Source organism: Camelina sativa, chromosome 11 (assembly GCF_030686135.1).
Source record: "Camelina sativa cultivar CO46 ecotype springtype chromosome 11, ASM3068613v1".
Taxonomy (NCBI): domain Eukaryota; kingdom Viridiplantae; phylum Streptophyta; class Magnoliopsida; order Brassicales; family Brassicaceae; genus Camelina; species Camelina sativa.
In genome coordinates this window covers 11622471-11744366 of record NC_141890.1, presented here as the reverse complement: position 1 = coordinate 11744366, position 121896 = coordinate 11622471, and the positions used below count along the sequence as shown (strand labels likewise).

Below are 121896 nucleotides of genomic sequence, written 5' to 3'. Positions count from 1 at the left end.
ACGGGTCAGATGAATATTAAACGGGTAGCCCGTTTAATATTTTTTCTCTTGATTTTTTTTCCAAACGATGTCGTTTAACATAAACTGATAAAAGTGATGCCCTTCTTCCACCTCTTCATCTGATCGCAGCCATTAACGTCGATTAAGGTTTAAGGTAAATTCAAAATGTTCATATTTCGCTGTCTCTAGAATCTAGAATTTGATTTAGAGGATTAAGTTTTTTTTTTCTTTGGCTCTTTGCGCATGCCCATGAATATGAATTTTGTTTTTGTGGAATCCAGCAATTTTGGTGTCACGATCTAGTATTTTAATTGAAAATCCTCATTGTTATTATGTTGTTTATATCGCTATTTTGGGTCTAAAGGGTAATCTACTATTTTGCTCTTTGGGTGTTGATTTATTGATTCATGTGTTCTAACATCTTGGAGATCTTATAATTGGGTTTATTTTTTAGATCAATGCATTGCCGCAAAGTTTAGCTTCTTTATTTCACCTTTCTTAGATTATTATTTTGGTTTCGATGTCTTACATAGTTTCGATGTCATACTTTATTTTTCGCTATTTGATGACTCATAAACACTTACAAATCTGTTTTATTAACTTTGCAAAATGGACTTACAAACTGAACATTTGGTAGCAAAGCTTAATGCTCAAAGTGAATATATAGATATGAATGAGAAAGATTGTCACATAGACGTAGAAATTAATGGGAATGAGGAGGAAGAGACAGAAAAATAAAATCTTTAGTTTTTTTTTTAAAAAAAAAAGCAAATAAAAAACAATCTAAATAGGTCTAAACTGGCTAAATAAATAGGCAGAGTTTAAACGGGTACATAACCTAAACGGACAGGATATAAACGGGCAAAGTATAAACGGATCCAAAACGAACAGATCTAAATGGACAGGATAGTCCTATTTTAATATCACTACCAACAACGCAAGGCGCGAGAACAAGAATCCCAGATCTGACGCTTTAATAAGAACCCTAAATGCAAATATCAAACCCCACCCAAACTCTGAAAGAAGAAAAGGGTAAAAAGTAGAATCAACCATAAAAATTTATATGACCAAAATTTAAGGGCTGCGATTGCTAAAGGGAATTATGGGGGTGATTGGCAAGGGACAATGGGACTTTCAAGACTTTAACTTATTTAACACTCCTTAAAAGTAATTTTAAAGTTTTTAAAAGTCTCTTTCCTTCAATTTGTTTTTTTTAATCTAATTTTTCACCATTCAAGAATTTTTTTTTTAATTAGATTCCCTTAAATTTAATAAAACTAGTTTTTGAGTGCTTTCTTCAAATTTTAAAGAGAAACTAAAAACCATAATTTTATGATTTTTGTGGAAACCTTTTTTTTTTAACAAGATTTATTAATTTAAATATCTATAGTAAAAATCAAAATCCAAAATCTAAAATGTAAAAAGCCAAAATCAACTTAAAACTAGTAAACAATTAATGGCCTTACATTTTTTATTTATTAATTTTTAAATTTATAGCAAAAATAAAAAAATCAATAACCAGTAACTATAATCTAAAACCAAACAAAAAACTTAAACAATTAGTAAACATTCATGGCTTTTTAACAGTTAGCAAAAATCCTCTTTTGACGATGTCACAAAATGACAAAGGCTTGCTCTCAATTTTGTCGTCAATGTTTGCGTTAATTTTTAAAACAACAACATTTTAGAGTTCTAAAACTTTTATGTTGTGACAGTTGGATGACTTGGATCCATAGCCTCTCACGCACTACGTTACTTGAGTGGTAAGTTTTATTTACAGAAGAGTATAGATATCAACTCTCAAATACTCAAAACAAAGCAAAGAGACGCAAACACACGGTCTCTTTTAAGAGAAGTGTGTGCCATCATTACATGTAACTTCAAATATATTGCATCAAAGCCAGCCACTACTAAAAGTATTATTATACAAAGAAAGTAACTTAATCATTAAACAAACTCATGGAAAAGGTTATTCATATAAATGCATGCAAGCAGGCAGCAGGATGAGATATGATTCTGAATCTGATCAAATCTGTAAACGTCGCATTTCCTCTGCAGCTTCTTTAACTTCAAACTTGGCCCTGCTCTTCCTCCAAGCTTTGAGCGTCAACGTCTTCATACGCTCAGGTTGGCCTCTCACAAAATCTTCATGTCCATATTCCAATTCCCCAGATCCCTTCTTGATTCTTCTAAAGCCCTACCAAGTAGCAACACATAGCAGCAAGATTCAGAAACTGGACGAAGATCGAGAGATAAAGCGACTACACAATTTCTAATTAATTTAAATCTCTGGGAGGTGTAAAGAGAAAACTTACATAATGCCTAAGATCAGCGTGAAACTGTGAGAATCTGTTGCAATCGAACTTGTGAACAATGTATCTACGAATAAACTCTTCAAGATTCCAGATGACGAAACTGTTGTTGTCTTTGCCCCATGAGATTATTGGATCCGATGCAGGATTTTCCACAAGCGTATAGATTCTCATAGGGAACACTGACAGTCCCTTTAGTAAATTGTGAGCCATCCTTCCTTAACACATGATATAGCAAATGAGGCATTTAGCGCACGTGGAGCTTATGGTTTTGGATAAGAGAGTGACGAGCGCGTGAGGAAGGAATAATCAAGCTGTCAATGTACAGGTGGCAAAAGTTGCAGGCTGTCAACGTCAAGTAACGGTTAACACTGTAAATGTGGTGGCAGTATAAGAGCAGTGTTAGCTCATCTTTATCTTTTATGCATTTTCTGAGTTGTACCCTTTTAAGAACTTTCTAGAACTATCTTTCCTCATCGTTTTGCTGGAGAATCTCTTCGGAGACTCTTGCAGGTGAGAAGGTAATTCTGCGTTCCTCAGTGAGCGTTGTTTCATTGTATCGGAACATTTCTATCAATAATCAACTCTGTTATCTATCTCGCTTTCCTCTGTTTACTCTGTTTTTATCGTTGTGAGCATGTTTTGATTAAACGTTATCAACACACTTCAAATCGAACTAACGAACAACAGATGGCGCAAGGACAAGAATCCCGACGCTCTATGAACCCTAACCCTAACCCTAACAAAGAACACAAGTTATATTTTTTTTTAAATCTCTTGACGGAAACAACTATTGAACCCATACCTCTAATTTAACAAAAAAAAATAAAATTGGGGTAAAAAATATACCGCTTCTTAAGATTTTGATTCTCTGTTTTTTCCTTTTCTTAAGAAACGTAAAATTTTACTTTATTAAAATTACCGGAAATATTCACAAAATTAAGCTTTTATAGAAAGAACAAAAAAATCGTGATACATGGTTCATTCAAAGTTACATATTATAGAGTATGTTGAATTTCAAAGCTAAAGTTTTTCTATAATCTAAGGAACTTTTAACAGTTAGCAAAAATCCTCTTTTGACGATGACACAAAGTGACAAAGCTTGCTTTCCTTTTTGTCGGCAATGTTTGCGTTAATATTTCGAACAATAGACATTTAAGAGTTCCGAAGCTTTTGTGTTGTGACAGTTGAATCCATAGCCTCTCACGCACTAAGTTACTGGAGTATTAGATTTTATTTACAGAAGAGTAAAGAGATCAAATCTCAATACACAAAAACAAAGCAAAGAGACGCAAACACAGAAGTCCATAGCTTCGAAGTGACTGACCAAAAGATCTCTTTTAAGAGAAGTGTGTGCCATTACATGTAACTAAGCACAACAAGATGAACTCACTGCCCTATCCATGGCCCTGTCTGGGAGAACCATTCCTGTTGGGTTTTCTGTTGGCTGTACTCGAGGTAGCCTTTTTGCTGTACCGGTCAAAATTAAAAGTATGTTAGGGTTTAATGCAAGAAACAACAATTGTTTGAACTAATTCTCAGAGTGTAATGAAAGGTCACCGATTTCATAGAATATCTCTTTGACATTAGCCGCAGTTTTCGCTGAAGTTTCCATGAAGAAAAGACTGTTCTCTTGAGCATATGTTTGTGCCTCCTGCAAAGGACCAAGAGTGCGAGATATCAGGAACTAGGCTAAGCAGTGAGATTCAGAAGTGTTGTAAACATGTATGCTCAGTGTGGTTGAAAAATTCTAATTTGAGAAACGAGCTATTCTTCACTCATTAAGGAGTGCATATATTGTCTATGTATATAATGCCTACTTCATTAGGAATGCTTACATCTGACACACAGAAGATAAGATGTTTGGTCATCAGAGATGTCAAATCATATGTTTTCTTACTGCCCTTGCAAGTCTCAAATTAAACTTAAACGCACAACAATAATTCTAACAGACATTTCAAAGTCTTCAATAGGTTCAGCGTTGAGAAATGATACTATCTACACTTTTGGCATTTGGCATAACAGAGTAAAATATGAACAAAAAACACTGGATAGTGGGATAAGTAAGGACGGTCATATGAAAACATCTAAACCATTCTCGAAAGCTAATTATGAAAGCGGTTGATACTGCTTGATGATAACTTAAGTAAGTCTCTTTGAAAACAACTAAATCTGTCTCTAAAGATGTTAGAGAGAAGTGCTCTGTACTGCTTGATGAAAACCTAACTACCTATAAAAAACTCCTATACTATGAATTGTTGAGTGGGTGGGGTCTGTTTAGGTGGCTTGATTTGTCAGGTTAGTGTCATTAAGGTACATCGTAATTTTACAACAAAGAGATGTCACCTAATGGTTTGGTCCCTGTCAAACATGACAAGTGAGAAATCCAAAATATAGCTTAACACGTTCGTCATGATTTTTGGCTATAACACATAGCTCAATTTTAAACATGACAGCAAAATCCAAAACATCACAATGTGAAAAAAACAGTCAGGATAGAATAGGATTTGCTTACCTCTGCAGTCACCTTCCTTGCATCTAATAAATCAGATTTGTTTCCAGCAAGGGCCATGACCATATTAGGGTTACCTATTCAAACAAAAACATTTATATAGTAAAACCCACATGTAAGAAACTAAAGCTTGATACTACCTACCAATAACTGAAAGTGATGAAATAATTATCAAAACCGGAACTTAGCTAGACAATACCTTGTGCCTGTAGTTCCTGAACCCATTTCTTTGCCCTCTCAAACGAGGCCTGAGAAGATAGCAAAAGATTTTAAAAAACACAAATTAGTAGAAAGCCACTGAATTGCATCTACAGATCAATTTCCAACTCTTTTACCTGATTCGTAACATCAAAGACAATGATTGCAGCAGCAGCACCCCTGTAGTACATAGGAGCCAAACTATGATATCGTTCCTGACCAGCAGTATCCCAAATCTCAAACTTGACAGTAGCATCGTTCACAGCTAATGTTTGTGAGAAGAAAGCAGCACCAATGGTTGATTCCTATAAACACATAAACAAAAAACATCAAAGTCAAGAAAGCACATCTGCACACACAAAAACAACAGGACGATGATCAAATAAGAAGAAGAGGCATATTAACCTGGAATTCAACAAACTGATCTTTGACAAACCGTAAGACAAGACTTGATTTCCCAGCACCAACATCTCCAAGTAACACCTGAAGAAGACTTAACCAAAATACACAGAACCAAAATCAAAATAAGTAACCAAGCATCTCGCAGCTAAATCACTAAAAACCCTGTTACGAAAACAACTAAATCAGAATAATCCAACATAAAACCCTAACAACAAAACTCCGATTCAAAGTTGTCCAATTCAACATCACATATCAAAAATTCTCCAAATTAGAAACAAATTCACAATAGCAAAAGTTTCTGTAAATTCAATTTCACGATCATCGGGGAGCACAGGAGAAAGACGAAAAGACGGACCAATTTGGCGTTAATACTCTTGTTTCCAGCTGCAGCCATGATGATCGATCTGAACAGGTCGATACGATTAAACCTTCACCTCAAAAACTCAGATTGAACACGATTCAAAAAGTCGGAGACAAAAATAAAAAAAATTGCAAAGTGTAAACGCGTCGTCGTCAACAACAACCAATCTCCTCCTCTTTTTGTATCAGAGAACCCAAAAAAAGGCTAATAATTTTTATATATTTTATAAACAAATTTACAATGGGAAACAAATATTACACGGCAAGTAAATATCACACGAAAACTAGGACTAGGAATATACACATTTTTGGAAGAAATAAAAATAAAACTAATAATCCTTCCTTTTAAGCAACCTTTAATTTACTTGTTACTGTTAATTATAAATAGTATAAATATCATTTGTAGTGGGGGAAATTATTTTTTTTCCAGTTAACTTACACAATATTTTTGTTATGAGTTTATTTTTAATATTTAATAATACAATCGAATTATTTCCCTGTGGACAACAAGCCAATCTTATACTCTGTTGTAAAAAAAGTAAAAAAATTAGAATTTTTTATTCATGTACATATGCTACATGACAGTTTTGAAGAACATTTCTAATGTGAAACATTTGTTAGTGACATATGACTGTGTTTGTAGAGAATTCTTTGCATGCATTGCTTAGATATATATTTTCAAGTAACACAACAAAATCTTGTTAAGTTTTCCAAGTGATACATATTGAGATTTTAGAGACTTTTAAATTTAGATTTTTTTCTTAGAAATATTTTATCATTAACAATTACTATTGACATATCTGAACACAATGTTGCTAATGTTGCTAGATACAACAGCACCCGAAGAATTCGAATATGCATAGAGACTATTAGCGTTAATAAATTTCTATGATATTATTAGTGTTTACGGTAATGGTTTTTTTTTAAACACCAATTTAGGGTAAGTGTAAACAGTAAAATAAAATAAATAAATAAACCATTTGTTGCTTTTGAATCTGTAAAAATTCAACACAAGAGCTTTATATATTTACATTAAGAAGTAAGAAAACCAAAAAAAAAAAAGATTTATTGTTCTTCAGTGTCTTTTCTCAAGAGTTTTCTTCAATCCCTTCACTATCTTACCAAACCAAATCAAGTTCATGACACTCAATGCAATCGGTACAACGAAAACCAGTAGATAACCGAATGTATGCATTCGTACCACCTGCCCACACACACACACACACACAAAAGTAAATAGATCATTAATTCGTTACCTCTATAATTAACCAACCACTACAACATCCCCAAAAGAAAAAACACTGAGTAATTCCTAGTTTTTTTCCTAAAGACTAGACTGTTTGGTTTGCAAATTGGTTCGGTCTGGAAAGAAATAAACCGAACTCTTGGTTACCTGATCATAGTGGGTGTAGACATGGTAAAACATGTAGACGAATAGAAGAATTCTTGCTGTCTGCAAACAAAACATGAAGTTGAGAACTTGAATCCAAGACATTTTCTGAATTTACAACGAACTGAAAAAGGTTTAAAAAAAAAAAACAACTCACCAACCAAGCAAAGAAAATAGCAACTCCATTAATAAGATAAGCTTTTGATCGCTTCAAACCAGCAATGTCAAGGTACCATCTAAGATTAATCTCTGGTGTAGTCAATTCAGAGATTAAAACCATGTATGTGTAAAGCTGAGCTTCTCCAGAGAAGAGAGAATACGCTACTGCTGTTCCAGATAAGCAGTGATGGAAAATCTGAAAAAGATCAAGATTTGTCAGGTAATTGAAACCAAATGGAGGAACACAACACATAGCAGCTTTCTTGTTGTCTGACTTACATATTCTGATCCTCCTAAAGAAGGGTATAACCAAAAGATCATTGCGAGATCCGCAAGAAAATAACCAACCGATACCTATGCGCAAACACATCACAAAAAAAGTATCAGATATATAGGTTGATCAATGTTCATGTGTAGATATGAAAAAAAGATCAAAACGTACTCCTAAACCAAAGTTGGAAAGAGGAGAGCTACGAAACACCATAAGGTTAAAGTCTTGATGGCTTCTTTGGTCAGAAAAGAAGTCAGAGAAGAACACAAAGTAGAAGGCCATGAATGAGATAAAGATCGCATGAACTGTAGAAATCCCCCTGCCGTGTTTACATTATAAGCCAAAGTGATAAGAAACAAAGCATAACATGTAAAAAAAGGCTAAACCAAAAAACCTATATAACATTTGTATAATCACCTGTTGTTCCATTCAATTCTCTTTATTTTTGTGAGAGCTGAGTATGATTTGATATGAATTGAGCTGAATAATTCCGTAAGATCATACACCTATTATCAAATAAGAGCCATAAGCTACACTGTTTCTAAAACATAATTGAAAGAAAAGAGGTGAAGTGAAGCAAAAATTACCAATTTGCAGAGAAAGATTCCAGCAAGAACAGAAGTATATGGAAGATATGGATCTGCTAATAAGTAGTGTTCAACAAACTGCTCTGCTTGAGTTTGGTAAGACTTGATCTCCATGACTGTTGTCTCTCTCTAGTTTTCAATTTCTTCTCTTTTGTGAATGGTTTTATATCTTCCTCGTCAGACTAATAACTTCCCTCAAGCTTCATCATCATCATTACTGAAATACATAGAGATAGAGACTTCGTTTATATGTCTTTATCTAAAGTCATTCTCACAAACACAATATGAGCCAAGAAAATCTTAACCTTTCCTAGGAGTTAGGATTATACAACATCAAAGGGAACAATATGAAACTTTATCGAATCTTCGTTATACCCAAAGTAGAAGAAACTTGAAAGACTCTGTTTTTATCAGAGAAAACCCAATTTTGCAAAAAAAGTTTTAGTAACAGACAAAAAGATGGGAGACAAAAGCAATCAACACGTGAACCGCAAAAAGATGCAGAAGAAACGCAAAGAGAATGATGAAGAAGTAAGGACGTTACAGAGACAATTGAGATTGCGAGTAGAGGACCAAACAAAACAAAAAGGGTTCTTTCTTCAGAAACTTCGAGAAATTATCCTAGTAAAGTAAAAGATCTTTTTACCAAGTTACTTGTGGCGCAAGAGGGTGCAGTAATTAGAAAAAGAAAAAAAGAAAAAAAAAAGTTACGAGTTGTTGTTATCTTTAGAATAATCGAGAGATTTAACTAACTAAAAAGAAATTGATAATAATCAAACTGAGAGTATTAAGGGAGAGGAAACAAAAGGAGCAGAACATGATTCTAACCTTGTTAGACTTTAAAATCGTGTGTGCAAGAAAACCTAAGGGAGAGAGATTAGTTAATCAATGGAATAATGTAACTTTTGATATACAAAGCAATAGATTAATATTGTTTTGGTTGTGTATTATAAAAAGGTGAGGTAGGTGGATTTTGGTAATTGGCTTCTATATAATTTGTTTCAAATCTTGAAAATATAAAAAAGTTAGACTAAAAAATGATTAAAGTATACAGAGAATAAGATTAAGCCACATGGTGTTATCTAAAATATCTCAAATAAATATGTACATTGAAGATATTTGAAAATAATTATTTGCCCATAACTACTTTCTTATATTGATAATTATATATATATATATATATATATATATATATATATATATATTTATATATTTTCCAAATATATATGTTAATGTTTAAAAAGCATTGCTGCCAAAAGGGTTTAAAAAAGTATATATATTTATATGCATGACCAAATTGAGAAAAACTCTATAATCAATCTGAATATATTACAAATTAAAAAATAAAAAATTATTTTATATGCATGATGAAATTGTTCCGAGTGAGCACATAAAGCGGTTTTTGCAAAGCTAATTCATTCCTCTAAAGTCTTAAGTCTTAACACATAAGTACATAACATATGCAACTATGCAAGTTGAACGAGATTGAACTTATCTATTTTCTATCATGTTGAATTAAATGCACTTATCAAAAACTATTTTGAGAATTATAATTATGATTAAAAAAATACTTGTTATTGAACGTTTGGTAGGCGTTTTAGCTTGAAGATGATAACCTAACAAAATGAATCATGGACCACAATGAAATTGACTTAAGAAGAAAAGTTACATATATCTTGTTTTTGGTTAAACGACTTAATAGTTACATATTTATGAAAAAGAAAAGAAAAAAAGACACAAAACATAAATGTTTGTGAAAAAAAGCTTACCGTTTCTTTCTGCTTTTCAATCTTGTAAACATAATCAAAACAAAAGAAATCACCACTTGGATGGGTTTGAAGTCCTTTTTATAGTTCAATTGATCCATATTGTTTAGAGAATTTGTAACGTTCATATTAATAACACGATTTCGTGGGATATATTTATCACTTTTTGACACGTCTAAACTTGACAAGTCTATTAAATTCGGTGTTAAGAAGAGAAAAATATCTCATGTTTTATACTGGTTTAAAGGCCAAGTGTTGCTGATACTCTTATTGATACCTGTGTGACATTTTGAAAACTCTTATACAACATTTTAGAAGGTTCCCGAATATTAAGGACGTATTCCACAAATTCACCATTTTAAACTTACGGTCGTTTCTGTATAATTATAAAACTTAAGGGGCTTTTGTGTATTTTCACATAGATCTTAATCCCGAACAAGGTTTTAGCAAAGTAACTGAGATTTGGCTATGAACCCTAAGAATCTTTGGGAAAATGATTGGTTCAAGCGCACAATAAGCCTTAATTTCAGGTAAAGTTTCATACTTGGAAGAGTAATGCTTACTTTTTTGATAGATGCGTTGAGAATTTTTTGTAGTTTGTAACTTTATCTGTTTCTCTTTGCTGTTAGGTTGCGATGTTATTGTGCAGAGTTCAGAAAAGAGTTCATAAACTGTTGAATATGATTTCACATTTCAACAATTATATAGCTTTATCTCCGATTTCTCGTCAAAACCAAGCTCAAAGGTTCGACCTTTCTCGAGTTTCGTTTACTATGCGGAGTTTTCAGGTTGAAAGCTGTGTGCGTAAGGATAAATCTGAGTTACAGCAGCACTCGTCTCAGTTACCCACTAGGTTTTTCGTTAATCCAGTTCCAAGGGTTAGTAGGAATCAAGCTCAAGAAGCACTTTTTGACTACTTGCATTATACTAGAAGCTTTACTTTTACTGATGCAGAGCATATAAGCAAGAACTCTCCGTGTTTTATGTCGACTTTGTTGTCCAAGATTGATGATAACCCCAAGGATATATCCAAAGGGTTGACTAAATTCCTTAGGTACAATCCCATAAACGAGTTTGAGCCGTTTTTCGAGAGTTTGGGTTTGTGTCCTTATGAGTTTGAACCGTTTCTCCCACAGAAGCTAATGTATTTGAGTGATGATGGTATCATGTTTGAGAACTTCCATGCTCTTTGCAACTATGGTATCCCGCGTGGGAAGATTGGCCGTATGTATAAAGAAGCGAGAGAGATTTTTAGATATGAATCTGGTTTGTTGGCGTCGAAACTCAGGGATTATGAAAATTTGGGTCTTAGCAAGGCTACAGTTATCAAGTTAGTTACTAGTAGCCCTTTGCTGTTGGTTGGTGGGATTGATGCTGAATTGTCTTCTGTGGTTGATAAGTTGAAAGGGTTACAAGTAGGATGTGACTGGCTTGGGCGGTACTTGTCTGACCAGAAAACATATAGGTGGCGCAGAATTCTGGAGACAATAGAGTTTCTTGATAAAGTGGGATGTAAAGAGGAGAAGTTGAGTAGTCTTTTGAAAACGTATCCAGCTTTGGTGATGGAAGGCTCCGGTAAGAAATTCTATGTTCTGTTTGGTAGGTTGTTTAAAGCGGGGCTTCAAGTGAATGAGATTTATAGACTATTTATAGACAACCCAGAGATGTTGTCAGACAGATGCGTAAAAAATATACAGAAGGCGTTGGATTTCTTGATTGCTATTAGAATGGAATCGCAGTTTATCACAAAGATTATGCAGAGTCACATGGAGCTTATTGGTTCATGCTCTTTGCAAGCACCTAGAACTGCTTGTCTTAGTTTGAACGTTAGACAAGAAGAGCTATGTCAGATCTTAAAGAAAGAGCCTTTGAGATTGTTCAGTTTTGTTTCTACAACGAGACAGAGAAAAAGCAAACCTCTTTCGGAAGACTCGAGGAAATACTCAGAGAAGACAGCGTTTTTGTTGAGGCTAGGGTATTTAGAAAATTCGGATGAGATGGTGAAGGCTCTAAAACAGTTTCGAGGGAGGGGGGATCAGCTGCAGGAGAGATTTGATTGCCTTGTGAAAGCCGGTTTAAACCATAATGTGGTTACTGAAATCATCAGGCATGCTCCCATGATACTTAACTTGTCTAAAGATGTCATAGAGAAAAAGATACATTCCTTAACTGAACTTCTTGGCTATCCAATTGAATGTCTGGTGAAGTTCCCGGCATATCTGTGTTATGATATGCAGAGAATACATCACAGATTCTCAATGTATTTATGGTTGAGGGAAAGAGATGCAGCAAAGCCAATGCTGTCACCCAGTACTATTCTCACTAGCGGTGATGCCCGGTTTGTGAAGTATTTTGTCAATGTCCACCCTGAAGGTCCAGCCATTTGGGAAAGTATAAAGCAATCATCTACCTGAGGTGAAGTTTATTGGCACTATATCTTGAATTTAGTACGACTGAGACACTGAAGGATGTACTGATGCAACGCTACAGGTGTGAATTGCCAACTAATGAAACAAATGGAAGGGATTGGAGAATGCATGAAGAGTAGAGATTCATTAGTGTTAGCCGATGCTTGTGAAAGAGCGACAAGTGTCTGCTGAGTTACAGATTTGATGCATATCTAAAATGCTAGTTCAAAGCTACCCCTGTACTGCTTGAATTCATTGGAAGTGTTGTGTATACAGTACTGGAGAAGATGTGCAGCCTTTTTCCTGAACCGTCTCTGCAACAGTTGTCCTGTAAACGGATAAACACACCTAACATTCTTGAAGTAAACAGTACTGATAGTGGTGTGTTACAATTGTTGCTGACACATCTCTTATCTTAGGCTCTTACCTGTGAGTCTGACTCAGATGCGCTTTAGCAACAGCGATATATAATTGTAACTTGTGGAATTGGCTGCTTCAGTTCAGGTTAAGGAAAGCAAATTGTTTGCAGTTTGATAAAGTACATTTCAAATATTCACAAAACTCAAAACCAATTGGATCTAGTACGTTTCTTTTAAAATGATAGCAATAAGAACAGAGACTTTTTATTGCCTAAAAAAGGAACGGAGACTCTTATTAAGTTTTTTAATCCACTTTTTCAAGTAGATTTTTCACAACTTAGGCCGTTGCAATATAGTTTGTATATAGAGGTCTGTCATGTGAATTTTCAATTTATATCAATCGTACATTTCAAATGGTACATATTCCAAAACTTAAAAGGAAGATAACAACCAAGGATGTTTTGAACTAAGAGTGCAAGACCCTTAGGGACACTAGTCATTGTTGAAATGGCATTGAGTATCTCCTCCAAGAATAGGGAATTTAGAACACCACCGATCGAGCATATGGTAATCTGGCTTGACTAAATAAACGCAATTTACTCATGTCTGTATGCAGAATCCACCCAGTTTTCAGGCTAAGTATGCTGCTTCAAGATCCATGACATTAGCCTATGCTTGTTTGATCTAAAGAATATGTCGTAACTTGAAAGCTTAGCTACAAAAATGCATATGTACTCAATTTCTCTGTTGTTAGCATCATTGAAAATATATTTTTTCTATCATATTACAAAATTTTCTAGAGCACAAACAAAAAAACCTAACTTGGTGCAACTTGGTTCTCGGCAAGAACTAATGCAGACACTTTCCTCCTAGCTTAAGCTTCTGGATACCAATTTTGACTTGAGGGCAGTTGGTTATCACAGGGCTGTTATTTGATGTTTCTGCAACACTTGTGCGTTTTCGTCTTCGTTTCTTCTCCTTTACATTGTCTTCAGTCTCATTTTCTTGTCTACATACATCTCTCTAATCCTTTTCTCCGCTTCTTTGGTTGTCTCTCTGTATCAGCACAAACTGCTTCAACCTCGCATTCTGCATCTGCCTTCTTCTTCTGTCTGCATCGACAAAAACGTCAATTTAGATCCACAAAAGCATTGTGAGTGTAATCAACAGCTAAGGAATATCTCATTAACTTACCTTGCTTTGCGTTCTGGCTCAAGAGATATCTCGGTTAGTGCTAAAAAATCGCCTACGACAAGATCAGGACGCTCTGATTCCCGGTCAACAAAATTACCTATAGTAGTTTCTTTTTGTAACCTTCTAGCTTCTTGTCTAAGAAGCGCTAGGTGAGGATATAAGCTTTTCCATCTCCTCGCACACTGATTGTCAGTGCGACAAGACATATATGAAGCGACTTTGGACCAACAATGTCCATGCTCTTTCATTGCTTCTCCCAACTTTGCATCTTCTTCCTTGGTCCACTTCCCAAATTTAAGTTTGGGATCTAAAGGGTTCCCCCATCTCTCTAGACACTGAGTACCCGTCCGTCCAGGAACAAACTGAGCAATTTTAGGCCAGTTTTTAGTTCCAAAGAGCGTCACAGCTACTTTCAAACGTTTGTCTTCCTCTGAGCTCCACTTTCGGTTCCTTGTTCCGCTAGGGTGAAGTGACTTTTTCCATCTGAAAGTATAGAGAAGCAGGGAATAAGATAACACCATTCAAATATGTATCTGAATTGATGAGTTGTTTAGAAACATATGAATCTTTTTCCAACCAAGCTACATGAAGATCACTGATCTATTAGAGCATTGAGGTCCAGTTCTTCCTTGTAAGACATTTGCTACAGATTGCCAGTCAGTCTCGCCAAACAAGTCTACTGCGGCACGGAGTTGGTCATCTTCCTCTGCAGTCCATTCTTTTCTCAATATGTATGGATTCAAGCTTCTCTGATATCGAACCAAACATTGAAATGGAGTCCTATTTGTTCCTAGCGATACCGCAATGTCTAGCCAGTCTGTAAAACCCTTGTTTTGTGTAATTAAGCGTATGTGATTATCCTCTGCTACAGTCCATGGACCATTGTTTATCAATGGGTCTTCCGAGCTCATCCACCTACAATGAGGTATACAAAATAAGAAGTTGATATTTTATCTTAGCAATCAGAAGTTCAACTAGAGGAGGAACTTACCGGGCTTCACATTCTGCAGCAGAACGGTTCTTGATATCCAATTGCTCCCAATTAACTTTGGGAAGAAACTGCCTAATCATTTCTGGTGTTTATCTCTCAAGAAACTGCCTAAACTGCTCCCAATCAATTGCTCTCAAGATTCTTCATCTCTTCAAGAATGGTGTTTATATCATCTGTAGATCCTTCCAAGTCACTGTTAAGTAAAAAGAAGAATATATCATAAACAGCAAGTATAAAGAGTACTAGGCACCAGAATGTGATAGTACTTTAAAAGAAGAAGCAGTACCTGGACTGTTCAAGAGCTTCACGAATGAGTGTGTTTTGAACTTGTTGTTTTAGACCTTTTGCAAGATTCTCATTCTCCTTAGTAGTCCAACTTCTGCGATCTTCTGAAACTGGATATTTCTCTAGTGCCATCCTATAATCTGCAACACATGCGTTTTCCGGTGGACCTAACATCAACGGAGATGTCATTTTATCATTATCCTACAACAAAGAGCAGGAGGAGAGTACCTTTATAATGACTATAAAACATAGTAGAGGCAAGAAAAATAAGATCAAAGTGTGTACATTGATTTTCGTGTTGAGATCAATTCGACACGAGGATCTTTCATCTGAGAAAGGGCCTGTTTAGTTATTCTCTTGCAAGAAGGTTTGAAAATCTTTTTAACTATCTTAACATTTCTCCTGTGTTTTTCGTTCTGCTCAATTGTTGCTTCTATTTTACTCAGTTTTCTTCGAAGAAGGCTCTGGTATGACCTGTTCGTCCGGATTGCATCAACAAAGGCTTTTGCAGCTTCAGGGAAACTTGAGCTTTCAGATTGGCATGTCTGCACCAAATGGTCAAGAGGCTCAACGGAAGTATCTGAATCTGGCACTGTGACAACTGATTTCCCCTGATCTGGAAAGCTTTTCACAAGTATTAGATCTACTCAATATTTCGGTTGAAGGTTCATTATCCGAGGCATGACCCTGCTAATTCTTCTTCAGGGTTGAATCATTCATGAAATTTCCTTCCACATCTGCAGAACAATAGTAAGAAATCACGAATATAGTTCAAAGAAAAGAGGCATACAACTATGCCTACACTCGATTAAAGACAAGCAAACCTAAACCCTTGCATCATGAACTGAAATGTACAGCCTAATGCAAAACAAGGAAGGCCCTTCAAGTGTCATAATAACAATCAAACATAAGCTAGACAAGAAGACTACGAGAAGACCTTCTACATTATTCCATCAGGGAGAGTACATGTATGCGTTAAGTCGAAACCTTTCACACTGAGTGTAACTTCTACTTATAGCCTAAACTACCTTCCATAGTTGTGAAATGGAAGAGAACCAAAGTAATCTTTGCCAGCCGCAAAGCTATCTTTTATCATTTGAAAGCAGAGTCAACATTTCAAAGGTAACACCCAGAAAAAACAAATCAGAGCTCACCGGAATTTGCATAAGCAGAGAATCGCTTACGAATAACGCCAAGGGCTTCAAATGCACCATCTTCGTCTTCGTCCATGGACACCAATTCTCTTTTAATGCTCCGAATCATCTCGAAGTCTTCGTCTTCACTCTCCAAATCATCCAAGGGCACTGCTAAACAACCCGTGGAGCTAATTGGTTCTTAATTCTCCTAAGATGTCCAAGTCATCGTCTTCATCGTTCTCCGAATTCAATGGCGTCCCTTTGGCATCGGAGACAGTACAGGCGCGTCTTAAGTCTTCGAGATCTTCACTTTCATCTTCTTCATCATCATCATCATCATCATCATCATCATCATCATCATCATCGTCGTCGTCATCAGCCACGTAGAGGCCTTCGCGACTATTCATTATCTTACAGAAAGCAAAATACACGTCGAATCAGAAAATACAACCGAGTTCGAATCTGAACAGATGAATGCAAGAGAAAGATTTATCGCAACATGGGTGCCTTGTGGGAGAAGATGAACTAAGGTTTCTTCCCCTAAAATAATTGTTTTAAGGTTTGAGCATTTGAATCTTAAATCTTTTTCTAAATCAACCTATAAAATAGTTAATTTCTTCCCAATGAAACTATCTCTATCTCTAGTAGCATTACTTCATATGGGACAAGACAGGTTATGTTGAGTTCTCTAAGACCTCTCTAAGAGAAGAATCTGGTGATGAATCAGATAGACAAGACCGCGCAATCTTGTCTTTGCTATACGCTTTTTTGACATCGTTCTTCAGCTCGTTATATCTCATCCTCTTCTGTCTTCTCTCTTTCACAGAGCCTTTCTCCGGATGCGACATATCTGGGATGTCTTCGTCCATATACTCTTCCATGTACTTATCCAGAACCTCAGAACAAGATGGGAAATACCTCCGTCCTGTCTCAACTGCGTTGTTGAACGGTTTTGAATCAGTCAGGATATGAGTTGAAGGGAACTTGAAAGTAAAAGTTCCTTAATAAGCATTTACCTGTTTTCATGAGTGCTTCCATACGTGTAAGCATTCTTTTCGTTTGGACATAAGGCGTTTCATTTAAATCAACTTGACCCAAGTTTCCAGTTGTAACATTTGATGGAGGTGGAAAAACAAGACCTGTGCACTCGCTTGTCCCTTCAACATTAGCAAAGTCCATAGCCACATCAGCTTCTGCTGGGAAGAACAACTGAGCAAGTCCCACTGCAATAATAACACATACAAGAATGTTAATAACCATTCATCAAACCTTAAGCTATGAGATATATATATCGAAGTGGGTCAATACCTCGCTTTTCTAAATATAACAACCTCATTTGGAGATCCTCGGGCATCGAATGGGAACAAGTAGGTGTATCCCCACTAATCAACGGATTCCTTCTAATTTCCCTTTCCAAGATATCGATGCATAAGCGGTCTTTACTAGGTTCTTTCCTTGAGTTTTTGGTATGATAATCTTTTGGCATAGTGAGTCTCCTACATATATTAACAGCACTGCGTCCATCAAACGTGAAATCCGAAGCATTAGCTCCTTTTTGAATAAGTGATATGATAATTGTTGGCTCTCTACGCATAGCAGCAAAATGAAGAACCGTATACCCCCGGGAATTTCTGAAATTCACATCAGCCATGTTTAGATCAAGAACCTCGGTCACAACTTTCGGATCACTGTAAGCCACTGCGTAATGCAGACCATTAGCTTGGTCTAGAGTTATATCTGACTCAGTCAAAAGAAGCTTCACGAGTTCCAAATCATCTGAATCTAATGCCTTGAGTACTTTCCCGGTTCTCTCTAGCGATTTATCCGCCACCTCGGAGACGTTCATGGACTTAAGTCGAAGCTGTTTGATCTTTTCTGATACTTCGGAAGGAAGCTCCTTTTCGATACAGAATCTATCTAAATCTGATCTCGCCACTCTCTCTATGCATTGATCAAGAAGCTGAGTCAAATCACAATGAAACGCAACGAAGAGAATCGGAATAACATTCTCGACTAGTGACTTCTCAACATAGTTACAAAGCCTCCGCTACAGACACAAAAACACACACAACATCAGAATCTTAATGAATACAAATAACAGATATATATATATCAAAACCAAAGGATCTCAGACCTGCAACGATGAAACCAGCTCTGGCATTTGAAACACATACGAAGCATACATCAACTCAACAGCAAAATCAATGGCGGGTTTACAAGAATCATGAGCACAAACTGTATCAACACAAGTGGAAACCTCGACAGGAAAAGACTTCAACCTCCCGGTATAGATATAGTTCAAGAAATGCAGAAACGCCTCGCGTCCCACATTTCCATAAGGCAACAGATCTTTCATCTGATACTTTGGTTTCTTCTCACTCTTTCCACTACTCTCTTTATCTTTCTTGAACAGATCAAGAAAAAACTTGCTCCTAGCAGCTAAAAGGCATCTATGAACACTCACAGGGTTAGCTTCTTCTTCAATGATGATCTCTGCGTCAGTATAATCACAATCAGGGTTAGTGAGAAGCTGCTCCAAGTTAGAGCTGAGCTTGATTAAACTCACAGCTTCAAGATTAGCAGCTGCGTGATGATTTGTTGTAACAAGAGGAAGAGCATTGGATAAGTGAGAAGATGTGAAACTTATAGATGAAGATGGCTCCATTGCAGTTGCAGCCATTGTCTTCCCCTCCAGAATATATCACTCAAAGTCTCTTTTTTAACCTTCAAACCCTCAGGGATACAAAACCCCTAAATCTAAACCCAATGACAAGAATCAATCGAACAGTAATTGGATCAAAACGTGTCTGTGGTTTTTTTTTTGAGGTATGAACAATACAGACAAGATCATAGATGAAACTAATCAAGCCCTGAAGAAAAGATCCGAACTTTACGAATTCAATGTTTCCAATGAATCAATGTGAAGAACAGAGTCAAACTGAGAAAGAAAAAAAGACCACCTTTGAGAAATGCTTCATAAAGTCAACGAAAATGGCGGATGAGAAAGAGAGAAAAAAACAACCTAATTGAATCTTGAAACATAAGGGAAAGAGCTGAATAAATGGGTAGTCTTCAAAATCATAGCTTGATATCTTGAGAATAAGAAGAAGACGATCTCAGAACAGATAGGAGAACAAATCAGAGTTTATCTCTAAAGCTAAAGGTGAGAAATAACAAGACTGACTGGTCTCTGTCTCTCTATGTTAAGAAGAACAAAACAAAACAAGAACTCACTAATTTCTTGATTATACAACGTGTCAAATTACTAATTTAATTGTATTGTTTGGAAGATCATGAAGAGAGCCTAAACAAAGACCAATTTTTTTTTTTTTTTTTTTTTTGGACAAAAAGAAAGACCAAATAAAATAGTAAAAGACTTTGGATAACAATTTCACAAAAGAGCCAAATTCATCTCTCTAAATTTTCATGACGATACAAAAACCGTAAGCAGTGTCGTCAGCAGTTGAGGACGACTTGAGTTGGGGTGAAGTGGGTCGATGGCGTCTTAAAGTTACGTCAGCTTTGAAAAATATACACAAATTGAAAAGTAGATTGATAAGTACTAGGGTTGCCTCGTTATTCCCCCTTCACTCTCACCATTCTCACTTTTCCAACACAGACTTTTAGCTTCTGAAAATAACAACACAAAAAAATTAATTCTTAATTTAGCTACATGAACTTATGTTTTTATCCTAATTCATACACCTCCAATTGAAATCGATAATCCCAGCTGCTAAACCCGATCAAACCACAAAATTGCGTTTAACCCAATCACAATCACGTTTATCCGTTTAATCCAAATAACCCGACAAATAAGACGACATCTTTTCTCTTCTTCTTCTTCTTCTTCTTCCTCAATGCATAATGTAACACAACTTCTTTGAATTCAAAACCGGTGAAGAATGTTCTTCCAATACCTAACCTATCATTTGTTTAAGAAGAAGAAGAGAATCGATGTCGTCTTATTTGTCGGGTTATTTGGATTAAACGGGTAAACGTGATTGTGATTGGGTTAAACGCGATTTTGTGGTTTGATCGGGTTTAGCAGTTGGGATTATCAATTTCAATTGGAGGTGTATGAATTAGGATAAAAACATAAGTTCATGTAGTTAAATTAAGAATTAACTTTTTGTGTTGTTATTTTCAAAGGCTAAAAGTCTGTGTTGGAAAAGTGAGAATGGTGAGAATAGAGGGGGAAATAATGCGGCAACCCACCAAATAAGTAGGCCCCTCTACAATTTGAAGACCAAAAAAAAAAAAAAGTCTATTTGAAGTTTGCTGTATTCTATTAGAAGAACATGTATAGTAATTGAATATATCACACTTCAACTTTAGTTACTTGGTATATATGATGATAACCAAGTTCATTTTGATTAATTTTTCAAAGACAACTGTTTTAGATTTATATGTTTATTGATAAGTTCTGCTAGTAGTAATTTTTGTGATGGATTTCTATTAAATACAACTTTTTTTCTGCTAGTAGTAATATGTTTATTGATATGTTTATTGGTACATAGATTATTTAATGGATTTCTATTAAATACAACTTTTTTTCGTATGTTAAATTTTATTACATTTTTAGAAAACATATTATTATCAAATTTAGCTACCGAGGAAAGAAACAAACACGATTTAGTAAATAACATATTTTAATTAATCGGTGTAGTATATGGTAGAAAGATTGTGGTCTGCTGGGAGGAGGATGTGCGTTCCAGTGGTGATTCTACTAAGAAGAAGATGATTTGGTGTGCTGACTGCTGAGATCGTACTTGAAAGACACAACGGGCAAGAGATTCGTGGGAAGGTTATATGGTGTGACGTTGTACTTACAGTCCCCAAGTCATCTCCATTCCGAAAACTTCTTGTTGCTACTGTTTGAGTTCACTTTATATGTGGTAATATCATTTTATATTTGAGTTCTAAAGAACTGCACTCTGTCTTCTCTTCTTCACTAACACACCCACTCGTGAACGGTTCACAAACCTGATTTCGTAGGCTTTAAGTGTTTTTAATTAGCCTTTACGTTAAACGACATAACACCAAAAATATGAACATAAAAGTCCGTCAGGACGTTAAGTCGTTAACCTTTCTTGCAGGATTTGTAGGATGATCAAACTCTTTCCTTTATAATTGCAAATAGTTTCATCACAATTTGTTTTTTTTTGAGTTCATCAAGAATCTAAAACCCCCCTCCCAACAATTTCTTTCGAGAGCGAGATACTCTCGTTTGGCCTCTCAGAACCAAACCAAACCGAATCCTCAAAGCTATTAAATTACCCGTTCTACTCCTTTCACTGGCTATTATACTCTTCATAGTAATCATCACTTATAACAGACACAAACCTCTCAAGCCAAGGAAGCTGATGAAGATCTTTCATTGCGGCTTCAACATACGATGACTCTGTACAGGGAGGTGGGGACTGATAAGAAGTATGGTGATCACTGAGACTAAAACCTCCACCTGCTAAGAACCTTTGGATCAGAGCAAGCTGAGATCTTTCTTGCTCAGAGTAAGCGTCCATTACAGTTGGAATTGTGCTAAATGTGTCCCAAGGCCATTGCTCAACTTCTTGGATTGTGTTTTCCTCTACTGAGTTTTCTTGATCTTCGTCATCGTCCCAAAAAGCGCATGTGCAAGTCTGTTGCCCTTCTCTGTACTCTGCTCCACACGAGTAGCAAAACTCGTGCCCGCACCTGCGAATAACACAGAGAGTTTTTGACATTTGCATGAGTAAGAATCACAAAGCAAAGAACCTAACTTTGGAGGTTCAAATATGTGTAGTAGATACGGAAAAAATATGTAGCTATAGATATATATGTGTGTCATACCGGCAAGTCATGTGGTTGCAGCCTTGAGCAAGCTCGATCATTATACGGCATTGCTGACACCGTCTCCACCTCTTATACCTCGCCAAGCGATGCAATGTTATATCATCTGGATATCTTTCATCAACCGGAAGAATCTGAAACTCTTCACAGCTCATAGACGCATGCCAAGGAACACCACAGTCCACACACACAAACCTCTCACAGACCGGACACTCCACACAGCAGCTATTCTCTGACTCATGAGAAGACGAGCTTGAGCTTGCCCTTCCTGATGATGGAAATTCTTGCGGGTCTAACAGAAAAGAGCAATTGGGATATGGGCAGTAAATCTTGCCATTGTTCTTACTACGCACGTTTGCTTCTTCGAATAGTTTGAAAGTAGCGACTGGCAGAAACGATTTGCATTCCGTGACTGAGAGATAATGCTTGCATTGCACTTGAGGACACCTGATGGGAACTTCTGAAGACTGTACTTTCCCTTCGACGTATGTTTTCATGCAGTGGGAACAGAATTTGTGAGTGCACTTCAATGTTAGCATCATCTCAGACTGACGGTCTTCACAGCAGATCGAGCAGTTCTCAGTTGGTTTATCCTCATCGAGGTTACAAGAAACGATTCCTACCGCCACTTGAGCCAAGCTTAGAGCATCATCAAGATCACAGAAAGGAGCAAGCTTTAGAACAAACCCATCAAGGTTACTTGTTTTCTCCATTACCCTTTCTCTCAGAGCTACCAGAAGAGGGATCTCGAGCTGCTCCTCACGAGTTATCTGCAAAGCAAATTCATATAAAAACATGAGCTCAAACCTACAAAGAGGTACGAAACCATTTGATTTAAAAGCAAGTCTCTTTAACAAGCTAAAAAAGAGAAGACTTTACCTGATTCAAGAGCAATTCGGAGTCGGTTACAGCAACCACAGAGCGTAAATTATTCTTTAAAGCTACTTCAAGACCATCCATCAAAGCTAAATAGTTAGCTACAGACTCTTCAACATAAAACTCCAACTTCTTCTGAACCTGAATCAACTCAAAATCTCCTCTTCCCTCCAACACAACACCAATTCCCGAATAACCAGAACCCGAATCTCCTCTTTCGGATATCGAAACTCCTTTAAAGAACACCTTAACAGAGAAATCATCATCAAGTTCATCTTTTTTCTCTTTCTCCTCTTCTGCTACTTTACCTGAGTCATCATCACTCTCCTTCAACCAAACCTCTTCATCACCACAACAGCTTCTAAACTCCTCCTCATCTCCTAAGTGATTCAATGGAAGAAGCTCCTCACATTCACAGGAAACTTCTTGATCTTCCATGTTTGGAAAACAACCCCAACTAAACTACAAAAAGGTAGAAACTTTCTTAACTTAGCAACAAACTAAAAGAAACCCAAATCGGATCTGTATCATCTAATCTCAATTCTACCATATACAGAGAAACGAAAGGAGAAGATAAAAGAATGAACAGATCACTAAAACAGCTAATCTTAACGAAGTTTTACATCAACAGATCAGCATAAATCAGAGAAAATTATAAAAGAAACAGCTCGATTTGTAGTTGACCCACTAACACCAACCAGACCCTCTCTCAATTATTACATACGTTTTTAAGAGAGAAACCAAAAAAAAAAAAAAAAAAAAAAAAGCTAATTTAATTTAGAAGATTTACTAATAAAACAAGATCGGTTGAAATGAAAGTAAATCATTGACCAAGAACATTAAAAACCCAGAAGGTTTCTTACCAGTGGAGGGATATTCACACTTCGAAAACACTAATAAGCTAACATCTTTAAAATCTCAGTTTTTATTTTCTCGACGAAAAAAAAAAAGAAAGCAAAGTTTACTTTTTTTGCATTGTTTTGGATTTTTCAACTGAGATTTGTGGAGAGAAAGAGAAGAAGAAGAAGAAGAAGAAGAAGAATCATCGGTTGTTTTCTGAGTTTTTGTTCTCTCCTTCTTCGAATGGCGTAAGAGAAAAGTTTTGCTTTTTTTGTTTGTTTCTTTATTCTCTCTTTTTTAATTTTAATTTTTATTTTTTTTCTGAGTTTTGGCTTCACTTTGCTGTCATTCTCGCACTGTGTTGTAAGTTTTTACATTTTTTCCACAATGAAGTATCTCTTAATCCAATAAGTATTTTATTTATTAAAGTATATAATTAGGAATTTTAATAATTGAACCTCTCTAATCGAATTGGATTAGAAGTCTCTGAGCATGAAGAATTATAGCTTAAGATATCAAAGTAAGCACATGGGCTTTGTCTCCTCTCATTAGAGAAATAGAACAAAAAAAGCTGTAGTAACTTCCTTTTATTTATTTTTATTCCTTTTCTGTCTTTTATCATCCAATAGTTATATTCCTTTCAATAAAGATAAGCAAAAGGAAGTACAAAAATGAAAATTTTAAAAATAATTATATTTGCTGCTAGAGAAGACACTAAAGGACACTTGTGGCAGCAAACAAGTTTGAAAATGGAGACAGCAATCATTAGCTTAATTATTTTAAACTTTAAAATTCAAATGGGAATTGTGAGACTTAGCTTTATAGCAGTGTTGTGTTGTGGTGGCCTATGAAGAAACACTATTTAACCAAGGCAAATTAACAAAACTATGTATTTTTTTTACTATATAATCAACTAAATAAATAGAACAAAAGAGAAATTCTGAAACTAGAGTAATCAATCTCTATCATTTTCTACTTTTCAATGTGCAAGCAATTTTCTTCTGAGGGTGGTGCCATGTGAAAGATGCAATATATGGGCCTACTGAGACAAACCAATGTGGCCCAATATCAATAGATGAGCTGCTCAGATAGATATATTCTATTAGTGATTCCTAATTTAGTAATAACAAAAACCATAAACAAATTTTGTAGTAGGAATTAGCGACAAATGATGAACCAATGCATTTCAAAGCTAGTTCGATTTGTTTTTTTTTTTACAGTAAAATAATACGAAACGTCATGTATCGTTCATTCGTTTGGCATGATCCGCACCTTCCAGGCTTCTTCCACCGGTCCACCCGATGATTAAACAAAGATAAGATAATACAATTCGAAACTTTTCTATCTGATAATGTACATACATACATACAATCAATAAAATCAGGATTCCGATTCTCTAGTGCTATCCTTTTTTCTATTGATTTAGTCCATTAGTTTATACATTGACCTTCCAAATCAGCACCGAGACGAAGCCGGCAAATCTTCTATATAACCCAAACCAAAACACAAAACATTGATCTCATCACACATCATACATTATTATAAAAAATTAAATCTTATATACTAATGGCTACTACCAAACTAGTCATGAAGCTCGTCTACATTCTCCTAATCCTGTTCACCTTTACCGTATCTCCGGCGATCTCAACCTCCCCGGAAGGTTGCGACAGCGGGTCGGACAATCCGTGCGTCGATAAAGCTAAGGCATTCCCACTCAAAATCGTAGCCATTGTAGCCATCCTTACGACAAGCTTGATAGGCGTAGCGTCACCTCTTTTCAGCCGTTACATTTCGTTCCTCCGTCCCGATGGCAATGGTTTCATGATTGTAAAATGTTTTTCTTCCGGAATCATCCTTGGAACCGGTTTCATGCATGTCTTGCCTGACTCTTTCGAGATGTTGTCATCGGAATGTCTTAGCGATTATCCGTGGCATAGGTTCCCTTTCGCGGGTTTTGTCGCTATGTTGTCCGGTCTAGTCACTCTAGCCATTGACTCTATTACCACCAGCCTCTATACTGGTAAGAACACAGTTGGACCAGTGCCTGACGAGTATGACATTGATCAAGAGAAGGCAATTCACATTGTAGGCCACAATCACAGTCACGGTCATGGTGTAGTGCTAGCAACTAAAGATGATGGACAACTTTTGCGGTACCGTGTTATTGCCATGGTTAGTGCATTTCCAAAATAAGATTAAACGGTCTTGAATTCAACGTAGTATTTTAATTCAAATCATACATTGATTTATATTTCCATCTTTAAGCTAACTTGAACTTTATGAATAGGTATTGGAGCTTGGGATTTTATTTCATTCGGTTGTCATTGGACTATCTCTAGGAGCAACTAATGATGCATGTACCATTAAAGGACTCATCATAGCTCTGTGCTTCCATCACTTGTTCGAAGGAATGGGTCTTGGTGGCTGCATCCTCCAGGTACATGTACATATATACATTTATTATGTAAAAAAATATTCTCTCTTTTGAACCACATACACTTATTATATATAGTATATAGTTTATATCAATTAAAAATTTACGTTTGTATGTATTTAATTTATGTAAACAGGCAGATTTTACAACTGTGAAGAAGATCTTGATGGCATTACTTTTCGCTGGAACAACACCTTGTGGTATCTTTCTTGGAATCGCATTGTCGAATATCTATAGAGATAACAGTCCAACCGCATTAGTTACGATTGGACTGTTAAATGCTTGTTCGGCCGGGATGCTCATCTACATGGCCCTCGTCGACCTTCTAGCTACCGAGTTCATGGGATCAATGCTCCAAGGCAGCGTCAAACTCCAGATCAAGTGCTTCGTGGCGGCTTTGCTCGGCTGCGCCGTAATGTCGGTCGTTGCCTTGTGGGCTTAGACACTCTTTCAACACAATTAATAAATTATTTAATTTATTTGTTGTTACTTTCTAAGTTTCACCTTTGTACATTTGAGGGTTCTTTAAAGTTTGATACATTATTTTAATTTGTATACTGATATATATTCACATGGCAATATATGGCATTGTTAGAGTTTGAAAGAATCTTTATTTATGGCAATGTAACATTGTTAATAAGAATGTGATGTTTACTTTCTTCTTTGGAATGGCATGTATTAATTATTGAGGTTTGTTGATAGTCCATGTTAGTTATAAAAGAGAAAAAGATAGGTCTGAAACTATAGTTACACGGATATGGCAATTTCAAAATACTCTTAAAATGGTTTGATTTAAACTACAACATATTAATATCAACATTTTAACATTAAGAACTCGTATCTAAAAGTACATTAAAATAATTAAACCAATAATAACAAATTCAAAAAAGAAACACATAAATTTGTACGTATGGAATTGCTCAAACTAGCACACAGATTTGTAGGTATCCCTATTTCATTCCATCTCAGTTTTCCGCTGGAACTGTATATACAGTTAAGGACTTAATTTGTTAACAAAAAATCCATACAGGTTTGATTCCATACAACTAGTCATATCAAATACAGTACTTGTAAATTTTGAATATCTTGAAACAAGGTGAACTGTTTCTTTCCAAAGATTTAAATTTATTAGCTTAAGAGTATACTTAAATCAATAAAAATAGTTGAAGCATATCAAATGAGGCTTAATGTAGTTTTAGCATTATGGTTGTCAAATCATACACACTTTTAATATCTGGTTTTGAAAGTTTACGAATCGACACATAACCATTTTGTCACGTCGGTGGAGTATGCGTTTGGCACGTTTTTGTTTCGTGCTCGACCAAACCATATGAAAACGTGGGAACTAAATCGTACAAATTAATAATACAGTACTGTAAATCAAATTTGATGCATATTTATTATTCATTCTTTAAAAAATAAAATAAAAATGTGAAAATTCTAACCGAAGTTGACTAAGTAATGAGGCATGCCGTGGAATATTGGGTACATACTCGGCATGGACAGTATTGAATATACTGGACAATGTAAAGAATTATCTTTTTCTATGATTTTTCTTTGTCAACTATTATGTTTAATTATGATTCTGATGATGATTACTTTCATGACAAACAATCTGATTAATTATTCCTTCTTCTATATAACAATGCAAAATAGATTCTTTCAGAACGACATGAAAAAAAAGAATTCGTATTAATACATGAAAACATTGATTGAAATAAACATTTACTGTATACCCCACTTCATGAAATTCGATTTGTCACTAATTACCCTTTCAGAAAAAACTTAAAGTGTTTTATGCTTATTAAACCATGAAGAAATTCAATTCAAAAATGAAAAACCACCTTCTTCTTTTTTTTTTGACAGCTGACAAATCACTTATATCAGTTATATATGGTTATTCATATATAGATAGACACATAGAAGTAACTATATTAATTGATAATGACATATGTACGATATGTAGTGTTTTTGGTGACTGGATTGCAACCATACACCGAGCACGAGCTCGTCACGTGTGATGTTGTGCTCGTAGCAATCCTATAAAGTATTAACCTAACTCTACAGCTTAAACTTAAATAGTGTACAAGATTGTAAACGTTTGTGAAAGTTGACCTAATGCAGAACTATAGAAGACGCATGGGGTTGACTTCGCGACCGCTCGGCAAACGGCATGAGGAATGCATTTAAACGATAATATAAATGTTAGTTTCGAAATATATATATAGCCTTTTTCAAATCTAAAAACTCGAATGTTTACGTAACTATATTTATATTCTGAAAACTCGGAGATAATTAACATGATAAAACTGTTTTTCCATCAAATTTGTTAAATGAACGTTGTTTTAAATAAATATACTGAAATAAAATCTAGAAACATACCATAGATTCTTTTCTAAAACATACAAATTTTCATTTAGACATCATATATTTTGTATAGAAGAAATAATATATAGTGATTGTTACAATATAATGTAATACAAAATTAAGACATTTTGACAGTTGACTAACTGAAACGCCTTAAGAATATAATCAGTTGGTGAGGTTATTATCGATATAACATATAAACTATGAGCAAACAAAATAAATATAAGGAAACCGAATAATTGAGAATATTGTTCCATCAGGGCAGTGAACAATTCCATGCACGTGTACTCATCCGCTAAAGCCAGAACTCCAAACTACCAAATGCAAGGAAAATATATTTAAATAACTTATCAAAGGTTGATTATATAAATCTCAAAAGTCCATGAAGTTAGGTGATTTAATAAAAAATCTAGGTGATTTAATAAAAATATCATATATAATTAATAAAAAATCTAGGTGATTTTCATATATAATTCTCTCATTACTATTTTTGAACTATTAATTACTTTATTTTCTCGTTTCACACCGGAAGCAAACGAGTAAATTACTACTTCTCTTTCGTCATCGAGAATAAATGGCATGGAAACAACCGGCACACATTACTATATAAACCGGCTCATCTAGTACGTCCAAAGACAGAAGCATTAAACAATCTAAACATACAAAACTCCAAAAGAACAAGCAAAAAAAAAAAAAAAAAGAGGAAACAGAAATGGCTTCAACTTCAACACTAACCATGAAAACAATCTTCCTCGTACTCATCTTTGTCTCTTTCGCAATCTCCCCAGCAACTTCAACGGCGCCGGAAGAATGCGGAAGCGAGTCAGCGAACCCGTGCGTCAACAAAGCTAAAGCTTTGCCTCTCAAAATCATAGCAATCGCCGCTATCCTCGTTGCAAGCATGATTGGTGTCGGAGCTCCTCTCTTTAGCCGTAACGTTTCGTTCCTCCAACCAGACGGAAACATCTTCACTATCGTTAAGTGTTTCGCCTCCGGGATCATTCTCGGAACCGGTTTTATGCATGTTTTGCCTGATTCTTTCGAAATGTTGTCATCTATATGTCTGGAAGAGAACCCGTGGCATAAATTTCCTTTCTCCGGGTTTCTCGCTATGTTGTCGGGTCTAATCACTCTAGCCATTGACTCCATGGCCACGAGCCTCTACACAAGCAAGCACGCAGTTGGGATCGTTCCCCATGGCCATGGCCACGGTCCAGCAAATGATGTCACCTTACCAGTAAAAGAAGATGATTCCGCCAATGCACAACTCTTGCGATTCCGGGTCATTGCCATGGTTAGTACATATATATCTATGGAAATTTCAGGAACCGGATAATAATTGACCTTATCATTTTAAATGATACATTACAAAATACTATGTAATTTAATTTTATGGATATCTAGGTGTTGGAACTTGGGATCATAGTTCACTCTGTGGTCATCGGACTATCTCTAGGAGCAACTAGTGACACTTGCACCATTAAAGGACTCATTGCAGCTCTTTGCTTCCATCAAATGTTCGAAGGCATGGGTCTTGGCGGTTGCATCCTCCAGGTTAATAGAAATATATAAATGAAAATATTACTTTTCGTCAAATGTTAATATATACAAAACATCTAATGTTAAAATATCATTTCAGGCTGAGTACACGAATATGAAAAAGTTTCTTATGGCATTCTTTTTCGCGGTGACAACACCATTCGGAATAGCGTTAGGGATCGCTCTATCAACGGTTTACCAAGATAATAGTCCAAAAGCTTTGATCACGGTTGGACTTCTCAATGCATGCTCCGCTGGATTGCTGATTTACATGGCGCTCGTCGATCTTTTAGCTGCTGAGTTCATGGGACCTAAGCTTCAAGGTAGCATCAAAATGCAGGTCAAGTGTTTCGTCGCGGCTCTTCTCGGGTGCGGTGGAATGTCTGTAATCGCCAAATGGGCTTAACAAATTCTTCGGATATTTGGATTTGGAATCATGTGGATTTCATTGTCGAACTAAAAACCGTTTTAGGTTTATGTCTCGATCCTCTATCCGTTTTTTTTCTCCACCTTACAAAAGACTTGTGTCATTGCGTGGATCTATCACACTTTAAGGTACATGTCTTTTGGTAGATACTTAAATGTGATAGGTCCCGCGATTCATAGTGTTTTTATTTTCCTTTTTTTGTCAAGACAATATAGTTAATATCGATCGTGTAATGTTTTCGTATATCTCATATAAATAAATTAAAAAAATGTTGTTTGCAAGATAAGTATTTTAAAGAAAATAACATATATTTTTTGCTATGTAATCTATATTCGGTAAAGCTGCATGTCAATACTTGGAACACTAATCATAATCACAGTCTATAAGTTTCTATGTTTACTATACTAGGTATTGATTGGTCCATTGTCAATCACTTGCATTGCCCACCATACTGCTTTAATTATCAAATTTATCATGTATTACAGTACTACTAGCTAGCTGTTGATTCTGCTAGTTGATTTTAGAATATGATTTGAAAATTTGTTCGAACCGGTTCAGTTGAATGAATCAATATATCTACCAGTTGAACCAATGCGTTAATACATCCTAGTATTCATATAAAATTAAAAAAAAAATTGTGGTTTTAATGTTAAGACCGAATGGTTTATTGGTTTATCTAGAAATCTAGTTGTTTAATTATTATTATAAATAAAAAATCAAAGTCAAAGTTCAAACAAAAAATAGCCAGATAGAAATCCAGATTCAGTCGGTTTCCAAAACTTCTGGTTTACTTGGATAACATATGTCTGTCGGCCCATATATGAAGTCAGCCCATTTTGTGAAGTTATTAACTGTTACAACCATAGTACTACAACAATCGCATGATGTGCGATTTTAGAGTCTCAAAACCGCTATTAAGCATCTCAAAACTCCACAAATAATGTGCTTCACTTGAATTGAAGCATTATCTATTCTGATCCAACTTTTATGAGGTTTTGTTTTTCTTTTGTCTATACATGCAAGGCACATGATATCATGATCCAAACCTGAGATATTTATTTGCACGACAACGATAATGACTATGCAATATTTTTAGTCGGATGAAGAAATATGATTCTTTTTGATTCATACATCTTTTGGGCGGTTCGAAACACACGTAAGGTGCTTCAGTTTTCAAAGCTCTCACGAGAATTCGAATGTCATGTAATAAGAATTATATATAGCATACTGCCAAATTAGCATAAAACCAAAAAAGAAAAGACAATACTGCCAAAATTAACATATCTTACTATTTCCAAAGTTCTATTGCTTTCGAGAGGAAAAACAAAACTGTTGAAAGCTTATACTATAAAAAGTAGGACTTTCGTTAAATATCAATAATTCTTTCAAAATTATTTGGCAAAACCAGCGATTTTGGAAGAATATGACCATCACTTTACATGTCTGGTCTTCAGATTCTCTTATCTATGTATTCAGTATAATTTAGGCAAAGTAGTGCCAACTGTTACAACAAAGGTATAATTTGTGTAAACATATCACAATATGTAGAGGCTCGTGGTCATGTAATCAGTGGATAGAGTGCTAGACCCGATAAAATAGCCATAAATTAGCTAGAGAAAAACTTATGCCACCACTAATTTTCGTTTTAATATCTTGAATATAAAACCGTAAGTCAACAAATTTCAGTTCGACTGATCCATAGCAATGCTACGGGTCTAGTCACTCTAGCCATTAACTCCATGGCTACGAAAAGTAATTTCACAATTTACCGAAAGTATGCGATCATCTTGGGTACTGGTTTTACCTGATTCTCTTTTCATATGTTGTTGTCGTGTGCTTTGTAATCGGGTGCAACACCTGTCCTTAAAAAAAACAAAAAAACTTTCGAGGTTTAAGTATGACACTCCGGTTTTAGGAACATGCAGAAAAATTTAAAATAATTGATTTGGTCACCTATGTCATCAAAGTACACCTATCTTTTCGGTTAAGGGATCTGAGAGAATTCCAGAGTTAATCGTGCTTGAGCTGGAGTAGTATTATGATGGGTGACCTTTCCGGAAAGTGACTGTCAGAACTGTGCGAGTGAGGACAAAACACAGGGAAAGATCATGTGGTGATTTGTAGGGACGGTAACAAGTCTTTAAAGCCTTTCGGACGTAGCAAACTGACCGTCGGATATGGATGGCCTCACGGGCATAGTGAGAGGATGTGAGACCCATTAAAGAAAGTGTGCCCATGGACTGGGAGTGGACATAGAGCCCACTAAGAGATGGTGGTCGGGAAGTTACGTTAATTCTTTGATATTCTATGCTATACAAAAAGTTTTGCGTATGAAAAAAAAATATATATGGTTGGATACTTGGATGATTGCTTTCTCTTCTCATTCTAGTTGTTCTCGACCAACTTCAGAGCTAACGGTAAAATATCAAATATAGTGCAAATATACTTCAACCAAAAGGTAAAACATATACTCTAATAATTTTTTAGGGCATTTTCTAAAATATCCATCTTCCTATATTATTTTTCAAAAATATCATTTTATATTGTTTATTTCCAAAATACTTTTTTTTCTATGTATAAAATAACTAAATTTTAAACTTTAAACTCCAAGTATTAAACTCTGTTTCCTCAAAACTATATCCTAAATGTAAAATAGAAAACTCAAACCTAAAAAAAAATTTAAAAATTAATTTAACATATACTAAATGTGTAAAAAAGGGTAAAAATGAAAATGTTCAAAAAGGAGTATTTTTTAATAGGAGTATCTCAAAATAGGTATTTTTAACAATTTTTCTAATTTTTTTACTGTTTTATGAACAGTATAGTGTAACACTGTTCATGAAACGTTTGAAAAGAAATATTATTTTATTTTTGTTTTAATTTAAAAATATACTTAAATTATTGTTTTGTCCGCTAAAAGATAATATATTACCAAGATTTATAAAACTATCTTACTAAATTTAACAATATCAACTGTTAACTATAATTAATATAATGTGAAAATATAATTCATATAGTTTTTAATCAAAAAAAAATACCAGATTGATTAAAATTAAAAATTCGTATTAAAGTTCAATAAAATAGTGAAAACATAACATTACAAAATTATTGTTTATCAAACTATTTTTTTTTAAAAGTGAATCTTAAATCAAATGTATTGCTGTTGTGGTTGGTGATGGAAAAAAAGTTGAGATACCAAAATACTAAATTTAGTGTCAAAATTTGGTAATTTTGGTGTGTTATGGTTGGAGTTTCTCTCTTATGGATCTACCACACTATATATAACACACCTCTTTGGTAGATTTGTAGTGGGAATTTGTCACACGACTCATGGTATTTCTATGTTCCTTTTTCTTCTCAATGTAATCTTGCCGTCTCATGTTTTTTTTCCATCTCTCAAATCTTTTTTTTTTTTTTTTGGCTCAACAACAACTCTTCATTAACCAAAATATTACAACCAAATCCAAGGCACATTACATTCGCCTCTATAGAATTGGACTAAAAACAAATGCAATGGTTGATTAAGTACAACCCTGGAACACTAGCGGAACCAACGCTACCTAATCGATGACCATTGCATTTTTTAACCACGACAAGATAGATAACACACCACAACTCGGAGTGAAATCATGTAACCTAATGACTCGAAGCAAATACTAGCACAGAGAATGCCAAAACTAATACTGAATATCAAATCAAATCCAAGCTATAGGATCCTCATGATCAGCGTGTAAAACTTGTCCCAATAGCATCAACACCCAAAAGCGTATCCTCAGAAAAGTTTGGAATTCCTGGCTTTCAATGTTCCGGTCCTAAACCTAAAACGGACAATACATCCGACTGAACCGACCAAGAGACACGAAAACAATCCGCAAGAGCTAAGCTTTTCCGTACTAATCCTACAAGACCAAAATGCTAAACGATTCGAGATAAGCGATTGAAGCACATATTAGCATATCATCACCTCACGGTGCGTATCCGGATTGGCCAAGCTGCTTCGTTGTCTCGTTTCTTGGTCGGAATGACAACGGAAGTTGAGGAAGCTCTCATGAGGACGTCGGCTTTGTGGAAGTCTGCAAATCTCGGCCACCGACACACCCTGATGCCTTCCCAACAACCTGAAGACACTAAGACCCGACTCGACCATGACTCGATCATGAACCTCCGAGCAGCTGACGTCTCCGGGGAAAGGGTAGAGGAAAACGGAGGAATGTCGCGATCCAAAACTCAGATCGGATTCCTCGAAACTGCAAGGAAGGACGCCCAAAGCAGTTACGAACCACCATCAGTCACCGGAGAGGAAGGCGAGCCGAGATCTCGTCGTCCGCCACGCTGGAGAGGATGAGCTGGGTTACCTACTACTACGACTAAGCGACAAAAGAAGAGGAAAACAGAACTCTCTCACACTACCAGCAAAAACCTAGGGCGGCGGAGAGGCAAACGGACACGGCGACGGCGACATTGTAGATCTAGGGTTTTACTAGAGAAGAGAAAAGTCTAGAGTAATGCTTTTCTTCCCATCTCTCAAATCTAGAGTACCAATAATTAAGAAATCTAAAGCATAATAGATGGTGATTGGAAAAATTAGGACAGCCCATTTGAGAAGTCGGCCTTTTTACAGAATTATTTAACTTAGTGAATTTTCTTATGTTTTTTTTTCTGTTTAATATTTATATATTACTCGCATATAGCTATAATTTTTGTCAATCATTTTCTGGGAAGTAGAGTCGATTGTGCTAAAAAATCTGCAAAAGTAGAATTATATTTGTTAAACGTTTAGTAATAATTTTAAATGCAGAGAAATTGTATAAAATTTGATTTTTATGTTTATATATCCCACTAACTTTATTTTGTTTTTGAGTATATGTTTATGTCAGAAAGTGGTGTATTCCAAAAAACAAGTGTGATGTTCATAATTCTATTTTTGGGTTGTATGATATTATTCTAAATTAAACGATAATTATCATTTAAAATAGGGTTAAAGATCAAACTTTGGAAAAGCTTTATAAATCTCCACAAATAATAACCACCATGATCTTTTTTGATTCATCTAAAACAATTAGTAAAATACTAATACACCAATGATTTGTAGAAGTAAAATATAGATAAAGCTCTAATTAGTCATTAACAATATTATTTGCAAAAATCACTATGTGACATTAAAAAATATAAACAAATTAGGGTTAGGTGACATTAACATAGAACTTTGGGTGAGGGTAATAAATAAGTAACTATGTTTGTATATAGTAGGGGCATGGCGCCAAAAAAAAAACAAGTATGGGGAAGAAACGAAGACATGGAACAATGTGATTTCAACTCTTTCTTAAAATAATTTATCTACGAATGATCTCAGAGTCGTACCAGTTTCATTTTGGCCACTATTTATGTACGTGCCATTTAATCCAAAATTAATTAATTTTGGTATATTCTAAGGGAAAATTATAGACTAAATTATTAGATAGAGACATGGTAACGTTTCTTGGACGCAATCATCGTAACTCGTGAATTCACACATCGTATTCATCGTTCTAATTTCGTTTACAGAATTAAATATATATAGTTTCAATAAAACCCATTTTAGTGGGGGTATTGTATTTTGTCTAGACATGCACTGCACATGATATGATCCGAATTTGAAATATTTAGTACACGACAACTATAATGACTATGAACTGAAAATGTCGTTGAGGCAATCGAATTCAGACTATTTCTTTTTTCATTTTCATTGTTTATCTTAATTTTTGATAGCGAAGTATGATTCTTCTGGTTTCATTTATTTTTGCGGGGTTGGAAAGATAAAAAGATATTGCAAAACTGCAATATTATAATATCTATAGATAGTTTTTTTAAATATATTTCGACATTCTAAAAGTCATTAAAAAGGAGTTAGATAATTCAAAACTCATGTGATCAACTTTGAGAATAAGCAACCAAACAACGGTGCAACTCAAAAAGAACTCTGGAATATTTACTTTTCAAAACAAATTTCGAATCTTTTTGAATTCATTCAAGTCTTTTTTCAAAAAATTATATTCTCTTCGACTTAAATTATTTAGTGTTTTTTTTTTTTTTTTTTTTTTTTTTTTTTTTTTTTTTTGCAATTTCCAGTTTTGGATTCCATTGAAGGATCATAAGAAATTAAGAATTAACGAAAAACTAATTTATAGCCAGTACTTACAAAAAGAAAAGAATCAATTTGCTATTTCTTTGCGACTTTAAATCCTAACGAAGAATAACTACAAAATAAATTAAAAGTAACGAACGAAAAAGGAAAAAAATGGTCAAGAAGACATGTTAACATGCACGCTAGCGTTCATGACCATATCACAAATCGGACAAGTTCGTAACAAAGCCGAACCACCACAAACTGTACACAAACACAAATGACGACATGGTAACACCAACACACTTGCTTCTCTCTCACCGCACCGTTTACAGCCGCCACTAACCGCCGTAACCGCTTCAGCACCACCACCGTCACCGCAACTTCCACAACTCGATTCCGCATCATCTTCTACAGCGGCTGAAGCGGTTGGAAACGTTTCGAGTTGAGCAAGAACATGGTCTAGGTTTGTCCGAAGATTATTAGCGTTTGCTTCGTTTGTTTGAGCGATATCGCGCCAAATCTGATTTTCCACGTAAAGACTCTTCACTCGCTCTTGTAAAACCCAATTAAGGTTCCTAATACGTACGATTTCTTCGTCTTTCTCTTTAAGTTTCTTGGCTATAGCGTTTTGAACCGCAGACGCAAACATCCGCGTTTGCGTTTGTTGCCTAGCTTCAATCTCTATTCTTAGCTTCTCTGTTTGCTGCGCTACGAACCTATCGATCTCCGTCTGTTGTTGGTTTTGGATCTGAGATACGAACTCAGCGTTTATCAACGACAACGGCGAGGATGAGTCAAACGCTACGGACCTCCGTTTAACCGCAGACGCGAACTGAGCGTCTGAGTAGCGGTATTGAAAATCTCGCGGGCGTTTTGTTGACGTTGGAGGAGCAGTGAAGTTGTAAGAAGTGTTGAAGTTAGCTTTTGCAGCTAAAGGATCAACGGCGAGAGAGTTTCCGGTTATTAACGGAACTTCTCCGCCGGCGAGATTAAACTCGCCGTGATTCATGTTTTGTTGGAACTTAACACAATCTCTGCAAATAAACACACACAAAAAAAGATTAGTATAGGAAAAAATAGATAGAGAAAATTTTGTTTACAAGAAGAAAAATAAAAATAAAGATGATTATTTACCTGTTTGATAATATTAACTGAGAGAAAATGTTCGAGTGATGAGCTTCAACAGCCATTGTTGTTTAAAAGCTCCGAGAGATTCTGAGAGAGAGAGAGAGGGAGAGAGAAAGAAGAGGGAGGAGGAGTTGTGGCGACTGGTGAAGAAATCTATGGGATTGGCTTTTATTTAAGGGAGAGAAAAAGTCAATATTTTCAATTTTTTTTCTATAAATACACATTTATTGTTTTTATTTTGAATAATTATCAAGTCAAATAAAATATTGATTTTTATGGTTATGATTACCATATATGTTTAGAAATTCAAAAGTTTTACTGAATTATATGCTAATAAATTAGAATATTGGCAAAGACAATTTTATGAGCTTAAATAGAATATGTAATTTACAAAAAGCCAAATACATTGCTTTTTTATTTATTTTTAATCCACCATATACAACTATCTTTCTTGAATTTCGCAATATTGGGCCTGTAAAAAGTAATTTTTTTTGTCATATTTCTTTCTTTTTAATTGATGCACTCATGTATGTTTCCTTAGCAACAGCCACATAAATGTAGATAACAGTCAACTTCACTAGTCAAAGCACCATTATGTTATCAATATAATATTTTCCCAATATACAATAATATATACACATAGTATATTTTATTAACAACAAATCAACCATCTAAGATGTCGGTTTAACTCGGCTAATTAATGACACAATATTAACATTAGCTATTAGATTTTATTTTATGGTTCATCTTTTTTTTTGTATTTATTTTAAAACTCAAAAGATAAAAATAATTAAAATGTGCAAAGCTGTATTTCCATTATAAAAAAATAAGAAGCATTTGTAAAGCTGTTTTCTCTAAAAAGAAAAGAAGAAAAGATATGTAGTTCACTGTATTTGTGTTTAGATAGATTCCAATTTAACCTCTCTAATAGTCAAACCATATCTATCTTATTAATGTTTCCTTATTTTGTGATAACTGTAACTAAATTTCATAGATTTTCAAACATGCAAACTCTCTTCCTTTTTTTCTTCAGTTTTCTTATATTTTAAAATTTAAACCCCCATGATAAATTCTCAAATTACTTTCTAACATGTGGCAAAAGCTCATGTTTGGCCATGTCATGTTGCACCGTGGCATATCCGAGACTTTGAGTAATCATATACTTTTAAAAATTTTATGTGATTTATCTTTTGGATCATTTAGCGGTGATTAAATATTTAACGATAAGGAACAAAACATTACTCCTAGTTTACAAGTTAAATTAATACTCTATTATGTTTATTAATCTTTTTGTGGTAACTGGTAAAGTTGCACGTGCGAAACGTGTAGGGTCATGATGTAAAGATTGAGGCCACGTCGAAGTGGGACCAAGAGAACCTTTTTGTGTCATATCTTCGTGAAATTATCAATAACCAAAGAAAAAAAAGAGATTATAAATTGTTTCGGTACCACCAATTTTGTTTGCTTCTTGACTTGTCGTCTCGTCGCTTTTAATTTGTTTATAGTATTTATTAGTTTTCCGAATTTTAATGCAAAATGTAAAAGAAAAATACAAATGGGAATCATTCGATAATGTTTATATAGTACGGACAAGTAGGTCTTGTCATAAGTGAGAGTGATATCTTGGGTGTGGGACAGGTCGACCACAAGCAAAAAAGACTTTTCCTTTTCTTCTTTTTTATTTTTTATTTTTTTTATTTTCATGCATCTCCCTCTCTCTTTATTTTTGTTGTTAATATATATATCCACTGTCTAAACGTTATCTTGATGCGAATCTAATGTTTTTCATACCAGCTTTTTATGTATCAATACATATTATGTTTTGTCGATGAGTGATTTGTCGAAATATTGGTGAATGATGATAAGGTTATGTTAGGACATAGCATATCATTCCTTTAACGATAACATAAGTACAAATACAAATACTTAATTTCGTTATACCATTATTTAATCTGATATACTAATCATGTTATTGTTTACCAGTCGGTTCAGTCTTTCTCAATATAACATCGCAATCGCATGCATCTTGCTTGAATCGACAACATATTACTGTAGTTATAATATATTTAGATTTTATGTGTGGTAACTGTTTTACCACAGATTTTATTATTATTAAAAAAACAAATTGTTATAAGACCTAAAAACTGGATTGTTTTCCTTAACATAATAATACTGAACAATGCTGAGGATAAGCCAACTCGTAGAAAAAGACATCTTCGGTTGTCTTTTTCTTTCTCAACTTCATTTGTATTTTATATCTTGTCGACATGTTCGGCTGTCTATATAATTCTCGATTTTTGCTCAAATGTCAGCAACTACGCCTAACATCATCAGTATGCTGAACCTTGTTCAGTGCTTTTATCATTTGTAAATAGACTTATTTGTCCCATTATACGTTTTCAAATTCATCTTCAATTTATATTCTATATGTGGATTTGTAATAATAAATATTGATTTCATAAGTAAGACAAACGAGCAAGATAGATGTGGTTGTGGACGTACGTGGCCGAGTTCATGCTTTGAAGGAAACGTGACAAGATGGAAACAAATATTAGTTAGTATAAAAAATTAAACAATTAGTGTGAATTGAATTTTAATCTTAAATATCTATATGTATATATACATTGATTCTTTCAGTTGAGGATAAGTTACGCAATTATGTTTCTCAACTATTTTTCTTTTTTTGTTATCAAGAGATATTGAACCAAAATCCAAATTAGGTTTCCAAAATTATAAGAAATTAAATATTTTACTATATAAAATGTTATAGTGACTATTAATAAACGACAACAATTTTTCCTTAGATAATCGAATTTGATATATGATTTTGACAACTTGAAAGTTCTCAACCCATTCGAACAAATTAATTCAAAGATCAAAGAAAACTAGAATAGAACAATTCTTATTTTCTCTGCTTATATTAGATTGTCCGATCCCTTTTACAGTTAAGCCTTTTCATTTTTTTTTTGTTTTTTTTTTTGTTTTTGTTTTATATGCTATGTGTTATGTATACTTTCTCTTTATTAACAGATAACGACATTTACATTTGCATTCATATTACATAAGAGAGAAGGAAAAATGCGGAAAGAAAGTGGAACGAACGACATATACATATAAACTTTTGAAAACTCGAGTTGGTCCATCCTTATCAGCACCAACTACTAGTAGGTGTCAGTCAGATTGATCCACCCACGCTCGGTCTATCACGGGTTTAACGGATGACACATATTAGGTCTATTCTGTTTTTGAACTTCTATTCACGGGTCAATTGTAATTACTTTCATTAATTTGATTCAAATATGAGGGTTAATTAGTCTGACTCGGTTTGATCTGTGATTTTAATAACTACTACATTATATCCATAGAAAATATAATTTCCTACACATGTACGTTTATCAACAAATATAGTACCTTTATATATCTTAATATTGTTTTAATTAACTTGTGAAAATCTAAGGTATGGCGTATGGGTAAAATTTTATAATCCTAATCCTATCCAAGGCCAGATGATTGGCTTCTAAATAGTTCTTCTTACTAGTATTTTTTATTAACATTTAACACCCAAAGTCTATTCCGTAAAATTGTTAGGTCATTATAGACCATTAAAGAAGTCAAAAGAAACTTATTAAAATAAATAGAAAAGTTGAATAATGCAAATTAGAGAATAATTTTCTTTTCCAGCAAATATTAGAGAATATATATATGAACAGTAGATTCACACTCAATAGTTGTCTGAGACTTCCTAGCATTGGTGACAGATTCCCTAATCATTGCTAAAATCTCAAAGCCTATGCTTTAGATAATTTGTTAGATGTTTTAAAAATGATATACACATATTAATAAATTCGAAAAAAGAATCGATAATTTGATTTTGCAAAAGTTGTAGTTGTAGTTTCATAGGGCATTTCGATTTGCTGAAACGTCAACATTTGAGTATGACTTTATTTTGTGTACTTTCTTTTTAGTTTATACATACGGCAGGAAAAGAAAACTTCTTACGATACATTGTGCATATGGAGATGTGAATATTGAGGTTTTTGAAAAGACATTTCAAAGACGTAACAACCGGACTAAAGCAACGTGTAAGTAAAGAAAACACGAAGATCGCTAAAGATGAGAGACTACATAATAAATTAAATGAGTGTAGGAAGACCAATTATAAGATGTATATATATATATACTATATCTAATATAATTTCAAAGTAAAAGGTTAATCTATGACAAACCAAATAAAATAAATTAAGGTTGATCTAACAAGTGTATTATAATAATTAGGTGGTGATCCAGACTTGGGAATTGATAATTATATTGATCATGATGTAAGATATAAGATATAGTAAATTAATTAGTGCTTGCTAAGTTGGAGAATGGAGGGCATATTAGGTGAAGATTTTTGTGTACTTTTAGAAACACATGCAAAGCTTAAAAATATTTAGTGGAGACTGAACAGAACCTACGGCTAATTTGTCTGTATTATGATTATGACATTATACACTTTATTAAACATTTGTTCAAAAGTCCTATAAATGCTTAATCATGTGACAAGTTTGTAGATTACTTTTTATTTGTTAAATATAAATTCATGATGTGTTTAACAGCAAATAAACATTATCTATCATATTCAATAATAACTCAGTTTACGTGATTAAGTGACAACCGAATAAACATACACAATGTACATCGTGGAACCCATTCAAACTAAATATCTTCCATTTAGTTTAATGTACTATATGTAATATATATTTGTATGTAAGAAGCAAGAAACGAAAGCATGGTAGTATATTAGTTATCAAGTCTAATGCCCTAAGTTATGAAACTTAATGGTGCGAAGCATCGCAAAAAGGTTACAAAAAGGATTAAAAATGGTGGACCACACTTATAGAAAGCGAAAAAAAAAGCCACTTTGCCTTTTAACCTGATTTTCGAGTGATCTTTTTATTTATTTATTGAATAATTCATAACTATAAAAGCATAGAGTAAAGGATAATGGCAAATCGGCATTATATAATAGGATTCTCATTTCTTATCATCTTTTTCCTTTTCACCTTCCTCCATGTTTGCTTAAGTCACTGGGACAAAAAAGAAAAAGTGAGATAAAAAAGTAAACCAACTAATTATAACAAAGTGCACACACGTAATATCTAATATGGAGTATCTAATCTGGATTTTTACTTTCTAATATTCGGCTTTGGGTTTCCGACTCTATCTCATAGGAATCGACTCAAATACCAATTTAGCTCCCGTGATTCACAATTCACACTTGTTTCATATTTTTGTCTAACAATATATATTATTAGGTTAAAATTTCTAAAGAAGTTTTTTCAATGTAGTAAGTTTTCTCCACCTCGTTTAGTTTTTACTTATGTCATCCTCTAAAAACAAAAGTCAGACCAAATATAGTTCAAACCAATCTTTTTGGTTAACTACAAAACTTAAGTGGAAGTATTTTATACTTTCTTTAACACAAAAAGTATCATATTATCATATACTCACACTTGTTTTTCTTGTCTATGTCTTTTTCAGGTTTATATCGTTATACTTAAATATATATTTGGTCCATTATAACTAAAAATATTTTTTTTGGGGTCCAATATTCGCCTTTAAATTTCACTTTTCCAAACGTGAGACCAAACTTTTTTAATTTTACTTTGGAACAAGTTCTTGTTCTCTTTGCTTTGATAAAGTAATTTATTTGTTTTTATTTGCAAGTGCAACTAATGAGTAAATGAGTAATGGATATCTACATATGCTTCTTCTTCTTTTTGTTTTGTTAAAGAATATCTGTATATATATTTTTATATATATATATACGTCTATCTTTGTTTTATATCAATATGCATGTACGCTACATACAAAAGCGTCGATCCTACGACCATAACTTTTTTTTTTAAAGGACGAAATAAGAATACTGACAATAAAGGGAACATGTTATAGATTAGGGACAAAAATCGATAACTATGCAATAAAAAGAAAGGTTCGAAACGAAGTTGATAAGTTTAAACTAGTAACAAAACGAAGGAGTAATTATCACAAAAAAAATCGAATTAGGTTAAATTCATGTCAATAGTTAAAAGGCGACTCACATCATGATTAATTATCGTCATCGCCACCTACATCTAAAATCGAATCATGTAAATGCACTCCATAATTTATTTTTTCCCCCACCAATCCCGCCGATTAAGTTTTGACCACGACATCGATCAGATCTAATCACATTCACTCTATCAAATATCTTTAAATTTATATCTTTCATATAAAACAAAAATAAATGAATTAGCAATATTAGATGATTTACATTGTCATTATTTGGACAGACATCGACGACCGGGCTAATCTGTGAACTCAATATGCCTTAAACTTATGTCCACCGGTGCATTATAACTTGGTTTACAATACAATATAGTAATGCGATTTGATGGACACTTTGAATTTTGATTTTGATTAATTAATACGAGAATAACAGGCCACGTTAATTACATATACTTAGACTTTCTCCAAAGGAGATTTTAAGAGATATTTTAAGAGATGTTTTAAGGAAAAGTAGGAAAAAAATAAATGAGAAAAAAAAAGAGAGAAGAGCTCCTCTTATTTGGAGGGGTTATTCAACTTGATATTTTGAGGATTTGTTAGGATTTTAATATTTTAGAATTTTAAAAGATTTAGGAGAATTTTAGCAGATTTGATTGTGTTTTAGAGTTTTTATATTTTCTTTAAAAAGAAAATGAGATGTGATTCTATGAGATTCTATGAGTTTTTATATATATATATTTTTAAAATGAGATGTGATATTTAGGGGGAGGTATTGGTTTAGGATTTAGAAATAATTTTAATGACTTTATGTTCTTTCTGATTATTAGAATCATAGAAAATTGAAAGTTAAAAATGAAGGATTCTAAGGGAGAGGTATTGGTTTAGGATTTAGAAAGAATTTTAATGATTTTAAAAGTTAGGTAAAATATGTTGTTATTCAATCAAGACTTTTAAAAACTCTTTAAAAATTTGGTGTTATTGGTTGTGGATTTGTAAAAAGTTATCTAAAATCTTGATAAATCTAATGTTATTGGATTAAGAGTTTTATAAAGTCATTAAAAGTTTTATGTTATTCAAGTAAAACAAAAGAATTTTGGATTGTTAATGAATTCAAATTTTATGTTATTGGTTTAGGATTTTATATCATTTCCTTCATAACAAAAATCATGAAAACTCTTTCATCAAATAGAAAGATTTTACAAGATTAGAAAAAACAAATCATCAAGATTTTAAAAAACTTCCTAAACAATCTCTTAGAATCCTTCATTTTTAACTTTCAATTTTCTATGATTCTAACAATCAGAAAGAACATAAAATCATTAAAATTATTTCTAAATCCTAAACCAATACCTTCCCCTAAGAGATTGTTTAGGAAGTTTTTTAAAATCTTGATGATTTGTTTTTTCTAATCTTGTAAAATCTTTCTATTTGATGAAAGAGTTTTCATGATTTTTGTTATGAAGGAAATGATATAAAATCCTAAACCAATAACATAAAATTTGAATTCATTAACAATCCAAAATTCTTTTGTTTTACTTGAATAACATAAAACTTTTAATGACTTTATAAAACTCTTAATCCAATAACACTAGATTTATCAAGATTTTAGATAACTTTTTACAAATCCACAACCAATAACACCAAATTTTTAAAGAGTTTTTAAAAGTCTTGATTGAATAACAACATATTTTACCTAACTTTTAAAATCATTAAAATTCTTTCTAAATCCTAAACCAATACCTCTCCCTTAGTTTCTTTTTCTTTTTCTTCTTGAATCGATCTCTTTTGTGTATACAATAATAAAACCATTACAACGCCACAAAATTATAAATTTGAGTATACACTAAAGATTGAAGAACGTAGAAGAAGAAGAAGAAGCAAAGACTCACGAGAAAAGAAAGGGATTGCTTGAAGAGAATAGAAATTTCTTGAAGCGATCCGATTATTATCATAATTTGTTTTAATTTCTTTAATACCCTTTGACTTTCTTGCAAGGGTATTAAGAGTTCTGGTTAATGAAGCTTTCACATCTTCGATGTGTGTTCCACCATCAATGGTGTGAATGCTATAAGCATATCCGAAAATCGTGTCTGAATATGCATCTGAGCACCTGGTACAAAAATGCATACAAAATATCAATTTTGTGGGTCTAGTAAACCCAGGCAGATTACCTTGTGACAAAGTACGAGTTGGATAATATAATCATGAATTGTCATGTCTTGATGAAAAGTTGTCATGGTTGATCTCGCTTTTAAGCAAAGTAATCTCACCTTTGGATTCAGAAATGCAAGCTCCCTAATTCGTCCAACAATGGTGTTATGGTCGAATTCAATTGCCTTTGTGAATACTGAAAAATAGTTCATTCGCTAGAGGATGGATATTTCATGACTGTTTTTTTTTTCTAATGAAATTCCTCAAAATTCTACCTCAAAAGGTAGGATTTTGTTACTCATATTTATCAACTAAAAAACAAAGAAACGTCTTGCAGAATCATTTAAAGTAGCATTTTTTAAAAAAAAATCTGATATTTTGGATAACACTAGATTTCAGGTAAGTTTTATAAATCCATAATTGAATAACAAGATATTTTAGATCATTTTAAATGATTTTCCATAATTTTCAAATTGAATAACATAGGTTTTTAAAAGATTTTTTAAAATCATCAATTGAATAACAAGTGATTTTAAGAATATTCTAGAATCATTCAAATATCTAGTTGAATACCCCCTCTTAGTATACTCCTTTTCATATAAGAGGCACTGACGTGTCAACGCGTGGTTGGATAAAGAGTTTTATTAAGAACAAATTTTTTTTTGGCCTGATCGTGTTCTTTCTCTTCCTCTCTCTCTCGCTCTCTGTCGCGAACCTCTCAATCCGAGGAGATTGTATCGGTCGGAATCGTTGGAGATGGAATCAGGAGAGATTGGAATCAGAGTAGTTTGAAGGAGATTGAACTTGGACGAGATTGAATTCGGAGTCTAATCAAATCGGAGGAGATTGAATCGATTGGAATCAGAGGAGATTGAATCGGAGGAGCTTGAACCTATCTTTAATAGTAAGTTTCTCATTCTGATAGTAAGAATTCGCGACAAATTAAGGCTTTAAACATAAGGACAAATTCTGATAGTAAGAGCATCATTAGCGGCGTTGCCTTCCCCGTTACTCAAAAAAAAGAAAGAAATAATATTTTATTGTGTAATCTTATAAAAAAGTGACATGTGTAGCATTAAGCTGAGAAGCGTTTCTACCGGAAGGATTTTGAGAACGGTTCTTTATGTTTCTCTCTCCTTATATTATTTTATTAATTTTTAATAAAAAATTTTAGTTGAGCAACAACTTGAGCAACTGCCGTTAATGATGGTCTAAGAACCTATCTCCTGAGCTTGAACCTCATTTGTTTTTTTTTTTTGTGTTTCTTTGAGAAATATCTTTGTTCTGTTTTGTAATCGTTGAATTATCAAACTTATAGGAGTTTCAAGGAGTGTCCTCATCCTAATGAGAAACAGAGGAATCAACTTAGCAGAGAATTGGGTTTGGCTCCTAGACAAATCAAGTTCTGGTTTCAAAGGACTCAACTTAAGGTTCTCTCTCTCTTGGTTTGAAATGTGGTTCTGAATATGAAAGAAAGGATTTTGATTTTGATTGTGGTATTGTTTTTTATGTAGGCACAACATGAGAGAGCAGATATGTTGTGCAGCCAGATAAATTGCCAAACTACGTAGTACCTGACCTGACCGGCTTTAAGGTTTGCATTTCACCCTAGACTCTTCTTTTTTCTTTGATTCCTCTATATAAATAGGTGACTACGTAGCTTGCATCCTAATCGGACATTAGTGAATCCCTTGCCTAAGTAGCTTGCATCCTAATTGAACATGCTCCTCAGTTTGTGAACTGATGATCTTAGTCGATGTAAGTTTCATATTAGGAACCTGAAATGGAATGCTTACTTCTTGCATTGAAATGGAATGCTTACTTCGGACATTATGTTCTCGTGTTTACTCTTTATAACACCGTTTCACCATTTCTAGCTTTTGGAAAGAGACTAAAAATGTGTCACCCGCTGCAATGCAGAGTGGCTGGCCAGAACTTCAGCATGCTTTACCTGACCAAAGCATTGCACGAAAACTGATTGCAAGAGTAGCCAAGCTTTTGTTAAACTGAGTCTCGAAATGTTTGTGCTTAAGCAAGACAACATCAAGACTGATGAACCCAAGCAAGAACAGGAAGCCTGTCGAAGCCACTGAGGTAATTCACCTTAATATGAAGTGTATGAATTGTCCTTGTTGGATCAAAGCTCAATGTTGTTTTGGTTGTTTGTTCATTCATAATTGATGAAGTTGAATGAGATTAGATTCAAAAAGCTAGATTTTAAAAAATAAGAGACTCAAAATTATATCCTACCATTGGAAATGATGATTTTAATTATAATCTCAACGGTTGTTATTTTATAAACAGTACAGAATATATTTATTAAAAATTACAACAGTAAAAATTAAAACCCACCGTTGGTGATGCCCTTACGCGTGTATACTTGCAATGTGAACTGTGTATTAGCTCCAATTTTCAAATTAATATCATTTTTTTGTATATACAGTAATGCTATATACTTGTTTGAATTTTTAAATCTGCATATATTTCTAACACGCCAGGTACTATACGAATATATACATACCACCTCACCTGCATAATTTTCTTTTCTTTGGGCTAGTGTGTACATAAATAATATCTCATGCTTTCGTAAGAATGGTTCCATTTCCTAATAAAATGTTGTTATTCTTGAATCTTGAGGTTTACAATTATACAGTTTTAAAATTTACTAATCACAAAAAAATTTACTAAAAGTATTACCAAAAACTTTCCTTTTAACTTTTTGATACGTACAACTATTTTTTACAGTTTTGCATTATTCTATAACAGTTTACACTTTACAGTTTCAGTTTACAGTTTTTTTTGTACAATTTTGTGTAGGTTACCATTCATACTCGTTATTAAGATATGAACAGAACTGAATAATGTTATTAAAAATACCAACATATTTAAAGTTTTAAAATATACAATAGTCAATACATGATTATATGTGAGTGTGACTATACAATATACACATTTCCCATGTATAGCCATTAATATCACGAGATTTGTCAACAATAATAATAATGTTCAACCACAAATGTCATAAGAGAGGGTCCAGATAATTTTCAATAATGTTTCTTTCGAAAGTTGAGTACGTTTGATATGTCAAAAAAATTTTTTGGGCTTTTCTGTGTACTATTAATAGAATAATAGTTAATATATATAGTAGTTAAGGACAAAACCGATTAGACGTTCTACGAGGGTCTTTTGTTTATTTTTGGCTTTTGATTGTTTCTATCACTTTTGTGGACCACTTTATGTTTTGTTACAACTAATAAATGTTAAATATTCGAACAATTTTGACAAAAAAAATATTCGAACAATCAAATTACTTTGTTATTTGACCACGATCGAGAGTAAAAAACTTTAAATGACACTAGTTGTACTACTCATAAAAATTAGGATTCTTTTACTTAACGAATGTTTATAGCCACCAAGAATTTTGAATATATAGCAACAGACAAGTTTATGATTTAAAAATTCTTGTCACATATCTACAAGAAAAATACACTGACATCTTATAATTGTATATGATTTGAGAAAAAAGTGAAGTAGAACAACTAAAAAGAAACTATCTAGCTAACCAAATAATTTGGGATTTTAGGTCTTTCAAAAAACTAATAAAAATATTAGTATCACATGAAAAATAAAATAATTAACATATCTTGTGCCTCTTGAAATAGCGTTCGTTATCATAATTTTTTCAAAATTAATGTTTGTTTTTGTTAAACACTTAAACTAGTAGTTTCTTACCCATAATTTTACGTAAATATGATTAAATTTTCTCAGTTTTGCTATGTGTTAAGACTTCATCATAATAGTTTATAAACAATTTTGGTTATAAATTACACAAAGTTGCTATACTGGATCCTTTTTTTTGGGCAAAATATATTGTTGGATCCTAAACTCCATAGTTTTTTTTCTTGAAATATTAGACAATTCTCGTGTTTTAAAAATTTCTAGACGCTATTCGGACAGTCGGGATATACCTAGCGCTTAGCAAAAAAAACAGAGATTAAATGGGGACTAATCGGAAACTAGTTTTATGGTCATTTATTAAATTAATAATAAAATAAAAATATAGTACTAAATATATGTATAATTCTGTTTATGTTAATTGGAAAAAATATCAAATCTATACTAATAAAAAGTAGGAGCTATAAGCTTCTAAGGCCGTCCACATAGGATTTTAAACAACCAATAGAAATTTGACATATCACTTATTAACATTTTATACAATTTCCAGAATTTTCTATATTAAGAATTACTTTAAACACCTATCATGATTTGACCTGTCATTCATTAACATTTTTTAAATTGACAGAATTTTTTAGAAAAAGAAAAATTTTAAATTTATGGAAATCAAAGAACTAAGCACAATATCCCACATCGGCTATAAATTTTTTAGACAATGGTTCATAACCAGTATAAATAAGATTAATATGGTTCCAACAACGGATGAGCATGAAAGCTTGATTTATCAGGCGTCCAAATTTAAAAGTTTTATTTGGTTTGATCTGGTTTTTTATTTGATCAAATTAAAACTTTAAACAGTTTCAAAAAAATATTATAATATTTAAAAATTTAAAAGTTTAAATATTATAAATATTGAAACTTTTAAAAGTTCTTAACTTTTAAAAAGTTTTTAAATATTATAAGTTTTAAAGTTTATAAATATTGAAAATTTTTAAAAGGTTCAAATTTTATATTTCGAAACCGTTTAAAAGTTTAAAATATTATAAATATTGATGCAAAACATAAATTATCTTATTTATCTACATTTGTGCTTTTTATTTCTTATGAGCTGTAAAACATATTTTTGTGTATGATTTTATAGATGAGTTTATTTTTGGATCTAAAGAAGAAGGATTGACATCGCAAGACCTTAATTTGATGTTTGAGTCAAATTTTGAGGTTTAAAGAAGAAAGATGGACGACAAACACACATGTTTTATTAGCTATACATAGGCATGACCAGGATTACAATTGTCACGGTTAAGGTTTATTAACTATCGGTTATGGTTAGAAATTTTTGTAACCTTAACTAGAGCCGTTTAACAAACGGTTAAACGGTTACGTTTAAATACTGTTACAGTTCAAGCGGTTACTGTTATATACGGTTACGACTATTTGATAATATGATACGGTTGATATTATTTGATGATATAATATAATTGATATTATTTATTTATAATTAATATATTCTTATAGTGTACTCATATTTCTAACATCATATGATTCATATTAAATAAATAATTATTAGTATATTTTATTATGTTTTTAAAATATTATAAACCAAGTAAGGATTTTGGTTTGAGAAGTTTCTAAACGCGTGGATCTAAAATCAAATAAGTATATGGATAAAATTATCAATAATTGGGTGCATGTGTTGACTATGCTGGTAATCATGAATTTCACAAATTTTATGAGAAAAGAAATGATTTTGTTCTTGGAGTTTGATGAGTTAACAAGTTGTGTGGTAGTCTAAAAAAAGGTTTTTCAGTGGAAGAATGTGAAGAAGTTGACGAGGAAGAAGAAGAAAAAGAATACAATGAAGAATCAAACGGTAGAAGTTACGATGACAATTAACACAAAATTTGACAATGAAAATGATAAGAAAGAACATGAAGAATAAGAAAACATTGAATAAAAAACACGAAAACATAGGTGATAGCGATCAATTAAATATGAAAACGAGTTAAATTTATGATTATAAAATTGTTTCGTTTTTCTGGTGGTCAAAAAAAATGGTTTATGATATGTGAGGTCATCAGTTTGATTTGCCTCGCCCGGATGTCAAGTTAAATTTATGATTTTTTTTATCAGATTTGATTTTATAACACAACTGATTTTTATATTTTATAAAATTATGTATGTGAAATTTAATTTTTTCCCTTAGTACTAATTTTAATTTTTTATGAAATAATATTTTATTACAGTAATCAATCATATATAATTTTTATCAAAATATATCAAACAAACCCACGCGTAGCGTGAGTTCAAAACTTAGTAAAATATAAAACTATAATATTGTCTTTAAAATTATGGTAAACTCATAAAAACATAATTTTAAAATAATTTTTTATGATTTTTATTAAAAATTTGTAAATTAGTTATTGTAAAACATCGTAAACTCTTAATTTAAATGTTTAAATTATATAAAATATATATATTTGATTTATGTTTGACTAAAAAAACAATAAGTATAAACAAAATTAAGTGAAAAGTAATCATATTAGAATGTTATAATCAAATTAAACATATATAATCGAATAACTGATGTTAGGAAGAAATTAGTTATTAATCAAACTGGAAAAAGTTTTATAAAGCATAATCGGATATAGAGGGAGATTTTAAAAACAGGAATAATTCCTTATTATATGTATTTGTTTGGTTGCATCCAAGTCCAACACAATCAGTATACACGACTTTATTCGCATAATAACAAAATTATCATTCAAAACTAGATTAGTGATACGAACACGATATTAGCCGTAGGCGGCCCAACTGAGCTAATGCTAGTGGCTCCCACTACAGACACGAATAGATCAATCCCAACCAAACCTATATTATGTTTAGAATTACTAGAGAGATATTAAAATTTTAGTTATACCCGAAAAGGAATTTAAGTTTATTTTTAATGCGTCAGTTGATGAGACTATGATTTTAAGCTGTCCGAAGATTTAAGCAGTCCGAAGATTCTAATCTTAGGCGGCTATGATTTGATTACTAAAAAGACCAATCAAAAGAAATGTGATTTGAATAATTGTTTGTAAAATGTCAAAATCAGTATGAATCATCCAATTCCCAACCGATATGTTGATGAGACTATTACAAATAGTCTATTATACTATTTTACTATATCATTCATCGATATGCATGCATTCATGTACACGTTATAAATATATAAAAAATTGGTTTACCAAATGGCAAATACTAGCAAACTGTCTCATTGTCAAATCTATGTATATAGTATATACTATAAGGTAGTTACGAAATGAGTATACACTATTTTTTTAATATCTAAATAACCAAATAAATAATATCTTGCACAAATAATATATGAAATATACATATATATATATATATATAAATATATATATATTTGAACAAAGATATGAAAAGGATATTTATGTATATTAAATTTTATAATTTCACCTATAATTTTCAAATAATCGATTTAATATTGATATGATTCCTATTTTTTTGGAGTTGTTGGATATGAGTTTCACCCTGCCTTGATAAGCCTTCAACTTGGCCCACCCACGAAATAGTCAATGCGGCTCTCAGGAACGTTGACCGACCAAATCATCCTTACTCGGCCGGCAAAGCTTCTAGAAGGCCCAATAAATACGGACAGCCCAATAAGCGACAGCCTGCAAAAAGGTAATCATCGACTAAAGCTTTGAAGCGATACCACATCGATCCCAAGGCATAAAGATGAAACGTCCCATCAACTATAAATACCGAGGAAAAGACGTACAGAAGAACATCAAGTAACCTGGGAACAAGAGTCAGAAAACAATTCGGTTCTAACTCTAAGTTTAATAGTCAAGAGTATACAATTCTGTAATTAGCTGACCGGCTTATATCGGAATAATTTGTAAACTCGCCTATCTTTAGTAATCTTAAGAAAAGTATTTTGTTTCGCCTTCCTTAATTATTATTTCCAGCTAGTAGTAGTACTCGTTCAACGGGGGTCAAAATGAAGGTTTACCACTTAGTATAACAAACTATATATATATATATTCTATATGTTTTGTTTGTAACAATCCATACAGAAAAAAAGAAAAATACTATTATAACTCAAAAAGCTAAAACTCACACATAATTCTACATTTACTTGTATTAAAATTAAAGAATATGAATTAAGTAACGTATAAAGACTAAAAAGTGCATCGAGTTTGTATCATCATCAACATCAATACATCATCCATGCTGGTTCATGTGGGTCATTCACGAGACCTATGGATGGTGACAGAAAACCAAAGATATTATCAATTTGGCAGTTGAAATTATAAATTAACTAACACACACCACTTTTGATTTCTTTTTTTAAAAATCGCTAGGCGCTAGTCGGACGATTATGGTAGGCCTAACGCCTAGCAAAAAAAATCGGAAATTAGATTGGGATTAATTGGGGACTAGTTTTAGGATTATTTTATTAAATTAATAGTAAATTAAAAATATATATTACTAAATATATGTATAATTCTGTTTATGTGAAAAGAAAAATACCAAATAAAATATAAAGTTATAGTGTTGTCTTTAAAACTACGGTAAACACATAAAAACGTAATTTTAAGAAAAAAATTTATGATTTTAATTAAAAGTTTGTACATTAGTTATTGTAAAACATCATAAACTCTTAATTTAAATGTTTAAATAACAAAAAATATATATTTGATTTATATTTGGTTCCAAAAATAATTGGTATATACAAAATTAAGCGGGAATTAATCATATTAGACGGTATAAACGGATAATCGATACTAGGCAGGGATTATTCATTAATCGAGGCAGAGAGGGTTGACCTAGCGATTTTACGAGGCGTAATCGGTGCTAGGCAGGGATTTTTAAAACAGGGTTTTGATTATTATAATCTTAATCCTTGTATTTAGATATTTTTTTATGATATTAAAGTAAACTTACTTAATGATAATAAAAAAATATATTTATTTTGTCAACATTTCATATACAATGCATAGACTTAAGCCTGATTGGAGACATTCCCAAAGCGGATTTGAGAAGAATAAAGTGAAAACCACTTTATATTCACCATTCAACAATTTTTTTAACAGTTTGCAGTTTTCAAAAAGGAAGGCGTTTTTTAGTTTTGCGGATTTTAAGAGTTGGTATTACACAGGACTGCAAATCAGAATTTCATCTAATATATATCCAGCGGTTTTTGATAAAACCGCAGTTAGTATCCATTGGACAATAATTGTTATATTTTTTAATTAAAATTTAATATACAAAAGAATAATAATTAGCCCGTGGATATCTGTTACACCCCCTATCTCTCCAGAAATCACATGTACGAGAGAATATATAGATATATTGTATGTTTGACCATATACTATATAAGATAAATATTATTAGTGCATATAATATTTTATTATAATAAGGCACTAATAATATTTTATTATAATAAAAATTTGTGTACAAAACCAACTTAGTTATATATTTTTATTTTAAAATAAATTTTACAAAACTGTTACTAATTTATTAATAGAAATATTATTTTAAGAGATCAAATATATAGATATATATAAGATATATCTTTTTGTAAATAGCACAAATGTTTGTGTAAATAGCACAAATTAATGTTTGTGTAAATAGCAAAAATTTAATGTTTGTGTAAATAGCACAAATGTTAATAAATTACAAATAATGTTTTTAGTTTTGCATAAAATATATCTACATAATAGTTTAGATAATTTTTGGTATTTAAGGTTTGAAATATTTTTTCATTAACACAAAACAATTAATAGTTTACAATTATATTAATTATTTATTATTTTATACCGCTTATTCTAAAACCGCAATTTTGTTTTCACCAATCAAACATTATTCTGTATCGCTTATTTTGTACAAACCGCACTTGTCTCGCAAATATATTTCTCCCGCACGTACCACAGTTGAACTGTACCGTACTGTAATACCGCTTTCTCCGCACAACCAAAATCGCAGTTATCATTCGGACCCTTAGACATGATCATTGCGTTCAGATTTTTTTTTTTTAATAGTATGCTCTCATCTAGTTAGAAAATTGAAATCATCAAATTGGCTCACCCATCCGATTTAATTGTCAACTACTCCTATCGCAAATATATAAATAACTTAGTAAACGATTACATATAGTTTAGAATTTTGGGTGATAGATACAAGGACAACAAACTCCGGGATGAACAAACACCTTATAAGAACAAATAATGAAATAATAAAGAAGAAAACTTCTTAATCTCTTTGAATAAACAAATCCAAAACTTGATATCGACATCTTATATAAAATAAAATGAGGCTTCTTTTATAAGCCCAAACTGTAAATTAATTTGAATGGGCCAAAAAGGCCTTTAATCAAAACACAATAAAAGACAAAATAAAAAACGTGATTATTAATTACTTGGACGTCGTTAACGCAGATAGCCACGTGGCGGTTTATTGTTGATAGACAAAAATCGTGAAGCCGCCGCTTCTTGGAGATTCTTCCTTTCCTTCACTCTCTCTGGTGGACTCGTGAGGTCTCTCAGATTCTTAGAAACCTTTTTTTTTGACTACATTTCAAATCGCTCGCGCTATTTCGCCGCACTAACCAAAGCCGTACACCTTTTTATAAATTTAATTTCTCCCTTTCTCCGCCGCCGCGCCGCCGGGAAATCATCACTGTTAGTCTTCTTCTCTTTATTTATTATTATTTCTCTGTGAAAAGCTAATTTAGGGTTTAACACTTCACTGTTGTAGCCGACTTAAGTGGTATTTTTAGTCGATTGATTCGTTGAGTTTTGAAGAGTTTCGATTTGATTCTTCAGAGTTCAGTGTGTTGGAAGCTTGTAACTCTGTGGTTTTGGTTGCAGGTATATTCGATAAACATGGCGACTCTGAAGCCGTCGTTTACTGTTTCTCCGCCGAATACTACTCCGATTAGATTTGGATGTTTTCCGCCGCAATGCTTTGTCAGTGTCCCGAAACCTCCTTGTCTCCGGCGGCGACTTGTATTGCCTAGGTTTAGACAGACGACTGGTGGCGGCGGCGGCGGTATGATTCGATGTGAACTTCCGGATTTTCATCTATCAGCTACAGCTACTACTGGTTAGTTTTTTGTTTTGTTTCATATTGATTGATATAATATGAGCTTCTTTGTTTTCCCTTCTGATTATGAGTGTTGGAATTGTAGTCAAAGTGATTGCTCTATTTGGTTGCAGTTTCAGGTGTATCGACTGAGAAATCAGTGGATCAAGTTCAGATTCCCAAGGGTGAAATGTGGAGTGTTCATAAGTTTGGTGGGACTTGTGTTGGGAACTCTCAGAGGATTAGAAATGTAGCTGAGGTTATAATCAATGATAATTCTGAAAGGAAACTCGTGGTTGTCTCTGCAATGTCCAAGGTCACAGATATGATGTATGACTTAATCCGCAAGGCACAATCACGAGATGATTCTTATTTATCCGCCTTGGAAGCTGTCCTGGAAAAGCATCGGTTGACGGCTCGTGACCTTCTCGATGGGGATGATCTCGCTAGTTTCTTGTCACATTTGCATAATGATATTAGTAATCTTAAAGCAATGCTTCGTGCCATTTACATAGGTAGCGTGATTAGTAATCGTATTTGTGTTTCCTGTTTACTTTAAGTCTGATTCCAGAGGAAGAAACTGACATCTTTGATTTGCAGCTGGCCATGCATCAGAGTCGTTTTCAGATTTTGTTGCGGGACATGGAGAACTTTGGTCTGCTCAGATGCTATCATATGTTGTCAGAAAGGTTTGAATGATGCGTATGATGATTGCATTCATGTGACACAATTGAGGCTGTACACTTTGTGATCTCTCTATTCTTTTGGACTGTAGACTGGGCTTGACTGCAAGTGGATGGATACTAGAGACGTGCTCATTGTTAATCCCACCAGCTCTAATCAGGTCGATCCTGATTTTGGTGAATCTGAGAAGAGGCTCGATAAGTGGTTCTCCTCAAATCCATCCAAAATTATTATTGCAACTGGGTTCATTGCTAGCACTCCACAAAATATTCCAACAACTTTGAAAAGAGATGGGAGTGATTTCTCTGCAGCTATCATGGGTGCTCTACTGAGGGCTCGTCAAGTAACAATCTGGACAGATGTTGATGGTGTATACAGTGCGGACCCTCGCAAAGGTCTGTCCTATTCTTCTGCCTTTAATCCCTTATATTCTAGGATGTAATTTTAACAATAAGTTTTGCCTGCAGTTAATGAGGCAGTAATACTCCAGACACTTTCTTATCAAGAGGCCTGGGAAATGGTAAACTTAGCGTTCTTGTTATCCTATATTCGGGAGTTTCATCATGCCAAGTACAAATTTTTGATCAAAACATTTAACTTCATGCAGTCTTATTTTGGAGCAAATGTTCTACATCCTCGCACCATCATTCCTGTGATGCGATATAATATTCCGATTGTGATAAGAAATATTTTCAATCTCTCTGCACCGGGAACAATAATCTGTCAACCTCCTGAAGATGATTATGACCTTAAACTGACAACTCCTGTCAAAGGATTTGCAACTATCGACAATTTGGCTCTCATAAATGTTGAAGGGTAAGTTACCTTTGCCGTTGTTGTTCGAGTTTTATTTCTGTTCTTTTAATTGACAAGCGGCATTTGTACCTCCCCTGTTGACTTCCTTCTTCCAATTCATTCTGACAGTACTGGAATGGCTGGGGTACCCGGTACTGCGAGTGACATTTTTGGCTGTGTAAAAGATGTTGGAGCTAATGTTATTATGATATCACAGGTGCCTTTATTTTAACACTTGCCTTAGCATTATCGCAATTTTCTTCATTTTGAGAGGCAGAGGCTTATGCCATTGATGTATTCATTGTCCAGGCTAGCAGTGAGCATTCTGTATGCTTTGCCGTGCCTGAGAAGGAAGTAAATGCTGTTTCTGAGGCACTGCGGTCGAGATTTAGTGAAGCTTTACAAGCTGGACGTCTGTCTCAGGTCTCTCTATCTCTCTGATTTCTGTTTTAATCCTAGCACAGCTCTTTCCTGCGTATTCTAATTAACCTTATATATTTGATAATTTTTTCTTAGCCAGTTTCAGTAACAATAGTATAATTCTTTTTCTCAGATTGAGGTTATACCAAACTGTAGCATCTTAGCGGCAGTTGGCCAGAAAATGGCTAGTACACCTGGAGTTAGTTGTACACTTTTCAGTGCTTTGGCAAAGGTCGTTATTACTTGAAACTGTAACCATTGTGATAAGGGATCATCCATCTCATACACATTTTTGCTTGATTGCACCCTTGTACTTATTTTTGTATCTCACTGGCAGGCTAATATTAATGTCCGTGCTATATCTCAAGGCTGTTCTGAGTACAATGTTACTGTCGTTATTAAACGTGAAGATAGCGTTAAGGCATTAAGAGCTGTGCACTCGAGGTTTTTCTTGTCAAGAACGACATTAGCAATGGGAATTATAGGACCGGGCTTAATAGGTGCTACATTACTTGACCAGCTGAGAGACCAGGTGAACTTCATAATAATGTTCAGTATTTTCAAAATCCTTTAAGAAGCTGATTAAGCATTAAATTATGTTTTCCAGGCTGCTGTTCTCAAACAAGAATTCAACATTGATCTGCGTGTTTTGGGAATCACTGGTTCAAAGACTATGCTATTAAGTGACATGTAAGAATAACTTATTCTGTACAGTTCTTTGTTTCTGACACGTTGTAGGACATACGGATCCATTCTTGATGGCATGACAGCATATTTTTACTTCTCTCTGGAGAGAAAAATATCCCAAACTCTCGATCCGAATCCTTATGCATCCTAGAAGATTAACTTAGTTTCCTGTTTCGCATACGTGGCCATGGCTCTCCCTTGATTGTTATCGTGTGTTTTATCTGTCGGTTGATGTAGTAATGACGTAAACATTAATCTTGGACAGCTGACATTATCTGGCAAATACTAAGCTCAATTCCAAACTGCGGATGATCATTCTGTTTTAATACCACATGACTTGTACCTATGTTGTTTATTGCAGTGGTATTGATTTGTCGAGATGGAGAGAACTTCTAAACGAGAAGGGAACAGAGGCCAATTTGGATAAATTCACTCAACAAGTGCATGGAAATCATTTTATCCCCAACTCTGTATTGGTTGATTGTACAGCAGACTCTGTTATCGCGAGCCGTTATTATGATTGGTTACGGAAGGGAATCCACGTCATTACCCCAAATAAAAAGGCTAACTCAGGTCCCCTTGATCAGGTGTTATATTCTTCTCATCTCATCAAGTATACTTCTTTTGAATCCGTTAGAGAAACTCATTAGGAAATGTTCCTGTCCTGTGTTGGTTTCTTACTCCACTGATGTTTCTTTTTTGTGTGTGCTCAGTACTTGAAACTGAGAGATCTTCAAAGGAAATCTTATACTCATTACTTCTATGAAGCCACTGTTGGAGCTGGTCTTCCAATTATCAGCACTTTACGTGGTCTCCTTGAGACAGGAGACAAGATACTACGCATAGAGGGCATTTGTAGGTCTGTTAGTTAACAGTTCCACTACAGTTTGACTCTGAGTTCCTTTCTGGTATTATTCTTGATGATTCTCCTTTGCATTTTGTTGTTTTTGTTTTTTCTCCAGTGGAACTTTGAGTTACCTATTCAACAACTTTGTTGGAGACCGAAGTTTCAGCGAGGTTGTCGCTGAAGCTAAGAAAGCAGGTTTCACTGAGCCTGATCCAAGAGATGACTTATCTGGAACTGATGTTGCAAGGAAGGTACGTTATTGCTTCTTACGTATCAAACTGACACAGCAAAGTTCTGCAAATGATGGTAGTCTCTCTCTTGAAACCAAAACTCCTCTGTTTGTGTAGGTGATAATCCTCGCTCGAGAATCTGGACTGAAATTGGACCTCGCGGATCTTCCTATTAGAAGTCTCGTCCCTGAACCGCTAAAAGTAAATGATCTACATATACCTTTCATTATCATTAAAATTAGCATCTTCTGTATCTAATGTTCTTCCTAATCTGCTTTCAGGGATGCGCTTCTGCTGAAGAATTCATGGAGAAGCTTCCACTGTACGACGGGGACCTAGCAAAAGAAAGGCTCGATGCTGAGAACTCCGGGGAGGTAAGATCTTACACCACAAACTTGTTCAATTTGATGATCTTATATCCGGCTAAAGATCATTCTCGTTTGTCATATTATCAATAATGTAAAACTTTGATTCAGGTCCTGAGATATGTTGGTGTGGTGGACGCAATTAACCAGAAGGGAACAGTTGAACTTCGGAGATACAAGAAAGAACATCCATTCGCGCAGCTGGCGGGTTCAGACAACATAATAGCATTCACAACAACAAGGTACAAGGATCATCCACTTATTGTCCGAGGACCTGGAGCTGGTGCTCAAGTCACGGCCGGTGGTATATTCAGCGACATACTAAGGCTCGCATCTTATCTGGGTGCACCGTCCTAACCGGTGGAAAAAACCCCACATTAATTATCAGTTTTGGTATCTATTTTCGCGCTTAAAGTATCAGTTACGAATCAACAACTTTTTGCTGGTCTTTGTAATTTTTGTGGTAATGTACAATAGCAACTAGTGAATTTTTTTTTGTTTTATACATCAAAAAAACTATAATTCAACAACTAACTATTCTAACCATAAAAAGCTAATATGCACTATATAAATTATAATATATACTATATTATTCTTGCCACCACCATCATCCCTAACCCCTACCACCACCAACCCCACCTTCTAAAACCACATTCCCCATCTCCTACAACCACTTCCGGCGGCCACCACTACCACCTCCGGCGACCACCGCTCTGGCAACCATCACCTACAGCCACTTGTCGGCCACCCTCATCGGCCACTCTTGCCGGACCACCGCCAGACAACCACCAGACCACGTCGGAACACCGCCGGACCACGCTAGACTACGTCAGAACACCGTCGAATCACCGCGGAACCACCACTGGACCACTGTACACCATCACCGCTGGCCACCCATCCACCATTACCCCTAAACTATAAAACTCAAAAAGGTAATTTACTTTACTCTTACTCCTAAATATCTAATTTTTTCAAATTAATGGTTATATTATTTGTTAGTTTCTTTTTTTGGTCACTCACCTAATTCACCATTTAATAAAACGAAGTATTTCTTTGGAATATATGGAGTATCTATTTTATTTCGGTGGTCGAGGTCAATTAGAATTTCTTATCTTCTTTTTATAAGTTTCGTTGGAATTGCGCTGGAGCAAGTTGGTAAGGCCTTTGTTGGAAAAAACTAGTAGACGGTGACTCGTCCCAACAGCTGGACGTGCAGAATAAATCCACAAAAAGCGTCCCAACAGCTGGACGTGCAGAATAAATCCACAAAAAGATTTCTCCAATTTAATTAAGAAAAAAGTACTTAAATGTTATCCAAAAGTTGGCTTATTATTCATATTTACCAATTTTTTAAAAATTGCTCAAATGTTTAGTGTCTTGGGTATAATTGTATATTCTTTGGGTTTAGTTTTTCGATTTTGAAAAAAAAAAAAAAATACACATCAACAAATTAAAATACACATTAGATATGATTTAACACGTCACTAAGCAGTTTTTTTTCAGATCGACAGTTGCTTTTTCTTATTTATATCAAAGAAAGGGAAAGTGAACAGTTTTCAATGTTCACAAACCGCGAACAAAAAAAACTCTCTCTCGTCGTCTCTCATCACCGAACCCTAGTACCGCCGGCGATACTTTGTCATTGTTCACTCTCTCGCCGTCATCTCTCGCCGTCTTTGCTCGTTCTCTCTTCGTCGTTGCACTCTCTTTCTTCGTCGTCGCTCTCTCTCTCTTCGTCGTATTCGTCTTCGTCGTCGCTCTCTCTCTCTCTCTCTTTGTCGTGTTCCGGTATGTGTCGAATGTTTTTTTTCGAGTTTTCTGGCTGAATGTGGGTTTTTATCGATGGTTTACGGCTGATTGTCGCCGTCGTTAATGAAAGCTGATTTGTTAGATCTATTCAATTCGATGGCTGATTTACTGTTTGTTTTATGTTGCGGCTGAGTTATTTTATGGTTTACGGCTGATTTGTTAGATCTATTCGATTCGATGGCTGATTTGTTAGATCTATTCGATTCGATGGCTGATTTACGGTTTGTTTTATTTTGCGGCTGATTTTTGTATTGGTGACTGAGTTATTTTGTGCTTTAGGACTGAATTATGTATTTGTGGCTGAGTTATGTTATGCTTTGTGTATGAGTTTGTTTTATGTTATGGCTGATTTATATTATGATTTACTTATGAATTATATTATTTATCAGATGTCAATGGCGATTATTTCTGAAGAACAAGCAAGGGATTACCCCCAAGAATTTACGCTGAAAGAAACTCTAATCTAGAGGATAGACTCATTAATACCAATTTCAGGATGACAGATTTCCCTGTGATTAGGGAATCAATAGGACATGATGCGTGGGATAAAACGAAGGCTCTACCTATTGGAATTATCTCTAAGCTAGTTGATAGTCCATTCGTGTGGTCTGGTAAGATAGTACATTTCGTACTATGTAACCATTTAAGGGTACATAAGAAGGAGCTTTGGTTTGTCGTCGGTGGTCAACCTATCAGGTTTGGGTTGAATGAATTTGCTCATGTGACGGGGTTAAACATAGACCCAATGCCTACATAACGGTTCGAATTTGAAGAGGAAGACAAAGAGTTTTTCAGACTTTTGAAAGTGCCTGGTGGAGAAGGTCCATCATTAAATGAACTCAGGGAAGGACTAAAAGTGTGCCGGCAATGGTTAAACCCTGATCCTCGTAAATGGTTGGGGCTGTTGCTTCTTCAAGCCATTGGACTCTATGGTTTGCATCATAACTCTAGAATTTCATATGAAAGTGCGAAAAGAGTTTTTGATGATGAAGCAATGAAGACTTATTCGTGGGGTCGGTCAACATTTGAAGCCCTTGTTGATGGCATAAAGTTGTTGAGGCCTACGGGAAAGATGTACACCCTTAGTGGGTTTACACCCGTGTTACAGGCTTGGGCGTATGAGTCCATCAAATTCTTTGGAGATCGGTTTGGGAATGCATCAGCTGAAGATGGTGCCACACCGTTGCTTCAATGGTAAGGAAACCGTACACGTTCAACGATGGAATCAGTAATTGCTGAAGAGATCAAAGTGCTTGGTGAGGTAAGGTTTTGATTGTGTTATGATAGTTACTAACTGAGTTATTGTTTAAAAGATGGCTGAGATATGGTTTATTAGTGGTTGAGTGATTGTTTAGTAATGACTGAGTTATTATTTAGTATAGTAATGGCTGAGTTATGGTTTAGTGATAGCTAAGTTATGGTTCTTTTATGGCTGAGTTATGGTTCTATGATGGCTGATTTATGTTCTAAGATGGCTGAATTATGGTTTAGTGATGGCTGAGTTATGGTTTAGTGATGGCTAAGTTAAAACTTACTGATGGGTTTCATAATCTCTTATGTTACAGCTGCGTGTGAGTAAAATGGTTATGAAGGAAAATGGCAGCGAACTATTTCATATGTGGCCAGATCAAGAAGACGACCCAACAATTGATCGCCTGATCGAAGACATACATATGGATAAGTTTGTTAAAGGTTTTTGGGATGTTAAGGGGAGTGATAAGAAGAAAAAGAAAAAGAAAGCTAAAGCAGATGTTGAGTCTGAATCTCCTCCCGCAAAGAAGCGGAAAGTCCATAAGGTGGAAATTTCCAACAGTCAGCGTGGTGAATCTGGTGAAGGATCAGGAGCTGCACATGAGAGGAAGAAGAAAGGAAAAAAGGTAAGTGATATGGTGTATAGTGAGTTTATATTTTATGTAACCTTTCGTTAGCTTGTTTACGACAGTTTGTGTATTTGTTTCAGTATGCTAGTGAGGAGGAAGATGCTGGGGAAGATGTGTCGGTTAGAACTCTCGTTGACTTGGTGTCTAGTTTAAACTAAAGGTTTGACACCCTTGATACAAACATTGCAAATATGCCTCTGGATCTGGAGAAGAACATTGGAGATAGAATAGAAAAGAAGATGAATGAAAGAATTGGAACCAGGTTTGGATCTTTTGAGCGTGATCTCAAACAGATGAAAGATCACGTGCTTGCCATGGGTGTTGGGCAAACTGGCCAAAACACGACTGATGCGTTTTCAAATTTCAAAATAAAGGACCTGATACCACCGGACCTTCAGGCAAAACTACAGACACCAAAAGGTCCACCAGTCATTCCAGGAAAAATGCAACAAAACTACTCTGTCAACAGTCCTCCGGCAATGCCTGATTTATGTTAAATTTATGGCTGATTTTCCAGAATGTTTAGGTTGAGTTATCATTATCTTTAATTGTCTTCGCTATGTTATACAGGTAGATGACAGTGGTTTGGCTGAGGTCAGTAAGAATCTGAATAAAGAGTTTGAAAAAGATGATCCTCTTGATTTTCTTGAGAAGTCTCCAGCTGCTACGAAACCAACTGCTACGAAACCAAAACAACGGCCTTACACGAGGAAAAATGCCAAAGAAATAGAGGCAAAGAAGTCCAAAGAAACAGAGGCAAAGAAGGCCAAAGAGTTGGCGGCGGCAAAGAAGGCTGAGTTGGCAGCGACAAAGAAGGCCAAAGAGTTGGCGGAAAAGAAGGCAAAAGCCGAAGAGGTTGGAGATAATCCGCAAAAGAAAAGAAGTAGAAAGACTACTAAGCCTACTGTCGTGAGGCCGTTGCAATTTGTAGGTCCTGTTTTGAATGAGGCAGAAGCTTCTGACAGCAGTGTATGTGAGTTGACAGACCAGTTTATTGCTGAAAACAACTTACTTGAACCTGAATCTGAGGAAGATGCTGAGGAAAAGATTAGGCTTGATAGAATTAAAGCTATATTGCTGGATAGTGTTAAGCTGTCCCCCGATGGGAGTGCATTGAATACACAACAAGATCATCCAGGAAGGATTTTTCCTTATATTGGAGACAACGGAGTGACGTGGATCAGGAAGAACTGTGTACCTAGAGCTGGAATATATGATCCTCTGGCACCGGTTGATCCGGTCAAGTTGCAGAAACTTTTGGAGTACCTAAAGACAGCCGAGTATGACCCTTTAGACCCTTGTTAATCACAAATGTTGTTAACATTATATTAACCTGTGTTTATTTGTTTGTTAGGAATCAACCATTAGGCAAGGCACCACTCGATATTGAATTCTATAGGACTCTCACCACCGTAAGAAAGAACAAACCAGTAGTGAAGGACAGGCACTATGGGTGGCTGTCTGATGAAGTAAGTTATTATTCTTTACGGCTGAGCTATAATACTTGATGTCTGAGTTATTATGTTTACGGCTGAGTTATAATACATAATGGCTGAGTTGTTATTGTTTACGGCTGACTTATCTTACATTATGGCTGAGTTGTTGTTTACTACTCAGTTTTCTGTTTTACAGCACATGGGCGGGTATATGAGACTCCTCAGGGTTAGGTACAAATGAGATCCCTCCCCATTCCACAACAAACACATTGCGTTTATAGACCTGTGGTTCACCACTACGATGGTTCGTGACTATGCTCAGTTCAAGATAAAACCCAAATTGTTTAAATTCAAAGACAACAGTTATGAAGAGTTAGTTAATGGTTTGATTCCACATGATGAACCGACTAATTTGAAGTGGATAGAAGATGTGGATCACCTGTATATTATTCCACAAACTGGAGGCGATCACTGGGTGGCGTGTTCCTGTAGAGATCTGTAGCAGAGATCGTTGTAGGAGCTTCTTAGGAGCGTGTTCTTGCTTGTTTAAGGTTCAGAAAATTCTTGTCAAAGGTAAGTGCCTGACCATGGCTTATCTAAGCTGGAGATTTCTCTGATCTGCTTGTTTATCTGTTGTTAGGCTTGTTAGAATGTTATTTGGGACGTTAGGAAGCTTTCTTGTGGCTTGGGATCGAGTTTTGTGGTTGTAGGAACGAAGATCCGACGAGAAGCTTTGGGGAAAAACGATGCTCGGCATGTGCATCGGTCGATGCACTTTGTGCGTCGGTCGATGCAAGTGCGAGGACAACGCGTAAAACCTTAGGGTTTTCGTGCTATGTCGAGTATGCATCGGTCGATGCATAGGGAGTATCGGTTGATGCAAGTGAACCTTGCATCGGTCAATGCATATCATGCGTCGGTCGACGCAACCCCAACTGGTGTCGGTCGATGCATGTTTGGTGTCGGTCAATGCAGAGTCCTGGTTTGTTATTGTTGATTGTTGATTGTTGGTTGATGGTTAGAGATGTCTCTATTGCTTGTTTGTATAGCCCATTAGATGGGAGGATTGCCTTACTGAGTGTTTATTGAATACTCATGCATTGCAATATGTGTTTGTGGTGCAGGTAAAGGCAAAGTGTGATCGTGGAATCAAGACAATGAAGAGGAGGATGTTCTAGGGACTCGATTGGTTGTTGTCTGGCATTGCTAGGTTGCTAGAGCTGGGTCATTAGAAACATTGCTAGGTTGCTGGTTCTATGATTCCTGTTGGTTGATTTTTGGAAATTGTTTATGTTATAATTATTAGATTATTATTGGATATTGGTATTTGTTTTTTTTCCCCAGTTGGTTGTGATTGTGGTTAGATGGCTAGTGGGTATGGGACCACTAATTGTAGTTTATTTATTATATTGTTATTATTTATTATTTATTATTAATAAAAAAAACGGGTCGGGTCGTTTCAGTTTGGTATCAGAGCCCTTACGGTTCTAGGTTTGGGTTCACTAGGCTTTGTGTTGTAGATGTTTGGGATTGCATGTCTTGATTGATTATGTGAGTTAGTCAATTATGTGTGGCTGTGAGTCCTAGAACATCCTCTTCGAGCCTACAGTGTGATTCCACGGTGAGTTTATGTTTTTGTGTTATGTTAATTGTGTGCTTAGCCTTCTGTTCATGGTAGTGCAGATGGTTAGAGGGGGTGCTGTTGCTGGTCGTGGTCGAGGATGCGGACATGGTCGTGGACATGGATGTGGTCGTGGTAGGGGTAGAGTCCCAGCGATTAGTGAGACTGCGGACCAGAGTGTGACAACTGAGGGTGTTGGCGAGGCGCAGGGTGTACAGGGGGACTCCACTAGTGTGGCCGGAGGGGGCGGTGATGCTCCAGTAGTCGGAGATGCTAGGGTTCCTGGTGTGGGAGTCCCAGCAGGTGGAGTCCCTGGTGTTGATCTTGCGGGCCTGTTAGCACAGTTGTTGGAGCGGATACCGGCGGTGGCACCGGCTCAGGCTCAGGTAGTGCCACCAGTGGTGGCGGTAGAGCGGCAACCAGTGGCTGCGGATGTGGGAGGACATAGCTGTTATTTTTCTATGCTCAAGGAGATGCGTGGCATCGATTCTGCGCGGTTTTCGGGTGGTACAGATCCTACTACTGCAGATGCGTGGAGAGTGAGTGTGGAACGTAATTTCCAGACTCTGAGATGTCCTGAGGAGTTTTGGGTGGACATAGGGGTCCACCACTTGTTGGGTGATGCTCAGGTGTGGTGGAGATCAGTGGCTGCTAGGAGAATGCAGAGGGAGATGACTTGGGCTGACTTCATAGGGGAGTTCAACCGCAAGTATTTTTCGAGAGAGGCATTGGACAGGTTGGAGGTGCAGTTCCATCTGTTATCTTAGGGGACATGGTCAATGCGGGAGCTGGACTTGGAATTCAGTCGACTTCTATCTTATGGGGGTCAGGCTATGGAGTCTGAGGAGGCTTAGATCAGGAGGTTTTGGAGGGCCTTACGTGACGATTTGAGGGTTCACTGTAGAGGGCGGAGCTATGCTACACGTACAGAGCTGGTTAAAATGGTGGCAGAGATTGAGGAGGATATCCGAGCACAGTCAGTGACGGTTAGTCCAGCAGTTCAGCCAAGTAAGGCTCAACATCATGGAGGTTCTAGCAAGGGCGGCAAGCCTGCGCAGGGAACCAAGAGGAGGTGGGAGGCTATGCAGAGGCCGATTGGTGCGAGTTGCTTCGGTTGTGGGAGCAAGGATCACATGATTGCTAGCTGTCCCAAGAGGAGTGCTCCGACGGCAGCGGCTCGTGTATGATAACATTGCAGAGAGCCAGGGCACATCACGCCCTTGTGTCATAAGTTGCAGCCGGTGGCAGTGGCAGCGTTGCAGCAGGTGCAGCCGGGAGGGCAGCCGGGAGGGCAGCCGGGAGGGCAGCCGGGGGCTTGGATTGAGCAGGCGCCGCGGGTTTACACGACTGCAGAGACTGGTGGAACCAGTGCTGGGGCAATCACAAGTATAATTTCTGGTACTTAAACTTTGTGAATTTCAGTAGGTTCAGATTTTATGTTTTTTCCTGTGATAAAAGTGTTAGTTTCTCAACACATGAGGTTTGTGTAGGTACCTTGTTGGTGGGCGGGTTTAAGTCCCACATTATGTTTGATTTTGGAGCTTCTCATAGCTTCTTTACTCTAGAGTGTGCAGAAAGCGCGAAAAATCAGAGGGGATCCCGTTGAGCATACAGGAGTTGTCAGAGTTGCGGGAGGCAAGTTCCTGAGAGTTATTGGACGGGCGAGGGGTATTGATATTCAATTTGCAGGAGAGTCGTGGCCAGCGGATTTGCTTATCAGTCCTGTGGAGTTGTATGATGTTATTCTCGGGATGGATTGGTTGTACCGACATATGGTGCATTTGGATTGCCATCGGGGTAGAGTGGAGTTTGAGCGTGCAGGAGGGAAGTTGGTTTTTCAGGGTATTAAACCGACTTCGTTGAGTCTCGTGATCTCAGCCATTCAGGCTGGGAAGATGATCGAGAAGGGCCGTGAGGCTTATTTGGTTACTATATCAATGCCAGAGTCAATGGGGAAGTATACGGTTAGCGGTATTCAGGTTGTTGAGGAATTTGAGGATGTGTTTTAGTCTGATCCTTTCACGATTGAACTGGAACCGGGGACGACGCCGTTATCCAAGGCTCCTTACAGAATGGCTCCAGCAGAGATGGCAGAGCTGAAGAAGCAGTTGGAGGATTTATTGAGTAAGGGATTCATCCGTCCTAGTGTATTACCGTGGGGAGCGCCAGTGTTGTTTGTCAAGAAGAAGGATGGGAGTTTCCGGTTGTATATTGATTACCGGGGTTTGAACTGGGTCACTGTAAAGAATAAGTACCCGCTTCCTAGGATCGATGAGTTGTTGGATTAGTTGAGAGGTGCTACTTGGTTCTCCAGGATAGATCTGACGTCGGGTTATCATCAGATCCCGATAGATGAGGCAGATGTGAGAAAGACTGCATTCAGGATGAGGTATGGGCATTATGAGTTCGTGGTGATGCCTTTCGGGTTGACTAACGCACCAGTAGCGTTTATGAGATTGATGAACAGCGTGTTTCTGGAGTTTCTAGACGTGTCTGTCATCATTTTCATCGACGATATCCTGGTTTACTCTAAGAGTCCTGAGGAGCATGCAATGCATTTGAGAGTAGTTCTAGAGAAGCTACGTGAGCAGAAGTTGTTTGCTAAGCTGAGCAAGTGTAGTTTCTGGCAGCGGGAGATGGGTTTTCTGGGTCATATTGTGTCTGCAGATGGGATTTCTATAGATCCGGAGAAGATCCAAGCTATCAGAGATTGGTCTAGACCGCAAAATGCCACGGAGATCAGGAGTTTTCTTGGGTTGGCAGTTTACTACAGGAGATTTGTGCAAGGTTTTGCGAGCATAGCACGTCCTATGACTAAGTTGACAGGGAAGTATGTTCCTTTTGTTTGGTCACAGGAGTATGAGGAGGGCTTTTCAAGCCTTAAGAAGATGTTGACTACTGCACCAGTGTTGGCTTTGCCTGAGCAAGGAGAACCCTATGTGGTTTATACAGATGCATCTAGAGTTGGTTTGGGATGTGTGTTGATGCAACATGGGAAGGTGATTGCCTACGCTTCGCGGCAGTTGCAGAAGCATGAGGGCAACTATCCCACTCATGATTTGGAGATGAGTGCTGTAGTTTTTGCCCTGAAGATTTGGAGATCTTATCTTTATGGTGCAAAGGTATATGTGTTTACAGATCATAAGAGCCTGAAGTATATATTCACTCAGCCCGAGGTGAACTTGAGGCAGAGGCGGTAGATGGAGCTGGTGGCGGATTATGATTTGGAGATAGCCTACCACCCTGGTAAGGCTAACTTGGTTGCAGATGCTCTGAGCCGGAATAGTGTAGCTTCGGCTCAGGAGCAGGAGATGGAGTCGCTGGTAGGAGAGATCGGTGCTTTGAGTTTGTGTGCTGTTTCTCAGGAACTGTTGGGTTTGGAGGCGGTTGATAGAGCAGATCTTCTGAGCAGAATGCGGTTGGCTCAGGAGAAGGATTTGGGGCTGGTGAATGCCTCAAAAGATGTTGATTCAGAGTATCAGGTCTCAGATAATGGTACATTCTTGGTGCACGGTCGGGTTTGTGTGCCTAAGGATGAGGAGTTGAGGCAGGAGATCCTGAGAGAGGCTCATGCGAGCAAGTTTTCTATTCATCCAGGAGCGACTAAGATGTACAGTGATCTCAAGAGGTACTATCACTGGGTCGAGATGAAAAAGGATCTAGCTGGTTGGGTCGCGAGGTGCAATGTGTGTCAGCTAGTGAAGGCTGCGCATCAGGTTCCAGGCGGGTTACTGAAGAGTCTTCCCATTCCAGAGTGAAAGTGGGATATGATTACTATGGACTTCATGGTGGGTTTGCTAGTGTCCAGGACGTTTGATGCTATTTGGGTCATTGTGGACCGGTTGACTAAGTCGGCACATTTTCTGGCCATTAAGAAGACTGATGGAGCAGCGGTCTTGGATAAGAAGTATGTGAAGGAGATAGTCAGGATATACGGGGTGCCAGCGAGCATTATGTCTGATAGAGATTCTAAGTTCACTTTGGTATTCTGGAGAGCGTTTCAGGCAGAGATGGGCACAAAGGTGCATATGAGTACATCTTATCATCCCCGGACAGATGGACAGTCAGAGAGGACAATCCAAACGCTGGAGGATTTGCTGAGGTTGTGTGTGTTGGATTGGGGAGGCCATTGTGCAAATCACTTGAGCTTATTAGAGTTTGCTTACAACAACAGTTACCAGGTGAGTATTGGGATGGCTCCTTATGAGGCTTTGTATGGGAGGCCGTGTCGTACACCGTTATGCTGGACTCAGGTGGGGGAGAGGAGTATTTACGGGGCAGATTTTGTTCAGGAGACCTCAGAGAAGATTCGGGTTCTCAAGCTGAACATGAAGGAAGCTTAGGATCGGCAGAGGAGTTATGCCGATAGGAGGAGGAGAGATCTTGAGTTTCAGGTAGGAGACAGAGTGTACCTCAAGATGACCATGTTGCAGGGTCCGAACAGGTCATTGACTGAGACTAAGTTGAGTCCGACGTATATGGGACCGTTCAGAGTGATTGAGCGGGTGGGACCAGTTGCATATAGGCTGGAGTTGCCTGAGGTTATGCATGCGTTCCACAAGGTTTTCCATGTTTCTATGTTGCGGAAGTGTCTCCGTGAGGATGATCAGTTGTTAGCTAAGATTCCTGAGGATCTTCAGCCTAACATGACTTCGGAGGCGAGACCAGTGAGGGTTCTCGAGAGGAGGATCAAAGAACTTCACAAGAAGAAGATTCCTTTGATGAGAGTCCTATGGGACTGTGATGGTGTTGAGGAGCAGACTTGGGAGCCAGAGGCGAGGATGAAGGCAAAGTTCAAGAAGTGGTTCGAGAAGCAGGTCGCGACTTGAAGTTGTCTAGCCTGGTCCCAGTTGTAGTCCGTGGCTGGAGCGGGAATGGAGTATTCCAGCCCATCTATCTTGTTTACTTGGTCGCTTAGGGGTGGTTGGTTGTGCGACTAAGTAACAATATGATGTGGTGTTCGGGGTACAAAATTTCCGTGAGGCGGTGGTTTGAGGGAAGTTTCCTGAAATAGAAATTTCTAAAAGTGGAAAGTTTTCAGAAGTGGAAAGTTCTAAAAATGGAAAGTTTTATGTGGGTTAGAATTTGTCCATTTTAGTGGTGTAGAGCCTTGGAGGGGCTTGTGTAGCCTTAGTGGCAGACTTTTGAGTCATTGTGCCCGTGTGTGGCAGTCTTTTGAGTCATTGTGTGGCCTTTGTGGCTGGCTGTTTAGCCAGTTGTGTGGCCTTTGTGGCGGGCTGTTTAGCCAGATGTGTGGCCTTTGTGGCGGGCTGTTTAGCCAGATGTGTGGCCTTTGTGGCGGGCTGTTTAGCCAGATGTGTGGCCTTTGTGGCTGGCTTTTAGCCAATGTTGCCTGTTTAGGCAGTCCTTCGGGACAAGTGGTCTTTGTGATGGTCCTTCGGGACGAGTGGCCTTGGTGGCGGTCCTGTTTAGGACATTTGTTTGGCCTTGGTGGCGGTCCTGTTGAGGACATTTATTTGGCCTTTGTGGCGGTCCTGTTTAGGACAATTTGTTTCGCCTTGGTGGCGATCCTGTTTAGGACAATTTGTTTGGCCTTGGTGGCGGTCCTATTTAGGACATTTGTTTGGACCTTGTGGCATGTATATGATCCTTGTGCGGTCATGAGGTATTCCATTGAGGGGATATGTGGTTGGTAGGACATTGTGATGTTTTACGTGAGCCACGGGAAGAATACCTGGATAGGGATAGGACTCAGACGTGTTCAGAATTGTTTGCTCGTGACTCTTGGGGGACTTTAGTTCTCCTAGTACTACCATATTCGGAGACTTAGTGGCTTGGGAATATGGTTGGTATATCGATTTTGGATGACGATCCGGGGACGCGCTGTATGGTGGCAACCCGAGAGACGAATATTGGACTTCCTTTTATATATGGCATGCAGGCTTAGGCCCGATGAGGAGCCAATATTATGGCATGCAGACTTAGGTCTGATGAAGAGCCAATAAAAACTCAAGGTTTAGGCCTATGAGTAAAGGAAAGTCCAAAAGTCGAGAGCAAATAATGCCTGGAGCGTGAGTCTATCGCCTAGAGGTGACCTTCCGTAGATCGGTCGGAGGAGTGCGGGCCATGGAAACGGTCGCACAGGAGTCCTTGGCTGATGGATGTTCGAGATTCGAGGATGAAGCTTTGTTGGTGGGGGAGAATTGTAACATCCGCAAACCGAAATCTCGGTTTAGGGGTTGCATCGGTCGATGCACTATGTGCATCGGTCAATGCAAGGTTGGTTTTCTGCAGACGAGTTTAAGTTAAACGCTGCGTTTTGGGTTAGGAAAACCCTTAAACTCGAGTTTTGTCTCATTCGGCGAGTTTGGCCGTTTTTGAGAGAAAAGAAAAGAGAGAAAAAGTTCCCTAAGTGTTTTTGAGTGTTCTTGGTGATTTCTGATAATTGGAGGCGTTTCCTGTAGAGCTCTGTAGCTGAGATGGTTGTAGGAGCTCTCTAGGAGCGTATTCTTGCTTGTTTAAGGTTCAGAAACTTCTTGGCAATGGTAAGTGCATGACCATGGCTTATCTAAGCCGGAGATTTCTCTGATCTGCTTGTTTATGTGTTGTTAGGAATTGTACTTGGATATGTAAAACATTTGGATTTCTTTCGGTAGGAATTGTACTTGGATATGTAAAACATTGATTTGTCTATTTTCAAAGTTATGGCTGATTTACGGTTAAGTTACGGCTGAGTTATATAATTCACACGGCTGAATTATGAATTACGGTTGAATTATGTACTTCGTACGGCTGAGTTATGAGATATGAAAACATATTCTTCTTTCTTTCCTGGGTCTTTCGTTCTGTCAGATTCCTTGTAAATTATCTAATGAAAACGTCTCTCGATATCACAAAAAGTGTTGTTGAGAAATCGCGAACAATCTCTAATTCTGTGCCTGCTCAGATCCACACATAATAAATACATAAAGTCACCTTTTCTCACAATATATTATTCATATTAATTAAAAATTTTGAATTAGAATTTCGAATAAAAAAAAAAATCCCAACAATTGACTGGTATGGCTGAGTTATCGACATAAACGGCTGACTTATGAAATATTTGTAAATTAAAATTATTATAACTCAAAATTTTAATTTAGAATTGAAAAATGAATATTACAATCATTATAACCAATAAAAAGTAATAATTATAGACGAAGAGTGATTTTTACACATTCAGATCAAAATGTGTCAAATATTCAAAACGTGACATTTAGGAGTTAGGGTTAGGGTTAGGGTTAGGGTTAGGGTTTGGGGTGTAGGGTTCATATTTCCAACATTATGGGTTTTAATTTAACAGTTTGGTTTTGGTTATATTGTGTTTGGTTTAAGGTGGTAATTTGGATATACTAATATGATAACCATTTCAAATTTTTAAAATTTGTAAAATTACTTTTCGGTTATTTCCAGTTATGGGCCGGTTAGATTAATATATAACCATAAATAACCCAAAATATATTGTAATTAGGTAGATTAACCTAATATAACAGAAAGGAAGCCGAATATAACCAAAAATAACCGAAAATAATACCAAATTGGGAATATTTATTTTTTGGTTCGGTTAGGTTTGGTCGGTTCGGTTATTTAGTCTTCTAATTTGAGGGTTGGCTGAGTTATCAAATGTTTTGGCTGAGTTATAGTAAAGTTATGGCTGAGTTATTAAAAGAAATTGATAAAACACCACTACATAGAAAGTTCATACCATTTCCAATAAAAAAAAGGAAAAGAAAATAACGGAGCTTGACTAATCTCACAGATACTTGTTCAAGCTCTCAAACTTCTTTGCTAGCGCGTCATATTTATTTTCCATATTCAAGATAATTTCTTCTTGAGTCTCAATGTGCTTCTTGGCTGCATCCAAGTCCTGCTTCATCTCATTCTTCTCCTCCTTAATATTGGCAATCTCGTCGCGCAATGCATCAGTCCACCACCTCCTGAAACCGCAGCCTTGACCGGGACCCTTACAAATAGTACATAACTCATATTACAATATAAAAAAAAATCAAGATGCAGAACACAAAAATAAGAGTACAGAAATCTTTACATTTGTGATTTCATACGCACAACTGAAATAAAGTTCTCTTCTCGTGCTAGGATTATTAGAAGTGGCAACGAGAACCACTGCACCGCAATTACACCCGACTGGAACGCCCTTGTCCCGCCTCCGGATTTTGCCGTACCTAATTTTCATTTTCATCTACATTACCACAAACACAATATTACGACAATGCTTTGAGATTTCAGATGGTCCAGAGATGTACCTCAGTTAGTGCTTCAGAAGCAGTTTTCTCATCAGCCCTGGAGTTGCCGCCGTAGATATCTCTCTGAGCCATCATCTTCACTCGATTACTAAAGCACAAAATCACTACAATCCCATCATTTATACTAAAACAATAAATCGAGCGACGTCGTTTAACAATAATATACGTGACGACTGAGTTATGTACTTTACACGACTGACTTAGGGTAGTATATTAAATTAACATTGATGTTACGGCTGAGTTATGCAACAGCCATATTAATGGTGTTATAACTGAGTTATGCAACAACCATATTAATTTATTATATACCTTCTCGAGAATACAAAAAGTGTTGTTGGGGAGACGCAAACTATCATTATGTTTTTTGTTATCATCCACACGCGTAATAAATACATTTTTAACGATTTATTATTAAAAAGGAATTCAAAATTCAAATTTTTGAAATTTTTTTAATAAAAAAATTCGAAACAGTTGACTATATGGCTGAGTTATCGACATAAACAGGTGACTTATGAGATATTTGTAAATTAAATTTTTTATAACTCAAAATTTAAATTTAGAATGGAAATATGTATATTACTATTATTATAACCAATAAAAATTAATAATTATAGATAAAGAGTGATTTTTACACGTTCTGATCAAAATATGTAAAACATTCAAAACATGACACTTAGGGGTTAGGGTTAGGGTTTGGGGTGTAAGGTTCATATTTCCAACATTATGGGTTTTAATTTAACAGTGTGGTTTTGGTTATATTGTGTTTGGTTTAAGGTGGTAATTTGGATATACTAATATGATAACCATTTCAAATTTTTAAAATTTTTTAAATTACTTTTCGGTTATTTCCGGTTATGGGCCGGTTAGATTAATATATAACCATAAATAACCCAAAATATATTGTAATTAGGTAGATTAACCTAATATAACCGAAAGAAAGCCGAATATAACCGAAAATAATACCAAATTGGGATTTTTGTTTCGGTTTGGTTAGGTTTGGTCGGTTCGGTTATTTAGTTTTCTAATTTGAGGGTTGACTAAGTTATAATTTATGACGGATGAGTTATCGCTTACGATATTCTCAATAATATGAAAACACATTGTAATTCTTTTTCTCCTTGGTCTTTCGTTCTGTCAACTTTGATCCATATTACAAAAAGTGTTGTTGGGGAAACGCGAACAATCACTAATTCTGTGCCTGCTCAAATCCACACACATAATAAATTCATAAAGTCAGCTTTTCTCACAATATATAATTCAAAATAATTAAAAAATTTGAATACAAATTTAAAATAAAAGAAATAAAAAATAATATTATAACTCAAAATTATAAGATATGAGATATATCTAAAAATCACAAATTTTGACTTAAACAACTAAGTTATGAGATATTTGTAAATTTAAATTAGAATCCCTTTAAATTATTATAACTCAAAATATAAATTTAGAATGGAAATATGAATATCACTATTATTATTTGTTCGGTTCGATTTGGTTTGGTCGGTTATTTAGTTATTCTAATTTAAGGGATGTCTGAGTTATTATTAATCATGGCTGAGTTATTGTACAATATGCTTGAGTTATAACTCCATGATGGATGAGATATTGTATTAACAGCTGATTTCTATTAAGATGAAGTTAAAACAAAAAGAAATATAGAAGACGACACGACAGTACAATGGAAATCACCTTTTAAAACTGACATCATCTAGGCCAAATTCTTCACACATATTGACCAAATCATTCTAAACTATGCTAGTCAACATGTCGGGTTTATCGCCACCACTCGCCCATTTCCTCTTGAGCACACACATCTGGGCTCTAAATAATGTTCTAGCCACCAAATTAAACTGCGTCCAGACTGTTAGAGTATGCTTTGCATCCCACGTGTATTTATGCTACAATTAAAGGAAAGAAATAATAAGAGTATAGAATAATATTAATATGGTGGTTTGTTTTAGTGATATTACCGCGAGGAGGATAAACCATCGTCTCTTAAAATGGAAGGGAATCAATCAGTACGTCGGCCACGCCTGGTGCCAGTTGTGTTGAAGTATTCCTCCAATCGCGATAGAGATAACGTGAAGGAACTTGAACCACGTAACAGTGGTTTTGTCAACATAGATACCAACACCAGGGTTTAGAACCGGAATATTCTCCCGATCAGTAGCGCAAATGATCGCTTCGACATCTCTAAAAAACTGTACATCGATGTGAGGAACAACTTCCATATCGATAGGAAGGTGTAATAGATAGACAGATATGTGATTTAGTAGAATATAAAGAGAAACAATAGAAACGAATAATGAGATGGAAGAGAGTAAGACCTATGAATTAGGTCTATATAAAGGAAAATTAATAGGAAAACGAAAGGTCACGTCTATTATTAGGTTAATAATACTAGGATTTTTGTGTGTCTATCCTAGCAGATTCAATTAACCTTATGCAGTTGTAATACTTAAGGTGTCAATCCAGTTGGGAAACTTTACTAACAATTGAGATGCAATCACAGTATCATAAGTTAAGCCAATCCAAAGAGAGTGTTTTTATCTAACAATCCTAGGATGATTAGAATGCAAAACGAAAATGAGCTAGAGGACTAGAAACGAGAATGCATCACAAGAAGCGAAAATTAATGAAACAGAAACGAGTCTAAGCATGAACTAAACAACAAGAATCGAAACAGTCTCAGGAATGCAATAAAAATTAGAAAGAAAGAAGTCCTAAGGATGGGGGTAATTGATGTCGGTGGAGTATCCTAGTCTATAGAGTGTTTAACATGCCACAAGCAAACTATCCCTCTACAATGAACATCACTTCTTAGCTAATCCAATATCTTGACAGAAGATACTCAAACACTTCCAAACCTAGCTCTAGCTAGAGAAACATGATCAAGCATGGCATGAAAAACAAGTTCATTCACGTCAACAAGCATCCTAGACAACTAATCTCTTAGGCTAGGAACGTAAGTGTCTGGCACTAGTTGGTCAGACATTTCATCAAACACCTTTTGAGTGTGGAAATGTCTAAGACCTAGTTCCAATTGATCAGAGAGAAACTAGTATTTATAACTCTACTCCAGAAGGGATCATACAATCAAGCTTAAACACCCTACATCCTAAGATCCTCCACCTAATCTATCCCATCCTCGAGAACTACTACACTACTCATATCCGAAAATCATCATCAAGGATACATATTCGGAAAACATTGAATCAAGCATAGTAAGATAGATAAAAATGAGATGAACAACTTTGCAGAAGAAATCAAATGCAAAAACTCTATAAACTCAAAGATGTCGGATTACAAAGTCTGAGAACGTTTTTGGTGGCTAGGTAAAACCTTAATAATAAGAACGAGATAAAAGATGTCTTCAGCCAAGACTTTACAAAATTTATTTATAGTAAAAACATGTAAATCCCTAAAACTTAAAACGACAAGGTGAAGAGTCGGTTTGGGAATCTCCTGAAGTGTGTAAGACGGAACGTCATCTTGACATGTGCGAACGAGTCGGTGTGCGTCCAGTGGCTCGACCCAGATGGCTCGAGTGAGGTCGAGTGATGCGTGGTGAGGCTGGCTCGAGCGAGGTCGACTGGGTGGAGTGGAGGGGTGTTGGCTCGAACCAGAGTGGTGTTGGCTCGATCCAGAGTGGTTTTGGCTCGAGCTGGGTGTATACACATCCACTAAAACGATGATAACTATTGAACCACACCTCAGATTGGCTTGAAATAAACGGCGTTAGAAAGATGACTAAATTCCCTACAAATTTGATGAAGACGTTGAAAGCTAAATCCCACTCGAGTGGAACGGCTCGAACGGGGTGGCTCGATCGAGCGGATGAGACTGGCTCGAGAGAGGGGCTCAATCGGGGTTGTGAGATTGGTTCGAGAGACGGTTCCGGGAGTGTTGTGCAGAGGATGGGTCGAGTGATGCGTTGCCAACATCTCCTAGATACCTGAAATACTCCGAAATGCACAATGTATGCAAGGATGATGCAAGAACTACCTAGACATGCAAAGTGTATAGAAAAGACTAGAAAATGATGCAAAACAATGAGTTATCCTATCTAAATGCATGATAAATATATGCTAGGGACAGACAAAATATATACATATCAACTCCCCCAAACTTAGTCTTTGCTTGTCCTCAAACAAACGATCAAGAACAAAGTATGGAAGAGAGGTGTGAAGATGGGGTCTCAGAACCTAAAACATGCTGAATAGAGTAGTTAAAATCAAGGTCCTTGTTCTTAGTTCTATGATGCATGGTGAAGGGACTTTATTTAAAAATTTTGTTGAAACGATTCTGATCTTTAATCTACACATGCAATCCTATCAATCATGTCATCGAATAATGTCATCGAACTCATTTGAAACAATGTCATCGAACTCATTTGGCTAGGGTGAAAGGTCAAGGACGAAGTGGTTTTATCAATACATAATAAGGTTCTCTCACGAAAAGGAGTTGAGCTTAAAAGAAGGCTAAAGGTTGAAACCAACTGATACATACAAGAGCAGTGCCCTGTCTACCCAAAGGTCCACAAGAAAACTCAGCCCTAACATTCTAACCTAGAAGTTGGTCCTATCTCTACCCTTTGTGAGAAACATCATCTCAAATTCTTTACACTTAGTCTTAGGAGGAGTTCATTTCTTTTCATTCTAGCGGATTGGGAAATCTTTATTATCACTAGGGTTCCTTTTCTTTTCTTCTAAGAACTCTAGACATCTTGAGCATTTTTACTTTCTTTTCTTTGTCTAATCTTTTATTTCATGCCCATAACCAATTACTCTTTTTACTTTGCTCAACCCAAATCCTTTACTAAACTTGTAAACTTTGAAAACACATCCCCCTCCTTAAGACTTTCTACCCTTTACTTTTCTGCACAAATCCATACCCAATACCCAAAATCGAGTTCTCACCTAGTCCTACTAGTTCGGATAACACGAACTAGAAATACACAGGATCCTACTCTTTTCGGTTAGAACCTAAAACTTTCTAACAAGCTCAACTCGGAAAAGGCCTGACACTCAAGAATACAATTGGCTTGAAAGAACGGTTGGTTAAGGGTGCGGGGAACTGTTCCAAAAATGGGAATCAGCTACTTGGATTGACAAGGGTGGTAAAAATGTGAAAGACAATCCAAGTATGTATATGGTATCCATGAGTTCAACTTCAATGCATAACAAGATAATTGCAAGTCAGGATTAGGTTCAGATAGATAGGAAATGACGTCAATTCCAAACATGCTTCAATCAACACTAGAATGCAATTTCAAGAATTCAAAACCTTGTTCAGTCTTACATTTCAAGTTCAATCAACAAGCATCAAAGAACTAATAACAAGGGCCTTGATCCTATCCCATTGAATTCAACATACTACCAAGGTTACATTCATCATCAACCCCTATGCTAAATACAACAAACCTGTATGAATAACACTAGACTAAATCCTAATATGAAAGTGCAAACTACATGAAAACCCTGTTTTTGTGAAAGTTTTCGATTTTTTTTTTTTTTCAATTTTTTTTGGGTGTTTCGATGCAAATAGATGGATGCAAACTCAAACATGATATGATGCAAAAAATTGAAATAAAAATCACAAAATACAACATCATATACATCATCTCAAACCCTCCCCCAAACTTAAATTACACAGTCTCCTGTGTAAGAAAAATCTGCTGGAGGATTTAAGAATCACGACAGAAACAATGTAAGAATGAAATGGTATATACAAGGGAAGGTAGGAGTACCTCAGTAGTAAAAGAAAGAGTCGGTGCTCGCCCAAGGAGGAGCGTTATATTGACTTTGTCCTTCACCTTGTTCCGGATCCGCAGGAGTGACCTCAGCTGGTTGGTCGACGTGCTGCTCAACCGCTTGCGTGTTCTGATACATGTTCGGCTGCTCGTCACACTGCATGTCATCAACTCTGGACTCACCATGGTCCGATACCAACACAACCAACTTGGTAGGCTGATAATGACCTTGTTGTTCGCCTTGCTGCTCAATCCCGTGCATGCCCCGATGATTTCCCTGAGCGTCATCTCGCTGCTCAACCTCAACCTCATGCTCATGACTAGAAGAGACTCTGGAACCTTGTGAACCGTGTCTCTGTCTCTCCCTAGATTCGTGTGACGAGTGGCGTGAAGGAGCGGGTGAAGGCTGATGCTCCCAAGGCACATATGAAGATTGACGTGCTGGAGAGGGAACCAGAGAGAGTGTTCTCTGACGAGTTGGCTCGAGTGTCACTGAGGGGCGTCCCGACATTGGTCTGGTATCCTCGGGGATAGACCTAATGACGGCGGTAGTGGAAGTCGAGCAACTGAACTTGTGCATGAAGTTCGTGAAAGTCTTGGTGAAGCTGCTGAGCGCCTTGTCTCTTGCCTTCCCCCATCGCTGAAGCTTGTTGAGGCGATCATAAGCTGCTCTGACCCCCTTAGCCATTCTCGGTTCTGAGTACTCCTCGAAGTGAAACTGCTCAGGGCGGTACTCAACTGCGTCTTCTTCCATTGGCTCGGCGCTTGCTTCTGCAACGTGTACATGTTGCTCCTCAACATCATAATTGTATAAAGTATCCGCGGGAGGTACATGTTGCTGCTCAGGGCGGTACTCAACTGCGTCTTCTTCCATTGGCTCACCCCCCAAGATCGTAGTCAACTCGACGCAAGGGAGGAGTAATCTCGAGGGTCCACGCGTAGGATGCACGAACTTGTAGAGCAACCGTCCATGCCTTAAATCCCAGTCCAAGGTGCGTAGCTGTCGCAAGTTGCTTATGTCTATCCAGCGTGGCGAGTACAAATCGGATGGTAGGAGAACACCTGCAGCCTCAAGAAACCAAGTCACCACGCCTCCCATGCACATCACTCCGGGAGTGTGGTTGCTGTTGAGTCACGAGACCCAATTCTTGTATGATATTATGTAGTTTATAAGGTAGAGTGTGGCGGAAATGTTGGATATCTCACCTTGCAGCGCAGTGCAATCCATAGCAGTGAACGAGAGTCCCTTAAGCGCCAGATCAGTCATCTTAAGATCGCCGTTCTTCATGTATCCCTTAATCTCCTTGGCGTAAAATGCACTGGCAACCGCCTTCTAGAAGTAACGCAACACTGGGCTTCTCAGGTTGTTCGCTTTTGTCTTCGATGAAGTGAATGTGGGCGCGCTTCCGATCGTTGCCCAGAGTGCGGATATCTCATTCCTATCAAACTGCGGCTTCATCCCCGTTCCGCAGGGGAATCCAAATATCTCATCGATGGTCCTGAAGGTAAGAGTGTAGAATTGGCGGTGAACGCGGAATGTAATGTAGCCCAGACCTCCATCAGACATCGTTCCCGGCTCATCCGCATACAAGTGCATCTCCAGAGTGGAGAGGAATTGGATTGTCTCCTCCCTGTATCCATGCTTCGGGGTGTTCTTGATTCTCTCCAGATGGCATCGTCGAAATAGATACTGAACATCCTCGAGAAATCCGAGTTGTTCCATCGTCTTAACATGAGGATATCTTGTTCCGTTGAACTCCAACTGCTGGAACAGCTCGTAGTACTCCTTGGGAGTCAGTCTCGTCTCAGCGCCCTTTCGTCTAACAGATTTCCTGGGAGCTTGTCCTGAGCGCAACTCAGGTTCTTCCTGTTCGTAATCATTGCCTTCCTCTCTTGAGTTGGAAGCTCGTGTCGGTCTCTTCTCGTGGCTCTTGCTCTTAGAGAGCGGTTTGTCAGGTCTGCTTGACCCCGCTGCCTGTGCTGAACCCCCAACAACCTCGTCAACCATGTTCTTCATTTTCAGGAAACGCTTTGCCATGGACTCAGGTGATGAGCGTTCTCCACCAACACAACCATACGCTTCTCTCATCTCATGTATAAGCTCGGTACTTTTTCTGTTTTTCTTAGACATGGTAGACTAAAAGCTAAACGTTAATATGTTAGTGAGCAAGTAACAAGAGCTATTATGAAATTCAAAATTTGAAAGTGCAAAGAGAGGATGAAACCGATCGGGTGGGCGTGATGAACTTCTCGGTTGAGTCGAGTCGAGTCGAGGTTGGTGATGTAGCGGTGGTGAGATGAGACTGGCTCGATGGTGACAGTGGCTCGAGAGAGGTACAGGGGTGGCTCGATCGCGGTTGTGAGATCGGCTCGAGCATGCTGAGGGAGATTGGCTCGAGCAAACGGATCGAGTGGAGATGTGCTGGCTCGAGCGTGACGTGTAGCGACGACTCGATGGGGATTTGGTCGCAGGATGGCTCAAGCATCGTGTCAAGTAAGCGAGGTAGGTCGGCTAGAGCGTACGGGTCTGACACGTCGAGTCGTGTGGGCAGATCTCGGCTGACGAGCAGATCCAGTGGAGGTGAGTCTCGGTTTCGGTGATGAGTCGATGTTCAGCGGCTCGAGCGGCAAAATGGAGTGGAGAGCGTACGATTGGCTTGATCGTGGAGCACATATGTGGCTCGAGAGGCGGTTCCGGGTGTGCTCGGTGGAGACGGCTCGATGGAACGACAGATCGAGTGGAACGACGAGTGTGATAGTCAAACGAGCTACAGATCAATGAGCTTCGATGTTGCAAGTCTAGTTGATGCTTCGAGAGGAACAACAGTGCGGATCGAGCGGATGTCAGGAAGAGCGAGACGGTGGCTCGAGCGGAGGTTACAGCACAGCGGCTCGATGGAGGTTGAGGAGACTGGCTCGATCGAGAGGATCCCGACGGGGAAAAGCAGTGGCTCGACCGGGTTGGTCCGGGGGAAATGACGAGAGTGACGGTGAGGCTGCTTGAAGAGTGAAGTGAGATAAGTGAGGAGAGAGAGAGAATTGATATGTCTTGGTTGGTAAGGGTTGAGAGTGAAAGAGAGGTTAAATAAATAGAGTTATGGTGGAGAGGTCGTGCAAGTGGGGGAGAAAGGGAGAGTGTAGGATGAGTGGTGGTGGGATGATGTGAGAGGATGAGACATAAAGGTTGTTTGTCTAGTGGGGGGGGGGGGGGAGGAACAAAGGGTGAGAGAAGGTGAAATGATGGGTACATGGGTAAGAGGAGAAGATTGATAAAACCAATAATTAAGATTTCCTCTCTATATTATCTTTTGTTCTCGCATTAAACCAACAGTCTCTCTTTGAATCTGCTTCTCCCTTATATTTTTTTTTCTCTATCTCTTCTATAAAACTCAGCCCTCGACTTCACTCTAAACTCACTCTTTTAGCCGCATTTTTTTTATGTTGCTTAAACTCCCTTCTGTAGATTCCTCCACACTAGAAAACCAAAAAAAAAAAATTAAAAACACAAGGATCCTAGAAAATATTTACAAAGATACTTTTGGGACTTCCTCCCAAGTGAGCTTGTTTAAAGTCCCTAGCTTGACTTTTCAGCTTTTTAGGCTTTTGGAGGTTCATAGAGGAGAACAAAAGACCCCTCTGGTCGGACTTGATCAGCTAAATATTTTCTTGACTCTCTGACCATTTACAGTGAATTCACTACCATCTTTGTTCAGAAGAGTGATGGCTCCGAATGGCAGAACTTCCTTGACGTCAAAAGGTCCAGACCACCTAAACTTAAGCTTTCCAAGAAATAACTTAAGTTTGGAGTTGAAAAGCAAAACTTGATCTCCAGCCTTGAGGTCCTTGACAACAATTTTCTTATCATGAAAATTCTTGGTTCTTTCTTTGTAAATCTTTGAGCTTTCATAGGCATCAAGTCTGATTTCTTCCAACTCATGTAGATCAAGAGTTCTCTTAGCCTGAGCTGTATCAATATCCAGGTTCAGCAACTTGATAGCCCAAAGCGCCTTGTACCCAACCTCCACAGGGAGATGACATGCTTTACCATATACCAACTGAAATAGTGTTCTGCCTATTGGTGTCTTGAACGCTGTTTTGTACGCCCAGAGAGTCTCGTCCAATTTGACAGACCAATCTTTCTTTGAAGCCCCAACAATCCTTGACAAGATACCCTTGATCTGCTTATTCAAGACTTTAACCTGTCCGATGGTCTGAGGGTGATACCCTTGATGTGCTTGACCCCATACTTTCTCAGCATACTCTCAAACACCTTGTTGACGAAGTGAGTTCCACCATCACTGATCACTGCTCTGGGTATCCCATACCTTGGAAAAGTTATACTTTTGAACAGCTTCAGAATGACCTTGTGATCGTTGGTAGGACTAGCAATGGCTTCAACCCACTTAGAAACGTAATCAACATCCACCAGAATATAGACATTACCATTTGATGGAGGGTTGAAAGGTCCCATGAAGTCTATACTCCAAACATCAAATATCTCTACTTCCAGGATCGGATTCTGGGGCATCTCGTTCCTCCTTATGATGTTGCCCATCCTCTGACAAGCATCACACTTGGTGATGAATCTGTGAGCATCCTTGAACAAGGTCGGCCACCAGAGACCCGCTTGAAAAACCTTCTGAGCTGTCTTGAATGTGGCGAAGTGAACTCCATAGGTGGAACCGTGACAGTGTTCAAGCACTCCTTCCACTTCCCCTTCTGCTATGCATCTTCTGAACAGACCATCAGAACCTCTTTTGTACATATAGGGCTCATCCCAGAAGTAGTGGTTGACGTCCCTGAAAACCTTTTTCTGCCTGTAAGGATCCATGTCATCAGGAACTTCTCCACAAACCTTGTAATTCACAACATCTGCATACCATGGTGCAATCTCAGAAGTGATAGCCATGCATATGATTCTGAGGTTGTCAAGCTCTGTGTCATGCATCTGCTCACAAACTTGGGCGACCAGAAGTTGTTCCTCAGGCATTGAATCATCTTTGGGAACATCATCTTCAATCCTCATTCTTGACAGATGGTCCACAACTCCATTTTCTATGCCTTTCTTGTCAACAATCTCCATGTCAAACTCCTGAAGAATCTATCTCAACAGTCTTGGTTTGGTATCCTTCTTCGAGTAGATGTGTCTCAGAGCAGCATGATCGGTATATACTATGACCTTCGAACCTACAAGATAACTCTTGAATTTTTCGAATGCAAACACAATTGCTAGGAGTTCCTTCTCTGTGGTAGGGTACCTCCCTTGAGTCTCGTCTAAGGTGCGACTTGCGTAATAGATGACATGAAGCTTCTTCTCAATACGCTGTCCCAGAACTGCTCCAACTACGAAGTCTGAAGCATCGCACAAAATCTCAAACGGATGATCCCAATTCGGAGCTTGCACTATGGGTGCTAAAACCAAGGCCTCCTTGATCTTGCTGAAAGCTTCTACACGTGCTGCATCGAATTCGAACTCAACCTCCTTGCACAACAACCTTGTTAATGGTCTTGCAATTTTTGAGAAGTCCTTGATGAATCTTCTGTAAAACCCAGCATGTCCCAGAAAACTTCTGACGTCCTTCACTATCTTAGGCGGTTGAAGCTGAACCATGACCTCAATCTTAGCCTTGTCAACCTCAATGTCTTTCTCAGAAATCTTTTGTCCCAGAATGATCCCTTGTTCAACCATGAAATGGCACTTCTCCCAGTTCAGGATTAGGTTCGTCTCCTCACATCTTGATAGCACCCTGCACAGATTTAACAAACATGAGGAGAAAGTGGAACCGTATACAGAGAAGTCGTCCATAAACACTTCCACTGACTCCTCGATCAGATCCGAAAAATTTATGTCATGCACCTTTGAAAGGTGGCATGACCATTGCACAAACCAAATGGCATGCGTCTGTAGGCGAAAGTGCCATAAGGACGAGTAAAAGTTGTCTTTTCCTGATCATTTGGAAGAACCCACTATACCCATCGAGGAAATAGTAGTAGGGATAACTAGCTAATCTCTCCAACATTTGATCAATGAAAGGTAGAGGAAAATGATCATTCCTAGATACAACATTCAACTTCTTATAATCAATGCACATCCTATGTCCTGTGATGGTTCTAGTTGGGATTAGCTCATTTTTTTCATCTTTGATTACAGTTATTCCTCTTTTCTTAGGTACACAATGCACTGGAGATACCCAAGTACTATCAGAGATATGATAGATAACTCCAACATCAAGCAGTTTTAGGATTTCCTTCTTTACTACCTCTTTCAGATTAGGGTTCAATCTGCTTTGGGGTTCAATACTAGCATAAGACTCATTTTCAAGATTGATCCTATGTGTGCAAAGACTAGGTGAGATTCCCTTGATATCATCTAAAGAATAACCTATAGCCTTTCGATACTTTTTAAGCTCAGTTACTAGCAACTCCAATTCATCACTCAACCTAGCATTCACTATGACAGGATAAGTAGAATTGGTTTCCAGAAAAACGTACCTGAGGCCGGAAGGGAGAGTTTTGAGTTCTACCTTTGGAGCCTTCAGTTCCGACCAGTCGTCTGCGTGGGAGTCTGGAGAGGCGACGGTCGAGCGGCGGGGGTGCGGCTCGATTGGTGGCTCGATCGAGTGGGACATTGGTGAGTCGAGTCGGGTCTTGACGTTGGTTGAGTGGGATATTTCACGTTCTGAACTCTCTATCTCAACTACACATACCTCCTCTGCGTCAGATAGCTGCTCGAACTCCTCTTGTCCATCCGTTTCTCTGTGGGAGTCTAGCAGATTCTTGTAACAAGTGGTATCCTCATGCAGGAACCCTTCATCTCCATCCTTGGTCAAAGCAGTCTTGAGACGATCCTCCTCAGCTAATTCCTCCAACAACTCATCAGCCAACTTATCCATCTCTTCAATGTAGAAGACTTGTCCTCCTATTATTGGCTTCTTCGAAGTATTCTTGATGTCAAACTTCATAATGAAGTTGTCGCCCAGATTAAGATCAATCTTGCCATTTCTGACATCAATGATGGCTCCAGCAGTCGCCAGGAACGGTCTTCCTAAGATCAGAGGATCTTTTGGTTCTTCAACCATCTCTAGAACCACAAAGTCGGTTGCCACTTCCACGTCTCTGATCATGACAGGTAAATCTTCTACAATACCATGTGGAAGGCTCACTGATCTATCTGCAAGGATGAGGGAGATGTCGCAACCCTTAAACCTTGTGAAACCCAATCTCTTAGCCACAGAGAATGACATCAGATTAACTAAAGCGCCAAGATCACATAGGCACCTATCAAAAGACATAGGTCCAAGGGAGCAAGGTAGAGTGAATGATCCAGGATCCTTGAGCTTCTGGGTACAATCTTCTTCTGAATGATTGCACTGCATTCGATACTTAGTACCACCATGCATTGAACCTCTTTTGATCTCTCGATCACCAAGTCCTTGAGGAATTTCTGGTAGTGAGGAACAAGTGCGAATGCATCTAGCAATGGCATTCTCAACTCAATCTTCTTGACTTGTTTTTCGAACAGAGCTTTGTATTTCTCAGTAAGCTGCTTCTTAAACCTCACTGGGAATGGTAAAGGAGGCTTGTATGGTGGAGGTATGAATCTCGCAGGTTTTTCATCAGAAACAACAGGTTCCTTAACTGGTTCAGGTTCGGACTGCTTCACTGGCTCGATTGGATCTTTGACTGCTTCGACTGGATCCTTGATCTGAGCTTCATCTTGAACAAAATCCTCCCCATCTAATTCCTCACTGTCCTCAGTGACGTCTGGTACTCCTTGCCTGGGAGGCAATGTTTTCCCACTTCTCAGCGTAATGGCATTGGCGAACTCCTTGGGTTCTGAACAGCCTTTCCTGGGAATTGGCCAGGCTTTGGTGCAGAAGTAGAAGCGGATTGGCCTTTTATATACCTTATCTTCGAATTCACAGCTTCAAATTTGACGTTCAGATAATTGTATGAACATTCCATCCTCTTACTAAGGTCAGCAAACTTCTTAGCAGTATCCAGAGATCCGCTAGCTTGACCCTGAAGAAGTTGTTGCATCATTTGCTTCATTTCTTGATATGGGGCTGGAGTAGGCTGAACTGGTTGAGGGAGGAATCCTAGTGGTGGTCCTGAGGGAGCTTGATAACTTTGCTGGAAATGTTGTTTAGGAACGAATCCTTGATTGTAAGGCACAAAAGGGTTTTGTTGTCCTTGTTGTTGCTGTTGAGGAGAGTACACCTGATCTTGTGGATTTGCAACGTTGGGGCTCCGGTAAGACAAATTGGGGTTCGTCTTATAAGGGTTGTAACCCTTGTTGTATCCACATTGATCCTGAACGTAGTTGATCTCTTCAGACTGCTCACCCTCCCCATCTTGAACATGGAAAGGGTCATCCTCAGATACGAAGTGGACATTCTTTTGCTGGCTGAGCAGGAGGCGATCAAGCTTGTCGTTAACATTCTTGAGGTTTTTCTTGTACTTCTCCTCAGAGCCAGCGTCGCCTCTAACTGTGCGGTCATAGTCGTCATGGTAGTTGCCGTCAGACTGGGCAAGATTCTCAACCAGTTGCCATCCTTCATCAACGTCTTTGTTCAGGAAATTACCGTTAGAGGCAGTGTCAAGCAGCATGCAGATTTTTGGAAGGACGCCACGGTATAGAGTGCTCAGCAGTGACTCGTTGCTGAAACCATGGTGTAGACACTGGCTCTGGTAACCCTTGAAACGCTCCCAAGCATCGCAGAATGATTCAGAGTGTTTCTGAGTGAAGCTGGAGATTTCATTCCTAAGACGTGATGTTCTGGAGTTGGAGAAAAACTTAGCCAGGAAGGCTTTCTTGCAGTCGTCCCAAGTAGTGATGGATCCTTGGGGAAACGCGAATAATCACTAATTCTGTGCCTGCTCAAATCCACGCACATAATAAATTCATAAAGTCAGCTTTTCTCACAATATATAATTCAAAATAATTAAAAAATTTGAATACAAATTTTGAATAAAAGAAATAAAAAAAAATTATTATAACTCAAAATTATGAGATATGAGATATATCTAAAAATTACAAATTTTGACTTAAGCAGCTGAGTTATGAGATATTTGTAAATTTAAATTAGGATCCCTTTAAATTATTATAACTCAAAATTAAAAATTTAGAATGAAAATATGAATATCACTATTATTATTTGTTCGGTTCGGTTCAGTTCGTTCGGTTATTTAGTTATTCTAATTTAAGGGATGTCTGAGTTATTCTTAATCATGGTTGAGTTATTGTACAATATGCTTGAGTTATAACTCCTTGATGGCTGAGATATTGTATTAACGGCTGATTTCTATTAATATGAAGTTAAAACAAAAAGAAATATAGAAGACGACACGACAGTACAATGGAAATCACTTTTTAAAACCGACGTCATCTGGGCCAAATTCTTCAAACATATCGACCAAATCGTTCCAAACTATGCTAGTCAGCATCTCGGGTTTATCACCACCACTCGCCCATTTTCTCTTGAGCACACGCATCTGGGCTCTGAATAATGTTCTAGCCACCAAATTAAACTGCATCCAGACCGTTAGAGTATGCTTTGCATCCCACGTGTATTTACGATACAATTAAAGGAAAGAAATAATAAGAGTATAGAATAATATAATATGGTGGTTTGTTTTAGTGATCTTAAAATGGAAGGGAATCATTCGGTACGTCGGCCACACATGGTGCTAGTTGTGTTGAAGTATTCCTCCAATCGCGATAGAGATAACAAAAAGGAACTTGAACCACGTAACAGTGGTTTTGTCAACATAGATACCAACACCAGGGTTTAGAACCGGAATATGCTCCCGATCAGTAGCGCAAATGATCGCTTCGACATCTCTAAAAAACTGTCCATCGATGTGAGGAACAACTTCCATATCGATAGAAAGGTGTAACAGATAGACAGATATGTGATTTAGGAGAATATAAAGAGAAACAATAGAAACGAATAATGAGATGGAAGAGAGTAAGACCTATGAATTAGGTCTATATAAAGGAAAAACAATAGGAAAACGAAAGGTCACGTTTATTATTAGGTTAATGATACCAGGAGTTTTGTGTGTCTATTCTAGCAGGTTCAATTAACCTTATGAAGTTGTAATACTTAAGGTGTCAATCCAGTTGGGAAACTTTACTAACAATTGAGATGCAATCAAAGTATCACAAGTTAAGCCAATCCAAAGAGAGTGTTTTTATCTAACAGTCCTAGGATGATTAGAATGCAAAACGAAAATGAGCTATAGGACTAGAAACGAGAATGCATGACAAGAAGTGAAAATGAATGAAAACAGAAACGAGTCTAAGCATGAACTAAACAACAAGTATCGAAACAGTCTCAGGAATGCAATAAAAATCAGAAAGAAAGAAGTCCTAAGGATGGGGGTAATTGATGTCTGTGGAGTATCCTAGTCTATAGAGTGTTTAAAATGCCACAAGCAAACTATCCCTAAACAATGAACATCACTTCTTAGCTAATCCAATCTCTTGACATAAGCTACTCAAACTCAACCACTTCCAAATCTAGCTCTCGCTAGAGAAACATGATCAAGCATGGCATGAAAAAATAATTCATTCACGTCAACAAACATCCTAGACAACTAATCTCTTAGGCTAGGAACGTAAGTCTCTGGCACTAGTTGGTCAGACATTTCATCAAACACCTTTTGAGTGTGGAAATGTCTAAGACCTAGTTCCAATTGATCAGAGAGAAACTAGTATTTATAACTCTACTCCAGAAGAGATCATACAATCAAGCTTAAACACCCTACATCCTAAGATCCTCCACCTAATCTATCCCATCCTCAAGAACTACTACACTACTCAGATCCGAAAATCATCATCATGGATACATATTCGGAAAACATTGAATCAAGCATAGTAAGATAGATAAAAATGAGATGAACAACTTTGCAGAAGAAATCAAATGCAAAAACTCTATAAATTCAAAGATGTCGGATTACAAAGTCTGAGAACGTTTTTGGTGGCTAGGTAAAACCTTAATAATAAGAACGAGATAAAAGATGTCTTCAGCCAAGACTTTACAAAATTTATTTATAGTAAAAACATGTAAATCCCTAAAACTTAAAACGACAAGGTGAAGAGTCGGTTTGGGAATCTCCTGAAATGTGTAAGATAGAACGTCATCTTGACATGTGCGAACGAGTCGGTGTGCGTCCAGTGGCTCGACCCAGATGGCTCCAGTGACGTCGAGTGATGCGTGGAGAGGCTGGCTCGAGCGAGGTCGACTGGGTGGAGTGGAGGGGTGTTGGCTCGAACCAGAGTGGTGTTGGCTTGATCCAGAGTGGTTTTGGCTCGAGCTGGGTGTATATGCATCCACTAAAACGATGATAACTATTGAACCACACCTCCGATTGGCTTGAAATAAACGGCGTTAGAAAGATGACTCAATTCCCTACAACGTTGATGAAGACGTCGAAAGCTAAATCCACTCAAGTGGAACGGCTCGAACGGGGTGGCTCGATCGAGCGGATGAGACTGGCTCGAGAGAAGGGCTCGATCGGGGTTGTGAGATTGGCTTGAGAGATGGTTCTGGGAGTGTTGTGCAGTGGATGGGTTGAGTGATGCGTTTCCGATGTCTCCTAGATACCTGAAATACTCCGAAATGCACAATGTATGCAAGGATGATGCAAGAACTACCTAGACATGCAAAGTGTATAGAAAGAACTAGAAAATGATGCAAAACAATGAGTTATCCTAGCTAAATGCATGATAAATATATTCTAGGGAGAGAAAAGATATAGACATATCAGTTAACTTATGGTTTTCCGCCAAAATATGACTTGACGGCTGAGTTATATTATTTACGGGAAAACGAAAGGTCTCGTCGATTCATGTAACGACTGAGTTATATTGAGTTATGGCTGAGTTATCACAAGAAACAATCTGAAAGTAAATGGCTGATTTATATGACTTGACGGCTGAGTTATATTATGTATGGGAAAACGAAAGGTCTCGTCATTTATGTAACGACTGAGTTATAGTGAGTTATGACTGAGTTGTCACAATAATTAATCTGAAAGTAAATGGCTGATTTATATGACTTGACGGCTGAATTATATTATTTACGGGAAAATGAAATGTCTCGTCGATTCATGTAACGGCTGAGTTATAGTAAGTTATGGCTGAGTTATCACACTAAACAATCTGAAAGTAAATGGCTGATTTATATGATTTGACGGCTGAGTTATATTATTTACGGGAAAACGAAAGGTCTCGTCGATTCATGTAACGGCTGAGTTATAGTGAGTTATGACTGAGTTATCACAATAATTAATCTGAAAGTAAATAGAAAAAATCAACGTTAAGTAGGAAAAATAGAAAATAAGTTCATAATGACATTAGATATCCATTAGAGGTTGTTTAATTGGATAGGGGAATTACATGCATAATGTTAGATAGGAGGCTAATTATCGTTGAAACGAACTTTTAGTTTAGACCAATCAAGAGAAGGAGGAACCACACACTGTTCGACATCGGCCGCCACAACCTCTATCATATCCTCTAACCTCTTGTGCTCTGCCTCTAAGTCGACAAGTTCTTGACCCAACATTTGATTCAGTTGGGATAGTTGAGCGTCGATTAGTTCCACTTGATGCACGAGGGCGGTTGCCTCTTCCTTTTTCTTCATATGATAATCCATCATATGCAGAATTGCTTTGTAGCGTTCAGTTGTCTCCGCCTCGACTGCGACTCTCGTCTGAGTAAAAGCTTATGACACGGCCAATAGTGCTTTCTTTCTGGAAGTTTACTGGAACTTGCTTCGTCTCCCCACTCTGCCTTGCGTTTTTGACGTTTATTGGAACCCTCTCCGTCCATAGCTCGGCTATCAAAATAAAAACAACTATCACCAACTGATAGGTGCAATGATCGGAAAATATGCAATAGATTGAGAGGGGATGGAGAGGAGACTTACATGTGCTATGATCGAAGGAAATGCAATATATTGATATTGGATGTAGAGGAGATTTGAAGGTGAACTTATCGACGAAGATGCAATATTTATAGGTGCAATGAGCAGAGAAAAAGAAACCGAAACGATACAAAAAATTATATGAATATAAAGGAAAACAATAGGAAAACGAAAGGTCACGTCTGTTATTAGGTTAACTTATGGTTTCCCGCCAAAATATTGCTTGACGGCTAAGTTATAGTTTTACGGGAAAACGAAAGGTCACGTCGATTCATGTGACGGCTGAGTTATAGTGAATAATGGCTGAGTTATCACAAGAAACAATCTGAAAGTAAATGGCTGATTTATATGACTTGACGGCTGAGTTATAGTATTTACGGGAAAACGAAAGATCTCGTTGATTCATATAACGGCTGAGTTATCACAAGAAACAATCTATAAATAGAAAACGAAAGGTCTCGTCGATTAATATATTGTGTTTGGTTTAAGGTGGTAATTTGGATATACTAATATGATAACCATTTCAAATTTTTAAAATTTTTGAAATTACTTTTCGGTTATTTCCGGTTATGGGTCGGTTAAATTAATATGTAACCATAACTAATCCAAAATATATTGTAATTAGGAAGATTAACCTAATATAACCGAAAGGAAGCCGAAAATAACCGGAATTAACCGAAAATACCAGTACAAAAATACCAAAAGGGAAAAATTAGTTTTTCGGTTCGGTTCAGTTTGGTCGGTTATTTATTCTTATAATTGGAGTTATGGCTGAGTTATCGCTTATGACGGCTGAGTTATCATTTACGGTCTTCTTTCTTTTCTGGGTATTTCGTTCTGTCAGATTACTAATAAATTATAAAATTAAAACGTCTCTCGATATCACAAAAAGTGTTGTTAGGGAATCACGAACAATCCATAATTCTGTGCCTTCTCATATCCACACATAATAATTACATAACGTCAGCTTTTCTCACAATATATTATTCAAATTAATTAAAAATTTGAATTCGAATTTGGCTGAGTTATTGACTTTGACGGCTGACTTATGAAATATTTGTAAATTAAAATTATTACAACTCAAAATTTAAATTTAGAATGGAAATATGAATATTATTATCATTATAACCAAAACAAATAATAATTATAGACAAAGAGTGATTTTCGGTTATGGGTTGGTTAGATTAATATAGAACCGGTTATTTTCGGTTATGAGTCGGTTATTTTTGATTATGTATTCGTTATTTTTGATTATGGGTCGGTTATTTTCGGTTCGATCCAGTTTAGTCGGTAAGTTAGTCATTCTAATTTGAGGGTTAGCTGAGTTATCGTTATTTACAGGAAAACGAAAGGTCACGCCGATTCATATGACGACTGAGGTATAATGCTTTGTGGTATAATCCCTCATTTATACGACTTGACGGCTGAGTTATTACACAAAATAAAACAATCTCCCTAGCTACATCCGACAAGTTTTCACATTGTGCCCAACTTGCTTATATCGCGAACATGCGTGTTGCTTCCTAGGGCGTTTATTTTCAATGGCAACTTCCAAAGATGATTTAATCCTACGCTTTTGGGACCTTCCTGGCTGGTTCACAACAATCGGAGGCAAGCACGGTTGATTATCCACAGCAACAGGAACAGGGACTGATTCATCTGGAGGCATGACTGAACCAGCCCATCCGTTAACCAAATTGACACTCCTAAATTTTGTATCGCACAGGGATATACGAGACACATCCATATGCTCTGCAGCTGCGATTGCATGGATGCATGGTATTTTCTCATGGTCGAAACGACGGCATGTGCATTTTTTTAGTTCCAAATTTATAACATGCAAAGATATTCCATATGTCACTTGCACACGTACAGCATCAATCGTTTGTACCTGCATAAGTCTTGCTACGGTGACACGGTCCTAGTAGAAAAAAAAATGTTTTAGGCTGAGTTATGAAAACAATTACGACTGAGCTATGAAAACAATTATTGCTGAGATATGAAAAATATTATGGTTAGGGCTGAGATATGAAAACAATGACGGCTGAGATATGGAAACAGTTACGGCTGAGATATGGAAACTATAACGGCTGAGATATGAAAACTATAATGGTTATGGCTGATATATGAAAACAGTTACAACTGAGATATGAAAACTATTATGGCTGAGTTATCAACATTGACGACTGACTTATGTAATCTTACCTGTAATAGTTTCTCAACACCTCGAGTAAGCGTTGTTAGTTGCGATTTCGCGTTCTCTCTCCGTTCAGAAAACCATCTGGTCATCATATTCCGTATCAGCCATAAATATAGATAACTCAGTCAATACATTCATATAAGTCAGCCGTAGAGAATAAAAAAATCAGCCATAATATGTAAATAACTCAGTTAAGACATTCATATAAATCAGCCGTATAAAATCATTAAGTCAGCCGGTATGCATTAATAATCCAGCCATAACGTAATGATATGTCAGCCATTATGTCAATAAGTCAGCCGAGACATAGTAATTACCTTCATACTAAATTGCTTGTTGAAAATGACTTCGACACTTTTAGGTTTAACTTCCGGACCAAGATCACCAAGAAAGTCCTTGTAAAGACCAGCCAATACACCAGCTGTTGCTTGTCGGGATCGATTAGAACGTTCCGTCACAGAACATGAGTGTTCCGAATCATATAAAAGAACATGAAAATCTGGCTCATCCCCTTTTCTAGATGCACGAACTCTCCAAATACATCCTTCAACCCAACACCGCGCAACCACCATTTTTGGATTTGATACTGGTAAATTAAAATCAAATCAATCCCTAACCGAAATAAGTTTCACGTGTTTCTTGAACTCGGCTTTGCTCCTGTATCGTTGTCCTACAACAATTTTTAGCGTTGACAACTCCAACCTAAAAGCCTCTGGGTTCATAGTCGATCCGACATTATCGTTGTTATGAGCTCTCTTCTTAGGAGGCAGAGTCGGTGAATCTTCGTCTTTATTCGGAGGCAAAGTCGGTGAATCTTCGTCTTTATTCGGAGGCTCGCCCAAGACAGAAAGTTATCATCATCATATGACGCACCATCGGAGTCGTCGAAAACATCAAATTGGGTTTAAAATTCATCGTCTTCTTCTTTGTCAGCTACTTCTTCGACAACTTCTTCTTCTTCTTCGTTTTCTTTGTTTTGGTTCATACTATAATCATAACAAGTGCCTTCAAATCCCCCACCGTCCACTTCGTATGTACATTCTAATTTCGAGTCACTGCTTTACCGTATCATACTTCCTCTAGCTCCTCTAGTTTCTGTAGATTCTTTAGCCGAAAACTCCACACAGAGACGTAGCTGATCGGTTTTCCATAGCTCCAAAAAACATTGCAACTGTCGATCATTGGAGACAAAAACTGGTGGAGTATCATGCGCCATTAGTTTCAGTACCTTGCTTGCTTTAGCTCATGGCTAAACGCGTCCAATCCGTAGTCTTCAAGAACAAGCTCCACAAGCTTGTCGTGTGTTGTGCCTCCATCTATCTGCACAACTATACACCCTCTATCGTCGGTGTTAAATACATATCTCTGTTTCTTTACCCAATTACCGGAAACAACTAGTACTGGAACTGGATCCATGAAAGAAAATGAAGAACAAGGTGAAGAAGAAGTAGAAGAACTAAGTGAAAAAGAAGGTGAAGAAGAAAGTGAAGAAGAAGTATAAGAACAAGGTGAAGAAGAAATTGAAGAAGAAGTAGAAGAACAAGGTGAAGAAGAAGGTAAAAACCATGTAAATAGTTAACTTATTAACCAGTTGAAGAATCGAAGGAACGACGTTTCGTATTTCCGGAGAAGAAAGATGATGACATGGAATGCTGACATGGATGATGCGTCCGACGTGGGAAGTCAGCCATCAAACAAATAATAACTCAGCCTAAATTAAACTCAACCATCAAAAAATTATAACTCAGTCACAACATGAATAACATTACAGTAATTAAAAAACAGAAAAATGGCTGCCAAATTCAGCCGCTTCATCAACTGAAAATATGTAACTCAGCCGTATCGTTTAATAAGTCAGCCGTAACTGAATAACATTCTAGTAATTAATCTTTTGCTACTAATTCAGCCGTAAAATGGCCGAGTTGTACGATAAGTCAGTCTATCACGGCTGAGCTATAGTTAAAAACTATAACTCAGCCTTAACTACAGCCAGCCGGAAAACGTTAATTTAGCCGCGTCGTATTGATAACTCAGCCAAAAATTTGACAACTCAACTATCGGGTGAAAACTCAGCCGTACGGACGGCAGAGTTAGAGCATAACTCAGCCATCATTTTGACAACTCAACCATCGGGTGAAAACTCAACCATCGGCAGAGTTAGAGCATAACTCAGCCGTAACTCAGCCAGATTTTAATAAGGTAGCCGTAATGTTTGGCTGAGTTATACTCTAAGTCAGCTGTCCGCTCTTACTCAAATGTTTTTTCCATAAATCAGCCGCAACATACCTATAACTCAGCCATAACGCGTTACAATTGAGTTAATGACGGCTGAGTTATTTAATGTTATACAGAGGTAATGACAGCTGAATTATTTAATACACGTCAGCGATTTCTGACGTGGCGTTTGACGTGGTGTTTAACGTGGCAATGACATTTTTGTAATTACGTTTTTTCCAGTAACATAAAACAATAGCACGCTGGGTATTTTGAAAATACTCGAAATATTCTAGTAATAAAATTTTTTTTTGTAGATTCTGTTAATATTACCTAAAGTGTATAACATCTCACTAAATCTCCCTTTAATTAATTTTGTTTACAATAATATAAGCAAGCATTCTTACTTTTTTTTTTTATTATTATTATAGAAAACATGATAAGTAGACAAGCAATAATAACATAAGTAAACGTGTTTTATTCTTCACTCGTCTTTATTTTTCACTCGTCTTTATTTATTTATTTATTTCTGCATTCATCTTTTTCGTTCTGGGAACTCCTCCGATGGTTGTTTATGAAGCATCCCATGCTTGCGATGCTGTAAAATTTCAAAATACATATATAAGAGACTCAGTATTTGCTGGAATAATATTTTTGAAAGGAAAAAAAAGCGACGAACCTGCGGTGGATAGAAGAGTGTTATCGTCAGCTCCAACGTTCCAGGCAAAGTAACCAAGCAGATCGTTGCTCTTAATGTATCTCACTTTCGTCACGACGCTCTGAGTATCGTCGTACCTAATCAAAGTCTCCTTAGAAAAACAGTTATCTTCGACCACTTCCTTGTCATGTTCCGTTGTGGCTCCGTAATCCTTTATGAACTCCTTTATCTTACTATAGCTGACAGAACCGTTAGGTGTCACTGCTACTTGGCCTCGGGTGATGGCTGCAGGATCATTACCGTGATCCTTGTCGTCTTCGGAATTCCAGGACCAGGACCAGCCATGGTATGAGAATCCAAAGACTGTTTTCCTCTCAGGAAGTCCGGCCTCAATCCACTGTTTCAAACCAGAGTCGCCGCATGGATCTGTCAACCAAATTTTATTCGAGTTTGACCAAAAAATACACATATATGGATCGTAGGAAATAATTAAGTTATGTTTTATAACTAGGTACTATTGCGCGGAAAACCGCGGGCTGAATTTTTTTTGATGAAAATTTATAATAATTTATTTTGTTATTATGTTATTTATAATAGTTTGTGATTAATTTTTTTTTGCTTATCTTATAATTTTTGTATTTTAAAAATGTTTATTGAAAATCTGTTAATAAAATATTTAATTAATGAATAAAATTATTTAAATCTTTGTCACTTAAACGAAATCTTTGCTATAGTTGTGAAGTAAGTAAAAATAAATAACTACATGTAAAACATAAATCTTATGTGTTAGTTCTTTTAAGTACAAATTAGTTTTGATTCTAATAGATTTTTTTTTTTCTACAATTTATTTTATTTGTTGTGTCCTCTATTTTCGTTTTTAATTAAAAATATTTATTTAATTAATATTTAATTTTAATTAAGTTTTTTCAAATGATAATTAAATGTAATTTTGTATACATTTTAAGGTTAGTTTTATATTTGTAGTAGGATATAAACTTTATATCTTTATCCCAAGGATTATACAGACAAGCGGGCAGACCAAGGGTACTGGACGGACCGCAAAAATCATAGGCTGTGATATTAACCCAATCCAAGCTATCTTTCATCACTTTAACTGGGTAGGTAAACTTCTTGTAAACCGGGGAGTAGTAAACGGCAGCCGTCAACAGCAAAATTGGTCGGTTGGTGAGCGAGTGCTCGGCGTCAACCGCATCTCGCAAATCTCTAACTAGGTCCCCAAAGTCGTTCATCTCAGCATCACTGTTTGGGTACTCCCATGCTAAATCGAGACCATGGAATCCGTAAGATCTAGCGATCCTAATCCAAGAATCAATGAACATTTCCCGAAAGTGTTGTCTACTTGCCATGGACGCAAACGCAGAATTGTTTGCATTTCTTCCGCCGATCGACAAGAGGGTCTTCACCTGCTTGTTTCCAATCTTGACGGTGTCAGTGAAAGTGGAAAACATGTAGTCGTGCTTTCGGGAGATATAAACTCTGTAGGTGTCAGCCGCTAGATCGGCGTAGGCGCAGAAAAGATGAGTAAAGAGAGCTGAAGGAATGTTTTCGGCCGAAGTTATGGACTCAGGGGTCTCTCCATCTGGATACCAGTACGAAGCTTTTACCATGGAGGCTGGGGTTCCCTGAATCTCATCAGAAGACATTTTTGGTCTCAAAGTATTTTGACAAAATGCTTTCTCTAGCTGTGTTTCTTTGTTTGTTTTGGTGCTTTTGTTGTGGTGGTGATACAAACTAAGAGGTGCTTCCTTTCTCTATTTCTAGCGATTTTGGGAAGACTTATTTTGAAATAATATTTTAAAAGACTTAAAACAAATTCAAGTCTTGAAGTTAATTGATTTCCAAAACAAAAAGTCTTTGCTAAATGCTGTGACTCTGACACATACCATTAAGAAAGAAGCTCATCCCTATCATCATACTCATACATGATGTATTCTTATTTAATTAACACTTGTTGTAAAGTTTAAAATGGTGGTTGAAGAGTTTATCATATACTAGTTTTTAAAATTAGGGTCCAACTGTTTCCACGGTGATTTTAATTATTCTGAATGTCATGAATACATGCTTTTACACATACCAGATCATTACTTTGCTATTAGGCTTTCAGCTTAGGGTTTTTTTCTTTCTATTTGTCTCACAATGTATAGGTGCATAGTGATGGCCCCTGCAGAAATTTATCTTACCGGGGTCAACTAAATTATAAAAGCGGTATATTTTTATAAGTAAACATATTTATAGGTATACATATTTTGTTGAGATAAATATATTATAGTTCAGTTGAGATACAATTGATAGTATAGTTTCGAATTCTACTTCAAAATTCTATATCAGAAATTATTTACTGCTCTTACCATTGTTGACGGATAAAAATCACTTAACTATCAAATTTCTAAACCTTTTCATTTTCAAATATATTCCAAAGGTCATAATTTTACAATCTTATGCTTTGTTACTTATTATATACTTATATATCTGAGATTCATACATCTAGTTATTTATATAGGATATGTACAGCTCTCAAACATAACATAAAAAATTAATAGCTCACAAAAGAAAGTCTCCTGTTAATTAAAAAAAAAAAGAGAAAAGAAACAATTGGATAGTTGAAAAAAAAAACAATGGGATGGTTGCAAAAAAAAAAAACAATTGGATATATGATATATGTATCTAACCACTGTTTGACTCATGGGCTAGCCAAACAGTTTTATCTGATGGAAGTCAAAAACGGTGAATCTACGTCGTTTTGGTTTGATAATTGGTGCTCTTTGGGTTGTCTACAGGAACAGGTTATGTTGACCTGGGCATACCGAAACAGAGTACTCTGGCTGAAGTCATGACTATGACCAGACGGAGAAGGCACAGAAATGCCCTTCTACTTTCGATAGAGGAGGAGATACGAAAAATCAAACTTACTAGAACCCATGAAGATGATGTCGCTTTGTGGAAGCGGAGGAATGGATGTTATCATAAGCAGTTTCATACGAAGACTACTTGGATACACATTCACACGCCTCAACCGACAATGGAGGGCTACCAAGCTATATGGTTTTCCTATGCCACCCCCAAGTATGCCTTTCTTACCTGGTTGGTGGCAAAAAAAAGAATAGCAACAGGGGAAAGAATGGCACTCTGGAACACTAATGCTAATACAGATTGTGTTCTCTGCAACAGTTCAATGGAGACCTGGGAGCATTTATTTTTCCAGTGTCCCTTTTCTCGACAGGTATGGGAGGCACTAGTGAAAGGCCTACTGCTACACACATTCACGGCCAACTGGAGAGAGGTTATGAGTTTACTCGTCGGTAATGACTTGGATGCAACACAACGATTCCTTTTGGGATATACTTTTCAGAACTCACTACACTCTCAGTGGAGAGAAAGGAATGACTGACGCCATGGAGAAAAACCTTCGGCACCGGAAAAATTGGTGAAGCTCATTGACAAGAACATGCGTAACCGCTTAAGCACCCTAGAGGATAGAGGATCACGCCTTCAGCTCTGGTTTGCGGCAAGTTTTTACACAAACTGATTTTTTCCGCAAGTTTTAAAAACAGTTTTGCATTAACAATCTACCAAAGTTTATTTTTCTTTTGAATATAATTTAACATTAGATTCAAAAAAAAAAAAAAAAAAAAAGTTTATTTGTCTAACAATGTACATGATGATATGATCACATGCATTACAATAATACTGTGATTAGACTTGATATTTAAACTATTTCAAGCTGGTCAAATCAAATTAAAGATTAGACTTAAAAATAACACAGATTACTTTCTTACAAAATTTTAACGGAAACGTTTAGATAGATCGCATACAATTATTTATAAGTCTTGCACAATTTTGCAAATTATAAAAGAAATTCTAGAATCTCAATATTAAGATCAAATTATAGAAACATCTTTTCTATTAGCTTTAGAAAAACTGACTCAAACAACTAAAGCCTTTTGATCTCTCTCAAACTCATAAGTTATGTCACAACTTTGACATCTCCTTATATACAAAACCTTTAGCCTAATCCTATTAGGAAATCTTTGTTTAGATAACTCCTAAACTTTATTCACTCTTATCCTTTAACCATAACTCGGTTAGGATAACAACACCTCTTGTTTATACTAATCTTCAAGCTTATCCAACAATCTCCCCTTTAAGCTTGAAGTCCTTGTTAGCTCCATCTTGAACTCCAATGTAGTCCCTCATATCTCTGAACCTATTCTTCTCAAGCGCTTTAGTTAGAATGTCAGCATTCTGTGTCACTCCAGGAACATGTTCCACCTCGATCAGTCCATTCTCAACACACTCTAGTATGAAATGGTACTTGCGGTGGATGTGTTTGCTTCGTCCGTGGAATACAGGATTTTTAGTAAGAGCAATTACAAACTTATTGTCAACCCAAATTGTCACCTTCTTACTCTCTGTTCCTGCAATCTCAGAAAACATGTCTTGAAGCCATATGGCCTGTTTAGCCGCTTCTGTGGCCGCCATAAATTCCGCTTCACAGGAAGAGAGTGCAACAATTTGTTGTTTTTGAGTGCACCATGTAATCAAACAATCGTTGAAGTAAAACATGTGTCCGGCAGTGCTCTTACCATCATCCACATCCACACTAAGGCTGCTGTCACTCTACTAAACCAGCTTTAGACCCTCGCTTAAAGTACAGACCATAAGCAGACGTCCCTCGTAGATAGCGCAGAACCTGTTTCAAAGCAGCTCCATGTGATTCCCGCGGCTTCTGCAGATACCTGCTTAACACACCAACATAAGGTATTGAGCAAGTACCTAAGACAACCGATATTCCTCCTATAGAATTCCTCATTCACACGATTCTCATGTGGATATTTTGACAACTCTAAACCAAACTCCATTGGTATAAGAACAGAATTGCATTCGCTCAAACCAGCTTCCTCCAAGATCTTCTTAGCATATCTTTCTTGTGTTAATCTGATCCCATCCTTTCCTTGCAACACCTCAATACCAAGATAGTAAGTAAGCTTACCTAAGTCACTCATTTCAAACTTCCTTGCCATACCCTTCTTGAACTCTAGTATCACTTCCAAACTCGAACCGGTTATGAGTAAATCGTCCACGTAAACTGCAACAATAAGAAGTTTCTCCTGCACTAGCTTTCTGTACAATGAGGGTTCTTTAGAACACTTTTCAAATTTTAATTCTAAGAGTATTTGATTTAACTTAGTGTTCCAAGCTCGAGGAGCCTGCTTCAAACCATAAAGGGCTTTATGTAGTTTGTAGACTTTTCCTTCACACCCTTTTACTATGAATCCTTCAGGTTGAGAGACAGAGACATCCTCCCTCAATTCTCCATGTAGAAACGCAGTTTTCACGTCCAAGTGGTGCACTTCCCAACCATTTGAAGCTGCTAAGGCAATAAAGAACCGTATAGTCTCGATACGGGCTACAGGAGCAAAAACCTCATCAAAATCTACACCATGCCTCTGAACATAACCCTTTGCCACTAGCATGGCTTTGTATTTGTTGGTGCTGTTGTCAGAGTTTCGTTTAACTTTGAAAACCCATTTAAGTCCAATTGGTTTGTTTCCCAAAGGAGGATCTACCAAGCTCCAGGTTCTGTTTTTAGTAATAGACTTGATTTCCTCTTGACACACATCCCTCCATACCTTTTACTTGGTTGATTCCTCAAAAGTTAGTGGTTCCACATTTAGCAAAAATAAGAGATGCTCTCCCTCGCTTTCTGCAAGCAACACATAATCCTTTAAGTAAGCTGGTTTCGCAGTTAGTCATTCTGACCTTCTTAAAACTTGTATTGGCTGTGATTCCTCTGTTTCTCGTGACTCTTCTGCATCGTCTGCATCATCTTCTGCAATTTCATCATTACTAACTCCTCTGTTTTCTTCTGTAGTTACGGTGACTGAATTTCCTGCAATTCCACTGTTTTCAAACACACCATTACCAACAGTAAACGTTCCTGCTTCCTCTTGACTCTCCTCGACATTACTCCACTTCCACCTTTTGTTCTCATCAAAACACACATCCCTGGAAACTATAACCTTCCGACTGGTTGGAGCACAAAACCGATAAGCTTTTGTACCAGGTTCAGTTCCAAGATACACGAGCATCCTTCATCTATCATCGAGTTTCTGGAGATGTGGAGCTATCACCTTGGCATAGCCTATACAACCGAACACTCGTAAGTGTTCCACATTAGGCTTCTTGTGCTTGAATGCTTCATACAGTGTTTGATCCTCTAAGGCTTTTGTTCCGACTCTATTTATAAGACAGGTCGCATGTCGTACAGCCTCCCCATAGATAATTAGGCATCTTCATGTGTTTTAGGAGGATTCTAGTCATACCCAACAGTGTTCTGTTCCTTCTTTCCACCACTCCATTCTGCTGAGGTGTGTAAGGTGCCGTTAGATGTCTGTTGATTCCCTTCTGTTGACAGAAATCTTGAAATTCTTGAGATAGGAACTCTCCTCCTCTATCTGTTCAAAAAGTTTTGATAGAAGTTCCTACTTCTTACTCAGCTAACGCTTTGAAGTTCTTGAATTTCTCAAATGCCTCACTTTTCTCTTTTAAGAGAATTGTCCACATATAGCGAGAATAATCATCAATTAGTACAAATATGTACCTTTTATGTGCAGCAGTGGAAGGTGAAATTGGTCCACAGAGGTCCCCATGAACAAGCTTGAGTGCATGTGATGCTCTAAAAGATGTAGACTTTGGAAACACATTCCTAGTCTGCTTTCCAAACAAGCATGATGCACATGTCTCATTGTCTTTAGGAGCATTTGATATTCCAACAACCAAGTCTTTCGATACCATCATTCTTATGTTATTGAAGTTAATGTGTCCTAAACGAGCATGCCAATCCTCTGAGTTCGTAGAGACAACAGTCTTAGAATCCTTTGTAATATCAATCTGCAAACATGTGGTGTTATCAACCTCCAAGATGACCTTGTACAATATGTTTCTTGACCTGTTAGCCCTTACTAGCAGGTTTCCATCTTTGTCATGTAGAGTGAGGTAGTCTTGTCTCATTCTGACATCACACCCAACTTCAGTAGCCTGTCCAAGGCTTATGATGTTGCTTCTAAGATCCGAGATGTAATAAACCTCTGTTAGGATTCTCTTTTCTCCGCCTTTTGTTACAAACAGAATGGAACCTTTCCCTTCTATATCAACTCTTGAATCATCACCAAAACATACCTTGCCTGATACTGTTGTATCAAGTTTGCAGAACCAAGCACGATTCCCCGTCATGTGGTTTGAAGCACCATTATCTAAGTACCACAATTTGTCTGAATTCATATCAAGCTCTTTTGGTTTTACGTTTCTTTCATTGAGGTAGACCACCTCATGCATCATAAGAGATTCAGCTTCGCGAGTATCATCTTCTTCTTTATCTTGAGTTTCTTGAAGCTTAATGAGTTTTAACAAACGATCTGGGCAATCTGAAGCATAGTGCCCAACCTTATCACATCGGTAGCATGCTATCTTGCTTTTGTATCTTGGTTGGTATCCATACTCCTTCTGTTGATAGCCGTAGTCTCTTTGTTGGTATGAAGAACGTCCAAAACCTCTTCCGCGACCTCTGCCTCGACCGCGGCTTGCTTCTCTGCCTCGACCTCCCTCCTGAAAGTAGACAGGCGATTGAAAATCTGAATTAAGATACATCAGCTTGTTCTGTCCTTCTTGTGATTCTTCCTCATCCTGAATCCTTTCCTCATACGTCTTTAGTCTACCAACAATATCCTGAAAGGTTGTTGTATTGAGATCAAGCACCTGTTCCAAGGATGCAACTATGTGTATGAACTTCTTCTTCGGCAAACTGTTAAGGAATTTTTTAACAATTTTAGGCTCTTCAATGTTTTGACCCAAGGAAGCTGATTTTGTTGCTATCTTCGAAAGTTTACCGACAAAATCATCAATTTTGTCTGTTTCCTTCATTCTAAGTCTATCAAAATCAGCTGTTAAGGTCTGTAGTCTCGCTTCCTTAACTCGATCGGCACCAAGATTTCTTGTTTTTATGGCGTCCCAGACAGCTTTGGAGGTTTCTAGGTCTCCAACTTGCAGAATCATAGATTCTGGTATTGATTGGAACAAGAGTGCTCTTGCCAGATCGTTTTTGTCTGCTTCAGCTGATCCTAGATCAATCGTCTCCCATACTTTGTTAACCTTAAGTCTTACATTCATTCTCATCGATCAAACGGTATAGTTGATATCGTATAGCATTGGACATTGTATGGATGATGATCCTCCTCCCTTCACGATGGTGGTTGCCGTTGTCGTTGCTGCAGTTAATTCACTCATCTCTCGAATGAACCTTCTTGTGTTGATTTGAGACTCGAAACCGGCACCATAAAAAGTGGCATTAGATCTAAGGAAGAGGCGGAGAAGAATTTACAGTAATTATTGCTCGGCCTCAGAAGATTGCCTTCAACAATGCAAACACGACTACTACAACACAAAATGAAGATAAGTTTTCAATTAATTAGTTAATTTAATTATTAATACTCCAGGTATAGAATGTGTGCTTTATAAGTTGTTAATACGTTGTCTCTATAATTTATACGTAGGTATAATGACTCCAGAAATTAAATACGTTGTCTCTAAGTTGCTAAAGGAAGTAATGACTGATATGCTCAAATTAATCCCTAGAGCTACTCTCTCAAATTAAGAGGTCACTACAGTACTTAGAGGTCGAATTCCTCAAGGACTCAAGACTACACAATAAATTATAGAGTTTTGTAATTAAGCTAAACAAAATAATTTAAATTAAAAAAGCAATGCAAAATATTAAATTAAACTGTTGTAAATTCAGAAGATCAAAAAGCTAGGTCTAGGGAATTTCTCAGGAAATTATGAAATATTAAATCAGTAAATTAATTAAGGTTCAAACAATTAAAAACCAGATCTAGAACTCTAAACTTTTGGTAAAATAAATCAGTTCTCACTGCAAATATTATCTAGATTTAAAACCAGAAAATCCAAATCTCTTTGTAAAGTTCTAAGTTAAAAATCAGCTTTAAGAACAGGTTTAGATAAGTTCACAAAACTATTAATTCAAATCTCTTTGTAATAAATAACTTTGCTCATCAATGGTTTATTCAGGAAAACAAATATATTCTCATATTAATTTATTTTCCTATGATAACAATTCTAGGTGATCAATCAAAAATTATTGTGAAGAACAACCAAGGATGAAAATCATAAAAGATTAAGAACCCTAAAAATCACAGATCTAATAAATCATAAAAACCTTATAAAAAACCCTAAACCTAACAAACAAATTACTCAGACATGTTTAATGAAGAACAAATCATAATTTCTGAATAATAAGCAATAAATATCAAAAAGTAAGAAGAGAGTTTAGAAATTCTTCTCTCTATAAAGGAGTTCAGATCTCTCTTCCAAAAGCTCTCAATATCTCTCAAAAACTGCTAGAAAATAACTTAGAGGATTCTAAAACCCAAAAATAAAATATATGCATCCTAAAACACATCGAGGGGCTTATGATGCAATTGTGGAAGACTTTGGGAAAAACTGTAAAACTTCCAATTTTTGGCTCTCTCGTCGGTTTGGATTGGGTCTCGATCGATGCTCCTTCAGTGTCGATCGACACTGGTCAGTTGATCAGACTCCAAATTGACTTCTTTGATTAAATGCTCCAAAACAATCCAAATTGCTCCATTTCGCTCCATCCATGCCAAAATCCTAGATAACCTATAATGACACAAAAACAACCTAGAAAACAAATCAAAAGACTCAAAAAGCACACTTATATCATGGTTAAAAACCGTAAAAACCATGATATATCAATGACTAAAGTAATTGATAACAACCTAAAGAAAATGCCTCCAATATAAATCAATGACTGAGATCGCGAGGCTAAGCCCTCTTATAAGAGTAGTGACTACAATCACTATACAAAGAAATTTGAGGAGGAAAGGGGATAAACCCTAAGAGAGCTCCTAGGAGATGGAGATGAAGATGAAGAATCCATGGCCATGGCAAAACATGCCGGCGATGGTCCATCGTCTAAACTCTACAGACAACTCCATTAAAGCTACTGGAGTTGTTTAATGAATAATCTCTTCAAGAGTTGACTACAAATAAGATCAGGCTTTTGAAGTTTACAAAAAGACTAGAGAATGACAAAGGACGTTTATGAAAAAAGGAATCACAGATTCTCAATAATTGTTAGGGTAAAACTACGCCTCTAATGAAAATGAGATCAAGAACATATGGCGCTACCATGAAATAGTTCAGCAACGCCAGATCAATATTGGCTGATACATGACCGTAACTGTGGAGTGTAAACGCACAAGAAGAGGAAATTACAATCAAACCCACACCAAATGGGAAGAAATTGCACAAGAAGATAATGTATCATCATCTTTGTTGGAAGCAAAAAGAAAAAAACACTATCCTGGAGAAACATATATCACTACAAGATTCAACTTGGACCATTTGTTGTCACTGACATGGAAGGGGTTTGAGGATAGTTTATCGTTCTCAGTTTCTCCTTTGACAATGATTCATAACAAGAAATAATTTTCCCATGGAGATACATCTTCAACGACCAAAGCAAGAAATAGATGATCTTGCTTTGCTAATGAAGTCTAGAGGTTTGACGATTTCGTCTCGGCATTCAACCTTATTAGAAAATCTAAAAAAAAAAAAAAAAAGAAAAGGAAAAAGCATAATTTTCATCAAGAGAAAAATCAGAGAGCAGACTTTTGATTGCAGGAAAGAAACTAGTCAGGAGAAATACCTCCACCAGTTCGAAAGTATGCTTCTGGAGCTGGTTTGAGACTTACAAATATTGTCGCTCCAGCTATGAAGCTTATCTTCAGCAACGCAAACGTTGTTTTGCTAAATAATCAAAATCAAAATGCAAAGCAGTTGTTCGACTTGGGGGCACATATAGCTGCCAACGTTCCAATATATAATACTAGAAATAGGAGATATATTTATTTTTTTATTAATTATAATATATATTAAACTAAATATATTTTTGAATTGGATTTTTTATGAGAAGTTTATTTTGAAAATGTTTAACATGTGTTCCTTTATATATATATGGTTTTTAATGTTTTGACGCAAAATAAATAACAAAACATATCAAATATATTTTTGATTAAAGTAATTAAATCCCTCAAAGTTCTGTTATTTTGGATTTTATTGTTTTGCGATAAATTATTAGGTTCTTAGAGCATCTCCAACCCCACGCTATTTTAAAGTCAATACTCTATTATAGAGTAACATTTAATTTGCTCCAACAGTAGTATACATCTTACTCTAAATTAGAGTAAATGCTAGGATTACTCTATATTCAACTTTTTTTATTTACACTAACTCTATTTTAGAGTAAAAAATAGAATATATATTAGAGATAGTCTTAGCACAAATGAGGTTTGTGTAGAGACCAGATAAAACGAAAATAGTTTACTCAAATATTACCAGATAAATCTCATCTTTCCCTATATCTTTTCCAAAGCTTTAATATATGGATGCAATCAAGACTTATATGATGATTCGCTAGATCTCTATAACCATAAAATTATTATGAAATTAGTAACCATGAAAATAAATAAATAAAAACTACGTTTTAGCCTCAATCGTAAAGAAAATAATTGATAAAAATTGATCTTTTTGCAAGTGATTTTACAATTTTATATATTCTTTAACTCAATCTTAATATTTGATTTTCTTTTGACTGCACAATATGTTGTTCAATTAGCCTCCTAACAAATTTCTTGTGAATTAGAAACTCTATATGAATGCTGAAAATGTGTTATACTTCTATGATGATGGGTTATTTCTCGGTCCTTGACTCTATTCTTATTCATTATGTTCTTTTAATTATTAAAAATGAACTCTCCAACCAATCAATAAGCTAAACTTATGAGACCTGAATTTTGTATTATACTTATGAGATTATGAATCTAGACAATATGTTTTACATAGAGGAATCACCAATGATTATTTTGAATAATTAATAAGTGTATTCCCGATTTATCATATGCTCCAGTGTTTACTGTTTAGTCTCGTAATCACCCTTCATATAATTTTTTTGGAATAATGCATATTAAAATATGGCTCATGTCATAAAATTTTAAGAAATATCTCATACTATATTTTGAATTTAATTATGAATAAAATTCATGAGAAGGAAAGTGTGTCAAATTATAGATTCGATATAGTCACTATTTTCTAATCATTTAAAAATAAATAGTATAATTACCTTTAAATTATTTTTGGAAACTATTGTTTTCTGTTATTTCATGCCTTCATGGGGTGATTAAGCAATTATATTCTGATGCCATTATATTATTTTTATTTTCTTTTAGTATAGTCAACCAGTAACTTATAGAATATTTAAAACACATTTAATTTTATCTGAGTTTGTCTTTAATACAGTAAATGTGATTATTAAATACAATGTAATTTTAAAAATATATTAGAATATATTTGGTATTTTAAAATTAGTCTATCAGAAATTAATTTGGTTTCAGTTTTTACTTTAAAAGTATAAAAACTTTTTTTGTTTTAATTAGTTTGATCAGTCGTTTTATTTTTAGGTTATATGGTATGTGCTTTTATTAGGAAATATTTCATATGTTAAAACTAAATGTTAGTAGAAATATATTTTTGTAACAATGTGAAAAAAAACCAAACTATACATCATATAAAATAAAAATAAAATGAAGTAGATTTAAAAACATTTAATTTAAAATTAGTGAAAAAGATATGTGTCATAAATTGAGAGAACCAACTGTCGTACTGGAAGGAAAAGTTAGAAAAAAACATTTTCATATTATATAAGATTAAACCTCAAGCATATGTTTCTCAGGAGTCAAATTGTCCCTTGGTGATAGATCGTGAGAACAAAATATATTTCAATTAAGTGGAGCCCTACATGGCATAATAATAAATTTATGAAGGAAGCAACTCTACACCAGGAAACCACCACCAAAAGAGATAAGTACCAGTTCATTTTTATGTATTTTATATATAAAATATAAAGAGAACAAAGGATGTTAAAGATTGCAACTAACTTTCGCAGCCTTGTCAAATCGTCATTATTGTAAAACAAACCACCTCAAGCAGCACAAATACGACTTTGGTAGTGGAACGACGGCCTTACAACACCGTAACAAGATAAGTTATTCTTTGATTGGAATCTAAACATTATGTGTAAGGAAGTGTTTAATTGTATTGATATGAGATATTACAATATATATAGGCTTGTACACTAGGGTTTTGTTCATATTAATTTCACATGTTTCCTTTCTTATATTAGTACTCTCTATACGCCCCCTTAGGATGGAGGCAGTTTCTTGACTCCGATCTTGAAACTTAACTCTGCAAAACGTTGCGGTGGTAACAACTTAGTGAGAGCATCAACAAGCTGATCATCACCAGAGATATGTGCGACCCAAAGAATGCCGGATTGGATATGCTCACGAACGAAGTGATAGTCCAAAGCAACATGTTTCATCTTGAAATGGAAAACAAGATTCGCACAAAGATAAGTGGCCCCAATGTTGTTACAATAAATCACCGGAGGTAGCGAAAGAGTGACTCCCAACTCATGTAGTAGTGAACAGATCCATCGTAACTCAGAAGCTGTGTTTGCAACAGCGCGATACTCTGCCTTAGTAGACGACCGCGAGACACTCCTCTGTTTCTTTGATGACCAAGAGACTGGACTTCCACCAAAATAGACAATATATGCGTTCGTCGAAACATATGTAGCCTTGTCACGACCCCAATCGACATCAGAGAATGCATGGACAGTGAGAGGAGCATCACGACGAAGGAAGATCCCTAGAATAGAAGTGCCTGCTAGATAACGCAACACCCGTTTGACGGCTTGCCAGTGTTCAGTCGTCGGCTTGTGCATAAACTGGGAGAGGCAGTTTACTGGAAAGGAAATTTCAGGTCATGTGAACGCAAGATATTGGAGACTCTCATCGACCATGCGATAGTCCTTTGCATCAGTAAGAGGTGTTCCAGAATTAATTGTGAGCTGAGACGAAGAGGCCATTGGTGTGGGAACTGGTTTTGCACCAAGCATCTTTTTCATTACTAACAGATCTAGAATATACTTCTGCTGCATCAAATGGAGACTTTTCGACGTTCTTGTAGCTTCTATACCCAAGAAGTAACTCAAAGGACCGAGGTCATTCAAAGAGAACCGATTGGCGAGCGAGGTATTTAAAGCAGTGACCAACGGAGGAAGACCCATAATTATGATGTCGTCGACATAGACAAGTACGTAGACGTAAGAGACACCATGTTTGTAGATGAAGAGAGAGTTGTCACCAAGAGAAGTTTTGAATTCGGACTGAAGGAGAAAGTTGCAGAGTTCAGTATACCAAGTACGCAAACGGCAAACATGGTGAGGATGATCTTTATCAACAAATCCTGGAGGTTGTGACACATATACTTCATCTTCAAGACTGCCTTGCAAGAAAGCATTGTTGATGTCAACTTGATGAATATCCCAATCCTTTTTAACCACAATTTCTAACACAAGACGAATAGTAGTGGATTTAATTACGGGACTGAACGTCTCCGAATAATCAACACCATACTGCTGGTTTAAACAATGCGCGACCAGCCGAGCCCTACACCTGTCAATGGAGTCATCTGGTTGATATTTAAGTGTAAAACTCCACTTACAAGTGATGTCATTTTGGTGTGCAGCCGGTGGCGTCAAATCCCATGAATGTTCGCGAATTTCAGAATTAATCTCTTTAGCCATGGCGTTCCGCCAGTTGGGGTCGCGTAATGCCTGAGCCATCGTTGTGGGTATAATCGGGGAAGAAGTAACCGAGAGACTGTATTTCTTATTCGGCTTGACAATATTACTCTTTGAGAGGGTCTGCATAGCATGTTGCGGTGGTTGCGGCGGCGGAGCAGGTACCGGAGCTGGTGGCAGAGCAGGTTGTAGAACCGGTGACAGAGTGGTATTCGAAGATGACATCGGAGAGGTGGAAGATGATGAAGACGACGTCGTAGAGGTAGAAGATGAAGATGTTTATGATGGGATTGTTGTTGCTGTGCGAGTTGGGCTTGATGGAATTTGATCAAGTGAACCGTTGAGGCCCATGGAGGATGGACCATCATTAGCCCATTTTGTCCGTGTCTCGTGATTGAGATCGAGAGAAACAGAGGACGTACCTGAGATAACCGGAGACCCGGAAACCGATGACGGAGCCGGTGAGGATGGCAAAAGTGGCGGTGTTGGGTGAGGATCGGTGCAAGAGAGTGGCGCAGAATGAGCTGTAGATGAGTGAGACGAAGTTGCCGGCGACACTGGTATCACCGTTGATGACTGATGAGAAGCTACCGGAACCGATATTGGAGGCGGAGTAGAGACAGCCGCATCAGCGAATGGAAAACTCGACTCCACAAACTGGACATGGCGGGATGTGTATTCTCTTCCAGTCGAAGGATCCAAACAGAGGTAAGCGCTTCGTGTCAGTGAGTAACCGAGGAATACACACGCCGTAGACCGAGACTCAAGCTTATTGTTGCGATAAGGACGAAGCCATGGATAGCAGACACAACCAAAAACTCGAAGCTTGTTGTAATTTGGAAATGTTTGAAACAGTTTGTGATATGGAGAGTCTCCGCCGAGGACATCCATGGGCATACGGTTTATGAGATACACCGCAGTTGCAAACGCGTACGGCCAATAGCTGAGAGGAACGGAAGCACGACCCATCATCGCAAGACCCATTTCAACGATATGACGATGTTTCCTTTCAGAAATGTCGTTATGTTCTGGCGTATGAGGCGGTGTTGTAAGATGCGAGATGCCATGTGAAGTCAAGAACAAACGCAAAGCGATGAACTCACCACCATTGTCTGAATACAACGTGCGTATCTTCATTTGGAACTGATTCTCTACAAGAGCCTTAAAGGCAATGAAGACATCTTTGACTTCGGATTTAAGTTTTAAAGGGTATAGCCATGTGTATCTAGTAAAATGGTCAACAAGAACAAGATAGTACTTGAAATTTTCAGAGGAGGTTATGGGTGATGACCAAACATCAGTATAGATATATTCAAGAGGTTGAGAGGATGAAATAGTGTTTGTAGAAAATGGAAGTTTGTGACTTTTATTGATGAAGCAATCAGAACATGAGTACTGTTTTTTGTAGAAAGAGAAACGGGTAAGAAAAACTTTGAAACAATAGTTTTTAAAACAGAAAAGGAGGGATGCCTAGTCGAAGATGCCATGATGAGAGATCGGTTGCCGGTGAAGTTGACACGGAGAAGACATTGATGGTGTTGCGGTCACACGGCCACTCATACAGCTCATTCTTAGTTCTGCCTTGGAGTAATTGCGCCCCCGTGCTCAGATCCTTCACCTGAAAATATGCCGGAAAGAAATGCACAGACACCTTGTTATCATTGCACAACCGATATAGCAAAATAAGATTCTTGCGAACATCAGGAACATAAAGGATATCTTTTAAAGCAAGTAAGCGAGAGGGTGTAGGGAGTAAGGCAGAACCCGTTTGAGCAATCTTAAGACCGGACCCATCAGCAATGGTGACTTCTTCACCGCCAGAAAATGGTTGGTGAAGAGATAAGTTGGACAGATCAGTAGTAAGATGGTGCGTAGCACCGCTGTCCATCACCCAATTCGCCAGATTGTATAGCAGAACAGATGCAACATTTGCATTAGGGTGACCAAGCGAACCGGAGTGAGGAGAGTAACTTCTACCGGAAGGTTGAAAACCACGACCAGACTGCGGCAGTTGAGAACACCGCCGGGCACTATGCCCAAACACCCCACATAACTGACACCGACCCTGGTAACCACGTCCATGACCACCACGAGAAGAGAAAGAGTGATTACCTCGAGATGAGCGCTGGTTACGGGGGTTGTGTGCGTGGTTGGAAGACTTGTAGAAAGCAGCATTGGCGGTAACATGAACTACGGAAGAAGCCATAGCTTGCGACTGAAGCTTCAGCTCATAGTTGATAAGCTTCTAATGTATGGCCGACATGGTAGGCGGAGTATCACAGCCTTCAATCTGGTCAACAATCGGCTTATAGTCCTCCGGAAGACCACTAAGTAAATACTCAATCTTTTCTTCATGCTCGTAAGGTTTGCCCAATGTAGCAAGCTGATCAAAACGAGGAAAAAAACCTTGAACGTATTCATCAATAGATCTGGTACCTTTACGCCACTGCTTGATCTGTTCCCGTAGCATTTTGATGTGTCCCCATGTTGGTTTCGCATACGTAGAGGAAAGGAGAGTCCAGATCTGTGTGGTCGTGGAAGAGTTGGAGAGGATAGGTTGAAGTTCAACCGAGATTGCACCAAAAAGACTAGCGACAATAAGTTGATCTTGTCGTTGCCAGAGATCATATGCGGGATTATCGATAGTATGACCGTCATGAAGGACAATAGAGGCAGGAGCCACCGTGGTGCCATCACAAAAACCGGTAAGTCCATAACCGGCGAGCAAGGCATGGATCTGTCGACTCCACATGAGAAAGTTGGAGGCAATGAGTTTTGTAACATTTGACATGTTAATATTGTGTAGCTGATTGGTGGAAGTAGCGTTGATGATATCAGATGTAGGCGCAGCCATGGTGAAGAAAATAAAAAACGTGAAGAACAAGAGAAGGAAGAGAAGCGGCGAGAGAGAGAGAAGAGAAAAAAAATTTTAGGTCTAGGACTTTACTGCTCTGATACCATGTAAGGAAATGTTTAATTATATTGATATGAAATATTACAATATATATAGGGTTGTACACTAGGGTCTTGTTCATATTAATTACACATATTTCCTTTGTTATATTAGTACTCTCCATATTATATATGGCCTTTTTAGGAGCTCATATATATGAAATCAGGAATGTATGTCCTATTATTATATTTAGATAGCTAAGTGCTCAACTACGATGAATAAATATAGATATGTTTCTGAAAATGGCAAAAGCTACGTGCTCATCTAAAATAGTCTAGAAGACTACGTCATCTACGGTAAAGGCTAAGTGCCTTGTAACAGAGGTCTAACCACATATAGTAACTTGAAGCAATACATTTGTCTCTTAGGTTACTTGAAAATGAGCTGGCTAAAACAATGTGGCTACCGCAATTACTAGCAGGGAATCAAACACAACTTGTCTTAAAGAGAAGTGACGACTGTCACAAAAAAAAATTAAGAGGCACAGCAAGGAAAAAGTTGTGACAACGATCACTACTGAACAAAGTAAAGGAAAGACCTTAGCCTGCAGACCATGGCCAATGCCAATTGAATAAGAGGCAGCAACTCTTACAGACGTGTGACAAGCAGCAACCATGGTTGATGCCATCAGTATAGATGACCTATAAAAAGAAAGGCTAGATGCTGAGAACTCCTGGGAGGTAAGATCATACACCATAAACTTTTTCAATTTGACGCATCTTAAATCCGGCTAAAGATCATTCCCGTTTGATCAATTTGATCATATTAACAATAATGTAAACTTTTGATTCAGGTCCCGAGATATGTTGGTGTGGTGGACGCAATTAACCAAAAGGGAACAGTTGAACTTCGGATATACAAGAAAGAACATCCATTCGCGCAGCTGGCGGGTTCAGACAACATAATAGCATTCACAACAACAAGGTACAAGGACCATCCACTTATTGTCCGAGGACCTGGAGCTGGTGCTCAAGTCACGGCCGGTGGTATATTCAGCGACATACTAAGGCTCGCATCTTATCTCGGTGCACCGTCCTAACCGGTGGAAAAAAACCCCACATTAATTATCAGTTTTGCTATCTATTTTCGCGCTTAAAGTATCAGTTACGAATCAACAACTTTGTGCTGGTCTTTGTAATTTTTGTGGTAATGTACAATAGCAACTAGTTTTGTCGTTTTTTGAAAAAAAAATTTTTTTGAATTTTTTTTTGAATTTTTTTTTTGTTTTATACATCAAAATGATGTGCAATTTAATAAACCGAAGCATTTCTTTAGAATATATGGAGCATCTATTTTATTTCGGTGGTCGAGGTCAATTAGAATTTCTTATCTTCTTTCTATAAGTTTCGTTGGAATTGCGCTGGAGCAAGTTGGTAAAAACTAGTTGACGGTGACTCGGTGAGTCCCAGCAACTGGACATGCAGAATAAATGCATAAAATGATTTCTCCAATTTAATTAATTTTTGTTTACAATAATATAAGCAAGCATTCTTACTTTAAAAATAAAAAAAAAATATAGAAAACAAGATAAAAGTAGACAGCAATAACATAAAGCAAACGTGTTTTATTCTTCACTCGTCTTTTATTTATTTATTTCTTCATTCACTTTTTTTCGTTGTGGGAACTCTCCTCCGATGGTTGTCTATTAAGCATCCCATGCTTGCGATGCTGTAAAATTTCAAAATACATATATAAGAGACTCAGTATATATATTTGCTGGAAATATAAAGAATCGAAACGAAAAATAATATTTATGAAAGGAATAAAAGAGACGAACCTGCGGTGGATAGAAGAGTGTTATCGTCAGCTCCAACGTTCCAGGCAAAGTAACCAAGCAGACCGTTCTGCTTAGCGTATCCCACTTTCGTCACGACGCTCTGAGTATCGTCGTATCTAATCAAAATCTCCTTGGAGAAACAGTAATCTTCGACCACTACCGTGTCATGTTCCGTTGTAGGTCCGTAATCCTTTATGAACTCCTTTATCTTACTATAGGTGATAGAACCGTTAGGTGACAATGCTACTCCCCCTCGGGTGATGGCTGCAGCATCATTACCGTGATCCTTGTCGTCTTCGGCATTCCAGGACCAGGACAAGCCAAGGTATGAGAATCCAAAGACTGCTTTCTTCTCTGGAAGTCCGGCCTTAATCCACTGTTTCAAACCAGAGTCTCCACATGGATCTGTCAACCAAATTTTATTCGAGTTTGACCAAAAAATACACATATATGGATCGTAGGGAAATAATTAAGTTAGGTTTATAATATAAAACTTTATACCTTTATCCCAAGGATTATACAGACAAGCGGGCAGACCAAGGGTACTGGACGGACCGCAAAAATCATAGGCTATGATATTAACCCAATCCAAGCTATCTTTCATCACTTCAACTGGGTAGGTAAACTTCTTGTAGACCGGGGAGTAGTAAACGGCAGCCGTCAACAGCAAAATGGGTCGGTTGGTGAGCGAGGACTCGGCATTAACCGTATTTCGCAATTCTCTAATTAGGTCCCCAAAGTCGTTCATCTCAGCATCACTGTTTGGGTACTCCCATGATAAATCGAGACCATGGAATCCGTAAGATCTAGCGATCCATATCCAAGAATCAATGAACATTGGGCGAAGCAGCTGTTTACTTGCCATGGACGCAAACGCAGAATTGTTTCCACTTCTTCCGCCGATCGACAAGAGGGTCTTCACCTTCTCGTTTCCAATCTTGACGGTTTCAGTGAAAGTGGAAAACATGTAGTCGTGCTTTGGGGGAATATAAACTCTGTAGCTGTCAGTCGCGATATTGGCGAAGGCGCAGAAAAGGTGAGTGAAAAGAGCTGAGGGAATGGTTTCAGCCGAAGTTATGGCCTCAGGGGTCTCTCCATCTGGGTACCAGTACGCAGCTTTTACCACGGAGGCTGGGGTTCCCTGATTCTCCTCATCAGAAGACATTTTTGATCTCAAAGTCGATCTTTTGACAAAATGTTCTCTAGCTGTGTTTCTTTGTTTGTTGGTGCTTTGATGTGGTGGTGATACAAACTAAGAGGGTGCTTCCTTTCTCTATTTATATTGATTTTGGGAAGAGTTATTTTGAAATATTTAAAAGACTTTAGACAAATTTAAGTCTTGAAGTTAATTGATTTCCAAAACCAAAAGTCTTTGCTAAATGCTGTGACTGTGACACGAACCATTAAGAAAGAAACTCATCCCTATCGTCATGCTTGATGTCTTATTTAATTAACACTTGTTTGTAAAGTTTAAAATGGTGGTTGAAGAGTTTATCACATATACTAGTTTTAAAAATTAGGGTCCAACTGTTTCCACGGTGATTTTAATTATTGTGAATGTCATGAATACATGCTTTTACACATAACAGATCATTAGTCTGCTATTAGGCTTTCAGCTTAGGATTTTTTCTATTTGTCTCACAATGTATCGGTGCATAGTGTTGGACCCAGAAATTTATCTTACCGGGATCAACTGAACTATAAAAAGCGGTATATTTTTATAAGTACTTATAGGCTTTATATAATATATGTATAATGGATCTCAACAAAATATGTATACCTATTATAAAAAATTTAAATTGTTTTTGGAGACGTTTTAATATATTTTATTTACAAACAAAAATAAATAAATGAGAAATAAGGGGAAACAATAGAAGAAATAATAATATTTTGGAGACTTGGCTATGGCCTAATAATAAAGAGATACTAAAACTAAAAAAATGTGGTTAAAGGGAAGCAATCGATCATTGGTAGAGGGGGATCACATAAGAAATCTTAACAAAATCAGCCACCAACACATCGAAATGGTACGAAATTCTTTTCATAGGGTCAGTTAAGACACCCCTTCCCTCTACTGGGTCCTGCCGGTGAGTGCACAACTTCATACTGTGGTTAGACTGGTAAATATGTTCTGTGATTTATTAATATATATATATATATATATATATATATATTTTTTGGCAAACATATGTTATCATTCAAAACTGAAAGAGTAACATACAGAAAGGGTAGGGTAGCATAAAAGACATCACAGGAGGGTAAACCCCAAATTTTAAAACAACAAAGCAACAAAGAGAGATAGGAGCACATAATATTAGGGGCTTGAGAGTTATGGACCACAAGCTAGATGGCTTTCTGGAACCTGTGAGATCAAGACATATCAGAGCTACTTCCAAGAGCAAGTCAATGGAAGGGAAAGTGGCCACTTTCTTCATTCGAAGATTGGGTGGCAAAAAGACGGACAAAGCTGGCGTTCTCATCGGGATGGGAAGGACTACTCTAGATAGAGCTTTGTCAGGGGTTCGAGCAAGGTTGAGAGTGCTTAGGAGACCGGTCACTGCTAACTTGGTGGCGGTTATGAAGATAGGGTAGAGGTGCTTGAAGAGATTGCGGTAACCTGTACTTCTTTGAGTATAGGTCATAATGCCACGAATCTTCAGTCTGGACTGAGTGGACTTCAAGAAGTGGATGAATTGCAGATTGGAAAGCATAATCAATAGGCAAGGTAGAGGGAGGAGGCAGATGAAACATAGGTAATCCTCACCCCGTGGTGGTGGG

General features: G+C 36.8%; 13 protein-coding genes, 1 long non-coding RNA gene, 1 other non-coding gene and 1 pseudogene across 18 annotated transcripts; 6 read left to right on the top strand and 10 right to left on the bottom strand.

Moving 5' to 3' along the window:
• Positions 1–1768: 1768 nt before the first annotated feature.
• Positions 1769–2548, bottom strand: LOC104727908 (heat stress transcription factor A-1-like). The gene is made up of 2 exons (XM_010446967.3): positions 2316–2548; positions 1769–2197 (listed from the first exon to the last, which is right to left on the bottom strand). Exons 1-2 carry the CDS (start codon positions 2523–2525, stop codon positions 2027–2029), a joined length of 381 nt encoding a protein of 126 aa, XP_010445269.3. The 5' UTR covers positions 2526–2548; the 3' UTR covers positions 1769–2026.
• An 875-nt stretch (positions 2549–3423) lies between these two features.
• Positions 3424–6099, bottom strand: LOC104723076 (ras-related protein RABF2b). The gene is given in 8 exon segments (XM_010441371.3): positions 3424–3749; positions 3751–3782; positions 3873–3966; positions 4828–4901; positions 5024–5072; positions 5160–5327; positions 5428–5505; positions 5780–6099. Coding segments are annotated over 8 exon segments (582 nt in total). The 5' UTR covers positions 5819–6099; the 3' UTR covers positions 3424–3701.
• A 653-nt stretch (positions 6100–6752) lies between these two features.
• Positions 6753–9209, bottom strand: LOC104723073 (uncharacterized). 3 transcript variants are annotated; one of them, XM_087470856.1, is made up of 9 exons: positions 8736–8993; positions 8497–8592; positions 8192–8408; positions 8022–8110; positions 7776–7923; positions 7613–7687; positions 7332–7529; positions 7178–7237; positions 6753–6988 (listed from the first exon to the last, which is right to left on the bottom strand). In XM_087470856.1, exons 3-9 carry the CDS (start codon positions 8303–8305, stop codon positions 6860–6862), a joined length of 813 nt encoding a protein of 270 aa, XP_087326982.1. In that variant the 5' UTR covers positions 8306–8408; positions 8497–8592; positions 8736–8993; the 3' UTR covers positions 6753–6859. The 3 variants fall into 3 exon arrangements, with proteins under 3 accessions (XP_087326982.1, XP_010439670.1, XP_010439669.1); XM_010441368.3 differs by lacking the exons at positions 8497–8592; positions 8736–8993 and adding an exon at positions 9020–9209; XM_010441367.3 differs by lacking the exon at positions 8497–8592 and having other exon boundaries at positions 8736–8856.
• Positions 9210–10367: 1158 nt separating this feature from the next.
• Positions 10368–12903, top strand: LOC104723075 (transcription termination factor MTEF18, mitochondrial-like). Its single transcript, XM_010441370.3, has 3 exons — positions 10368–10487; positions 10587–12372; positions 12448–12903. Exon 2 carries the CDS (start codon positions 10593–10595, stop codon positions 12369–12371), a length of 1779 nt encoding a protein of 592 aa, XP_010439672.1. The 5' UTR covers positions 10368–10487; positions 10587–10592; the 3' UTR covers position 12372; positions 12448–12903.
• A 537-nt stretch (positions 12904–13440) lies between these two features.
• On the bottom strand, positions 13441–19861 carry LOC104723072 (uncharacterized). Its single transcript, XM_019233124.2, is given in 16 exon segments — positions 13441–13597; positions 13600–13739; positions 13741–13836; positions 13919–14401; positions 14504–14833; positions 14910–14998; positions 15039–15102; positions 15196–15395; positions 15443–15820; positions 15822–15931; positions 16349–16521; positions 16523–16740; positions 17026–17264; positions 17347–17553; positions 17639–18377; positions 18465–19861. Coding segments are annotated over 16 exon segments (4068 nt in total). The 5' UTR covers positions 19011–19861; the 3' UTR covers positions 13441–13541.
• Positions 19862–21437: 1576 nt separating this feature from the next.
• On the bottom strand, positions 21438–24269 carry LOC104723071 (E3 ubiquitin-protein ligase RSL1). Of its 2 annotated transcripts, none has more exons than XM_010441363.3 (4): positions 23899–24269; positions 23039–23497; positions 22160–22929; positions 21438–22024 (listed from the first exon to the last, which is right to left on the bottom strand). In XM_010441363.3, exons 2-4 carry the CDS (start codon positions 23471–23473, stop codon positions 21622–21624), a joined length of 1608 nt encoding a protein of 535 aa, XP_010439665.2. In that variant the 5' UTR covers positions 23474–23497; positions 23899–24269; the 3' UTR covers positions 21438–21621. The 2 variants fall into 2 exon arrangements, with proteins under 2 accessions (XP_010439665.2, XP_087330691.1); XM_087474565.1 differs by having other exon boundaries at positions 23039–23492; positions 23899–24264.
• A 1121-nt stretch (positions 24270–25390) lies between these two features.
• Positions 25391–26905, top strand: LOC104723070 (fe(2+) transport protein 2). Its single transcript, XM_010441361.2, has 3 exons — positions 25391–26047; positions 26163–26312; positions 26446–26905. The coding sequence occupies exons 1-3, from the start codon at positions 25442–25444 to the stop codon at positions 26749–26751; spliced, it is 1062 nt and encodes a 353-aa protein (XP_010439663.2). The 5' UTR covers positions 25391–25441; the 3' UTR covers positions 26752–26905.
• A 2288-nt stretch (positions 26906–29193) lies between these two features.
• Positions 29194–30923, top strand: LOC104723068 (fe(2+) transport protein 1). Its single transcript, XM_010441360.3, has 3 exons — positions 29194–29970; positions 30081–30230; positions 30316–30923. Exons 1-3 carry the CDS (start codon positions 29389–29391, stop codon positions 30619–30621), a joined length of 1038 nt encoding a protein of 345 aa, XP_010439662.2. The 5' UTR covers positions 29194–29388; the 3' UTR covers positions 30622–30923.
• A 5864-nt stretch (positions 30924–36787) lies between these two features.
• Positions 36788–38033, bottom strand: LOC104723067 (E3 ubiquitin-protein ligase BOI). The gene is made up of 2 exons (XM_010441359.3): positions 37883–38033; positions 36788–37782 (listed from the first exon to the last, which is right to left on the bottom strand). The coding sequence occupies exons 1-2, from the start codon at positions 37936–37938 to the stop codon at positions 36924–36926; spliced, it is 915 nt and encodes a 304-aa protein (XP_010439661.1). The 5' UTR covers positions 37939–38033; the 3' UTR covers positions 36788–36923.
• A 5867-nt stretch (positions 38034–43900) lies between these two features.
• Positions 43901–44566, bottom strand: LOC147933869 (uncharacterized). Its single transcript, XR_015571220.1, has 2 exons — positions 44172–44566; positions 43901–44082 (listed from the first exon to the last, which is right to left on the bottom strand). It is a non-coding gene; the product is annotated as an uncharacterized LOC147933869 (long non-coding RNA).
• An 11590-nt stretch (positions 44567–56156) lies between these two features.
• LOC104723066 (bifunctional aspartokinase/homoserine dehydrogenase 2, chloroplastic) lies at positions 56157–61442 on the top strand. Its single transcript, XM_010441358.2, has 18 exons — positions 56157–56424; positions 56614–56848; positions 56962–57342; positions 57428–57516; positions 57603–57906; positions 57979–58031; positions 58119–58327; positions 58436–58523; positions 58616–58729; positions 58860–58958; positions 59064–59258; positions 59334–59416; positions 59775–60000; positions 60127–60272; positions 60376–60511; positions 60608–60691; positions 60772–60864; positions 60967–61442. The coding sequence occupies exons 2-18, from the start codon at positions 56629–56631 to the stop codon at positions 61210–61212; spliced, it is 2766 nt and encodes a 921-aa protein (XP_010439660.2). The 5' UTR covers positions 56157–56424; positions 56614–56628; the 3' UTR covers positions 61213–61442.
• A 28840-nt stretch (positions 61443–90282) lies between these two features.
• LOC147933868 (small nucleolar RNA R71) lies at positions 90283–90389 on the top strand. The gene has a single exon (XR_015573398.1). It is a non-coding gene; the product is annotated as a small nucleolar RNA R71 (small nucleolar RNA).
• A 9059-nt stretch (positions 90390–99448) lies between these two features.
• Positions 99449–100151, bottom strand: LOC104723065 (class V chitinase-like). The gene is made up of 2 exons (XM_019231841.2): positions 99646–100151; positions 99449–99564 (listed from the first exon to the last, which is right to left on the bottom strand). Exons 1-2 carry the CDS (start codon positions 100091–100093, stop codon positions 99539–99541), a joined length of 474 nt encoding a protein of 157 aa, XP_019087386.2. The 5' UTR covers positions 100094–100151; the 3' UTR covers positions 99449–99538.
• A 181-nt stretch (positions 100152–100332) lies between these two features.
• Positions 100333–101288, bottom strand: LOC147933867 (class V chitinase pseudogene; annotated as a pseudogene).
• A 1008-nt stretch (positions 101289–102296) lies between these two features.
• LOC147933866 (uncharacterized) lies at positions 102297–103033 on the top strand. Its single transcript, XM_087472357.1, has 2 exons — positions 102297–102369; positions 102423–103033. The coding sequence occupies exons 1-2, from the start codon at positions 102297–102299 to the stop codon at positions 103031–103033; spliced, it is 684 nt and encodes a 227-aa protein (XP_087328483.1).
• A 15738-nt stretch (positions 103034–118771) lies between these two features.
• LOC104723064 (class V chitinase-like) lies at positions 118772–120361 on the bottom strand. The gene is made up of 3 exons (XM_010441356.2): positions 119620–120361; positions 119119–119523; positions 118772–119009 (listed from the first exon to the last, which is right to left on the bottom strand). The coding sequence occupies exons 1-3, from the start codon at positions 120281–120283 to the stop codon at positions 118987–118989; spliced, it is 1092 nt and encodes a 363-aa protein (XP_010439658.2). The 5' UTR covers positions 120284–120361; the 3' UTR covers positions 118772–118986.
• Positions 120362–121896: the final 1535 nt, after the last annotated feature.

Excerpts from the sequence above, each read along its gene's own strand:
- LOC104727908 (XM_010446967.3), bottom strand. The coding sequence starts at position 2,525 with ATGGCTCACAATTTACTAAAGGGACTGTCAGTGTTCCCTATGAGAATC. Across the intron at positions 2,198-2,315 it reads ACGCTGATCTTAGGCATTAT|GGCTTTAGAAGAATCAAGAA; the intron begins GTAAGTTTTCTC and ends GCTACTTGGTAG.
- LOC104723073 (XM_010441368.3), bottom strand. The coding sequence starts at position 8,305 with ATGGAGATCAAGTCTTACCAAACTCAAGCAGAGCAGTTTGTTGAACAC. Across the intron at positions 7,238-7,331 it reads CTATTTTCTTTGCTTGGTTG|ACAGCAAGAATTCTTCTATT; the intron begins GTGAGTTGTTTT and ends TTTTGTTTGCAG. Across the intron at positions 6,989-7,177 it reads TCTACACCCACTATGATCAG|GTGGTACGAATGCATACATT; the intron begins GTAACCAAGAGT and ends GTGTGTGGGCAG.
- LOC104723075 (XM_010441370.3), top strand. The coding sequence starts at position 10,593 with ATGTTATTGTGCAGAGTTCAGAAAAGAGTTCATAAACTGTTGAATATG.
- LOC104723071 (XM_010441363.3), bottom strand. The coding sequence starts at position 23,473 with ATGGAAGATCAAGAAGTTTCCTGTGAATGTGAGGAGCTTCTTCCATTG. Across the intron at positions 22,930-23,038 it reads CCGAATTGCTCTTGAATCAG|ATAACTCGTGAGGAGCAGCT; the intron begins GTAAAGTCTTCT and ends TTTGCTTTGCAG. Across the intron at positions 22,025-22,159 it reads TGCAACCACATGACTTGCCG|GTGCGGGCACGAGTTTTGCT; the intron begins GTATGACACACA and ends TGTTATTCGCAG.
- LOC104723070 (XM_010441361.2), top strand. The coding sequence starts at position 25,442 with ATGGCTACTACCAAACTAGTCATGAAGCTCGTCTACATTCTCCTAATC. Across the intron at positions 26,048-26,162 it reads GGTACCGTGTTATTGCCATG|GTATTGGAGCTTGGGATTTT; the intron begins GTTAGTGCATTT and ends CTTTATGAATAG. Across the intron at positions 26,313-26,445 it reads TTGGTGGCTGCATCCTCCAG|GCAGATTTTACAACTGTGAA; the intron begins GTACATGTACAT and ends TTATGTAAACAG.
- LOC104723068 (XM_010441360.3), top strand. The coding sequence starts at position 29,389 with ATGGCTTCAACTTCAACACTAACCATGAAAACAATCTTCCTCGTACTC. Across the intron at positions 29,971-30,080 it reads GATTCCGGGTCATTGCCATG|GTGTTGGAACTTGGGATCAT; the intron begins GTTAGTACATAT and ends ATGGATATCTAG. Across the intron at positions 30,231-30,315 it reads TTGGCGGTTGCATCCTCCAG|GCTGAGTACACGAATATGAA; the intron begins GTTAATAGAAAT and ends ATATCATTTCAG.
- LOC104723067 (XM_010441359.3), bottom strand. The coding sequence starts at position 37,938 with ATGGCTGTTGAAGCTCATCACTCGAACATTTTCTCTCAGTTAATATTA. Across the intron at positions 37,783-37,882 it reads CAGTTAATATTATCAAACAG|AGATTGTGTTAAGTTCCAAC; the intron begins GTAAATAATCAT and ends GTTTATTTGCAG.
- LOC104723066 (XM_010441358.2), top strand. The coding sequence starts at position 56,629 with ATGGCGACTCTGAAGCCGTCGTTTACTGTTTCTCCGCCGAATACTACT. Across the intron at positions 57,517-57,602 it reads TATCATATGTTGTCAGAAAG|ACTGGGCTTGACTGCAAGTG; the intron begins GTTTGAATGATG and ends TTTGGACTGTAG. Across the intron at positions 60,692-60,771 it reads TCGTCCCTGAACCGCTAAAA|GGATGCGCTTCTGCTGAAGA; the intron begins GTAAATGATCTA and ends ATCTGCTTTCAG.
- LOC104723065 (XM_019231841.2), bottom strand. The coding sequence starts at position 100,093 with ATGTGTATTTTTTGGTCAAACTCGAATAAAATTTGGTTGACAGATCCA. Across the intron at positions 99,565-99,645 it reads CACTCTTCTATCCACCGCAG|CATCGCAAGCATGGGATGCT; the intron begins GTTCGTCGCTTT and ends GAAATTTTACAG.
- LOC147933866 (XM_087472357.1), top strand. The coding sequence starts at position 102,297 with ATGATATATGTATCTAACCACTGTTTGACTCATGGGCTAGCCAAACAG. Across the intron at positions 102,370-102,422 it reads TCTGATGGAAGTCAAAAACG|GAACAGGTTATGTTGACCTG; the intron begins GTGAATCTACGT and ends GGTTGTCTACAG.
- LOC104723064 (XM_010441356.2), bottom strand. The coding sequence starts at position 120,283 with ATGTCTTCTGATGAGGAGAATCAGGGAACCCCAGCCTCCGTGGTAAAA. Across the intron at positions 119,524-119,619 it reads GTATAATCCTTGGGATAAAG|ATCCATGTGGAGACTCTGGT; the intron begins GTATAAAGTTTT and ends TTTGGTTGACAG. Across the intron at positions 119,010-119,118 it reads CACTCTTCTATCCACCGCAG|CATCGCAAGCATGGGATGCT; the intron begins GTTCGTCTCTTT and ends GAAATTTTACAG.